This window comes from Pristis pectinata, chromosome 2 (genome assembly GCF_009764475.1).
Source record: "Pristis pectinata isolate sPriPec2 chromosome 2, sPriPec2.1.pri, whole genome shotgun sequence".
Classification (NCBI taxonomy): Eukaryota; Metazoa; Chordata; class Chondrichthyes; order Rhinopristiformes; family Pristidae; genus Pristis; species Pristis pectinata.
The window spans coordinates 89388518-89521673 of NC_067406.1; the positions used below are offsets into that span (position 1 = coordinate 89388518).

Sequence of the window (133156 nt, forward strand, 5' to 3'; positions counted from 1 at the left end):
ACTGAGGCCATGATAATGCCTGGAGCTGGTCCTGGTCATACCCAAACTCAGTGTCAGTGTTGGGTTTGGTGGCGATTAAGGTGAGGCCCAAGGCATTGATGCAGGAGTTCCTGGGACCATGTCTTAGGCTCAACCATCTTCAGCTGTTTATTTGTGATCTGCCTCCATCACAAGATCAGAATGAGGAGGATTATTGATAATTGCACAATGTTCGATTCCATTCAAACTCCTCAGATATTGAGCACAATACTCATGTGCACTACACCTCAAAAACATCTGGGAATTGGGCTGACTTTGGCAAATAAAATTCATGCCACATAAATACCACACAATGACTACCTCCACCAACAAGAGAGTCTAACCACTTCCCCCTAAAGTTCAACACTTTAACATTGCTGAAACCCCACCACCAACATGCTATAGATCACTATTAACCAGAAACTTAACTCAACCATAATGTAAATACTTTAAGCTGCAAGAGGAGATTAGATTCTGAGTATCTTGTGGTGAGTGACCCAATTCTTGAATCTCCAGAGCATTTTTACAATCAACAAGACAAAGGTCAGGAGTGTGATGGAATAATCTCCACTTACCTGGATGAGTACGGCTCCAACTCAGAAGCTCAATATCATCCAAGGCAAAGCAGCCCATTCAGTGGCAGCCTAACCACCACTCTAAACATACATTCACTCCAACACTGGCACATAATGACTGCAGTGCTTACAGTTACAAAATGTACTGCAGTTACTTACTTAGGCTACTCCCACAGCATCTCTCAAGAGATACAGTGGAAGGTTCCCCTCCAAGATAAACACCACCCTGACTTTGAAATATATCACCAGTCCTTCATTGTTACTGGATTAGAATCACAGAACTAGCTCTGTAATTGCAATAAGGGAATAACTTCATCACAAGGGTTAGAGTAGTTCGGCTCAGCACCATCTTCTCAAGAGCAATTAAGGGTGAGCAATAAATGCTGGTCTTGCCAGCCATGTCCACATCTCACAGACGGCGAAAATAAACTCAAGAGGATTCCACTATTGGACCAGATCATTGACTGTATAGTCATGTTTCATTTCTTGCTTTTGCTTAAATTTTCTACCCTCAGGTAACCAAGCAAAAATTGCGTCAATCAGACAACTGCAGGAACCCAAACTGGCTGCGGGTTTAAAATATGAAATCTTTTACCTGCCACTCAACGTGCAGCCTCTGTGGCAGGCCTACGCTACAAAGCTAGCCCTGGAACCTGAGGCTTAGAAACACAGAGCTGCCTCTCAGATTCTCACCAGCTACAAATTCTCAAAGGGTCCTTGGACAAGCAGAATGTCCATTCAGCCTAACACACCGCTTGACGTCAGAGAGAATGCAGCTGACAAATGAGCTGGATACCCAGTGCTTTAAACCAAAGGTTTTCATTGAACTGAAGAACTCGTGAAGAGACAAGCACCATTTCTACTGTGTACAAGCAGACCAACATACAGAGAGATGTTACAATTCTTAATAGGGTCCACACCCAGCATTAAATAATCCATAAATCTTATATCACATAAATTGTCACACAATCATTTGGGGATTTTTCAGACGTTCCATCAAAAATAGGGAGCAATAGCCTATCACCCCATTACCTCTGTTGCTGCAGTAATTACATTGACCCCCAGCTAGGTGGCAGCCAGACCACCACTCTGTTAGGCGCCAACTAAATTATTATTTGAGGTCCTAGGAGCACATTGGTCCCCTGTTCCCATTTCTGGACTGAATTGTACAGTGTGCGTCCGATCGGTATCAGTTGGCAGACGGCTGAAGAGGACGGTGAGGAGCAGGATCTCTCCAGGATCTAAGTGAGACCCTGCCATCCTTTCACTTCACTCAGGACGTCCATGCCAACTCCATGCACCTATCTTCTTCTGGGCCACTTGGCATTATGGGGTTCCTGCCACCCAGATAGATACAAATAATTTCAGCTGAGTCAAGGTCATTAAAGAGGAGCTGAAGAGAAATGGCTGCAATGTCAGGCAGGAAGCCAAGGTCCAGTCGCTCAAGGCCCCAGAAGGTGCTCTCTGGTGGGATTGGTGCCAGGATATAGTGGACTCTGTTGGAACAACCTGGATTGCAGCCCATAAATTATCAAGGCAAACACAACATTTTTGTGATAGTAATTGAAGCAAGAATTGGCAGATGCTGGAATCCAAAATGAAAACACAAAGTGCTTCTGTTTTTTTATATATATATTTTGGTGTTAGTGATGGTTTAAGAATATTCTGGGGCTGCATCGTTCCGCTGTGGCCTTTGGATGTTCAGACACATAGGTAAGTCCCAGATTGCTGCAAAGCTGCTGAAAATCCAGAACATGCTGAGATGCTGCTGCATCCATCACACCACTCCAAGACTGGACTCCGCATGGAGGCCAATCGTGTTTGAATTCTCCAGCGTTATACTGGGAAATCTGACTCTTTTACGCCAACCAAATATAGAATCAAAAGTCATCAACACATGAATAAGCTTTCCTGGCCTGGAGATTAGGAAGAAAAGGGTAAATTGTTTTGATGATTTAAATATTTCTCAGTGAGTATATGCCTGTGATGCTGCTGCAAGTAAGTTTTTCATTGCACCTGTGCATATAAGTACTTGTGCATATGATAATAAACTTGACTGACTTAACATGTTTTTTTTCCTTTATTTTAAATAATTTATAACCTTCTTAACAGTTTTCAAAATGTCTTGGAAAATCAGAAGGTTGGGGTTCACCCCTGGCTTTGGTTCCTATCAGAGATTTCAGGGTGTTCTGGCGTGGGGCCTCAGTTACGCCATCTGAAGCTTACTCACCACTGAGGCCTCACTACACCTCGGCCTCCACCTCCTGAGGGTGGAAGGTTAGCTCATCCAACCCGTTGCATCCAACTCTGGTAAGTGTGAACAGACAGCGGTTGCAAACAGTGAGGCTGGGCAGTAGGTTGAATCCAGCTCAGAAAGCTTGGCGAAAGGTTTGTGAAGGAAGAGCACTGAAGCACTGAGTAAATAACCACTAATCCAGCACCTCTTGTGTATTCTCCAACATCTAAATAATAATACAGTTCTTCTAGTCAAATAGTCAGTGATTGCTTCATGTATTCCAGTTTGACCTCTGCATTGATGCTATTACAGTCCTTTCAGGTTAGGGGAAATGATTCAAGAGGGTTGTGACAAATTTCAATATACTGACCTCAGGTAAATGGGAGCTTTGATTTTGCATTAAATGGGTGAATATTTGTGAGACATATTCAATATACTATCCTATATTAGAAATTATGCAGATTATAAGAAATTTAAGGAACCTAAATCATCATTTCAATATCTGAATCAATTACATTTCAATGAACCTAACAACACAATAATCAATAGATGGAGATCTTATTGTGCATAGTTATATTGATTTGTAGTAAACTGTGAATTCGACATCATGGAGGATTTTCAGCTGAAAACTTTGCCCTGCTGAGCTTTGGAGAAGTGCATCCTATGTGAACTCTTGGAATAGTCCAAAGCATGCAATCCAGTCAAGGTCATGCAGCAGTTATGGAAATGTATCAAGAGCAATTCACTTGCACTTCTTCCAATCCGGTGTGCTGCATTCTGTGATCACAATGTGGTCTCCACTACTCTGGAGAAACCAAATGCATGTTGGGTGACTGTTTTGCAGAGCATGTCCATTCATACTGGTGATCCTGAGCTTCCAGTTGCCTGTTTCATTAAACTTCCACCCCATTCCTCCTCTGACCTATCTGTCAGTGGCCTACTATACTGATCCAATAAAAAGCAGCACTAGCTCAAGGAACAGAATCTCATCCTCCATTTGGGCACAGTACAGCATTCAAGACTCAAGTTTGAATTTTAAAAAATCTGAGAAGTACTTGATTTGTTTGAATCATGGATAACCTTACATCACTTCTTAACTCAGATTTTTCTCTACCTACAGATACTGATTAATCCACTGGGTATTTTCAGCATTCTCCTTTTGGTTTCAGCATCAGCTCTGACCTGCATTTCACAATCTTAACACATCCTTCTGTTTACCTTCTATCTCTCCAAATGCCCTCAGAGATATACTAACCAGACTGCTCCATAAATATGGAGATCACCTGGGCAGCCCCAGCCACACTATCAGAGATCAGTCCTCTGTCCTGTCTATCCCTCCACCGCACCCCCCTCCCTCTGCAACTTAAAACTAACTTGACAACTCAGTTTCCCAGTCCTGATGAAAAGTTTTTGACCTGAAACCTTGATTCTAGTTCTCTTCCCACAGATGCTGGTCCCACCTGCTGTTTCAGCATTTTCTGTTTTTATTACAACAACATGGAGATAAGTGTCATCTGCAAATGTTCAATGATCTCTCAATGATGACCGTGATAACTCGAGCATTCATTGCAAATTGGCATTCTGTACCACCAATACTGTGCTCTCTCTCTCTCTCTCGCTCTCTCTCTCTCTCGCTCTCTCTCTCTCTCTCTCTCTCTCTCTGCACCTAAGCATCAGAGGCACCTCTCTAACTCCTGATGGCAATCAAAAAGAGTTTATGAGACAGCAGTGACAATGAAGTACATAACCAACTTCTGACCACTTTTTCTATGTGATGTGATTAGCCATAGCAGGGAACTCCTATTGACCCAATTACACTAATGCAGCTAATCTACTCACTACATGAGCAGGCAGCTTGTTACAAGTGTTGATAATTCACAAAGTAAGTGAAAAGAACTACCTTCATCTGATCTAATTATCCACTCTCACAGCTCACACGAGTGTTGTTTTCCCTAACCCAGTTACTTCAAATAGCCAGATCACACAAACATAGTCAAATATATTTATCATTTTAAACTACACTGACTTCTTCATATCCTTTTAGCTCTCTTGGCCTATCATAAGCAAAGATTTTTGAAGTAGGGATCATTCTGGTGGTTGGTGTTTGAATCTTTTGCAGGGTCTATATAGTATCCATCTTGTAATAGTATCCCCCACCACGTACATAACACCACATTTTTCTATATTGAATTACATATGCCAGATGTATATTGCCCCTTAACAACTGGATCTGCCAGTAATATATTTTTCTCATCCAAGGTCCTTACATCCAAACACACATTGTACTTCCTACAAATTTGTGGGCAATCACTTCTAAAGCTTTCCTGGAGATCAACCCAAAGTTTTCCGATTAGTCCCAGCGGCCCAGTCCTTATTTAGAGAGCTATTGTGTAGCACCTTGCCAAAGGCAGCGCGCACCACTGGTGTGCCTGATTCACACAGGTATAAAAGATTTCATCAGTTATTAGCAATCTGCCAGAGGCTGGGGTACTGTGTATGGAGAAAAGAGACAGAAAGAACTAAACTATCCTTGTCAATGTTAAATGTACATTTCAATTCCTACCACTTTATTCATTAGCAGCAGTGAAATGAGTGGTGAAGAGATGTACGATGCAGAACTTCCCCTCTTTGCGCTTTAGATTGTGACATGAATGAAATGAGTAAGTTGTAATTTCAAAAGCTAATGATAAGCAGCCAATGAAAACAAGTTCTACGTGTTTACATAATATACTGTTGTGGTGTGAAATTACATGCCTCATCAGGCATGAAAGTACATATGGCATTGCATGTTACAATTTAAGGCTACATGACGTCACTAATGATATCCAATGTTTCCACAACACATTTTGTGAATGAGGTCTAATCTATGTTTACAACACAACCCAAGCCTGCAATTATACACACATATTCTTAGGCCTCTGATAGGAAATGGAAGAAGTGCTTGACAGGCAACAATTTATGATTTCTAGTCCATTTTCAATAGGAATTTCCATTGTTAGTTCAATGTTGCAAGACAAATTAGATACTAAGGTATCCAGCAAATAGGTAGCAATTTGCCTTGCTTTAGTATTTATTAGCCTTTTCTGTGATCGAGTCTACAAGACGTGTCATGAATAGTGTTACAGAAGACATGAGTCTAATTTGTGTTTTATTTTTGAATACTGCCTGCACATAGTGACAGAGGTGAAGTGGCTACTTTAAATGCTGAAGCATTATACGTTTTATTTACCTTCCTGCCTTTCAGAATAATCTCTCTCCTTCACTTCACTGTTAATACATCCTACATTTACCAAGCTGAATGCAATTTCTCTCCATCTCATCAAGCTCTCAGTGTTTGCCTTTTTGACTGATATTGGATCATCATACTTAATCTAGGTGAAATTTCCTAGTCTGAGCTAAATTACTCGTAGCATCAACAGGGAGATATTTATTTTTTGCAGGACTAATGATCTGTCCTCCAGACCCACCCACTGATGGTTATTTACTAGGACCCAGATGCTTGAGCTCAAAATGACTGGTAATGTCAGCAGGTGCCATCCCTCATTCTGGTCACTGATTGAATTGGAGCTATCCCATTGACATTGACTCTGTGACTTTTAAGGCCATTACCCTGGGTGAGAGATGATCATCTCATCATCGCTCTAACTGACAGCTGATTAGCAACAAATTACAGGCAGGAAGATGCTCAGCCATCAGGATAGAGGAAAAAAAAAGACCGGAGCGCAGCTTTCGGTATATATCACCACCTGACAGAAGAGAAAGGCCTGAAATGTTAGGCAGCTAGACACTGTCAGGCCACCTCTTTGCTATAATTTATTTAGGGTAGCAAAAACAGACTTACACCATCTGCACGGCATATCCCAAGATGCACAGCATTATGGAAAATGAGGAGCCAGTTTTAAAATGCTACCAGGTTATTTTAAATGCCACCGAGCTTACAGTTCAACCAGATATGGTCTTGGACTTAAGAGGGCAGTTACAACCTGGAGATTTATGGCACTATCTCGCTTTTTCCTCAGAGCAGCATTCATTTACATAAACAGATAATACCAGATAAAAATTTCCATTAGACAAAGGTGAAATGGATCAATTTTCTCCAGCAAAATAAATCTTAAACAGGCAGGATCATTACACCAGCCACGATTCAGAAATAATGTATTTAAAATCACCAGATAGCAGCAGTTTTCAGGGTTTCCAATTATCTTTAAGAAAAGCTTATTCTGTGGACAATAAAACACATTACTGCACAATATGATACAGTCCATAAAGATGATGATGTTTTATGAAAGGTTTGTCGAAAAGCTCTTTTAAAGGAATGCTTATGGACAACAAGATAGAATAATATTTAATATGCAGAAAGATCCAATTATAATTGTCCTCCTGTCTTTGTAAAGTTAAACCTCATTTCTTATTTCAGGTAATGATTCTTTTGAGAGTCAAAAATTTGCTTCATTCACTTTCTAAGATCTTTTCCTTGTTTTTAGTAACTAATTCTGCTTCAGCAAATGTAAGATGTGAATAGTTTAAAGTGGATTCTCAAGACCACCTGTGGAGTAACTTCCGATACATACAGTGACCAGTCAATATCGATTCTATCAATATGGTTACTGTTTAGTATAGCCGTACCAGTTGTCCTCTACTTTACAATGATGGTCTAAATTGTACTCCAGTTTGACATCAGTACTTAGAGAGTAGGGTCAATGAGTATTCAACCAGTTCTGCACTGCAAGGTGGAATAAAACTTTATGTGTTCATACATAAACTCATAGCAAGATTTAATGTTAGTATGGAGCTGATTGTCCCTACAGCTCTTTGTAATTATTGAAAACGTAATCAATGGGCCACGTGAAATTATCTCAGAAGTCGAGGTTTAAGCAGTTGTGTAATGTAAGTAGTGCAAGATTAGTTCTTCATGTTAGTGTAACACTGCTAGCCAAAACTACAAGACTTAAACTAGAATCAGTCTATATTGCTTGCATCAAATTGCTTTCATTGCATGGATGTGCTCCTTGCAGGATAGCTAACTTAACAGTCAGTGTCAAAAGGAAAGTATAAAACCAAAACTCTCCCAGACTCTCCATTAAGCTGGCTAACAGAATGTAGTTGTTTATACCTGTGCAATAATGAAATACCTTACACAGTTTATCAATTCTGCAATACAAATTATGTAGTCACAGAATATAACTGTTGCATTGATTTTTTTTAAATTTCAGTTCTAAGATGAAAGTTTAAAATAGAATAGACAGGACCAATGTGCTAAATTATTACTGTATTAAAATAGGAAAACAGGAAAGACAGAACAAGAGTCAAATTCAAAGTAAAATAAACAAGAGTGAAAAGTTAGTTGTGTTGATCAGTATTTCCTGAACATACATCTGCCTTCCATCAACATTCATTGTATGGATATTTTTCAACAACGGAAGTACATGATAAATTGATACATTACAATGTCGAAAGTTAGATAAATAGCAAATTAGTTCATGCTGAAAGCCTGTTACTGATATCTCGACACCTACATGGAAACTATTTTATTCCTTTTACGGCAAAAATGCATGTATGTGATTGTACATGTGTGTGTTTGTCTGTGCAAACAATCAAATTTCACCAACTCTCAGCTGTGACCATTTCCATAAACAGATTACTCATTGAGAATAATTCAGATTCTCTCATTATAAAACAGAATTCTCAGGATGGCACCTTGCTGGTAAAACTATCTTTTAATATTTAATGTGCTCTAAAATATAACTGCAGTTGTTTTAGGCCAGTCAAAAACATTATGGCAGTAAACAACAGAAATACTTAGGGAGGCATCATGGCAACAGTTATTTCAAGATTATATAACTGCACAAGGCATCATATTATTGCTGTTCATTATCACAGAGACATGCTGTGGCAAGGAAATCATGTCATTCTTTAAAAATACGAATGTTTCGACTAAGGAATAATTCCTTTTTGCAGAAACAATAATGTGTATTTTTTAGCACCTTTAAATGCAGTAGTAGTTGCAGGAAAACACTTCATTGCTTTATATTGGTTATCTCCCCTCTGTCTTTCAGTCAAGATGAAGGGTCTCAACCTGAAATGTCGACTGTCCATTTCTCACCACAGATGCTGCCTGACCCGCTGAGTTCCTGCAGCAGATTGTTGCTCCAGGTTCCAGCATCTGCAGTCTCTTGTGTTGTGGAATGAGATAGCTGTGAGCCAGCATAGACTCAATGGGCCAAAAGGCCTCCTTCTATGCCATAAGGAATTCTGGAAAATAAAATATGGAAACAAAGAATCTGAAAGCATGTATCACACATCATTTTTCACCATTTAAGATGTTACTAGAGCAGAAGACCAAAAGCCTTCAAGGTGTCTCCTAGAGGAAAGAGATGTTGAGAGTTTGAAGATTTAGGGAGGGAATTAAAGAGTTTCAAGCCTTGGCAGCTGAAAGCACAGCTAGCAAAAGTAGACAGGAAAAAAAGCTGAGGATGCTCCGGACAGCAGCATTGAAGGAGCTGAAATAACTTTAGGGGTCCTAAGACTGTGGAGATCACTGATACAGAGAGAGCCAAGGCATTGTTTTACAGACAGTCAATCTACGTCAAAAAGACAGGGGTGATGACTGAGGCAGGACCTGGTGCATGTTAGGACACAACTGCAGAGTTTTTGATGGCTTCAGATTAATAAAGGATTAAAGGAGGAAGGACATTAATAGTTCTTCATGGGCAGAAATAAAACCAAGACATCTATGTTGTGAATGGTAATTGAAAAGCAAAGAACTGCAGATGCTTAAAATGTGAAAAAAAACATAGTTAATGTCTCTAATTGATGGCCCTTTATCAGGACTGGAAACTATTTAAATTGCAGGAAAAGGGAGGGCTGGAGAGAACAAGGAAAATATTGAGGTAGGGTAGAGATTGAGAAGGATTTAATGACAGAAAAAGTGGTCATCGAGCTGGGTGAGGGTGGTGAAGGCATGTTAATTATGAATGATCCTTCTCAAGGAGTCATAAACAGAAAGGAGATGAATTAGGAAAATAAAGAGGGAGAAATAAAAATCAATGCTGGAATCATGGCTTATACAATACTGCAGTTGCTGGAAATCTGAAGTAAAGCAGAATGCTGAAAATACCCAGCAGACCAGTCAGCATATGTGAAGAAAAACTGAGTTAATGTTTCAAGCTGGTGACCTTTCACCAGAACTGGGGGTCATTAATTCTTCAGAGACTGCAGAACCCCAATGTTCAGTCGCAAGGGCATTCCTGAACTTTCAGCTGCTTATCCCACTCCACTCTAACCTCTGTGTCTTTGACCTCTTAACTATTCCAATGAAACCTAACATCAAGTCAAGGAATGGCATCTCAACTTCCAACTAGACATGCAACAGCCCTTAGGACTCAAAACTGAATTCAACATTTTCAGATAATTGGCCTCTCCACTTAGTGTCAAAAACCAGCTACTTCTGCTAAAACATTTGTAGTATTAATTCAGTTTTTACTGACCTGCTGCATGACCTGCTCAGCATTTCCAGCATTCTCTTTTATTTCAGATCTCCAGCAACTGCAATGATTTGTATCCCACAGTTCCAGTGTTATTTTTTGTTTTGTTTTTCTCTCTGTCCTTTGTCCTCATTCATCTTCTATGTACATCTCTGGGCAGGTCAGCTGTCATTAACATGCCTTCACCACCCACTCTCAGCTGACACCACCACCACTTGTATCACTCAGACTCTCTCCACCTCTACCTAACACAGACATTACCTTGTTCTCTCCAAATTTCCCCCTTCTCTGCAAATTAACACATCTTTGATTTCCATTTTTCCTTGTTCCAATTAAAGGTATTGATCTTAAACATTAACTTTGCTCTTCTCTTTCCACAAAATGCTGCCTGGCATGCAGTGTATGTCCAGCATTTTTGTTTGTTATATTTGTGAATGGGACTGATCATTGAACTTGAAGCAAACAATGCAGCACATACAAAAAATGCAGCTGTTGCTAAAATTTAAACTCTGTCTAAAGAGATAGCAATTATTTTTATATTTTAATTAATTTTGTTCCTTGCTTCTCAGTTCTATCTTACTATAGTGACAGAATGTTAATTCAGTGCAGAGAAAATTAAAATGATAATTCACTGCAGCAAAATAACACTTGGCACATAGCACCAGCTAGCTACAGAAACCGTGCCAACAGTTAAAAACAGTTTTATCAGAGGTTAGATTGAGATTTTCTGGCAGAGTGAGATGGTTACAAATGCAATATTCTTGTCAGCTTCAGAATAAATAATAAAAGCCATCTTCTGATTTTATTGTGGAAAAAGTAACAAAGAGAAAGTCAAAATATGATTGCATTTAACTGACAAATTCACTTGAATTAATGGTGTGTGAAGCTCAATGTTAATTCTGCAACATACTGTTAGCTGCCTGTCTTCCCTTTATCTCAAGTACAAAGTAAAATAGAAATATACCAATCGTTTTTTTCAAAGATCATTTTAGAAATTGTGTTGCTGTGTACAGTAATTCTGAAGAATTTCATGTCCGGAAGCGCGAATAGAAATAATGAACAATGCAAACATTATACCAACTTTTTATTCAATTACTATAAATAAATTAAGGCTCATTGAAAAGCTAAATTAGAACAAGGTAATCAAGCATTATTGTTTTTAAAGTGAACCTTCACTATTTCAGGAATAAGTAATGGAACAATCTAAAGCTTGTCAAAGTTCTATACTTCATGTCTATTCCACTCCTCAAATCAAAGGGTATAAAACCAAGATAAGATTGAAACAAATGCTCCTGTTATGGCACCTCACAATATGCTCTGTACTGTCTTGTAATATGCTCCCATTCAACACAATACATGTAAAATACATTCCATGCCAACAGCTCTATCAGAGGATTACTTAAAAGTACTGACAATTGCAAAAAGCTGCCAAATTAAGCATCTTAAATTTGTGTAACTTAATTACAATAGATGTGATGTTTTTGTTTGTAATCCTTTAATCTTGTGCATTCTTCTAAACCTCTCTTTCAGTGCATTCAAAATGACACAGAATAAACTAAGTGTCAACTGATGTCTTTGGAGCCATACTTTCAGACAAAGTTTACAACAAATAAAGTCAATTAATTCCTCTACAGCTATTTGTTTTCTGGCTACTTTATTTCAAATAAATCTGTTGTGTTGAAAGAATTTTTAAAAGAAAATGATATTATAGCCCCAGATGGCATGTTACAATTAAAATCTCACCCTTTCTGAGTAAATTCTCATATATGAAAAAAAGGGACCTGGGGGAAAATGAACAGAACAGCAAAACAGTGACATCTTCAGGATAGTATGAACATTACTGTTCCATGTGACATGCAAAAGCAAATGAATGCTTGATAAGTGAAAAGCACATACGAGTGAACATACTTTAGGTGCAGAATGAAGAGTCATCTGCTAAATGTTTTTGATGCAACAATTGATGTTAATATTAACAACATAGTTATACACTATAGCTTAAATTTCTGTATGAAAATTCTCCAAGTTTTCAACAAACAGACCGCAATCAGTGAGGATAGGCAGCAATACCTCCGCACGATTATTCTCAACACTGGTACCCCACAAGGCTGCGTCCTCAGCCCTCTACTCCCTATACAGTCACGACTGTGTGGCCAGATTCTGCTCTAACTCCATCTACAACTCCATCTACCACGGTTGTAGGCAATATCTCAAACAGCGATGAGTTGGAGTACAGGAAGGAGATAGAGAGCTTAGTGGCATGGTGTCATAACAACAACCTTTCCCTCAATGTCAACAAAACTAAAGAGCTGGTCATTGACTTCAGGAAAGGGGGTGGTGTACATGCACCTGTCTACATCAATGGTGCTGAGGTTGAGAGGGTTGACAGCTTCAAGTTCCTGGGAGTGAACATCACCAACAGCCTGTCCTGGTCAAATCACGTAGATGCCACGGCCAAGGAAGTTCACCAGCGCCTTTACTTCCTCAGGAGGCTAAAAAAATTCGGTTTGTCCCCTTTGACTCTCACCAACTTTTACTGATGCACCATAGAAAGCATCCTATCAGGACGTATCACGGCTTGGTACGGCAACTGCTCTGCCCAAGACTGCAAGAAGCTGCAGAGAGTTGTGGACACAGCCCAGCGCATCACGGACACCAGCCTCCCCTCCTTGGACTCTGTCTTTACTTCTCATTGTCTTGGTGTAGCAGCCAGCATAATCAAAGATCCCACCCACCCGGGACATTCTCTCTTCTCTCCTCTTCCATCGGGCAGACCCCACTGTGATAAGACTATTGAACGGTTCCCTTATACAATGAGATGTACCTCATGATCTACCTTGTTGTGACCTTGCACCTTATTGCATTGCACTTTCTCTGTAGCTGTGACACTTTACTCTATACTGTTATTGTTTTTACCTGTACTACATCAATGCACTCTGTACTAACTCAATGTAACTGCACTGTGCAATGAATTGACCTGTATGATCGATTTGTAAGACAAGCTTTTCACTGTACCTCGGTACAAGTGACAATAATAAACCAATACCAATACCTAAACTTTTATAGAATAGCAGGAAAGAATGACTGAAATTTTGTGGCTCTGAGCTGCAAAAGGAATCCTTTCTCAATGACTCGCATGAAATATTGGACGGGACCCATTTCATCCACATTCCATTTTATATTAGAAGTTCCAGTGGGTTTGAAAATCTGGCAGGAGTTGAGAATGTGGGATAAATAAAATAAATTCATGTAAAACGAGTGTTTGAAAGGGCCTGTTTCTGTGCTGTATATCTCTATGACGTGAGCAAATTAAATATCCATGCTGTAGACAGAAATTCACCTCATCCTGGCACTGTACCAAAGGACCTCTTCCAGCATGAAGTGAAGATTAGAGACAGATTCAAGTCTTTGTGGGCTAGATGACTGGAAAGGGTCGAATGAATGAGGTGGGCTATGTGCAAGAGGCGATATTCTGAACAGCATGTTCTTGGGGGTGGGTGGGGGGGGGGATGTAACAGAAGGGGTTGTGGAGAAAAGGAGGAGTGCACATGAAAGTATCTGAGCACAAGGATAAGTTTTTCTTAATCAAAAATGTTGGGAAACTGGAAGCCAGTGAAGTTCATTGTCCAATAAGGTAATAGCTGAGCAGTTTAGGATAGAGGCAGCAGAGTTTTGGGATGAGTTGAAGTTTACATAAAATAGTTGACTGGACAACTGCATTGGTAAAACTGAACCTGGTGATGACAAATTTATAATTAGCCAGATGAACTGAAGGTGAGGGACAGGTTGTTGATACTAAGTACATAGTATAGTGTCTATCATGCATTCAATATCTCAAAGTACTTAATTATTTTTTGCAGAGTTGGTCATTATTATAATTCAGGAAACATGGCATTTAATATGCACACAGGATGTTCCTACAAAAAGCAATGTGATAATGATGAAACTATCTGGAGGTGATTCCCTGTTTCTGTGCCATGGGATCTTTTATATCCTCCTGCTAGGACAATCAGGGCCTCAATCTGATCCAAACGCCAGCATTTTCAACAGTTTTGCATTTCCTTGATAGTGCTACTCTAAATTTTTGTGCTTGATTTTCCAGCCTTAAACCAGCCACCTTCTGACTGAAAGTGAAGAGTACTACAACAAGAGCCATGGATGCCATAAGGCTAGCAGTATGTGTTGGAAAGGATATGGTGTTAGAATAGTACAAACTGAGACAAATAGTTTAAGCAAAAGGTGATGCATTTATGGGTTTGTTCTATCCAAATGTTTCCTTTCTCTGAAACCTGGAAACTGTTAATCAATCAGAATCAGAATCAGGTTTATTATCAGTGACATGTCATGAAACTTGTTGTTTTGCAGCAGCAGTACAGTGCAAGAGATAAAGACATAAAAATTACCATAAGTTTCAAAAATAAGTGCAAAAGAGGAATAATGAGGTAGATTTCATGGACTGTTCAGAAATCTGATGGCAGGGGAGAAGAAGCTGTTCCTGAAATGTTGAGTGTGGGTCTTCAGGCTCCTGTACCTCCTCCCCGGTGGTAGTTATGTGAAGAGGGCATGTCCCAAATGGTGAGTGTCCTTAATGATGGATGCCGCTTCTTGAGGCACTGCCTCTTGAAGATGTCCTTGATGGTGGGGAGGGTTGTGCCCGTGATGGAGCTGGCTGAGTCTACAACCCTCTGCAGCCTCTTTCGATCCTGCATGTTGGAGCCTCCATACCAGGCAGTGACAGAACCAGACAGAATGCTCTCCACCGTACATCTGTAGAAATTTTCAAAAGAGTCTTTGGTGACATGCCAAACTTCCTCAAACTCCTAATGAAGTAGAGCCGCTGGCGTGCCTTCTTCGTGATTGCATCAATGTGTTGGGCCCAAGATTGATCCTCTGAGATGTTGACCCCCAGGAACTTGAAGCTGCTGACCCTTTCCACTGCTGACCCCTCAATGAACACTGGTGTGTGTTCTCCCTACCTCCCCTTCCTGAAGTCCACAATCAATCCAATGTGAAATCTGTTGATTGCCCAGCCAAATTAAGTCATGGTATGGATAGATGAGCCTACTCTTTCATTGTGCAACTGTCCTTAGAGTATTTCTGATTCTACCTTCACAGAATCCTAGAACCTCGAGGTCACCTACAGCTTAGCTCTACCATCCCCAATCCAGAGACTTTCCACCCAGTTACATCCACACATAGGTTTATAGCAAGTTTGAGGAAATATTAAGGTAGATCCACTGAATGCAGGAGAGCAGGCATAGGGGAAGTAAGGAGAGGGAAGCACCTCATTAGATAATGGAAGTGTCACAAGTTGTGGATCCAACAGTCTATTGCACTGCTCTAGGAAGAACAAGTCAGTTCTGGAGCTGAGACCCAGCCTTCAGTGGGTTTTTCCAGTAGACTGCACCTTCTGTTCAGGAGCCCCAGTGGGAAAACTAATCCCATTATCTTAGCAGGACACACCTTGCTTTGTTGAGCACCATTTATATTGAGGTCAGTTGCCATACTCTACACTCCTCTCCATAGCTGTTTTACATGTGAAATATAAATAATTTACTTCTACATTGTTCTTAATGCTGCTTCACTATAAACTTCGGTTTATGGAATAAGATATTGGCAATGATTTCTTCAAAGCATATAAACACCATCACAGTACAAACAGATTCCATATATGTATATGAACAGACCCAATGCCTGGTTCCTGACAATTTTATCCTGCTGTGATCTTACATGAATATTTTTAAATTACAATATAAATATTAATTTGAAAAGTAATATCAAAATGTACTTTTCTATTACCAGTTAATAGCTACATTTATTTGTAATTTTAATGTTGAATTGGTACAGTTTAAAATCAAAGGCTGACATCCACAAATCTTGTCTTTGACCTTGTGTGCAACCAGTATCCAAAGTTCAAGTTACTTTATTGTCATTCATCCATGCTGTAAAAACACATGGCGGAACGAAATGTCGTTTCCCCCAGACTCACACAACAGAGGACATACATAGAACAGAAGACATACAATAAACACAAACAAAAAAAAATCAAAAAAAATAGTGCAAGTACAAATAGTGCAAAAAAAAACAGTATGTACAAAATACAAACTTAGTGCTAATCCTAGGAGAGAGGATAACCTTCTGCCACATTATATAACAATCCTGTACATCCAGTTCGGCTTAAAAATAAAACTCAAGGTCATCATTCCCATCTATTGTTAAGGTTTAGTTGGCAAGGAACCTGAAATGCACAACATAGGCACCTGTGATCTTGCTCTGAAATTGACGTTGGTCGAATGGGGTTTCAAACACTTTAAGGAAGGTGTAAATTTGAATGAAAACATATCAGGTAGCTGACAGGAGCATTGCAGAATTTTGGAGCTCCACAGCTGCTAGTATCTCCATTTCCAGAAAAAGGAGTAGATAACCAGCCGTTCCTGTGGTGTCAGAACCAATAGTTCTGATGCAAGATCATGCACCTGTAACATTAGCCCAGTTTTTTTCTCTCTCCACTGATGCTACCTGATCTGCAAAGTATTTCCAGCATTCTCTTTTCAGATTTCCAGCACCAGCACCTCAGCTCCAGCATTTTTTTTTCCTTTCTCTATCGTCCTCACTCACCTTCCTCTACTGATATCTGGAACATGTTGTCCAAGGAGCTGGTGGAATTGGATACAAATACAGTGTTTAGGAAGTACTTAAACAGGCATTTAAATAGGTGGAACATAGGAGGATATGGTCCTAATGCAGGCATATGGGATTAGTGTAGATTAGCAAAAGGACAGCACAGATGTGGTGGGCCAAAGGGCCCAATTCTGTACTGTACAGCCCTATGACACTCCTTCAGATAGAACGGCTGTGACTTACGAACATTCATTCCCCTCTCCCAGCAGACCACTAAATGTATTTGTACCACTTGGACAATGTTGGTCTCCACCATATCACAAAACAGACATTTTGTTTTCTCCACCCCTCCCTCTCTCTGCAACTTAAAATATACGTGTTTTTTCATTTTTCTAGTGCAGATGAAGGGTTGTCACGCAAATCATTCTTGTTTTTCTCATCCACAGATCCTGTGTGACCTACTGAGTATTTCCAGCATTGTCTGTTCTTATTTATCTGGAAAAACTCACTTATAAAATTGTGTTTGGCCTCTTCCCTCCACACATGCTATTCAGCAGTCAAAGTCAATGATTTACAGGTTAATTTAACTAGCTACAAAAACAAGGAGGATGCTTCAGCTGAACGAAGACATGTGCAAGTATTGGCTTGAAATTCTGTGGTTCGCCTAAAGCAACTGTCAAGCTGAAAGGCCAGGTCACAGATTCCATTGGCTGCCTTGTTCGGAGGAAAATGTCACCAATAAACAACATGAAGTAAACAAAAATTTTTTTAAAATGCAGATCTGGAAAGCTGAAATAAAACGGAAAATGGTGGATACACACAACAGATCGAGCAGCCTCTGTGGAATGAGAAACAGAGTTAATGTTTCAGGTCCTAGATCTGAAATGTTTTGCTGACATTAGCATCGCCTGTTATTATTAAGACAACAATGGTGGAGATTGTGATGCAAGGCCAGGCATCAACCCATCATTATCACTTCATAAGGGCAGGTGCTGATGGCATGAAAACCTTTATTCATAAAAAATATATTCAAGAAATATGGAACAGTACACATCTTTCTTTACATTCATAGTATTGCTGTGTCTATACACTTGTAGTGTCAAGTTAATACCTTCTATGTTCATACACCAATGCATATGACCTCTTTGAACAATACACCCTTCAAGTGTGTGCGGTGCTATTACACAGTTTCCAGTAGTGGCAAGACCATAAAACCAGGCTGTTCACAATCACCAATATCAGCAAGGAACCCAAGCATTCCTGCATGAGAAAGAAATCAGAACTATGGTAACAGGTGGCTCCCCCTCCACCCACCGCTCCCCAAAACACATGGTGATCTGTTCCTTTGGCCCATCAACTCAACCTTGGTTCATATTCTTTAGTATCTATGCTGAACAAAAATCCGTCAATCTGAGTTTCGTATTTTCACAACTGCTAGTCTTTGTATTTGCTGATGATGACAGATTTTAAGGAAAGTTATGGAGAGAGGAATATCTGAAGATAATTAACTATTAATAACATTAAAAAGGAGCAGAAGGCATAGGCTGTGGTCCATAGTTTAGTGTGAATAAGATTAAGGCAACATGCAGTTGGTCTCATAAGCAAAATGAGCATGGAAATAGGAGAGAACCAAGGAAAAGAGAATGGGTCCCTCCAAGGGGAAGGGATCGAAGCAACCAACGCAGCTGATCCTGAACTGTGGAAAATTTATGATACAGGAGGTTATTCTAATCCCGTTGAAAAAGAGCACTCCAGCCTAATCTTTCTTCCAGTCATAGCTCAAGTACACATCCACGTACTTTTAAAATATATTTAGGGTTTCTGCTCCCACCACTCTTTCAGGCAGTGAGTTCCAGATTCCAACCATCCGCTGAGTGAAAATGCTTTTCTCACAAATGCACCTTTCCTGTAAAGTGTTGACCAGAACTGTGCACAATAAACAAGAGATGGTTTATGCAGTTCTAGCATAACCTGCCCAATATAGTACTTGCCTTGACTAATAAAGGAAAGCATGCTTATGAGAGAAACAAAGGGTTGCAGATGCTGAAATATAGAGTAAAAACACAATGATGCTGGAGGAACTCAGCAGGCCAGGCAGCATCCATGGAGAAAAACAGGCGGTTAATGTTTCGGGTCAGGACCCTTCTTCGGGACTGAAGATAGGAAAGGGGGGAGCCCAATATATAGGAAGGAAAAGCAGTACAGTGATAGATGGACAAAAAGAGGGGAGGCAGGGTGGGCATGGGAGGTGATAGGTAAATGCAGGTAAGAGATAGTGATAGAGGGGGAGTTTAAGTGACTGGCAACGGGAAGATGCAGGTTACGGTTACGGACAGACCGCAGGTGTTCTGCAAATGATCACCTAGTCTGCATTTGGTCTCGCCAATGTACAGCAGGCCACACTTGGAGCACCGAATGCAGTAGATGATAGTAAGGGAGGTGCAGGTGAATCTCTGTCTCACCTGAAAGGACTGTTTGGGTCCCTATATGGAGGTGGTGTAGGGCCAGGTGTTGCAGTGGAAAGTTCCTGGAGTGGGAGCAGGGAGCGAGATGGGGGGGGGAAGAGTGGAGGAGTGAACGAGGGAGTCGCAGAGAGAGCAGTCCCTGCAAAAGGCAGAAATGGGTGGGGAGGGGAAGATATGCTTGGTGGCGGGGTTCCGTTGGAAGTGGCGGAAAATGATGTGTTGGATACATGGGCTGGCGGGACGGAATGTGAGTTCAAGGGGACCCTTTCCCTGTTGGGTCTAGGAGGGGTGGGGGTGAGAGCGGACATGTGGGAAATGGCAGAGATACGGATGCGAGCACTTTCGACCACATTCAGGGGAAAGCCCCAGTTAGGAAAAAAGTTGGACATCTCAGATGTCCTGGAGTGGAAAGCCTCATCATGGGAGCAGATGCAGCGGAGGCAGAGAAATTGAGAAAAAGGGATAGCATCCTTGCAAGAGACAGGATGGGAGGAGCTGTAATCGAGGTAGCTGTGGGCATCAGTGGGTTTGTAGAAGATATCAGTGGATAAGGAATCTTATCTTAGGTAAGCATATGGAGGAATTTAAAATAGAGGGATATGTGGGTGGAAGGGGTTAGATAGTCTTAGGTGTGGTTTGAAGGTCGGCACAACATGGTGGGCCGAAGGGCCTGTATTGTTTTATCGTTCTATAAAGCATCCTTATGCCTTTTAACTACCTTATTGACTTTTTGTTCCTCCACACCATCTTCCCACCTACTGTTTACTCCCATGCCTTGCTCCACCTCCTCAAGTGCATCACCTCAATCTGAATTAAATTCCATTTGCTGCATTTCTGCCCAACTTGCCCAGACAATTTATATCTTCTTGCAGTGTAAAGCTTTCCCCCTCGCTGTCAACCACACAGCCAATTTTGGTATCACCTGTAAACTTGTTCACCTGACCCTAGATTTAAATCTAAGTTGTTAATATACTGTATATTACTGAAAGCAATTGTAGCAGAAGACAAGATGTCAAGTATCCTATCAGGCTCGGCGAGCAGAGCTTTTTCCAGCAATGATTTGGCTGAAGAGAGGCTCTGGCTCAGAGTCAAGGACATGGATAAGAGAATGGATGTATGATCAACGAACCATTAAGATTGTATATGAGATTGAGCAATTAAATGTTATCAGAAGGGAACAGATGTGAAGGAAGTAAAGTGAAAAATAAGTCCTTAAGTGGATCTGTGAAGGGCAACAGGACTGGACGAGAAGAACAAAGAAGCTTTTAGAAGATTGGAAATAATCATATAAAAACATCACCAAAAAACATCAGGAGCGACAACTCTGAAGACCAACCATCGCAGAGAAGAGGTAACCCTCCCTACCACTGGGAGTTAGGAGAACCCTTCGTCATGAACCTGGCCAGTTTACAAGTGTGCAGGTAATATCCCAGCTTAGCAATAAAACATAAATCTAATAGTGCATGTTAAATAATCAGTATATGCAAGGGTTAATAAAGTAGTTTGAAAACAGAACCCTGGTGAGTGCAATTACTTGCCTGGAAGCGTTGTCACCAATGGAGACGCAGGCAATACGAGGGGCCCATTTAGAACTCTCACTGGCTTGGAGACAACAGAACCCAGAAATAGCTTTCCAGTCACAAACATAATCATCACCCACCATTTCCTGCCACTGAACCGATTTTGGATTCAAGTTTACCACTCTCCCATGGATCCCAAGGGCTTTTCCTTTTTTTTACCTTGCTTGTTATGTGGGAACATGGGACCATGTCAAAATCTTGCTAAAATCCATGTCGACATCATCAAACATATGAACCTTATCAATCCCTCATGTTACCGCCTCAAAAAATTCAGTCTAGTTAGTCAGATGTGACCTTCCCTTAAAGATCTGTGGTGACTGCTCCTGATTAATTTGTACCATTCTAAATGAAGACTAATACCCTCTCTAGGAATTGCTATTAATACCTTGCCTAAACCAGCTGCGTTGCAATTACTTCTTAGCCTTGGCTCAAGCCTTCCTCCCTTTCTAAACAATGGCAGATTAGCAGTCCTCTGGAATCACTCCTTCAGCCAGGGAGGATTGAAAAAGTCAGAACCTCCGCAATTTTCTCCCTTGCACTGTTTAACAACTTAGAATGTATTTCATCTTGGCTTGGTACTTTATCCACCTTTAAAGATACTAAACCCATCAATACTTCCTTTTTAACTATGTTTATCTCTTCCAATACTTCACACTCACCTACCTTAACTACGGTATTGGTTTCATCCTCTTTTGTGAAGGCAACCATACAGTATTCATTAAGAACCTTAACCATAGCCTCTGTGAAGGAAGTAAAAGTGAAAAATAAGTCCTTAAGTGGATCTGTGAAGGACAACTGGACTGGATCGGAAGAACAAAGAAGCTTTTAGAAGATTGGAAATAATCGTATAAAAACATCACCTAAAACATCAGGGGCGACAACTCTGGAGACCAACCATCGCAGAGAAGAGGTAACCCTCCCCACAACTGGGAGTCAGGAGAACCCCTCGTCATGAACCTGGAAGGATAGGTCTTATTGGTCCCAAATAGGACCTATCCTTTTCTTAGCCCTTGCTCTTATTTTTATAAACTTTGGAACTTTCATTCATTCCATGCCAGCATTTTTCATACCCTCCTAATTTCCACTTCAATGTCACTCCTACCACTCCACTTTCAAATTCTAAGCTCTTGCTGTCTGACATAAACTTGCCCCTTTTAGTTTATCTCTGTGCATCTTGTCATCCAGGTGGCTCTTGATATGGCAGTCACCCCCATTTTATTTGCGGGAATGTGTTTACCCTGAATCCCTTGAATTTCCTACTTGAAAGTCCCCCGTCATTCTGAGACCCAGTTACTATCAAATAGTTCTTCCAATCCACTTTTGCTAAATCTTTTCTCAATGGAGTAAAATTGGCCTTAACCCAATTTAGAATTTTTACTCTTAATTTGTCTTTGTCCTTTTGAGTAATTCTGCTAAATCTAAACTGGATTATAATCATTACACCCAAAGCATTCTCCCACTAGTACCTTATTCACCTGCCCAGCTTCATTCCCTAAAAGTAAATCCAGAATTGCACCCTATCTCTTTACAATTGTTACATACTGATTAAAAAGATCTCCTGAATGTACTTCAAGAATTCTTTGGCCTCTATACCTTTCAGGATCCAATTGAAATTCCTCACAATTACTGCACGTTTTTATTTGGAATCAGAAATTTGCTGGCAAGTTTTTTCCATCACCCTCAGATGGCTTGCAGGTCCACCAATGTGATTGCCATTTTTCTTGCTTCATTTCAACCCAGAAAGTCTCACTTGATGATCCTCCTAACATATCATCTGTCCTCAGAACTGTGGTTGCCATCTCTCTTTTGTTTTCCCTTCTCTCTCACCCAGAAACCCTGTAACCAGAAATGTTAATCTGTCATTCCTGCCCCTCTTCATCATGCTTCAGTGGTCACTGAAAAATCTTTAATTCATACATTTGTCAGTGCCTTCAGCTCATCTGCCTTGTTCTCTAAACATTGCACAGTGAAGTAGTCAGGCTTCTTTTAAATCTATTTTCCAATCTTTCCTTGCTCTGCATTCCAAACTCTCTCATTGACCTCCTAAACCTTCCACTTCCAGTTTTGCTTTTTCCCTTTTGACTCTATGCACTGTTTACCGTCACCCTCCCAAGCTGGTTCAAACTCTCCACCAGAAGCACTAGCAAACTTACCTGTGAGAATATTGGTTCCAGTCTTGTGGAGGTGCAATACATCTGGCCTGGACATTCCCCTTCCATAGAACCAGTCAGTCCCAGAGCTTCAAGAAACTAAAGCCCTTCACCTCCATCTGCACAGGCAGAGATATCTGCACTATCCTCCTATTTTGCATCACAAGCCACAATCTCATTGTCCACATCTAAGGAGGATATATCAGCAGACCAGAGAATTCCTAAATTGTGCTCCTGTTCAAGAAAGAGGCACCTAACTATGGTAACTACAGACAGATCTCCATGCTCTCTACCACAGGGTAAGTCATTGCTAGGGTCCCCCTCAACCACCACCTCCTAGTGACTGAAACCCTGCTCCGTGAATTGCAGTGTGGAATCTGTTCATCTAGAGGCACAGTTGACATGATCTTCATTGCACAAAAATATGCAGGGAACAGCACCAACCATTGTACATGGCCTTTTTTGACTAAAGCCTTTGACTCCATCAGCCAGGATTGATGTGGTACACCCTCCTCAAATTCGTCTGCACACAGAAATTTGTCTCCATTTCATACTTGGTTCATGATGGCATACAAGTCATGACCCTAACTGACAGGTGTACAAATGAGCCAGTCTCAGAGAAGACTACTGTCAAATTAGGTGGTGTTATTATTCCAATACTTTTCTCAAACTTCATCATAATGTTGCATCTGACCTCCTACAAGCATTCCAAAGAGTTGGAGGTAATTTTCAGAGACAAAAGGAAGCTGTTTAACCTTCGGTGACTGCACTCTATAACCAGGGTCACGTGAACCTCAGCAGTCAAACTGTAACATGCAGATGACACTTGCAGCTGTGGATACTCGAAGATCAAGTTCCAAGGCAGCATTGTAGCACGAGAACAGGCCTTACACTCAACATGTGCAGGCATACGACCACTGCATCAGAATGCCTTCTAATAATAAAATGTTCACAGCCAAGACCCTGGAAAATGTGGACCACACTTGCCATATCTTGGCAAAGGCAGACATCAGTGATAAAATTCACCATCACCTTCAATACACCAGGAAAAGGGTATTTGAAGATCAAGATCTCAGACTTGGCATAAAACTCATGGTCTACTGGGCAGCAGTGATCCCTGCTCTCCTCTATGCTTCTGAGAACACGACTACCTACAGCTGCCACTGATGGAAAGGGAAAGTACCACCAAGTGTCTCCACAAAATCCTCCAAATTCACAGAAAGGAAGAATGAACCAATGTCAGTGTATTCTTCCAGGCCAACATCCACAGCATCATGCCTCTAGATACACTCAGTCAGCTATGTCGAGCAGGCCATATTGTCCACATGCCTAATACTTGATACTCAAAGCAGATACTCTATTCTGAACTCCATTAATTACCAGGCAAACAGAAGATTCAGAGATGTGCTCAAAGCTTCCATGAGAATATGCCACATCCCCACTGACCCTTGGGAATCTCTAAGTGGTCTCCTCATGTAAATGAATGTGATCATTTAGGACCCCAGCACTGAGCCTTGCAGCATCCCACTAGTTCCAGATTCCCAATCTGAAAATGATTCATTTCTCATCTCTGTTTTCAGCCTGTTAATCAATCCATGTCAGAATATTAGCCCCAGTCTCATGTACTCTAACCTTGTTTGATAACTTCTTGTGTGGTATTTCACTGAAGGCATTCCAAAATTCCAAATACACCATGTTCATCGATTTCCCTGTTATCCATTTTGTTGGTTACATCAGAAATCCTTAACAGATTTGTCAAGTGTTATTTCCCTTTCATAAATGTCAGAATTCTGAAAATGAGGAATGTTTCTTACTTAGATAATGACAACTTTATTAATCCATAACTATATAGCATAAATTGAAGTTGGCCTTCTTTATGTATGAACTAATAATGTTTAATCTCCATTCTGAGGCTGATTTAGGAAATGCAGAAGTTCAGAACAAGTAGGGTACAATTATGCCTTTGATTTTTCTTGAATGATGCTTGAGTTGTTTGTTCTGGTTTGACTTATTCCTGGAGATTTGATCATATTACATTTGATAACATTGCATTTGACCGAAATAATTTTAATGAAATAGTTATGACGTTTTATCATCTGAGTTCTGCTATTTCATGCTATACCTGCTATGTCAATCACACATAACACCATATCAAATCAATTTCTTGTGTCATCTTCAATCCCCTTGAGCCCTCCAGGAGTACTAAGTTCTGTGTCAGCTTCTGGGGAAAAAAACTTCCCATTTCACATGTAACTTCATGTTCAAACTTCAACTTTCTTGCATTTTATCTCTCCATTCACCACAACATTCTTGCAATTACCAACCTGCTCAACCATATTCTCAATTTCAACTTTGAACTTCACCTTTCTCAAGTCCCTATCAAACTCATTACCCTAACCTACTCCTGCCGTGGCTCTTGTCTACAGCCTCTTATGTCTTTAAGACAGATCTGGTTAAAACTGGTTGAATCACATAAAGCAATATGGGAGAACTATTTTGTGACAAAACTATTTATTATCGTTATAATCATTCTGCTCTTTTAAATCTTTTAAGAATTACTAACAATGTTCTTTCAACCGTAACACTATATTCTGCATTCTGTTACTGCTTTTCCCTATTATTACCTCAAAGTACTCATGTTTTGAAATGATCTGTACGGATAGCTTGCAAAACTAAGTTTTTCACTGTATCTAAGTATGTGACAATAATAAACCAGTATTATTCCATGATTATCCTGGAATATAAAGCAGGAATGTTTTCCCTACTGTTAAGCTTTTGAAATCCTTTTTCAGATTTTTCCTCACCCCTGCATTCAAGAACAAGTTTAAAGGACTTCTTGGGCTCTAACCAGTATCCAGTTCTGATCAAAGAAATAGCTCTCTTGGGTAGGGCAGCCCAAGATAAGACTGCAGAACATGGGTGACTCAGCTATGGCCGGGGGGGAGGAGAAAGATCAAGAGACCAAGACTCAAGGGGGAGTCTATAGTGAGGAGGGAAGACTGACATTTCTCTGTTCACAGATATCTTTCCACAATGGTACGTAGCCTCCTGGTGCTGGACATTCTGAAGGGTAGATGGTGGTGAGGTGAGCGGCCAGAGTCATGGTCCACACCAATAACAAAAGTAAATAAAGGGACGAGACCCTGTAGGCAGATTTTAAGGAGTTAGGAAAGGTATTAAGAAATAGGACCCCAAAGGTAATAATCTCCAAAATTACCCCTGGGTACCATGGGTCAATGGTGTTCTTGTTGGGCAGCCCCTAAGATGGAGGATGACTTGCTTCCACCAGTTCTGTGGGTTCTCGGGTGGCCAATGCGGGAACCACAAACTCTGATGGGGCAGGAGGTGCCACAGGGGACAGGCAGGTTAGTGGTCTCCCCCCTCCCATCATGGTGATCTCTGTCTCTCTCTCCCCCTCATGGTGATTTCTGTCTCCCCCTCACAATGGACACTGTCTCCCGCTGCCACTCATGGTGGTCCTTGTCTTCCCCTCACGGTGCTCTCTGTCTCCCCCCTCACCCTCACGGTGGTCTCTGTCTCCCCCACCCCCCCCTTACAGTGTTGTGTCTGCCTCCCTTTCACCCTCACTGTGATCCCTGTCTCCCCCCTCCCCTCCCCCTCACGGTGGTCCCTGTCCCCCCCTCCCCCTCTCACTGTGGTCCCTGTCTACCCCCTCCCCTCATGGCAGTCCCTGTCTCACCCTCATGGTGGCCCCGTCTCCCACTCCCCCTCACCGTGGTCCCTGTTCCTCCCCTCCCCCCCTCACTGTGGTCCCTGTTCCCCCCCTCCCTCCCTGTAGTCCCTGTCCCCAACCACCCACCCTCCCTCCCTGTGGTCCCTGTCCCCCACCCCCCCTCCCCTCCCTCCCTGTGGTCCGTCTCCCTCATTCCCTGTGGTCCCGGTCCCCCACCCCTCCCTCCCTCCGGTCCCTGTTCCCCCCCCCCCTGTGGTCCATGTCCGCCCCCTCCCTCCCTCCCCCCCTGTGGTCCCTGTCCCCCACCCCCCCCAGTGGTCCCTGTCCCCCACCCCCCCTCCCTGTGGTCCCCGTCCCCCACCCCCCCTCCCTGTGGTCCCCCTGCCCCTCCCCTCCCTTCCCCTCCCCCCTCCCTCCCCCTCCCCCCTCCCCCCTCCCCGTACCCCACCCCCCCTCCCTCCCCGTCCCCATCCCCCCCCTCCCCGTCCCCCTCCCTCTCCCTCCCCCCCTCCCTCCCCCCTCCCTCTCCCTCCCCCCCTCCCTCCCTGTCCCCCACCCCCCTCCCCTCCCTCCCTGTGGTCCCGGTCCCCCACCACCCCCCCTCCCTGTGGTCCCGGTCCCCCACCCCCCTCCCCTCCCCTCCCTCGCTGTGGTCCCGGTCCCCCACCACTACCACCACCACCCCCCCTCCCTGTGGTCCCGGTCCACCACCACCCCCCCCCCTCCTCCCCTCCCTCTCTCCCCCCCTCCCTCTCTCTCCCCCTCCCCTCCCCCCCTCCCTCTCTCCCACCCCTCCTCTCACCCCCTCCCTCTCTCCCCCCCTCCCCCCTCCCCTCCCTCTCTCCCCCCCTCCCCTCCCTCTCTCCCCCCTCCCCTCTCCCCCCCTCCCCCTCCCCCTCTCCCCCCCCTTTCTCCCCTCCCCCTCCCCTCCCTCTCTCCCCCCTCCCCTCCCTCCCTCTCTCCCCCCTCCCCTCCCTCCCTCCCCCTCTCCCCCCTCCCCTCCTTCTCCACCCCTCCCCTCCCCACCCTCTCTCCCCCCTCCCCTCCCCACCCTCCATCCCCCTCTCCCCCCCAACCCTCCCTCCCTCTCTCCCCCCTCCCCCTCCCCTCCCTCTCTCCCCTCCCCCTCTCACCCCCTCCCCTCCCTCTCTCCCCCCTCCCCCCTCCCCACCCTCTCTCCCCACCCTCCCTCCCTCTCTCCCCCCTCCCCTCCCCACCCTCCCTCCCTCTCTCCCCCCTCCCTCCCCCTCCCTCCCCGTCCCCCTCCCCCCCTCCCTCTCCCTCCCCCCCATCCCCCTCCCCCCTCCCCCTCCCCGTCCCCCACCGCCCCTCCCCGTCCCCCACCCCCCTCCCTCCCTCCCCGTCCCCCACCCCCCTCCCTCTCCCTCCCCCTCCCCCCTCCCTCCCTGTCCCCCACCCCCCTCCCCTCCCTCCCTGTGGTCCCGGTCCCCCACCCCCCTCCCCTCCCCTCCCTCGCTGTGGTCCCGGTCCCCCACCACTACCACCACCACCCCGCCCTCCCCCCCTCCCTCTCTCCCCCACCTCCCCTCCACCCCTCTCCCCCCCTCCCTCTCTCCCCCCCTCCCCTCCCTCTCTCCCCCCTCCCCTCCCTCTCTCCCCCCCTCTCTCTCTCCCTCTCTCCCCCTCCCTCTCTCCCCCCTCCCCTACCTCTCTCCCCCCCTCCCCCCTCCCCTCCCTCCCCCTCCCCCCTCCCCTCCCTCCCCCTCTCCCCTCCCTTCCCCCTCTCCCCCCCTCCCCTCCCCCTCTCCCCCCCCCTCCCCCCTCCCCACCCTCCCCCCCTCCCCCCTCCCCTCCCTCCCCCTCTCCCCTCCCCTCCCTCCCCCTCTCCCCTCCCCTCACCCTCTCCCCCTCCCTCACCCTCTCCCCTCCCCTCCCTCCCCCTCTCCCCCCCTCCCCCTCTCCCCCCCTCCCCCTCTCCCCCCCTCCCCTCCCTCCCCCCCTCCCCTCCCCCTCCCCTCCCCTCCCTCCCTCCCCTCCTCCCTCTCCCCCCTCCTCCCCCTCCCTCTCCCCCCTCCCCCTCCCCCCCTCCCTCTCCCCCCTCCCCCCCTCCCTCTCCCCCCTCCCCCCTCCCTCTCCCCCCTCCCCCTCTCCCTCCCTCCCCCTCCCCTCCCCCCTCCCCTCCCCCCTCCCCTCCCTCCCCCCCCTCTCCCCCACTCCCCTCCCTCCCCCCCCTCTCCCCCCCTCCTCCCTCCCCCCTCCCCCCCTCTCCCCCCCTCTCCACTCCCTCCCCCCCTCTCCCCCCTCTCCACTCCCTCCCCCCCCTCCCCTCTCCCCCCCTCTCCCCTCCCTCCCCCCCTCTCCCCCCTCCCCTTCCCTCCCCCCCTCCCCTCTCCCCCCCTCTCCCCTCCCTCCCCCCCCTCCCCCCCTCCCCTTCCCTCCCCCCCCTCCCCCCCTCCCCTTCCCTCCCCCCCTCCCTCCCCCTCTCCCCTCCCTCCCCCCCCCTCCCCCCCTCCCCCTCCCTCCCCCTCTCCCTCCCCCCCCCCTCCCTCCCCCTCTCCCTCCCCCTCACCCTCCCCCCCTCCCTACCCCTCTCCCCCCCTCCCGACCCCTCTCCCCCTCTCCCCCCCTCCCTCCCCCTCTCCCCCCCTCCCTCACCCCTCCTCCCTCCTTCCCCTCCCTCCCCCCCCTCCCCTCCCTCCCCCTCCCCCCCCCCCCCCCCCCTCCCCGCCCTCCCCCCCTCCCCCCTCCCCGCCCCCCCCCTCTCCCCCTCTCCCCCCTCCCCTCCCTCACCCTCTCCCCCTCTCCCCCCTCCCCCCCCCCCTCCCCCCTCCCCTTCCCTCCCCCCCCTCCCTCCCCCTCCCCTTCCCTCCCCCCCCTCCCTCCCCCCTCCCCTTCCCTCCCCCCCTCCCCTCTCCCCCCCTCCCCTTCCCTCCCCCCCTCCCCTCTCCCCCCCTCTCCCCTCCCTCCCCCCCTCTCCCCCCCTCCCCTCTCCCCCCCTCTCCCCTCCCTCCCCCCCCCTCTCCCCCCCTCCCTCCCCCCCCCTCTCCCCCCCTCCCTCCCCCCTCCCCCCCCTCCCCTCCCTCCCCTCCCCTCCCTCCCCCCTCCCCCCCCTCCCCTCCCTCCCCCCCCTCCCCCTCTCCCCCTCCCCCCCTCCCCTCCCTCCCCCTCTCCCCCTCCCCTCCCTCCCCCTCTCCCCCCCCCTCCCTCCCCCTCCCCTCCCTCCCCCCCCTCCCCCTCTCCCCCCTCCCTCCCCCCCCCTCCTCCCTCCCCCCCCTCCCCCCTCCTCCCCCCCTCCCCTCCCTCCCCTCCCTCCCCCTCTTCCCCCCCCTCCCCCAACTCCCCTCCCTCCCCCTCTCCCCCCCTCCCCCTCTCCCCCCCTCCCCTCCCTCCCCCTCTCCCCCCTCCCTCCCCCCTCCCCCCCCTCCCTCTCCCCTCCCCCCCCTCCCTCTCCCTCCCCCCCCCTCTCCCCCCCTCCCTCCCCCCTCCCCCCCCTCCCTCCCCCCTCCCCCCCCCTCCCTCCCCCCTCCCCTCCCCCCCCTCCCTCTCCCTCCCCCCCCCTCTCCCCCCCCTCCCTCCCCCCTCCCCCCCTCCCTCCCCCCTCCCCCCCCTCCCTCTCCCTCCCCCCCTCCCTCCCCCCCTCCCTCTCCCTCCCCCCCTCCCTCCCCCCCTCCCTCCCCCCCTCCCCCCTCCCTCCCTCCCCCCCCTCCCCCTCTCCCCCCCCCTCCCTCCCCCCCTCCCCCCCTCCCCCCCTCCCCCTCTCCCCCTCCCTCCCTCCCCCTCCCCCTCCCCTCTCCCCCCTCCCTCCCCCTCTCCCCCCTCCCCCTCCCTCCCCCTCTCCCCCCCTCCCTCCCCCCCCTCCCCCTCTCCCCCCCTCCCCCTCCCTCCCCCTCTCCCCCCCTCCCCCTCCCTCCCCCTCTCCCCCCCTCCCTCCCCCCCCTCCCCCTCTCCCCCCCTCCCCCTCCCTCCCCCTCCCTCCCCCTCTCCCCCCCTCCCCCTCCCTCCCCCTCTCCCCCCCCCTCCCCCCCTCCCTCCCTCCCTCCCCCCCCCCTCTCCCCCCCCTCCCTCCCCCTCTCCCCCCCCCCTCCCCCCCCCTCTCCCCCCCCCCCCTCCCCCCCCTCCCCCCCCCCTCTCCCCCCCTCCCTCCCCCCCCCCTCTCCCCCCTCCCTCCCTCCCTCCCCCCCCTCTCCCCCCCCTCCCCCCCACCCCTCCCTCCCCCTCTCCCCCCCACCCCTCCCTCCCCCTCTCCTCCCCTCCCCTCCCCTCCCCACTCCCCCTCACTGCCGTCCCCATCTCCCGTCTCCCCCACACGGCGGTCTCCTGCCTCTTCCACCTCCTGGCCCCTCCTCCCGGAAGCCGCCTCCTGACCACATCCGGCTGAGGCTCGGGAGTGGGCGGGTGGCCGCCCGCGGAGCCTCGGGTGTTCATCCCTCTCCCTTCCCTGCCCTCCGCCCGGGCTGGAGATGAGGGCGCGGCGACGCCAGCAGCAGCAGTAGCGCTGAGGCCGGAGGTGATGGTTCACCTGCTCAGTTGGTTGGTGATCTGGTTAACGGGTGGGTTGTGCGACGAGGAGCTGGGAACGGCCGGCCGCTGCTGTCAGTGGGGCTCGGTGACCGGGAGAGGGGAGATCAGTCAGACCGCCGGGGCTGGGTGGGGCGGCGGCGGCGGCGGCGCCAGGCGAGTTCAAACCAGCAGCGAGTTTCTGGTGTTTACCGGGACGGGCACGGCTCCAGAACACACTCCTGCTTTAATGTTGTGATCCATTTCGGTGGTGTCAGCCTCAGCAGGGGTTTGCTGATTCCTAGTGGCCCCTGGGTGTTGGTCACTTCTTAGACAATAGTTGTGAATTGGTTTCGGATAAGAAAATTATTTTGGCCGTTTTGAGTGTTCGGATAACGTGTTGAATGAGTTTTTCTGGCCATTTGTATTGACCATTAATTGTAAAATCCTGCCTTGTGTTTTGTTTCTTCATTTGCAGCACCATGCCTCAGAAGTTACTTAAAAGTGCCCACTTCATTGAATTAGGAAATTACCACTATTGGCCTGTGCTTGTACCACGAGGTATCCGTCTGTATACCTATGAACAAATTCCATCTTTTCTTAAGGATAATCCTTATATTACAGATGGATACAGAGCTTACCTACCTTCCAAACTGTGTTTAAAGAGGTGGGTTATTAAGTCACAATCCTCTAAATTCTTTCGGAACGTGTTTTTTCAAGTACAATAAAACTCCGTTAATCCAGTACATTTAAAACATTGGTTGTGCGGGATAAGCAGTTTTTTTTTCTAGGTAACTTGATGTTATTCTATCAGTACTCTAACATTTAGTTTACTTTTTATAGCTATCACACATTTTCCAGTTTACCTGGCAAATAAGGGGAGTGTGGGAAACAAGGCCCTGGTAAGTTTCAAGGGAGCTTTGCAAATAGATGTAGATGAGTTTAAACAGAACTCGGGGATCAGGGCCCTGGTAAGTGAGAAGGGAGGGGACTACAGGATCAGCACTCGGTGAACTTGATGCTGAGCCATTGGAATTTCTGAAATTGGAGAACAAATAATTGGAGTTTGGTGCCATCAAACTCGAAAGGTTTTGTACAATGAATGAATGTTGGGGATGCTAGAAATTGAAGAAAGTGGCCTGTCAGTTACAAGATGATGGTTATTAAGCAAATTGTATTATAAAACTCTTAATCTGGCATGCTCTTAACTTTGGTGTGTCACGAACCAGCAACAAAAGAAACACACAGCATGATTCAGTGTTTAAAAACTATTTTATTAATCACTACTTATGATAATACGTAAAATAAAAGTAAAAATGTTAATATGTTAGAATTCCAAAAATGTTAAACCTTGAAAGTTAACCCCAAAACTAAACTCTTCGTGTGTGTGACAAAGTCCCAAACTCCAACTTCCGGAATGGTTCTTAAAGTTCAGTTCCGCAAGTCATAAGGTGAAACGTGAGCAAGGGCTTCTTCAACAACCACCGTTGTCTGAAGGTAAGACGTAGATGTAGAAAAACAGAGAGAGAGTACATACGAAATCCAAATGTTCCACGATGGAACCCAAACGACACTTCAGTGTTTACTCGGTAGTGACTTCCTCACCCCGAAAAGCATCTGAATCGTGGTCGTCCACACAAAAATACCTGTTTCCTTCTACAGGTCAGCAACAAAGTGAACTCCACCGGATTACTTCCAACTTCCATACATGGATTTCTATGGCAGACACAGTTATTGTTTCTCATCCATTGATAGAGAAAACTAGCAGGCTGGTGTCTCTCTCCCTTCTCTCTCTCTCTCTCTCTCTCTCTCCTCCTTCTTCCTTCTTCAACAACGTCATTACGTCCTTTATCTTCTATTGACGTAAGCACGCCCCACACACACATACACACACACTCTCTATCTTAAAGGGACTTTCACTGAGTCCATAACACCTCCCACCTAAAAAAAATTTTTCCCAAGAAAAATTTAACTGCGCATACAGTTAGTAATGTTAATGATTATCATGCTACACAACTACAGACTATCAGATTAGTACAGATACATGTTTCCCATTTAACATCGGGAAAGACAATCAGCAATCACATTATCTTTGCCTTTAATGTGAGTTATCATGAGATCAAACTCTTGCAAAATTAAACTCCAGTTTAACAGCCTTCTGTTCTTGTTTTTGACTCGGCTCAGAAACACCAATGGGTTATGATCTGTATATACAGTCAATGGTTTCTGAGCGGTGCAAACATATACACTGAAATGTTGCAAGGCTAAAACAAGCGACAGTAATTCTTTCTCTATGGTGGAATAATTCTTTTGATGCTCATTAAATTTCTTTGAAAAGTAAGCTACCGGATGGTCAATATCATCAAGGTCACCCTTCTGCAATCACACAGCTCCTGCAGCTTCATCACTGGCATCTACTGCTAATGAAAATGGCTTTTCAAAGTCAGGTGTTTTGAGCACAGGATGGTAGCATAAAATGGCTTTCAGCTTCTCAAATGCTTCTTGACAAGAATCTGTCCAAACAAACTTTACTCCCTTCTTCAGAAGATTAGTTAGAGGAAGAGCAATATCAGCAAAATTTTTACAAAATTTTCGATAATATCCAACCATTCCCAAAAATCTTCTAACAGTCCTCGTACCTGTGGGAATAGGGAACTCAGATATTGCTTGAACTTTTGCCTGAACAGGAGCTTGCTTGCCTTGACCTACAACATAACCAAGATACGTCACAGTGGCATGGCCAAATTCACTTTTAGCCAAGTTAACTGTAAGGTTAGCCTTGGAAAGTCTTTCAAACAACCTTTCTAACGCAGAGATGTGATCTTCCCAAGTATCATTCCCAGTCACTAAGTCGTCAATGTAGGCATCTGTATGGTTTAACCCATGAATCACTGAATTAATCATTCTTTGAAATGTTGCCGGAGCATTTTTCATTCCAAATGGCAAAACATTGTATTCGTACAATCCAGAAGGGGTTACAAAGGCTGAAATCTCCCTTCCTCTATCTGTTAATGGAACACACCAGTACCCTTTTAATAGGTCAATCTTTGTAAGAAATTTTGCCTTTCCCACTCTGTCTATGCAATCATCCACCCTAGGAATAGGGTAAGCATCTGACTTTGTTACAGCATTCACTTTCCTGTAATCTGTGCAAAATCTAACAGTTCCATCAGGTTTAGGTACAATAACACAGGGTGAACTCCAATTTGAAGTAGAATGTCTAATAATATCATTTTCCAACATGTATTTTATTTCCTGATCAACAAGTTTACTTTTTTCCACATTCATTCGATATGGGTGTTGTTTGATTGGTTTTGCATCCCCAACATCAACATCATGGGTAATTATCGATGTTCTGTTTGGAACATCTGGGAACAGATTTTTAAATTTTAAAATTAATTCTCTCATCTGTTGTTTTTGTGAAACTTGTAAATGGTCCAACTTCGTTTCAAGGTTCTCCATGATATTTTGGTTTTTTAGTTTTGATGGAACAATATTTGGTCTAAATTGGCCTTCCTCAACATCAACATCAGGCATTCTAGAAACAACCTTTACATCATCCACCAAAGCCACAACTGAATCCCTCTCATAATAAGGTTTTAGCATGGTTACATGACAGAGTTGTGTTTTCTTGCATCTATCTGGTGTTTTGATTATATATGTTAAATCAGTCACTCGAGATTCAATAACATAGGGTCCAGAAAAACGAGATTGCAATGGATTATTTTGGCTAGGGAAAAATACCAACACCTTTTGCCCCACTGCAAATGTCCTAGGCCGAGCACGTCTATCAAAATATGTCTTCATTCTTATCTGGCTGGTTTTCAAATTCTCTCTCGCTAGCTGGCAGACTCTCTCCAACCGAGTTTTAAATTTTTGGACATAGTCCAACAGACTCAAGTGCACTTCTTCATTAACCCATTGCTCTCTTAACAACTCCAAAGGTCCTCTCACCCTATGTCCAAATACAAGCTCAAACGGACTAAATCCTATTGACTCCTGGATTGATTCTCTAACGGCAAACAAAAGTAAATGGATACCTTCGTCCCAATCCTTTGTGTTTTCAAAGCAATAAGTCTTCAGCATATTTTTGAGAGTAGAATGAAATCTCTCCAGAGCTCCTTGAGATTCTGGGTGATATGCAGATGATACAATCTGCTTTGCTCCCAGCTCATAGACTATTTGTTGAAAAAATTTGACATAAAATTACTACCTTGATCAGATTGGATTTCTTTTGGCAAACCAAACAAGGTAAAAAATTTTAAAAGAGCCTTTGACACCGTCTTGGCCTTAATATTTCTAAGGGGTATTGCCTCTGGAAATCTAGAAGTGGCACACATGATGGTTAACAAATACTGATTTCCAGTCTTAGACTTTGGTAATGGGCCAACACAGTCCACAATCACCTTCGAAAAGGGCTCACCAAAAGCAGGAATTGGTTTCAATGGAGCCACAGGGGGTTTTTGATTTGGTTTACCTACCATCTGACGTGTGGCAGGTTCGACAAAACATCACCACATCCTTTCTCAAACCAGGCCAATAGAATTGTTTCAAGATCTTCCCTACAGTTTTATTCACACCAAAATGACCACCCAAAGGCATACTATGGGCCAGGTTTAAAATTTCATCCCTATAAACTTTTGGAACAACAACCTGATGAATAACTTCCCATTCCTCATTAACAGGAACACGAAGAGGTCTCCATTTCCTCATTAACACTCCATTTTTGACATAATATCCAATTGGCACTTTTTCAATCTCCTCACATGAGAGTGCTTTTTCTTTCAATTCTGTCAACTCAGGGTCCTTTGTCTGTTCCACCATAAAATCCTTCCTGGACAAAGACAAATCTTTAAATTCAGGCTCACTATAAGAATGTTGATCCTCCAGTGAAGACAGAAAAGTCTCAGATAAGGCATCATAATTTTCTTCCTGTTTAGGACTGTCACAAGGAACCACATCAGACTGCACCAGACTGTCTGTCTTGGCTAATGCTCTAGCTCTAGCTCTAGCCACTGCACATGATGGGTAAACATCTGGATCATTCTCAGACTCATCAATCCTTGGTTTGGTTGTTAACCGTACCACAGGAACAATTTCTCCATCTGCAAGGTCATTTCCCAATAACAAAGAAACTCCTTCCACTGGCAACCTAGGTCTTATCCCTATCTCGACTGGTCCTTCTACGAACTTTGACTTTAAAATCACCCTGTGTAAAGGGACAGACATGGTGTCATCTGTAACGCCTCGTATTAGATTTACCTCACCAGTGTCACTTTCTTCACCAAAATTTAAAACACTGTCCAGCAAGAGAGATTGACAAGCCCCCGTATCTCTAAGAATTTTCACTGGCACCTGGGGTGACTCATCATTCAGTGAAACAAAACCCTCTGATGCATAAGAACGGAATTCCTTTCTCACCTCCTCCAACTTTTCCGCTTTTACCTCTTGCAAGGACTGATCTTTAACAGCATCTCCTAAACCTTTTTGATTTTTAATTGCCTGAAAGCAAGCATTGGGCACAGCTTCCTTCCTTTTCTTCAAAAGGGCACAATTAGATATCACATGGCCAGGTTTCTTACAGTAATAACAAGTACGCTCAACCGGTTTCTCCAGCCCTGGCTTCTTTTCATCCTTTCCTTTTTGATTACCTCCCAATTTAATCTCCGGTTTACCTGGATTGTCCTTGTAACTCTTTTGAAAGGCTTTAGGTTGTCCCCATTTGGATTTATGGGTTAAAGCATAATCATCTGCCAACCTCGCAGTTTCTTGTAAAGTTTCCACTCCCTTTTCATTTAAATATGTTGTTAATTCAGCTGGAACACATCTTTTAAAGTCCTCCACTAGTATCAATTCTTTCAATTTATCAAAATCCCCATCTACATTTTTAGCCATGTACCATCGTTCAAAACATATTCTCTTTCCATTGGCAAATTCCATATAAGTCTGATCTGCAGATTTCCTCAAGTCTCTAAATTTTTGTCTATAAGCTTCAGGTACCAATTCATAGGCCTTCAATATAGCTTGTTTTACCTTGGTATAATCAGCTGCATCCTCAGCAGACAAAGCAGAATAAGCTTTTTGAGCTTTACCTTTAATCACACTCTGTACCATAAGAGCCCATCCTTTTCTTGGCCAGTTTGAACTCTCAGCAACCTTTTCAAAATGTTGGAAATACTGATCAACCTGATCTTCCTCAAACGGAGGGACTAATCGAACCTCCCTGCTGGCTGAAAAACCATCATCAGAATCAGATTCCAAACTCTTACGCTTCATTTGTGACTCATGCTGCCTCTGTTTCTCCTTCTCCTCACTATCCAGCTCCATCCTCTTCAATTCCATCTGCTTCATTGCTAGATCAGCCTCTATCTTCATCTGAGTTATCTTTTGTTTGGCCTCTAATTTCTCTCATTCGGCCTCTATCTTTAACTGGGTCTGTTCTCGTTCGGCCTCTATCTTTGCCAGCTGCACCTGTGCCTCAGAAATTGCTATTTCACTGCCAGGAAACTGTTTTAACACTTCCTTCTCAAACACCTTCTTTTCCACATAATGGCCAGCTATCAGTCTCTGAATATCTGCCTTTCTCATAGACTGCTTTACTTCTGTAAGGTTTAACCTTGTAGCAATCTTTATCAGATCATCCTTTTTTGCCACCTCCAATCCCTGTAGGGTTGGTGACTCCAAAAATGCCTTAATATCCATTGCTGCTGGTTTCCACACACACAAGCCAATTAAAAAGAATTTATCAGACCTCCCTCAAAAATCTTTGGATTGAATCCCGAACAAATCTCGTCAATCTGGGGAACGATCCCAGACGACACTCGTTAATCTTTGGATTGGATCCCGGACGAATCTCGTTAACCTTGGGAATGATCCCGGACGAGCCCCCAATTTTGTCACGAACCAGCAACAAAAGAAACACACTGAGCATGATTCAGTGTTAAAAACTATTTTATTAATCACTATTTATGATAATACGTAAAAGTAAAAATGTTAATATGTTAGAATTCCAAAAATGTTAAACCTTGAACGTTAACCCCAAAACTAAACTCTTCGTGTGTGTGTGTGTGTGACAAAGTCCAAAACTCCCAGTTCCGGAATGGTTCTTAAAGTTCAGTTCCGCAAGTCATAAGGTGAAACATGAGCAAGGGCTTCTTCAACAACCACCGTTGTCTGAAGGTAAGATGTAGATGTAGAAAAACAGAGAGAGAGTACATACGAAATCCAAATGTTCCACGATGGAACCCAAACGACACTTCAGTGTTTACTCGGTAGTGACTTCCTCACCCCGAAAAGCATCCGAATCGTGGTCGTCCACACACAAATACCTGTTTCCTTCTACAGGTCAGCAACAAAGTGAACTCCACCGGATTACTTCCAACTTCCATACATGGATTTCTGTGGCAGACACAGTTATTGTTTCTCATCCATCGATAGAGAAAACTAGCAGGCTGGTGTCTCTCTCCCTTCTCTCTCTCTCTCTCCTTCCTTCTTCGACAACGTCATTACGTCCTTTATCTTCTATTGACGTAAGCACGCCCCACACACACTCTGTCTTAAAGGGACTTTCACTGAGTCCGTAACAGGTGCCAGACTGGCAGATTTCTTTGACTATTGATTGCTATTCTGTTTGAAAACTTCTACACACCTTAATGTATTTCTGAGGTGACCCAAAACATCGACTATCCCTTTGCCTCTATAGATGCTGCTTGACCTCTTCGGCAGTTTGCTCCAGATTCCAGCATCTGCAGTCTCTTGTGTCTCCGTCATAAATTCTATTTGTATGTTACACAGTGGTATAATAAATTTTCCAGTGAACTTAAAGGGAGCCTAGGAAACTTGAGCCAGATGATGTTAAAACACAAGGATTTTAGAACATTCAGAGAGCAGATTATAAGAGTTTTACGGTTTATGTGGGGAATGCTCAAAGTAGATGAAGTTATCTAATAGAAGTTAAATGAATGCCAGAAAATGCTCATTTTATAAGCGCTGCTTTGATGAATTTAGGTCTTGTATGTCTCAAACATATTACTAATTTAAAAAGTGCAAAACACCTGAAATAATTGTTAGCATGTTCTGTAGTTCTAACACAGATTTTATATTCATCAGGAGACTTGGGATATGGTCTGAATGTTAAATAGATGTTCTTGTATTTTTTGCTGTGTAATAATAAGCATTTTTCCCTGCAGTCTTTTCATCCTTTCTAATGAGACAGTGAATATTTGGAGTCACCTTCTTGGATTTTTCCTGTTCTTCGGTCTTGGTATTTATGATATGACTATTGTACTTCCTGAAGCAAATGCCTCCAGAGATGATTATGTTATATATTCTGTCTGTCTCTTCTGCTTCCAGGTAAGTGGTTTAGATGTATTTTTTTACTTGAACAGGGATCATTTTCATTTGTTATTGTTGATGCTCCAGTGACTAGAAGGCCTGAAATTTGCCTGACATCTCTGCTAACAACCATTTTTTTATATTAGACCATAAGGAACAGCATAGCTAGCTGGTGATGGGTAACAAAATTATTCTTGTGTGCATCCCCAACCCCCGCCCCCATCTTCCTCCCAAATATTTATAGATCGCGTGGTCTATCTCAGTCTTCTACTGCTTGCTTGGATTGGCAGCACTAGAAGAAAATAACATTTGCAACACCTTTTTAAATCTTTTTGTTATTTCTCCAAATTGTCTGTTGCTGTCCTTGACTCTTTGACTGTGTTTCAAGTTGACAAAGCAAACAAAGATGACACTTTTCCTTATTTAATATATTAGATATCAAATAATGAAATATGGAATGTTTTCAATGAACAAAATTGATTTGTAACGTTATCTCAACATCCAGAAACAGTGGGAGAAGGAAATATTGACCATGGTCTACTGTGGGTTAAAGTCAGTTACTAGAAATTTTACTGTGATAAAAAGAATATCATCGGTAAAATAAAGTGTGGTACAATAAACATCGAGAATGTAATATTCTGAATTGATTCCAGTAATTTTCAATTTTATTTGTAAAAGATAATTGATTCCTATTGATTACATTCAAAGCAATGAATTGCAGTAAAAGCTATAACTGCACAAGTGCAGGATTTGATAGGTGCTGGTTAATCAAGAGTTGGCCCTGCTCTCCTTTGAAAGGCTTCAGAAACTCTAGTTAAAAGTGTGAGTAACGCACTGTTCCTGTATTCTAAGACTTTGACTTTATTTTCTTTGAATATTCTTTTGCTAATGAAAATCTTTTTTTATTTTCCTCTTATTGAAACTACTGTTCTTTCATTTTGAAAGTAGAGTGGTGTAATTGCATGACCAAATATGGCTTGTGATATACCATATTTGAGATGAGTAAGTAAATGTTATTCTAAGATTTGTTTAAAAACTGAAAACCATTCAAATTAGTTTGAAAACAGTTACGTGCTAGATATTGTAATGTGTAACTTTTTTTTACAATATGTATTTATACATCTTATAAATTAATTTGGAGTTTTTGCTTTTATAGGTTTGCATGCTCTGTTCAGTGGGATATCACCTGTTCTGCTGCCATCGCTCTGAGAAAGCCAATCGTCGCTGGTTGGCCCTTGATTATGCTGGGATTGCCATAGGGATTTTGGGCTGTTATGTTCCTGCAGTGTTCTATGCCTTTTACTGTAATGAGGTAAATTGATTTTTTCCCCCCTGCTGTCTATTTAAACTTCTATACAAGTAACCTGAAACAAACCTAAACCTTTGGCATTTTACTAACCAAAATGTTAAACTTAGATTGGAATTCCTATCATATCTATACACAAGCAATATGCACACATGCTTATCGAGCAGGATCAGACCACTTGACTCCTTAAGCCTGCTCCACCAACTGTTATCACGGCTGAACTGTGACCTCAATTCCGCACTTCCTTTTACCTGTGGTAATCTCAGTCCTCTTGGTTAGAGTATCTACCTACTACCTCAAAAAATATTCAAGGATTGTGCTTTCTTCACCATTTGAGGAAGAGACCGCCAAAGGTTCATGATTTTCTTGGGGGGGGAGAAATTTGCCTCATCTGTCTTAAGTAGGTGACTCCTAGTTCTAGAATCTCACAAGAGAGGAAACATCCTGTCAAGCCCCTGGTTTTGATGATGTCGCTGCTCATTCTTCTAAATTCCAGTGGATACAAACCTAGCTTGTCCATCCTTTCCTAATAGTGACAACTGACTGTTTAAGAAATGACTGATAAATCTTCTGACTTCCCATACATTAACATCCTTCCTTAAATAAGCTGACCCAGATCCCTCTGCGTCTCAGAGCTCTACCATCTCTCATCATTTGGATAATGTACTTTTTATTTTTATGCCAAAATGGACAATTTCATTTTTCTCCACATTTACTCACTTTGCCAGAGCTTGGTCCTCTCACTTAAGCAGGTGCAAAGTTACATCCCCGAACAACTTTCTTATCTTTGTGTCATCAGCAAATGTTAGTGCTTTCATACGTCTATATAAATTGTAAAAATCTGAGGCCCCAGCACTGACCCCTGTGGCACACCACTTAGTCATACTGCATGGAAACAGATCATTTGGCCCAACCTATCCATGCCAACCAAGATGCCTGTCTAAGCTTACTAACCATGCCTTGTACATTCTCATCCAAATTGTTGATATTAGGTGACAAACAACAATGGGCCCAGCACAGACCCCTGAGGCACACTATTAATCACTGGCCTCCAGTCTAAAAAATCAACCTTCCGTCATCACACTTTGCTTCATACCATCAAGCCAATTTTGTATCCACTCAGCTAGATATTCCTGGATCCCATGCAATCTAACCTTCCAGAGCAACCTACCACTGCAGAACTTTACCAAAGGCCTTCCTGGTCCATATAGACTACATTTACCACACCTGCCCTCATTGACCTTTTTGGTTATTTCTTCAAAAAACTATCAAATTTGTGAGGCATGATCTTCCCTTGCACAAAGCAGTGCTGACAACCTGTCTTTCCAAATGCGTGGATATCTTATCCCTCAGAATCCCCTCCAACAACTTATCTACCACAGATGTTGGGCTTGCTGGTCTATAGTTCCCAGGTTTTACTTTGCAGCCTGTAAAGGCACAACATTAGCTATCCTCCAGTCTTTCAGCACCTCACCATTGCTAGCAATGATGCTTATATCTCAGCCAGGGCACCTGCAATTTCTTCTCTAGCTTCCCAGTGTTCTTGGATTTACCTGGTCACGCCCAGGAGATTTATCTACCTCCATACACTTTAAGATGTCCAGTACCTCCTCTAATGTGGACTACCCTTGTGATGTTCCCATTAACTTTCCCAAGTTCCCTAATTTTCATGTCTTTCTCCACCATAAAAACATGGAAATGCTCATTGAGGATCTCACCCTTCCCCTGCAGCTCCACACATAGATGTCCGCTTTGGTCTTTGAAAGGCCCAATTCTCTCCCTTTTACTCTTTTTCCTTTAATATAATATGTTGCATATTGCCATCTAGAAAAGGGCCTATTTACGCTTCTGTTTCCAGTTAGCCAGCCAAGTCTTCTGTCCACACTAATGTTGCCTCTTGCACCATGAATCTTTACTTTCTGCAACAATCTTTGATACAGCAATTGATCAAATGCCTTCTGGAAATCTTAGTCCATTCCCTGGTTTCCCTTTATCCACAGCACATTATTTTTTCCGAAGAACTTAAGTAAATTGATCATGAACGTGATTTACCTTTTAGAAAACCCTGCTTGCTTTGTGTAATTATCTTTAACTTTTTTTTAAGTGCCCTTTGATAATATTTTTAATAATAGCTTCTAACATTTTCCCTATTACAGATAAGCTTACAATTCCTGTTTCAAAAAGGGAGGAAGACAAAGGAAGTACAAGCCGGTATTTGTTGTTTTCCAATCTAATTGAATCTTCCCCTAATCAAGGGAATTTTTGAAAATTAAAACCAAAACATCATTTACCTTACCAGCCATATCTCTTAAGATCCTAAGATCAAGTCCATCAGGACCCAAAGACTGTTAGCCCAGAACTCCAACAGTTTGCTAAACACCACTGCCCTGGTGATTGTAATCTTCCTGGCTTCCTCCTCCTCAACTATTTCTGAGGTTACTTGCATGCTCACAGGAGAATCTTGCCTCTCTCAAAATTTGCTTCACCTTGGCCACTTTAATAAGAGTAAATTATCTTTGTTAAAGACAAATGAACCACACATGAAAACTGTACTTCTGTACTAAATTGCTTAACTGGGTACCAAAACCTTATCAATACTTCCAGAAATGCTATTTGCTCAACTATCAGAGTTTCACAATTAATTGAATTATCAACCTCCATTTGTAGCAGTTCTCCTAAATGTGAACCTGTTTGTAGAGTTAATATGTTGCACTTTTGTCTTCTGTGCTTAGTTTTGGCGACAGGTGTACTTAATAATGGTGCTGGCTATGATATTGGCAGTATTCTTTGCACAAATACATCCCTATTACCTCACTCAGCGGTGGTACAGCTTGCGTGCACTCATTTTTTGCTGTGTTTCTGCGTATGGGTTGATCCCAACAATTCATTGGATTTGGCAGAATGGAGGGATGAGTGCACCCATAGTTCAGGTAAGTGTAACAAAAATGAGTAAACAGTAGTACAGAATTTAGTACAATTGATACATTTGATATTAACAAAACTCCATTCTGGATTTGCCATTATAGCAATCAAATATTGCATTAACATCTGTCGAAAGCCCAGTATGCTCAGTTTAATAACATACTAATATAGTAATTATCTACTCTGTAGTTCAGATTTAACTTTACATTTGGCCCAAAATATTTAACATTAATGGTTAATACTGGTATTCTTAAATATTTCAACTAGGTGGTGTATTTGCATGATGATCCACAGCATAAAAGAACCCATTCACAGTCAATATTCTACTAAGGCTGTCATTGGGACTGTATTTGCAAGAGGATCTTGTGGAACCTAGGCCTATCTCCACTGGAAAGAAATCTGCAAAAGTTTAATCCTGAGATTTCTTTGCATATCTATAATCCCACATTATGGATATACATTGTGTAGAGCAGATATTTTAACACTGCTCTCAAATAATATCTAATGTAGCAGCCTTCTCAGAATGGTTATTTTGCCAAAAAAAATCATGTGGTTGGTTGGGAAAAAAACACCATTGAAGAATATACTGTAGTTTAAGGGGACATTTGAAAATTGATTGGAAAGGCAGTAATCTTTAGGAAGAAAATTCAAGGGAAAAGACATAGTGGATCTGGACCTTGCAGCTAACAATTGAGCAGGGGAGCTATGGAATAAGCAAAAAATGATGGAAAGCATGCGCAGTAACTGAAGGGATCTGCTGAAATAGATTTGCATTTAACAGGAGGGATTGAAAGAAATAACAAGAATCTTGATAGCTGTGACACTGGAGCATAGGAGGGTGGAGTTTGATGGCAGACATGGAAATCTGAAACAAAAACAGAAAATACTGTAAACGCTTGAGTCATTCAGCATCTTTGGAAGGAGAAGCAGTTAACTTCACATCGAAACCCCTAGATCAGAACTGTTAAGGAAAAGCAGACTAATTTTAAGTTGCAGAGAAGGTTTGGGGGGGAAGGGCTAAGGCAAAGGGAATATGGGATGGGGATGAGGCCAGAAATGCCACAGGGTAAGTAATAATTGATGGGTCATTGTAGACAGCTAAAGCTAAAATATAGATTAAAATGTTGTGCAACATTGTTAATCCAAATGACCACTACTGTTAATCTAAATTAGGCATCTTTTTTCTTCTCTTTCCCCCACCCAAATGCATCCTTTTCTTGCAGCCCATTTGGTAGTTTTGACTTGTTATCAAGAACCCATGCTCTAGACTTCCTTCCCTGAAGCCTAACCACTCTGACCAAGTTTTTAATTCAACCCTTTTTGCTCCTATTTCAACTTTATCTGAGTGAACTATGAGAAGTTCTTGGGGACATTTTTCTACATTATTGACATGTAAATACAGGCTGTTCTTAATATGGAGAATTTCAATGAAAATTGTTCACAAAAATTAACGTAATTGGTGTTGAAAGGCTGAATTATCCGCAGATAAGAATGAATGCCAGTTCACAAATTCAATTTTTTTTTTACTGTAACTCAATGTCTTTTCAGGCACTTGTTCCACGCATATTTGTGATGTATTTCATGGGTGCAGTGGCTTTTTTTCTCTACGTCACAAAAATTCCAGAAAGATATTTCCCAGGTGAGCATGAACAAGTCTTCTTCACATACTGAATGCAAGTTACTGACAAGAATAGCATTTATTACTATCCTTGTTTTCTCCATATAGTAACTACTATGCCCATGGTGCTTTTAAATATGGAGTTGTGGGATTTTAATTTTTAATCAGCTTTTCAATTTGTAGAATTACCTGAAACAGGTTGCAGTACAAGATGCTGTAGACTGGGACTTGCTATGGGGATTGTCTCAAAGTTACACCAATGCAGGCCACATGCGTGAAAATCAGGTATCCAGAAGAGCATTCCATGATGTTCAGAATCACAATAGTTAGAGTACCGGAAGAGGCCATTCAGTGTCAAGTTTTACTGGCTAAGACCAATTCAGCTAGTCCCATTCCCTTGCTGTCTTTCCCCATAGCCCTGCAAATTCATTCCTTTCAAATACTTATTTTGAAGACTGCAGTTGAATCTAGCATTACTATTGCTCTTGACAATGCACAATGGAAATTGTGCAATAGGTATGAGGGGATGGGTATTGGGAAAAGACATGGATTATCTGCCACTATACCTTTAAATGGCCAGTATTTAAAGAAATGTACATTTTCTGCAAATCATGTATTGAGGCACAAATGAACAGGAAAAGTGGTCTATCCGTGGTTGATAAATTAAAGATAGTACTAAATCCAAAAGAGGAAGTAGTGAACTGCTGAGAAACAGGCTGTAAAAACTTCTGTAGATATGCCTTCAATGTATTTTTAAAAAAGGGCAAAAGTGTGTAGTTAGGTGGATGAATTTATAGTGGGGAATGGAACACCTTTGTCTATCTTCACAGAATGCATGTCAGAAGTTCTAGAGAACCAAGGGTGTATGAGAATGAGGAAATAAAGTAAATAGGTATACTGACAAAATAGTACTAGATAAATTTGAGACTAAAAGCTGATGAGCTATTTGAGAGATTGCTGTAGTGATAGTGAATGCCCTGATCTTTCTGAATTCTGTAGATTTTGGAATTGTTCTTGTAGGGTGGTGGGGAGAGATGGGAAGCAGGGGAAGAGAATTTCAAATTCTCCACACTGGAGGTCTGTGGAAGCTGATTCAGAGTTCATTCAAAACATTGAATATGTTCGTATTAAGTTTATCAAGGGATATGGAGATAGTGCAGGAAAATGGCAGAGGTAGTACTTGCAGCATAGTTTTTCCTGTCATTTTTGGTTCTTTTGCCAATTACTTTAATTCTTTGTACCCTTACTCTTGACTCTTGCATCAGTGAGAACAATTTCTACCCAATCTACCTCTAAATCTGTGCACCCTCTCCAAACTTTTCTAAGTGTGACACCCAGATGTGGACACAATATTTCAGTTATGGTCAAAGTGTTTCAGAATATTCTGTGTCTCGATGTGCAGGGTTCCATATGCCTTAACCACTTTCAACTATTTTTGCACCAGTGTGTCTCTTGTACCATTTTAGAGTTGTGCCGTCATCTTATTGCCTATTCTCATTCACCATACAAGATTTAACATTTCATATTTATCAACGTAACATTTCATTTTCCACATTCACCCATTCCACCAGATTACTGTCATTTCTTTGAAGTCCATTATTATTCTCTTCAGTTTGCCCTAAATTTTGTCATCTGCATATTTGGAAACTACACCCTCCATATTCAAATCATTAATGTAAAGAAAAGCACGTCCTAACACTGACCTTTGGAGAATTCCACTGTGCACTTGCCTCTTGGATGAAACAACCTTTTCACTACTACTACTGTTTCCTGTTACTTGGGTCAATTTTCTGTCTGTGCCATTACATTCAGTGGGTATATCATGCCCTGGTTTAACTTCCCAAAATGCATCACTTCACATTTGTTTGAGTTGAATTCCGATTGCCTTTCCCAGTTGATCTAGATCCTATTATAACTTTAGACAACCACCTTCACTCCACCACCCCATCAATTTTGGGGTGATCTGTAAACTTACTAATACTGCTATCTACATGGTCATCCAACTCATTAATAGATATGACTGACAACAGGGTATCCAGCAACAATCCAACAAACTACTTTTGTAGTCAGCTGGACAATTGATTTAGCACAGTATTACTTCCTCCAGCACATCAACATTTTGAAAAAGTATACTCCTGTTTAGTGTATTATTTAAGGAAATTTATTGCGGCTGAATGAGAATAATAGGGAGGATATCAGCAATCCCTACACTAAGCTGAACTGAAAACTAGGTTACTAAGATCCTCAATGTATGAAGAGTACTTGGTACGCATGTTTAGAAAGTATTTTGCATTTAATTTTCTACTTTGATTTATAGAACAGTATCCCAAATTCAAAGCTTCAATAAATTTTGCTAAGCAATAGGAATTAAAGTTTTGTATTGGAAGTTAAGACCTTAATGTTGTAATATAGAAAATTGTTTTTCCACTAATGTCATTTTGCTCTCTTCATTGATTTAAAGATAAGCACAAAATAGTATATAGTGATATTCTTCATTGAAGTAAAAGTTGCTAATGCTTTTGTACCTTTTGCAGGGCAGGTGAACTACATTGGTTCTAGTCATCAGTGCTGGCATGTCCTTGTTGTCCTGATGTTTTATTGGTGGCACCAAACTGGAGTGTATATTACACAGTATAGACACAACCAGCCCTGTTCTGAATTAATCAGTACATAGAAGATGCTGTTATGTAAATTTCCTTAAGTGCCTATTGAGAATCTGTAGTCATACACTGAGTGGGGAAGAGAGCATTTTTTTTAATTGTTCATTTGATAATTGTTCTGTGCATGCATAGACACTTTATTTAAATAACAAATGGATATTTGGCTTCCTGACTTGAGCAGTCAAAATTAATTATTTTGCCATAGCCTTTGAAGGCATCTTTAACACCCATAAAGCAATTCTTGAAATGTATTTAAAACTGGAAAATCAGTGTACACATGACTTAATGGCCAGGACTTAATTTTATTTAAAGACAAGTTGTTGGTTGACCTGTAAGGTTACTTAGATGGCATTTTTAAAACTGTTGCACTGTATTTTATTAGTCCTGCTTGGAAGGCCAAGGATTCTTAGGGGGTCAGCTCATACATTTGGTTAATGGTTGGGCAAAATTAAGCTTCACTACCATTTTTGTATTCATGCAAATTTGAAGCCACCTTTCAGCAATGCAATTATAATGTTTCTGAGCTACTTAGTCAAGTTTGCTGAGAAGACTAAGTCCCATTTCCACATAACATGGAAAATGAAAGGGCAAAACTTATTGAAGTTAAAGCACATGGATATAGTATTGTCCTAAAGAATAGAAATGGGAAAAGAACTGGTACTTATTTAAAATTACCAGGCCTGTAATGATCAGGGAAACAATTAGAACATGTATTTAATGTTGAAGTATAGCATTTTCAGAGAATACTATTATAATGGATGTCACTGGCTTGAAGTGACTCAGCTGTACCACAATTACTTCAGGTGTTTTAAGTGACAAAATCTAATTGGGACTCTACTACAGATAGAGAGTACATCCAATACTTTGTGCAGTATAATTCACACAAAGTTAAGGGAGAAAGGTGGTTACCACCCACCCTTCTACTGTTGTACAAGTGAGGAGGTGAAGTAGGCAACTAATTCATCCTTTTAAACTGGGCCAGGCCAAATATTAGAGCAGAGCAAGGTTATAGTTCTTCATCAAAACATTATGTCTGTCATGTTTACCAAAATACAAATTTAGGTAACTACAAAGTATTACTGAACACTTGATGATTTGTATATTTTTACAAACATATCCAGAGCATCAATTATAAAAATCAATTTATGGGTTAAGTGCAATTTTTTAAAAAAATTTTTGCATAGAAAATAGTTTACCAAAACAACCACTGTTCTTTTGAATATCTGTTTTGTTGAAATAACCATTTTTCTTGTTTTCACTCTTACATTTTTACTACTTGCCCTCAGGACAAGCTGGAAAATGTAGCTACTAAGTTTTTTTTTGGTTTTTGCGGGGTGGGAGGGGGTGGGAAGAAAGATTGGTGGGGGAAAGAGTTGGGTTCACCCTAACGTGAACTCTGCTTTTCCTGTGACTCAGTGCTGGTTTTGTCAAATAAATTTTTTTCAACAAAGCTGAATTATTACTGATTTGCATCAATTCTTTCAAAATCCACATTAATTACAAAATGTCTATCAAGTCCACCATAACAAAAAAACAAGTTCAAGGCATCTTCCTGCACTAGGCAGTTCATCCTGCTTGATTTACTCACAATGCTTATGGCATTGAAAAAATGTAGAATACCAAGATGCTTATTCTTCCCCTGCATCTCTCTCCCTCCTCCCTCTTTAAACCCTCCCACCCTCAAGCAAAATCAAAAGTAACTAGGCAACATGTTAAATAAGTAGTTTCTGTAAGTTGGGCAGGGTACACAATCAATTATTTTGCATTAAATTTCCAAAGCTGAACTTCAGCCTCTTACTAACTTAAAATTCCACAATTACTCTAGGAACCAAAAACAATGAACTTAGCACTCAAGGTGCTTAAATAAAATTTCCTTACTCAAGACATTTAACCATAATTTCAAGTGGAATTTATTGCAGGTATCAATGAATAAAGGGAGTGTGGCAATCCAATCTCTCCAACTGTTAAATTTTCATTTAACAATACAGTTTGCAAAGAAAGTAAATATGAGTGAAGCTCCCCATGTGTTATGCAGTGGAAAGAAAACCACTAAATATAAATGATAGATTTAACAAATTTTAAACTATTAATACAAAAAAAAGAGACTCAAGTCTCCAAATCTGAAAAGTGCACTTTAACTGTATCGCAGCAATAAAAAGACTATGTACTGGATGTTTGATTTCCATTCACACAAAAGCAGCCTGGCCAAATGCAAGCATTAAAACATGACAGACTTAATACAGGGGCACTTAGACTCCAGTTTTAAGCATATAGTTGTCTGGCTTAACCGTGGCTGCATATTATCACATTACAAACAGCAAAACATGTGGCATGATACTTTGCTAGTCTGAGGATTATTCAGTATATTCTGCAGAGGAAATCATTGAATCTTTCTACCTCAGAAAAAGCAAAATGCATAGACTACACAATCAAGTCCAACTTCGCCACTTGGTGATTTCAAATGCTAGCTGTTTTTAGTTCTGCAAGCTCACATTTTTATGGATTTTTATGCAATGTTTCCAAGATAAAATAATTACGAGTTGCAGCAGGAAGTTATAAATCCCTTAAAACATGAAAGCAGGAATGGAATGGATTGTACACAGTCTATTTCCACAGATTTTTGAGTGTCAGCTGGGATTTCCCCCTCTACAATGGCTCAGAGGTATTGAGTAGCATGGGGAAAAAAGCCCTGCTCATAAGGCCTTGTGGTGGAAAATTAGCTTTAACAAAGCAGATAATCTTTTCTATTGGAAGACTATTGTTTGGAAGGAAATGGTGCTGCACCAAATGGATCAAAATCACCATGTTGATGTGCACTGTGTAAAACTAGTTCAGTAAAGGGCACTGCACCAAAATCATCAGTTTTTAGCCCATCTCCAGCATGAAATGCGCCATGTACAGAACTAGGTCTGGATCTGTTAGCAACAGGATTGTGGTCTCCTCGATCACTTAGACCTTGGTACTGAGAGTTTCTGGCAAGGTCTTGTGGATGGAATGGCTTGGCACCAAATGGGTCAAGCAGGCTTTCATCAGCAGCCAATAAATGGCATTGCTCCTTTCCATCTGTAAGTGCCACACCAATATTCTCCTTAGAATCAGATGTATTCAAGAGTTCGTTGCTACTTTGTGAATCACGCCTCCCTACTTTTTTGTGCCTGCGTACTCGCTCTGGAGTTCTATAATTAGGTTTGGAAGGTTTTCTTGTAGTTGTTGGTGTGCCATGGTGGCGTTTTCCATTTCCACCAGAAGATTCCTGTTTGGTGCGACGTTGTCGAGAAGAAAGTTTCTGTAAACTGCGCTGCTTCAATCTGTGTTGCTGACAAGCTGTGACCTCCTCAAAAGGAATATGTCCAAAAGCATCCTCTTTGCTTTCCTCTCTATGCTGAGCAGGCTGAAGTGGCTGGAATGGAGTGGAGCCAAACATGTCCACATCATTAGGCGAAATAGGTGGTGTTTGTGTGAGAGTACCTTCAACATAGTAAACGGGATGAGGTAATTTTCTGGTAAAAGGCGCATTACTGAATACATCAAACTCTTCCTGCTCCTTAAGAGCAATTGTTTTGAAGGGTGCCTTTTGAATACTATCTTTATTCTCCATTCTTTTGTCAAGTTGCATATGCTGCTGCAAACCAACAAATGGCACAGCACCAAACATATCTACTTCATCTTGAGTTTTGACTCCTTTGATTTGAGGTGAATCTGGAGGGGTGATGAGTGCTGTTGCAGACTCTACACTTGCAATACTTTCACCATCAGCATTGTATTCTGAACCTTGTTCTGTTACAGAAGATCTTCCTTTATTCTGATCAAAATCAGAATCAGAGCTATGCTTTTCTTCCTCACCCACTTCTTCATCTTCATCAGATTCCATTAGCAGAGGCCTCTGCCCAAACGTTTCTGCTTCTACATCATTGAACTCTCCATGTTCACTGTGGAACTCATCCTCCTCTTGTTCTTCCTCTTCACTGCTCTGAGGAGTAGGTGGGTCAGACTCAAAATCACTGTCTGAGTCTTCTCCATTTTTTTTGTTCTGCAAGATATTTGGATCATTTTTTTCTTTGCTCTGGTCACTGAGTGGAAGAATATGTCTTTGTGTTTTAGCTTTAAATGCACAGTCTGAAGTTTCCACATTTTCTTCACTTCTTGCATTTGATCCTAAGGAGAAATAATATTTATACCATAACTAAATTGTTAAGACATTTTTTTTTAGGAAAACAAACAGGAATATGTTAAGCTAATGTTCTTAATGCTTTGAAACACAGCTGAGCAGAAATCCAACTCAACTGATAAGAACAAGTTCCGAGTGCTAACAATAAGGATCTTATTCAAAATTAGTTTGAATCCAGTTTCTAGCAGCAAATGTAAGCAAGGATCTTCATTAAAGAGACTTAGAGACCAAGAATAGTTGCTTCCAGTTGTACACAAGTGGTATTCTTGTAACACTCAAATGCAAGAATGTTGCTGGGTTCTAAACATGCAATTATTTGAAACTGGGTTCTCCAAGTAGAAGTCTTCTACCTATCTTAAGTACAATATTCACAAAAAAAAGTATCTCAACACAAGCATCAGAAAGTATTAATCAAGTTTTTTCTGAAGTCCAACAGCTAGAGTACAGTGAAAGAACACCTCTGTCAAGATATCAGACAGTAATTTACGCATTTTCAAATCCCACCATAAAAGTGGAATACAATTCAGAGAAATTAAATCAAAGAGTTGGTAATGGTGACCATGAATCTACAGAAATGTTGTAAAATTCCTTGTTCATTAATGCCTCTCAGGAAACGAAAGGAAATTTGCTGTAATTACCCACTCCTACCTATTTGTGACTGGAGACCACATCAACGTGCTCTTAACAGTGACCTAACCACTCAATGAACTAGCTTCACAAGCCCTTCAGTTGTATATCTGACACACTAAAGAATAAAACCAGACAGACCACCCAGTATTCACTAATGTATCAAGTCCAGTTGATTCACTAACCTCTGGGCTCTGGTTATTAGGAGTGCTGTCCCACAGTCTGGTCAAGCAAAATCAGATGACTGCACTTGCAAAAAATCATACATTTCAGTAAAGTTAGAGCAATGATGGTGGGCAATTGAGGGGCTCCTCCATTGTCAGGAGCCCATGCAATCTTGCCCTATTGTTAAGGAAAAACAAAAATCACTTAGCAGGACTGAACAGGCATTTCCTACAAGATGGAGTGCAAAGGGGAAAGAAGTGCAGAGGAAAGAGTGAGAGGGGTATCTGATGAAGGGAAGGGGATCAAAGAGCAAGTTAATATTGGAGGTTACAGCTAAGGGACACACTGAAGGAGATTCAGGGATGGGGAGGTTTGAAAGGTCAAGGGCAGAGTAGGGAAAGCCACATGGCTGCAATAGACAAGGCCATCTGTACCCCAGTCTGTGTGCACATTTACTGATGGATGCCTACATGTTAATATCTATGCTGCAGAGCCTAGTCTCCAACCCTTGTGGATGATCTTACCACATGTTCTTGCTTCGTCAAACTCGTGACAGCTGATGTGCGAAGTCCTACCCACATTGAGAAGTGACATACAAGTAACCTCCACTCCTTAAATGCAAAGTTTAGGAACTGCAATGTCAGAACCCTCACAAGCATCAACAGAAGACCTGAACATTGCTATGCTATCGCAGTATGGGAATTTAGATACCTACTGCCTTGGTGTGTGTACTGCCATCTGCCTGTTGTCTCAAGCATGGCAGTGATGCTATCGTCAAAGTGTCTATGTTCTGAAAAAAAAACAAACCAGATCAGAAACCCTAGCTTCATAGAATGTTTCCCCACACCCCCATCAAGAATGAGCTAATTCAATGCTCTGTGGAATGGGAATGAGTCATGACTCTCCAAACCCACTCCCAAAGCAGAACCAGCACGGTTTTGGTCATCAGCAAACACACTCCAACCCTGGAAGCTTCAGATAAGGCCAGAGGTCTTTGGACAAATCTTGGTCTAAATCTCAGGGTGATGAACGACTTCAGTGCCAGAGTCAGGAAACACCAATTACTACTTTCCAGAGAATTGTTCAAACAGAGAGTAGGGAAGCTAACGCCAATGGAATTGTTCTGATAACAAAATGCCTGCAGCATAGTCTTCTTCTAGAGAGAAAAGCACAAGACCTCATAGCAACACTCCTAATTCAAGGGCTCTATGTCATCAACTTATTGTCTGGACCACATGAGAGAATGGGCTTTACGAATAACATCCATAAAACAAAAAGGCACACTATCAACCTGTCTCCACTGTTCAATGCCACATCCTCACAATAAAGGTCTGCAATGAGACTTGGAAAAATGCAGACTATTTCCCTGACTTGTAGACTTGTAAGCTGCCTCTCAATGAAGACAGGCACGGAAGAAATTCACTATTGCCATTTGTGTTCCGTAAGGTTTTAAGATCAAGACTTCAAACTCAGCACAATACATATTCCTTAATATTTACTAGTGGGATAAGTGAACTAATGTCAGCATTCTCATACAAGCCAAGATCCTTTAAATTCTCAGTCAATTATGACAGGTAGGCCGTCATTTGCATACCCAGTGCCAGACTCCAGAAACAGATACTCTACTCCAACCTCTGTCACAGTAAAGCATTACCAGGTGGAGAGGGGAAATGATTCATGGATATTCCTTAAACCTCCTTGAACATGTGTAATATCCCTCCAACATGTGTCATAACCACTCGAAGATGATAAAACACATTCAGGATGGAATTAAGAATATTTGCCAGAGTACACAGAAGCTCAGCATTAACGCAGAAGGAAACCACCATCTCCCTCCTGCCCCATCATGCACCTCCTATCCCATGTGCAGCAGAATCTAGATTCCACTTTGACCCCTTTAGTGCCTCAGAAGCCAAAGGACTGGAATGGAAGTCAACCTAGACAGACTGAGCAAGAAATATTTGACAGACCACCTGGCAAATGACTTCAAAACCATCTCTGTATACCATCTTATCCCATCAGCAGGTTGTATACACCAGAAATGGCCACAGAGTACATGGCAGTGAAATACCCTGGGAGACCTCAAAATACCCTGGGAGATAAGCTCATGGACAAGGAAATCACCTCTTGCTAGCATCCTTCTTCAGCTAATGTGCCTCCATGTTGAAAGATACTTGAAAACATCAAACAAAAGTAGCAAGAGCAATGATTTTACCCTGTGTGGACTTCACATATATCAAAAGCATCTTAATAGCTCTACTACTGCTGGGCTGTTGAATTCTTACATCTGCCAGACTAGCTCTTCAACAGTTGTGAGCAAATCAAAAAGGGACAAACCAACCTAGCTGCATCCTCACCAACTTACTTGCTACAAATTCACCTATCCTTAACAACACTGGCAGAGAACAAGGTTTTGTCTTCACACCAAGGACAGCCCTATGTCAAATAATGTAGCACTACCATTTTGCCAAATAGGATACACTCAGAACAGAGCTGGTAGCTTAAAAGTGGAGATTCATGAGGCAGTGTGAGCCATTAGCAAAAGTAGAAATACATTCCACCACAATCTGCAACCTCATGGCCCAGTAATGTATTATTACAAACAGGTCTTGGGATTAAAACTGATCTAATGCGTAGGATATGCCAGAACCAGCATCAGCCATATCTGAAAGTTAGGTGCCATCCTGAAGGAGCAAGGACAACATACATGCTCAGCAGCAAAACAGTATGCAAAAGACAAAGCAAAGCAGCCACAAAAATGACAAAGTCAATCAAAGTTCTGCAATCCAGTTACATCTGTTGTGAATAGTGACAAACAGGAGGTGGCTTCAAGAACATACCCACTCGCCACAATGTTGAGGCCTAGTGCTTGCCAGTGCCAGAGACAAGGCTAGGGCACTTGCAATCACAGTTAGCCACAAAGAGGTAACTGAATGATCCACCTTTACTTTCTCCTAAGATCCCTATCCCTGGCATCACAGAAGCTAACTTTCAGCCAATTCTATTCACTTCACATATCAAGAATCAGATGAGAGCACAGGATACAGCAAAGGCTACAAGATCAGCCAATATTTCATCTGTAGCACTAAAGACTGTAATACTGAAAACAGAAAATACTGGAAATGCTCAGCAGGTCATGCATTATCTGTGGAGATTAAGTTAACATTGGGTCAATGAGCTATTCCATCTGTAGGGTCATTGATCTGAATCACTAACTACACATACACTGCCAAATCTTACTGTTTCCTAAATTCTCCCATTTGATATCTACGGTATTTTGTTCAAACAAAATGATTGTTGTGGTTATGACAGAAGTTAAAGGAGTCTCAAAAGAGGTAGTTAGGATCTGGGATACATCTTCTAAAAGCTGGATAACATTCTCAATCTTATCCAATCACAGACCAAGGTGAACACATTCAGCTGCCATGGGAGAGGTAAACTTGGCACATGGGCTTGGAAGCAACAGAAGAGCTTGAAGCAGAATGGAACGAATTCCACATCAGCTAGAACAAGTAAAAGGCCAGAGAGAGCCATAGAAACAGACCATTCGGCCCGAGTCTCCACCAAAATCAAGTACTCATATACATTAATCTCATATTCTCCCCACATTCCAATCAGCTGCCCTCCCCCACAAGATTCTACAACACACCCTCATACTAGAGGTAATTTACAGTGGTGAATTGACCGAATTCACACACCTTTGGAACATGGGAGGAAAACACACAGTCACAATGAGAACATGCAAACTCCATACAGCATCGGTGATCAGGATTAAAACTATGTCACTCAGTATCTAAATAAGGTAAAAGCAGGGGACACAGAACAGCATGCTAATATGCAAACTAGCCTTTCATTTCTAGGGCTCAGATTTAAATCCAGTCCAGATTTATTAGATAGATATTCTCCTCTACAAGGTAACTGCAGGGATGCTACATAAAGTAATTCAACAGTTTCTCGATGGACCAAAGGCATCTATGCTATACCACTTGTATAGTCATTAAAGCTAACAGGATAGCTAGTAAGAAAGTAAAAATCATCAGAACTTGCAGGAAATCAGGAATAAGTATTTAAATGCGGTTTTAAGGGCTGCTAGCATCTGTGGAATTCAGAACCCAGGGCATTCATCTAAAGTGAGACCTTAGATGTATGAGAGAGTTGTTCTCTGCAAATATTAAATAGACCCGGAATTGCTTGTTTTCAGCATTTGGTGCTAAAATGGGAAAAGTTGCTTTCTTTTCCACAGTCAGTGCACTTTTATTTAATAGAGGAAACAACATTTATAAAGAATGACAGTATCTATTATATAGGTGTGAGTTTTCCCAAGCTGAGAAGTTAGAGCAAAGAAATAATTGTTTAATGGGAAACCATCATAGCCACAGAAAATGGTTTGATGATTTCCAGTTAATTCCCTTGGTCTGACTACTCCATAACGTTACACAATTAGAAAAGGGCCAAAATGTTCGAGGCTCACATTACTATTGATCCAAGATCTATATTTTAAAACAAAAGCCAAAATACATATAAATTGATGCACCATTCCTTCAAGGCAAATTTATATGCTTATTACAAAGCTTGTCACTGTAACAAAAATGCATACATGTTAAATTTGAAAAAATATTTCCAATAGAAATCCTATAAATCAGAATTACAAACACACCCTTTTTTGGCATCAACCAAGCTGGCAATGGTTTATAAAGAAAAAATTGGATGCGGAAGCACTATTTTTTCCCTCCCCCCAAAGGACCAACGCACAAAACGCTGGAAGAATTCAGTGGGTCAGACAGCATCTATAGAGGGAAATGGACAGTTGACATTTTGGGCCAAGAACCTTCTTCAGAACTGGAAAGAAAGAGGGGAGATAGCCTGTATAAAAGGGTGGGAGAGGGGGTGGAGTGAGAGCTGGCCGCTTTTTAAAAGGACATCAATTTACGTTTCTAAACCAAACAAGGCTTGAAATTATTAATCCACTTGATAACATTTTGAAAAAGTAAATCTGCATAAATCACCAAGAAATATGGATTTTAACTTTTCTGTAATGTACAAAGGATTATTACAAATTGCAATCAATTTTAAAAACCTCTCCAAATAGTGGGACACAAAAACATTTAATCACATATGATGATCCAAATCTTTTTAAAAAAATTTTTTTTGATGTTCTTTTTCCAGACAACAGATTAAAACTGATGAATGTCTTGTAACTTGTAATTACATATCCTGCATTGATGTATCAGTACGAATATTCAGGCAAGGAACTTTGTAGCTTTATCTGAATTGGAAACTTCCCATTGTTAAACCAAAGCTATTTGCCGCACAATTTTTTTTTAAATGAGGGTTCCTTATGAGGAGAGTTCCTCTCAGTCTGTTGTACTATTTCGTAGAGAGGCTGCAGCTAACTTAATATAAAATTTCAAAGTTGAGGGTGGGCAAGGAGTGGATTGAGCACAATCTGGCCCCTTAAAATCTAAACTAGTCTTAACAATAAACTGCTTTCCCAAGAAAAATACACCATTCCAGAAACACGATTCACCAGAGTGACTTCAACTTCTAAAAACCTATTTCTTCTAATAGCAATTTAGCTTTCCAACCCCAAAGTTCTTGTCAATGTTCATCTACAAGTCAGTATCTTTGAGATTTGTATTTTGTACCACACAGGGTGCCAAATGCATTCTGTTGCAAATGCATTGGAATAATACCAGTGTATTATTTCCAACTGCTACAAAGTCTGTTGCATTGATTTGGCTGATTTATTTGAACAAAGCTATTTAATGTCAATTTTTAAGAATGAAATGCTTTGCCTATTTCACTTCCTAATTTAAGCACTCTTTCCTGGTGTTAACTTGCTGTGCATCTTGTGTGAAAGACCATCCAGCCTGTTATAGGATGTGTAACTAATGCATTGCTTTAAAAATGAGCATCTCTGAAATCATCTGGTTTTCAAGTTACAATGATACATTTGCCCAAAACCAAAAGTGAATAGGACCATATATAAGGAGTGAAGTGGAATCTTGAGGAAAAGCAATTATTGGTGCCTGGTTTCTCAGACTTGATGCACAACTGTACTAATAACAGTAACAATCAAAGGAAGATGAACACTGGTAACATTCTGAGAATCTACCACTCCCTACACCTTCTTAACACCTTATTGATATCATCCTCAAGGGATGAATGTTAATTTTTCATTTTGGAAACCTGTATCAACTTAACATGAGTGCTGGCTAGACCAAATACAAGGTGTCCTGCATTATTGCACTAGAAATTAATAGATCATGTTAAGAGCCATTTTATAAGACTAATTTGGGGATGGGTGAGGGGGAAGACAATGCTGGTTGACAATTCATTGTTGTACTTATAAAGAGATCTACCATGGGAAGATCCGTCAGCTAGTCATATAAAAGGAGGCTGAAAACCAAATTGGGAAGATTCAAACAAGAGAGTTAATACTATAAAATCAATGAAAGCAATGATTTTGTTTTAATTTAAAAAGGTAGCTCACACAAATATTTAAATCGGTGAATGACAAGTCTCTAAATCATTTAATGGTAAACCCCAAACTGGAAATTGGCACCTACCATAAGGAAATACTAGAGTTGAACTAGAACCCTTGCTGGACTGGTAGATATTAAAAACATCAAGCATTATTATTTTTGAACCCAAACTTGCTCAAGGCACTTATGTTGAATGCTCCATAAACTTATATTGAAATATTTCCAAATCCTGCATTGAAATACCAATACTAGAAAAAAAATAAGCTTTTCATTCGTGAATAAACAAAAACAGCCAAATAAATGCTAACAACCAGAGACACAAGTAGCCTTATGAACAATAAGGAAAAATACATCCTCAAAAAATGGTATATACTTCAAAGGCACTGGCCATGACATTGTTCTACTGCCCAATGAATCAAAACAAATCCCAACTGCAGAGACAAAAAATTATTAATTACAGCAGCTGATAATTCACCAAGATCCATATGATTTACTGGCATTTACGCCCATAACTGGGTTATCCCAAATGGAGACCAGCATTGGGCATATCAGCTAGCAAGTCCATGTGGATATCTGTGGACAGAATCTAAAAGAGCTGTGCAAACATTTGTGGGTTCCCAGATCTCAGACCAGGAAACTTCCAGAAAGCAAGATAAAATTAGAAGAGTCCATTGTAGTCTTTAGAAGGACGGAAAACTAACCTGTTTGCGAAACAAATGGAACACAGCCAAACAAGTCTTCCTTAACTGGAGTTTGTTGAACAGAATGTGGTACAGTCTCATTCTCTACAGATGTTCTCCTCTGCTCTGGTTTACCTATATAAAAGGACAAAAGCATTTCCTGTTTGAAACCTATAGCTCAGCTTATACAAGTGTCATACTCCGATGAGCAAAATTAGAAATATTAGGAAAATTACTGCATTTCTTAATGCAAGGTATATTAAAGGCATTATGCATTTAAAAGTTCAGTATTGCTTGGCATATGATACTGAATAGCTGGTGTCAAACTGATCTAATCATCTGAATCAGGATTATTTAAAAACAAAATAAATGTGGATTTATTGAAATGTGAAAGCTTCTTGCTGATGGATTTGCCAGTTAAGCCAGTTGCACCATTTTCTTCCATATTTAGGACCAGGAATCATAGATTTTCAACTGACTAGCAGCCATAAGAGAAAAAAATATTTCTCTGCCACTTAGTTCGCTTTAGTAACTACCTTCTCCATTCGGAAAGATGCATTGTGGAGGGCTGTGGCTGTCACGTGACAGCACTGCCTATTACCTGGTCGAAAGACACACCACTGTCAATCAAGGTTTGGCTCCACCCCACCCATCAGTGCTCACCTGATGATTGGCCCCTTTAAGCACCTTTGTACTTGGCCTTGGGTCATTGGCCTTTTGTGATCGATTAGTCCCTGCTAGCACCGGGCCATTGGCATTTTTGAACTACCTGGGCTGGACACCCCCCCCACCACTATAGAGTGCCACATGTGCCTGGTTCGCTCTCAACTGCTCCGAGGGATTCACCACGCTTCATCCCAGGCCGAAGAACCATGGAACGGCGCTGGAGAGATCATTGGTAAGGTGTGCACTGTCAATAGGTTTAGGAGTATTCTAGGTAGTATCCCCAGTAGCATAGAGCTGTGCCTGCACTGAGTCAAGGGGTGGCAGGTATCGTATTGTTTTTCCTTGATTGTCTGTACCCAGTTTGTGCGCGCGTTGTTCCCGTTACCTTTCCCCACGTTTGTCTTTGTAAATAAATCATTTCTCTCTAAGACTATGTTCAGAGTCCTTGTCCTCTGAGACCTCAAATCTGTTTCACAACAGAAGGCCAAGTATGCAGCCTAATTTACATTAAAATTATTTTTATGTCACAATGTTCTACTTTAGTTATGAGGCAAATCAGTACATGAAGATAATCACAAAATTTCTGATTTTCAACCAGTCTCATTTTCAGAGGTAGGTGGTTAAAATCACAGACATGCCACAGCTCCTCTTACATTGTACAAGACTGTTCTGCAGGAAGACAAAGATGGGTCTGCATTAGGTGCTGCTATAATGAGGCAGAGGGAACATTCCTAGTATCCTGCTTCAGCTTGGAATGTGTCAGTTGAGCACCAATACAGGGATATCCTGTGAAACCAGAATAAGTAACCCTGAAACTCAGTCTGTTATTGCAGGGCCCCAAGGATAGGTACAAGTTGAAAATGATTTATCCATTCTCCAGAATGCTCATAGTTAACACTTGCTGCTCAACTCCACTGGTAGATGCAAGAAACTGACCAAAAAGGTCAATCAGTACGAAGGTGCTTTGATTTTCTGCCTGCACTAAGCCTTGCTGGATGAAGGTCCTATTCAAGAAATATCTTGACGGAGCTAAATAATGCATTTGTATAATATCATGGCAAGTGACATGCAAGCAAAAATAGGTTGTCAGGACCTGATCTCTCAGATTAAAAGGGCACTCAGGAATTAATATTATCTGGTTATCCACTATCAAGACTGAGTAATATTTAGATCTCTAATTTATAGCATCTTACGAAATCTCTGTCCTTGCACCATTCTGCAACCAGTGCAACTTCTATCGTTCTCTTGAAACCACCCCAACCTCATTTTAATGGCCAGGAATTTTCAGTTGCTAGTTGCTCAGGTACTGCTATCCCTTGAACTAAATTCCAACTTGCCTTGTTCAGTTCCCACCAGGAGAACTTGGAGAGACTAGTAGAACCATCCTTTTTACAAAGGCCCTGTCCATCAACGGGAGCTTCTGTAATGTAACATCATTAAATAAGGTACCTGGGAGTTCCAAAGTAAAATGCCTACAAAAATAGTTGAGAACCAGCTGAGAAAGGTGTCAAAAACTTTGAATGACAGTGATTTTAGGAAATGTTAAAGTATTAAGAATTCAAAAAACACAGGAACAAGTGAACTGGAGAATTAAACTTAATTAGTTCATTTATAATTTCTTGCATTCATCCCCCTCCATTGAAATAATAGGACCCATCGCTGCATCTATTCTAATCGGCCTCAGGCTGTTCAAACACATTTCCCACCACAATTTTAGGACTTCCAAGGAAAGGAATCCTAAGATTTCTGACAGTTATGCGTAAAAATGGCAGTTTCCTACAAAATCCAAGTCAGTGAGATTTTTTTCATTTCAGAATAAATGTCAAATTCATCATACCTGAGAGTCTCACACAAGTATTATGTGAACTGTATTTAGTGATGCAAATATATACTAACATGGTACCATATCGGACTATGAATTGGATTTTAACAGAATTATTTGTCAGTCAGTTTCAGGCATTATCAATAGAAGCTGATGGACAGCATTTTCTTTGTTCATAAGCTTTAGCGATAGTTATAAATTCAAACCATTTTAAAATTTGTAATGTGTTCTTGAAATCTAATACAGAATTTTCTTAATAGCTTAAATATTAAGACCACCATTAGACTATTATGTTCTGGATCATCTCAAATCAACTGCAACTTTAAGAATAACAGCAATTTTAGTTGGGAAAGGAAAACAAAATCTTTACCACTCTTACCTGATCTGAGCTGATCAAATTCCCGATCAATTAACTCTTCCTCAGTTAACTTTGAGAAGTTGTCCTCTCCAAATGGATTCCATCCAGACATGTCAGGAGGGTTGCTGATATTTTGAGGAGAATATTTGGAAACTCCATCTAAATCTAAACTAGTTGGCCTATAAAATGGAAAACACATTTAATATAAAGCAAAAGAATTCTAGGTATTTCATATAAATACAAAATCTAGTCAAACAAAATATAAAAATTACAATAGTAATATCCTAGTTTTCCATTGTTGGAATCTTAATTTTCTTCATAAGTCCATGTTATTCAAAATTATACAGTGCTATTTTTAAGTCCTGCTTCAACCAGTACAAAACAGTAAAAACAGAAAATAATGCAAATGCAAAAACTAATCTGTGGAAACATTTCACTGGTAATATAGGATATGTCACACCAAGGAGATGCTGAAAGCAAATTGGATTGATTTATTCATATCCTAAATCTCAATCAGAAAACAGCATTTTACAATAAAGTAATCTAAGCAAAACGAAGGTCAAGTGTCACATGCTTCAGGTGATTTTGGACCCAAGGTTCCCAAAGCTTTTCAACATTTTTTTCTCCCCCTTATCAAATGTTTAGGTATATTTGTCAAGATGAGGCTGTCAGGATGGCATAACGAATTAGAAAAGGGAAGAAAAAAAATTCAGTAATAATTCTAATTTGGATAATATCATAAGACAATTCAGTAACATATTAAAGGACATAAAGCTCCCTTCTCCCATGCCTCTACTAGGTTAGTCATAAAATCACATTGGATTTTTATCTTATTGCCATAATTGCTTAATGAATTGTAGGAAAAATAGTGCAATGCAACAAGTTGCAATATTTCATCTTAAAACAAGAAATTGAACAACTTATTTCAACTGGAGACATTACAAATTTGTCACCAATAGTTTACACATAGTGAATTGATCTGCTCACTCATTTTGTTTTGCAGCAAATTTGGAGAAAGAGGTACTAATATTTCCAAAACCACCAATTAATATTGCAAATCAACATTTTCCTCATCCCACAGTACTGACCTAACTGAGTTGTTAGAAGGTTCCGTCATTAGTCCAACAGGCTGCATTGAGCTAGTTCCAGTGACCACAAAAGATACACCATACGAGACATCATTCTGAATCCTATGATGGCCAACAGTTTGATGGGAAGTTGGGGAGGTTGGAGAAACAAAAGGACTTAAAGCAGCTTGGCATTCGTGTGGCGATGGCTGAAAATGTGGGTGCTGGTGCACAGCAACCTGAGATTGCACAAAAGCCTGTGGGTATTGTTGTACCTATTAAATTTAAACATTACATGTTTAATACAATAATCAGATAAAGATTCATTAGTGCAATGTTTTACCTTATTCAAAACCAACTCTCTTCAAAAGAAAGTAAACGCAACAGCAATCACATCTTTAAAACATGTTGGCGCCGGAAGCACGGTGACGCTTGCGGGCTGCCCCCAGAACACTCTATGCAAAAGATGTATTTCACTGTGTTTCCATGTACCCGTAACTAATAAAGATATCTTTTCTTATACGTTACAAGATGCTCCCCAAAAAAGAATGGGGAACAGGCATAGAATAGAAGCTGGAAGTGTTGAAAAGGTGAAAGACTTGAAATAAGCATTTTGACAAAATCAAAACGTGGCTTAAGGTAAATAAAAGAAACTCTCCAGGAACACAATTACAGATGGATTTGCCAAACCTGGTGGTGCATTGAGCAAACACAAAGCTGGGGAAGGGTACAAAGACACAAAAGGGCATACCATCGTGAACACTGCATTGAAATGCGATTCATCAAGCTCCTGAACCCTCTTGTACACATTCACCCAGCTCACTTCCTTACTGCATTCCAAACTAGAACTCAGTTGAAGTCTGCTGACAAGAGGTTAATGAAGTGAACTAACAGATGCAGAAGACTCCAACCAGTGTATTTTAGGAAACAGTAATAAAAGATACGATACCATAAGATTCCTGGCAAAGGGAACTTGAAGACCCACATTGCAGGAGGCTTTGTTTAAAAATTCACAAACCAAAAAACCTTCACTCTGCACAGATTCACCTAACCTGCTAAGTATTGCCAGCATTTTCCATTTCTATCATTAACTTGGTCATAGTTGAAATACTGGATGCAAATACAAGGGACACCATTACAGGAATAAAGTGGTTCATATTTTGCAATCAGAGAGAAAAAAAAGAAGACTGCTCGGCCTTCATCTTGATAAATGCTCGCAAAGTTTTAGCAAATGCTGCAGCATACTTCCCTCTTTCAGTTATCACTTTGATTTCGGCAGTTCGCATGGGAAATTTATGGCGCCTGATGAGGGCAAGCTGATCAGAATGAAGAATTCTGTCAGATGGCAATGTACGAAATAAAATACATTCAAATTAATTACAGAAATAGTAAAAGATTGGTACATACAGTACTTGTGATTAAGGGAGAAATCCAGTAGGGAAATAAATTTAAAACATTAAAATACAAATCTTAAAAATGATCTGCTACTTTATTTTCCTGAAAGAATGTGACTCTACACTTCTACAATTAATTTTTCCAGAAGCAATGTGTTTTGCAAATACTATAATTTGCTTTGTCATTAAAGTTACTCCCAACAGAACCATAAACAGGAATATCCTGCTCCAGACGCATGCTTTTAAATACGGAAGAATGGAAACTGCTGTCAGAGATACTCTGTTCCTCTATGGGCTGCTTTATTGCTGTCTACAGCATCAGAAAACGCAGAGCTCCCACCCATTACCTAATGTTACAGCACTTCTTAAAAATTTAATTCATGGGTTATAATAGCAACCACACCATTTAATGGCCATGCCAGAAGGTAAATTGATGCAGTTTTTGGCAAAGGTGATTGCACATGACTGAATGGATCATGGATTTTAAATCAGGAGTTGAGGACTTTGATACAGTGGCAATGAAATGGTAAATGCGTCTTCATTTCAGCATTGGGTGGGGGGGCTTGGTAGGGAAATATGCAAATTGTATTCCTATTCCCTTGACCCGTCCTACCTGATGGCGGAGGTAGTGCTGAAGAAGCCTTAATAGCTGGTGGCTTATCTTGCAGACAATGCACACTGCAATCATGCTGGAGTGAGTGAACATTTAAAGTGGGAAATGAGGAACCAATCAAGCATCTATTTATTTCTGGATGTTATCAAGCTATTTGAGGCATTCCTCATTCAGACATTATTCCATTACATTCCTGATTTGTACTTTGGGGGAAATTAAATGGTGAATTACTTGCTACAGAATTCCCAGCATTTTCTGATTTGTTCCTTTATTTAGGTGTGCGCATGCATTTATGAGGGGAAGGTCCAATGATGAAACATGCTTCTCCTCACCACCACAATCCTACACCATGACCAGCCCACAAGATGCAAATAGTGGAGGATGTGCCAATAGTGAAGAGATTGAATGTCAAGTGGAGGTGGTTAGACTTTTGGAGACAGCCTTTTTCTGGTACAGACTGTTTCATTATCTGTAGACACGAGAGACTGCAGATGATGGAATCTGGAGGAACTCAGCAGGTCAGGCAGCATCTATGGAGGGAAACGGACAGTCGATGTTTTGGGTATAGACCCTTCATTTGTACGGAGTTGCAAAATTAACTAAACACTGCACTTTATCTTAAGATATATGGGTCATTGATCAAGCAGAAAATAGTTGGGCCAACACCACTACCTGGAAGAACACCTACAGGAATATCCCAAGACCAAGATGATTGGTCTCAAGCAACCGTCATCTGCCTTGTGCTAGATTTGACTGTAGCCAGACGAAGAGCTTCTCCCCACCAATTCTCAGAGCTGAATTTTACTAGAATCCCCAACTTGAGGATTGTTAAAGACCAATAGAAACCTTAAGCTCGATTAATTTACATCTCGGTTTAGTACAAAACACTGACATTAGGTTTTTACAGATCTCAATCATGAAAGATTGCTTTCCTAGATTGCAAACATAACACCCAGCTCTAGCCCATGAACATCTGAACCCTCCACTGACATCAAGAACTACAAGTAGGAAATTTCTTCCATCTAAATAAAGATCAATGATACTAGATTCAGTCCCTGTCACAAATTGTCCCCTAAATACCAACTCCATCCTTCATTACAACTAAGGCTGAACTAAACACAGCTTAAGTGAGAGGAACGTCAATAAAATATTCATTCCATCCCCTGATTTTCACTCTGCTCTAAAATTCTGAAAAGGCATCCTATCTAGGACCACGTTCTTTTCATTCACTTTTGTGCTTGCTGACCTACATTGGCTTCTGATCTGTGAAAAGTATTATTTTAAAATTCTTTTTATAAAAAAAATGCCACCATAGCATTGCTTTGTCCCATTCCCATAACATTCTCCATTCCAAAATATTCTGCCCTCTTGTAAATCCGAGATTTTAAATCACTCTATCCTTGATGGCCATACCTTCTGCTGCCCAAGAGCTCTCACGCCAACATTAAGACATATCAAAATGTCTGTGACCAAGCAAGGTTCACCTGTTCAAATATCCACTGTTTACATTCTAATTTAACAACGTTCCTGTTAAATCCTGAGTAACATGATACAAAAGTATAAATTTTGTTCCCTTCCAATTTAATCAGAATTCTCAAGAATGAAGGAGAACCTAAAATGCAGTTCCATAAAAGGAATATTAGAACGAGAAGGTTTACAGAAATGGTTCATAACCAGCAAATTTTAAAAGGTCTGCATTTAAGGTAAAAAGGCCAGAAAACTTGATTAGAATTCATAGCTGTAAATCAGGATTCTGAAACTCATTCCAGTCCATGTGAAGCTAAGATTAGTTGTACAGCAGTTTACAAATTGGGAAAATACTTAAAACTGGATAGAAAACCGATGAAATTTAATGGAGATGAGCAAAGTTTATCTGAGAGGAGGAAGAAACAATAGACTTTGGACAATTTCCATGACAGTTGCTGAAATGGCTGAAGTTGTTGAAGCAGAAAGGATTAAGGAGCCTTAAAAGACAAAAGCAAAAAATGCTGGAAATACAGTTTTATCTGTGGAGAGAGAAATAAAGTAACATTTCAAGTCAGTTCTAACAGCAAATTTCAAGCCAGCAGAAAAGCAGAAGGGCAAATGCAAAAAGGGCAAAGACTTTGTAATACAGTGTAAAGAAGAGATTAAATGACAACTGGGATGTTGCAAGGCAAAATGGGGTGGCAACAGAAATGAAGAAACAAAAAATGGCCCAGAGAGACAAATGGCAATAGCAGAATTGCCAACACAAAATGTTGAGTGTTCAATAAATTGAGAGCAACAACCAAAGCCAACAAGATGTGCAACCAAAACAGTAGAATGTATTCCGATGTGATCAAACAATTTTCTCATTAGACCACACTTAGTGTACTGTGCCCATTGAGTTCTGGTCAGTCAGACAAATTGGGGGGGGGGGGGGGGTGGGGAAGAGGAGAAATAACTTTCAGATGCTGCAAAAAAAAAAAAAGACCCATGAGACTCATTCCTTCTTTAACCTGTCTCAATTACATGAAAAATACAGAGACTTGAAAGGTAACAGCAGGAAACAAACTGGGAATCTCTTTAAATTAACCTTCAAGAAAAGGATAAGCGATCATAAAAATAAACTAGTAAAAGGAGAGTTTAGGATAGAACTCAGGATTTTATCCTTGAAGTGATTTACAAGGAGTGGATTTTCATAGGTAGTGGAGACAAAATTCCCAGAGGGACTGTGACACTTCCAAACCATATTTTGTTACCTATTCATTCCTTTAACAAAACACATTAGAGTTACTCAGTTAATTGATCCAGTTGGCAGTAGCATTTTTCTCCACTCATAGTGCTCCACTTACCATGGAGTACTGAGGCGATTGTTGCTGTTGATAATACATTGGCTGTATCATTAATTGATGCTGTTGTAACTGTTGCTGACGTATTGATGACTGCAAAGCCTGTTGATACTGTGGAAAAATATTAGAATAAATTGTGTAGAACAGGAATCACCATGCTTGTTACCAAACTCACAAATACAGCACTGTGTTGCAAAGGCACAAGTAGTAGTAATCTATTGGAAACTAAAAGAAAACCCATATTTAGGTTGCACCTTATACCAAATAATGTGATCTCAATACATTGAGATCTCACAGCTGAGGAAAAATTGACAAACAGAATGCCTAAGTGATACTTCACAAAATGTATTACTCCACAGACTGAAATAAACAAGTCAGTTTGGAGCAGAAAATGCTGGAAGTAGTCAGGTCAGGAGAAACAGTTAACGTTTCAGGTCGAAGATCCTTCATCAGAACTAGAAAAGAGAAAAGCTTGTTAAGCTGTAGGTGGGCATCGGGGAGTGGTCAGGGATGTATCAGATGAAACCAGGGTGACCGTATGGATAACCAGTAAACGAGGTTAACTGCTTAGTGAGTGAGTTGGAGTACTTAGAGTAAGAACACAGACAGAAGAACACAAGACAAAAGAATGGAAGAGTTGCAAAATGCAGAACAGGAAAACAAGTCCAGCAGATCATGCTGGTATGGACAACTGACAGACTGAGAAATCAAGTTACTTGAAGCTGTAGAATTCAATAGAGTCCAGAAGGCAGCAATGTGCCCAGGCAGATGAGGTGCTGGTCCTCAAGCTTCATTATAACAGTGTAGGAAGCCACAGACAGATAGATCAGAGTGGGGGTGCAATGGGGAGTTAAAGTGACAGGCAACAGGAAGGTCAGGGTGGACCCTGTGGACTGAAGGCAGATGTGCCACATGGTCCCATAGTTATCCCTGTGGTCACCCCAATGTTACCCTATGAGAAACATCCCTCCCCCCACCCCTCCTTGCAGCTTTTCTTTCCTTCCCAGTTCTGACAAAGTGTCTTTGACCTGAAATGTTAACCATTTCTTTCCAGAGACGTAGCATGACCTGTGAGTAGTTACAGCATTTTCTGGTTTTATTTTAGATTTCCAGCATGTACAGTTTTTTTTAAATATTTTGTGTCTTGGGGCAGGGTATACATAACACCCTGATAGTAATAGTCAAACACTTTTGCCAAGACACTTTGAACGACAAAAGCAAATCAAAGCACCTAAACTGATCTGAATTAACCTTGGACAGTGAACAGTAATACACTGTCAGAAATATCAATAAATCTCACACTATGATCAAAAATATTGAAAATTTAATTAGACTGAAAATTAGAAATGTTATAGCACATCAATAAAGATAATTACCATAGATTTACAAAATAATTTCAGGCTGTAAGACTTGTGTACAAGTTAACTAAATAAATTTGAGACACCATGGAACAAGGCACAGGTTCAGTTCCTTTCCTCAGTAACTTGTGAATTAGAATTTTTTTTTGGTGTTCTTGGGTTTGTGTGAACATGACTAGGAAAAAAATCTTGCAGATGGTTTGTTCATTCTCCAAAAAAGGAGGCAACTGATTAAAATGTAAAACATACACAGTAAAATCCTGATAATTCACAAATTCCAGTGGTTTGGCATTTGGCGCAACAGGACCATTTTCCCACCCTCCCTCTAAACTTACTTGGTTCACTGGAAAAATTAACAAAGTGAATCAAGTGTGTTGGGGTATTAATCGAAATGACACCCACAAAATCTGCCAGTCCGTCACCAAAATCTTGAGGATGCCAGATTATCAGTTTTACTGTACACAGCTATAATCCTCTCAGAACGTACTGCCACTTCAAAACTGATAATTTGCTGAACCTGTATCCTGGTGTTCTACAATGCAAATGATAATGGCAGTATGATGAAGGAAATTATACTTTTAAATCCTTGACTGCTACCTTTTGGGCCTGACTAATCTGTTGCTGCTGTAACTGTTGAAGATGGTGATGCTTTACGTCTCCCTGCTGTATCTGCTGAAGGACTCTATGTTGCTGTTGACTGGTCCCCTGAGCCATATGAATTGAATGTCCATTTCCAGCTAGTGTAACAGCTGTGAAGAAATTTATGCAAATGAATAGCAAGCTACCAAAAAACACAGGCTGCTAAATTTAAGCTACATCCAAAATTGATAGATTATTAAAGCATATTCCCACAGGTATAAAAATTCTAGATCTGCAACCTAACATGATATTTTTCACTAAATATTTGGTGCAGAATGTCCAGAGATCAAAATCTGCTGTGTGGCCTTTACTCTAATATGACTAGACTGTTAACCCCCACAAACAGAATGTTTTAAACTAAAGGACAAACCCTTTCATGACTGTCAATATGGCCAGCCATTCAGTATTTATTAATACAGAAAAGTCAATCATCCTTTCCATCTATTCAATTCTACTTTTAATAGCTAACATGCAAATAACTTGTAAAACTTATGTGATCACTAATGGCTTGGATATGAATTTGTAACATAGCTCTTCAAAAGGTGAATCCACAAATCAACCAGATCATCCAGGAGAGAATGCAACACGAGACAAAAAGTCTAAGGGATTTTGGCATAATAAAAACACCAAAAAGGCCATCACAAAATATACTGTTCCATACTCAAGAGCATACCAGTATCTGATTATTAATTAGCTTCAGTTGTGAGGTGTAAAGAGAAAAATACTGTGCTCTCAAATGATGAAAATAATGTGGAAAGATAGCAGTGGGACAACAGAATGCACCTATATATTTGAATCATCAAAATTTAGTACTCACATTTTCTTACTGGAATTAATTTAACATTTTTTGTTCTAAAACAATATCAAAGGCAAAAAGAGCATATAACATGCAAGGGCACAGATACGTAACAAAGACTGAAGCAGATAATTGACGGGGTTATAAGCTAATGTGATGGACAACTTAACATCTCTGGGAAGAATTTCTTGGCAAGTAAGGAAGGGAGGGAAAATGAAGAAACATGGCTTTGTCTGGAAACATGAGTATTTTTTTAAAATTAGGAGCCTAAGGGAAACAAGAGCTTACTAGGCACCTAGATCAGATTCATTTGTGCCAATTAACATTATACCTTCATTTCTCACCTTTTTCAAAATCAAATGCTTTAGTGGGGAAAATAAACGCAAGTATCTTAAACAACACAAAATGCTGGAGAAACTCAGCATTTCCAGCATCTGCACACTCTCATTTCTCCAAGTATCTTAAAAATTATTTGCCCAAAAAGTATGCAAACTCTCAGTACTTTTGGCAGAAGTCTTCTGAAGCACTAGACATTAAGCTAGATACCAGATAAGCTAGCTTCTGGTCCCAAGTCAGGATTCCATTGCAGCCTACTGGGGTCAGATATTCACTTATGTCAAACACAACCACCTTCCTGAGAAATGCCATTGCCTCACGTCAGCAGTTCTAGCCTTCCTAGCCCGGTTGGCTTTTTATTCCTTGGAATGTAGGAGAATGAGGGGCGATCTTATAGAAGTGTTTAAAATTATGAGGGACTCAATATAGATACATCTAATGAGACCAGTATCTGCTTGTGTATAAATAGGGTTCCACAAAAACCTGAAGGTTTTATATTCTTAAGGCTAACCTCCTACAAAGAAGATTAGTTACAGTATATGTCTCACCTCTGCAGATATACTTTTCAGCACCTTCAGTGACCAGGGATCCTAGATGGACCTGTAACAGCTTGGGCCCTTGCCACTGCAAATCAAACTGGCCAGGCTCCACTTCTCCCAAAGTCTGCCAGGGATTATTTCAATATTTATACTGGGAACTTTCTGCCATGTGATTTTCACAGCTCATCTTCAAATCCCCATTTTTAAAGATTTTTTTTCTTGCCTGCATTCAGGGATATCTTGATCAGTTAGGGAAGTGGTCCAAGGAATGGCAAATGGATTTCAATACAGACAAGTGTGAGGTGATGCATTTTGGAAAGTCAAACCAGTGTAGGACTTATACTATGAATGGGAGGACACTATGGAGTGTAATGGAACAGAGGGACCTAGAAGTACAATTGCATTGTTTGCTGAAAGCAGCGTTACAGGTAAACAGGGTGATGAAAAAGGCCTTTAGCATGCTAGCCTTCAGCCAGGGCACTGAGTCCAGCAGCTGGGATATTACGCTGCCATTGTACAAGTCACTTGTGAGGCCGCACTTGGAATACCGTGTACAGTTTTGGTCACCCTGTTAGAGGAAAGACATGGTTAAACTGGAAAATGCGGAAAAGATTTACGAGGATGTTGCCAGGACTAGAGGGCCTGAATTATAGGGAGGGGTTGGCTTTTTATTCCTTGGAATGTAGGAGAATGAGGGGTGATCTTACAGAAGTGTTTAAAATTATGAGGGGAATAGATAAGGTGGATGGTAACAGTCTTTTCCCCAGGGTAGGGGAGTCCAAAACTAAGGGGCATAGATTTAGGGTGTGGGGGTAAGATCTGAAAGGGAACTTTTTCCATGCAGAGGGTGGTGAGTATATGGAATGAGCTGCCTGAGGAAGTGGTTGAGGCAGCAACAATAGTACCTTTTAGAAGCATTTGAGTAGGTACATAGAGGGATGGGACTTGGAGGGATATGGGCCAATTGCAGGAAATTACTAACTAGGCAGGCACCGTGGTTGGCATGGACTTGCTGGGCCAAAGGGCCTGTATCTGTGCTGTAGTGTTTTATGATCTAATGGTCTAATTTAGAAATGTGCCATCAAACAAAAGTATCCACACATATCACTGGATTTAAATTGCAAGATAAATTTCCCTAAACAAAGCTGCTAGATGGATCATTAAATCTGAAAACACAAATAATATCCTCATCTGAGTGCCTAAATAATTACGAATAAAGTAATAATTTAAAGTATTCAAAAAGTTATGTTGCCTCAATTCCAAATGCAATATTGACACGTTAGTATTAAGTTACTTTTAGCTTTCAGCTAAGGAATTACCTTTTTGTCCAAGGTTTCCAGAGTCACTTGGAATTGATCTTTTCAATGGAGTTACTGTGCTCTGAATTGGTAGAACACTTGCATTTACAGCACTGGTGTTGGCTTTTGGTCTTCGCCTTGGTGCTATTGATGTCTCCGTTGGTCCTACTGCCTCACTTAGTCTGTGAAAATTATACATATAATAGGTACTTTAACAGTAAAGAATACTAAAGCTGAATAATAATGAAGTAAATTACACTTTCACAAGACTCATCTAACAAAAACTATTTATTCAGCTTGTATTGAACATTAACAAATTTTGCAGTTGCTAAAAGTATGGGCTCACTGTACTGGAAAAATCTACCAATAAATTGTAATTGTGAACAACTACAAATTTAACTGAAGTGCTAAGAGCCCAATACTCACTGGGTCTGCTTCCATGGAAGGGAGTGGAAGTTTTCTTTTATAACAGGCTTCTTAACCAGAAGTCAGCCTGATCAACCTTCTGGTCAGGCAGGAGGTACTCCAGAGCAGACTGCTACAGCAGGTAGGATGCAGAAGCAGAGTGGGGGAGGTGCTAGGGGGACTGCTAGGAGTTTTGAGATTGAAAATTAACATTGGACCTATCCATGACTCATCAATTTTTGAGATTTAAATTCATCATTCTGTTCAAAGGTTAACATACTCCCAAGTGTACAGAAATATGTTTACCTGCAAAATTCTACTTTACTGCAGAACAGTTTGGCAAAAAAAACATTAATTTTGCAAAACTTAATCTGGGGGTTCATCTCAAACAGAACTCTGCAAGTCCGCGGCCCACTCAGGACTTCACCGCTTATCAATTCATTCCTCAATCACTATGTGAAAGATCATTTGCACTGATGGATAAACATGGAACAAGGAGATTGACACCGAGGAAGTGAGAAGGAAATATTCTTAGACCAAGGGCTCACAACTATATTTTCAACCATAGCCAGTTTTCACCTACATAAAAATTTTAAAAGGAATGCAATAAATGAAAACCAAGGGTCCAGAGATGGACGGCTCATTGACAGAGGAATCAGGAGCCAAGTGACCACGTGTTGTGCAAGAGATTCTGCAGATGCTGAAATCTGGAGCAACACACACAAAATGCTGGGAGGAACTCTGCAAGTCAGCAGCATCTATGGAGAAATAAACAGTCGATGCTTCAAGTCGAGACCCTTCACCAGGACTCCTTTAGTCCTGGTGAAGGGTCTCGACCCGAAACATCAACTGTTTATTTCTCTCCATAGATGCTGCCTGATCTGCTGAGTTCCTCCAGCATTTTGTGTGTTGCACCTATTGTGCTATAATTTCTATCATTTATGAAATATCCATCATAAAATCTGAGCTTGTGTATTGATTTGGAAATGTTACTGCTGAGCCCTTTGAGAGAAATGGCCAGCTCAAAGTCCACTGCCCTTAGCAATCAATCTCTCACTTTGATTCAGGTTAGTCTGATTTATTAATTGCTTCCTAACAACTGCTCCGAGACTCTCATTTTGATGTTTTTACTGTACAAGACCAGAGTCCAAACTTTTGAGAATAAACCTTTTAAAAGCATCAACTAGAGAGACTGACTGTACCTCAAATAGTGTAGGGAGGTTTCTGGTTGCAATTTCAGGATGAATATCAATGAGTTAAACTACTTATTGGTAGGATATTGGGTCAATTACTCTTACTATGCCTCACATACTGGAAGTTACTGCATTAAACAGGTTATGAAGGAAATGTGTTATCAGTATGCGTTGCACACAATTTCATCAAGTCACTATTATTCAGTGATAGAATCAAAAGTTCACCGCATTTCTGGGTTTTTCCCCTTGTGAATTTATTTCTGGTTCTTACCAACTGCTGGAGCAAAGCGACAACAGATACTGAACAAAAGACCAAACACTTGGGCGTGCTTATGGATATCATGTGATCAAATATCAATGATCATGCTGTGGCCAGACCTCAAGAAAGAATTCTAACCAAACTTGGTTACTTTCGGAGCAGAACTCGAAAGGAGGGTAAGCATACAGACTACAGACCAGGACAAAAAGGAACAAGAAATAAAAAAGGCAATGAAAAGCAGAAGCAAAACATTGAAGATGCAGGAAACCTGAAATAAAACAGAAAAATGATACTTAGGTTGGGCAGCACCATTATGGTCAACCCAAAATGTAAGCATGCTCTCTCTACAGATGCTCAGAATCAGATTTATTATCACTGATAAGACATGAAATTTGTTTTGCAGCAGCAGTACAGTACAAAAACATAGGAATATATAAATTACAAGAACAAATAAATGGTGCAAAAAAAAAGGAATAATGAGGTAGTGTTCCTGGTTTCATGGATTATTCAGAAATTTGATGGAGGAGGGGAAGAAGCTGTTCCTGAATCATTGAGTATGAGTCTTCAGGATCCTGTACCTTTCCGCTGATGGTAGTAACGAATAGCGGGCATTTCCTGGATGGTGAGGGTCCTTGATGATGGATGCCGGCTTCTTGAGGCACTGCCTCTTCAAGATGTCCTCTGTGGTGGGGAGGGTTGTGCCCGTGATGGAGCAGACTGAGTCTATAACCCTCTGCAGTCTCTTGCAATCCTGTGCATTGGAGGCTCCGTACCAGGGTGTGATACAACCAGTCAGAATGCTCTCCACCATACATCTATAGAAATTTGCCAGAGTCTTTGGTGACGTACTATATCTCCTCAAACCCCTAACAAAGTAGAGCCACCGGCATGCCTCCTTCGTGACTGCAGCAACATGTTGGGCCCAGGATAGATCCTTTGATAGGTTGATGTCCAGGAACTGGAAGCTGCTTACGATTTCCACTGCTGACCCCTCAAAATGAGGGCTGGTGAACGCTCTCCCAACTTCCCCTTCCTGAAGTCCACAATTAATTCCTTGGTCATGCTGGCATTGAGTGCGAGGTTGTTGTTGTGACACCACTCAACACAACTGATCTCACTCCTGTAAGCCTCCTCATCATCATCATGCTGTTTGATTAGCTAAGTATTGTGTTTCATTATAAAAGCAAAAGTGGCTCTCAAGCTGCAAGTTTCCAACAGTGCTCTAAATATGCAGACCTGGATTGTACATAAGTGATGAAAAAGTTCTTAAAGACATTGAACAATCCTGTTCACTGGACTGCAGGGGTTGCAAAATAATAAATCAATGTATTAAATGTTAAGAGTATTGCCTACTGGCAGTGCATGAGTAATGTCACTAGCACAGTGAATATTTTGTGGGGAATGAATAATTCCATAGGAAGTGATCATTTTTGACTTGTGCTCCCTGCATGCAACATCACTACAGGAGGTTTTAAGGTAATTGGATTAAGTGCAGAGGACAAATGAACGAAGCTCTTAGAGCAAGTGAGACAAGTCTTCAGAGGTACCAAGAGTTAGTTCAAAACGGTAGAGAAGTTTAGAGCTCTGGGAAAAGGAAAGTGTACAGAACTTTAGGGATAGGGAGAGCATGCAAAGCTTTTCCTGAATTTCCATTCCACTTTGATCTCCACGTCATTTATTCCTCCCTTCGTAATTTGTCACTATTGTATTATTTATCAATCTGTAAGGATATCTTCCTTTCCTGCCAATCTTGATCCTGATTTGATTTAAATTGTTAATTGAAAGAGTGCTGCAGTTACATTCCAGGAATTATAGATGTACAAGCAAAAGAAATATTTTCGAAAATAATTCAAAAGACTGGCCAGATGATGTGTAATCAAAACAGGATCCTTTTTGTGGGACAGAAAATGAATGAGTTACACATACAATAAAGTATAGTGTAGTGTCCTTTCCAAGTTTTTACTTTTCTATGGATACTCAAACTACTGCTCTAGTCCCATTTTCAAGACAATGTAACCCACATTTTTTAATTAGGTAAACTACACTACTATAACAAGTGAAATAGATTTAATATCAGAACATTACCACATCCTAAATGGTTGCATGTGGATCTAAATTATAAATGAGATCAGAGAACTTCTGTTGTTGGCAGATCTAACTTGGGCATACTTACCTAGCTTTTGTCTGACTTTTCTTGGCAGCTGCCTCACTGGCGGTCATGGGTTCAGGAAGTACTGTTGGAATAGAAACATTCTGCAAAACAGAATGACAGAACATTCAGTAACTAAAATTTTTCATTCAAAGACAAACATTAAAACCAATGTGGGTTTCTGCAATTGATAGTTAATTTTAAATGAGTACATATGGAATTAGTAATAATGCACTAACACTCATAAGGAATAGAACAAGGTTGGAAGCAAAGTAGGGCATGGATAACATCAGATTATGGATGATATATAATCATCAAATGTAATGAACAAATTTATTCAGGACCACATATCAGAACAGATGTTCAACTGTGTTTATCAATAATTGCGATGCAAGGTACAGCAAGCCAAATATCCAAGTTTGCTGTTGGCACTAACTAACACAATAAATTGGAATAAAAATTTGCAAAGGGCCATTGGTAGACTAAATGAGCAAAACTGTGGCAAAAGGAGTTGAGTATAAGGGACTTTAATGATGTTTATTTTAGATCCAAAAAAGATCAGGGCCTTCCAAATAATGAGAAACTAAAAACTGCAGAACCATATAAATAAATCATTACTTACTACTGGACAAGTAAAAAAAAATTTGAAAGGCTATACAGAATGTTATCCTTTATCTCAAGGGTATAGGGAAACAAGTACCTATTTTAATTCAAATAATTCTACACCCATCCATTGTTTCTTGTCACTTCCACTCTTGATTTGCATCATCTCTTTGGTAATTTAACCTCTTATCCCATCATAAATGCTCTTTTGTTCTCTTCTCCTCAACCACATCCTTCACCCACCCCCCCCCCCCCGCCCCCAGACTAATTTCACTGCATATCAAAACTGGTTCACTTTTTCTTCTAGTTCTGATACAAAAAAAAATCACTAATTTGAAACGTTTAGTTTCTCTCCAGAGCTGCTGCCTGCACTACAGTACTTTCAATTTTTTGATACCAAGGCAAAAAAAACATAGGCCACCTAGACTACTATAGTCCTAAACCCATACAATGATTTTTTTTGTGAATAAAGGAGTTAATAGAGTAGGTAAAGACAAAACATCTTGCGGGGAATTCTAGAACAATTGAGTGCTATTTCATCCAGAAGTGATGTTCATGAGCACTTAGGAAAGTGGTGGAAATTTGGACATCTTTCTTCCTCTTCCCCACAGCCACAACACAAAAACAAACATTTCAAAACATTATAGATCGTTAAAAAATGACAAGGGATAGGCTTTCAAGACAGTTAATTGAGAATCAAAGATCAGCCATGGAGGATAGGCTAATGAGGAATGTTCCTTCATTCCTAATTGCCAGTCACTTAAGTCTGATGATACCCTAAAAAAAAGGAAGATTTCTCTGGATCACGTTGACAGGAGTATCAAGATTTCCTGTTTAGGGCATCTTTGACACATCTATTTTGTGGCAAGATGAAGTGCAAGCAAAATATTGAAATTTCAGTGCAACCACAGGTTTGAAGGGGCTGTTACACATACAGTTTTAAACACTGACTGTCCGACTGCTAAGAGATCAAAAGCTCAAAAGGTCACAAATGCTGTAGTGTGGGAGAGGTGAAGAAATAAGTCAAAAAAATGCAACATTTTCCTGCCTTCAGGCTGACCTCAGGATCTGTTGGAAGACAACACCAAGTTTTACTGACGTCCCATTAATGAATTGTCCAATTATCATCAACGCCATAATGTGCATGAGGCTCTTCTTGCTTTGTTAACAGAGCTGCAACCACTTGTGCTGACAGCAGATAGAAGGCCACTCCTCTCAGGAAATCTTTTGAAGGTCCAGCACAAAATAAAAAAACAATGGAAACCTGCCAAGTGGTTTTCCACCCCTTTTTTGCTAATAATTGCATATGGACTCAAGGATCAAGAAAAATGCATGCTGCAACTTCCTGCCTAGTCCTGTGCAATACCTAAATTACTTTGCTGTTGCTGTACTAAAAATGTACCTCATTATTCACAATAATGATGGGGTGAAGGCTGATTTTTAAACAGACCCTCACAGCTTCTAGCAAACAAGGCTGCAAACAAAACTAAATCCTACTTAGATCAGTACATTGCACTCCGGAATTTCAAATAGCTTATCAGTATGAAAAATACAAAATAACTTTAGACTTACTTTACTTTAGATCTGTAATTACACAACTGCAAAATCTGTACAATTTCATTTGCAAAATTATAATTTTCAAATAAATTATATTGTTAAATATCAAATGCAAACAAATTACCATAGGCACAGTAAGTTTTCCAGTTATGACAGCATTCCTTCTATCCATTTTATTTTAAAGAGATAAACCAAATCTTTACAATGGACCATCAGAGTAAATACACCAAAAAGAGAACATAAACTCACATTTATATTTGGCAGCGGACATATTTTTCCAGACAACTTAAAAGCAAAATCTGAAACTTGGTAAATGTCGGGTCTCTTGTCTGGGCATGGTTCAAGCATATAGCCTTTTAAATAAAAAGTGAAAAGGTACTAATGAAATGCATTGTACATTAAGCATCTGAAGCATTCTTGGTTTTTAAAAAAAGGATTGCTAGGATTTCTTTAGTATCCAAGATACAATCATCAAATCTGTGGCTATGGACTTGAGACACAAGTTTAAATGCTCAGAAGTCAAATTGTGAAACTAATGCAAATCGTAAAGTATTCCTTTCTGGAAAAAAACTAGCAGAAAACAACAATCTGGCCAGTTTCTTGCAACTAACTATTCTGAGAACTTCCAAGGTGTCAAAGATCAAGACATTTCAATTAATTTACATTTGAAACCATATGCAATGATTACATACACTCCACAGTTTATAACACTTCATTGGATCTTCACTTAAAAATTTACATTTGCCATATTTACTCAAGTAAAACTGAGGTGATGGCTCTCGTGCTTAATTTTAGCTTTCTGTAGCTTAGGAGGTTAAATTGCTTTGGAGCTACGCACTCAGATTCACTTGGAACAGAAAGGTATATTCTTTGATTCTACCCCAAGGTCTCTGCTAGAGATTATTTCCTGTCAAACTTGGAATACCGAATATCATCCTTGCTTATCAGTACCAAAATAGAATCTTAGGTATCTACCTAATGACATGGATTTTTATTTTATATGCACCCCTGTTAAGGCACAAGAATATCATTCCTCATCTCCCTGCTTCTCTCTGCCTGAGCAGTTCTCAAGCTCAGCAAAAACTATCTTCAGTATATTATGAATATCTCTCAGTATTTGACCTGCAATATCTATAGGGGTTTTTTTGGAAAGTAAAAAATGTACTCAGATGCTATTTTAATTTTTTTTTAAAACAGAAATATTTCCCCTCCAAGAAAATTAAAATCTAAATGTTAAGGTATTTTTGGAAATAACACCATTTATAACTTTCATTGATAATTAGGAAGTGAAAAGTAATGATATTCAAGTTACTGTACATACGTATTAAACTGTGCAATTTCTGAGAATATTTAGAGGTGTCTGGCACTGTAAAGTTCCCATCACAGATTGCAACCTGACTCTCTCCAAAGGGTAGAGTAAAAAAACAAAGTTTGTAGAGCAAGCATCCAAGTGCCTAAAAGAGAGAAAATATCGCATGGTGAATTTTTAAAAACCCAGCATATTTAACATCAGTGAACAAACTTGTATATTAAAGCATTTTTTTTTAAACAGGTAAGTGTTCAAATGCCACAAAATATTCAGTGTTCAAGCCATTAAAATTAGTTTAGCAATACATGTCAATGGGAAAACAACCATTTTATATTGTTGCAGCTCATTATTGCCATTTTAATATTCCCCCTTTTTGTTAATTTGATTGCACACTATCAAATTTGCAACTGCCCATTAGCAACAATGCTACCAAGGTGTAAATATGAACAGCTTAATGCCGTAACAATTTTACTTAGACGTTGATCAGATTTAAAATGAGAAAGCTTGCAAAGGAGTCAGGATCTTGCAGACAAGCAGCTCCCCAGAAGAGGGAGCCGGGAATCACGGGAAGGTTGACCAAGCTGCCCTTAGACTAATGAAAGATCCAAATCCACAAAACTAGCTGGGCCAGGCATTCAGTCTGACCTCACAAGTTAGTTATACTATGGCGAGAATAGATAGTACTGACCACATATAGGCCTATTGATCAGTGATTGAATATTCATAGGGCATATTGATATTGATAGAGCAGGCACTGTAGTGTAGCAGTTAGCGTAACACTATTACAGCACCAGCGATCCAGGTTCAATTCCGACTGCTGTCTGTACGTTTGTACGTTCTCCGTGTCTGCGTGGGTTTCCTCCAGGTGCTCCTGTTTCCTCCCACATTCCAAAGACGTGGAAGTTAGAAAGTTGTGGGCATGCTATGTTGGCACCAGAAGTGTGGCGACACTTGCAGGCTGCCCCCAGAACACACTACGCAAAAGATGCATTTCACTGTGTTTCGATGTACATCTGACTACTACATCTGACTACTAAAGATATCGTATCTTAGTCAACACAAGTGTCAATACAGGGAGAGAGAAACAATAAAAGATGGAATGGAATCTCGGTTTCCTACCTCTACCTTATTCGGAGGGGTACATTCAAAGCTTCTCCCAAACATTATTCTTTAAAATGACTAGCAGTGGCCCTCCCACCTTGCCATCCAATTGGTCATGCTGAAAGAAGTTTCTGGTGTATAATTAGCCCCCATCAACAAGCCAGAGGAGTGATAACTCTGCCTAGTCGTCAGCAGTGAAGAACCTCGACAGCAACCACAGAGGAACGAACACAGCCAATGAAGGCTACTTTGAGGGTTCCAACCAAGGGAGCGAAGACAGCACCATCTGAGGCAGAAGACCAATCTTCATGAAGGGCAGAGTACCCTGGACTCTGGGAGCCAAGGGAAGACACCTGTGACTGCCCCAAGCACAATAGATCAGGACAGATAGCACCTATATTAAGTATTGCATGATCAACTGTGAGTGCAAGTGTGTGAATAAAGCTGTATTTGCACTGGGATCCAGTTTATGCCCTTCTGTTTGCCTCACAAGTATAAAAGCGCCTGGGCAAAATACACAGAGATATTGGTCGAAGTGCTCAGAAAGAGTAGGAGCAACAATGTGAACTCATCAGCTGAGACCAAGGATCCTTAACAGCATTGATGAACAGAGGGATCTAGGGGTCTAAGTCCATAGCTCCCTGAAAGTGGCTGCACAAGTTGATAGGGTGGTAAAGGTGGTGAATGGCATGCTTGCCTTTATTAATTGAGGCACTGAGTTTAAGAGTCAGGAAGTTATGTTGCAGCTTTATAAAACTGGTTAGGCTGCATCTGGAGTATTGCATTCAATTCTGATTGCCCCATTATAGGAATGATGTGGAGGCTATGGAGAGGGTACAGAAGAAGTTTACCAGGATGCTGCCTGGGTTAGAAGGTACATGCTACAAGGAGGTTGGACAAACTAGGGGTGTTTTCTTTGGAGCAGCAAAGGCAGAGGGGAGACCTGATAAAAATTTATAAACTTACATGAGGCATAGACAGACAGCCACTATCTTTTTCCCAGGGTCAAAATGTCTAATACTAGAGGACGTGCATTTAAGATGAGAGAGGGAAAGTTGAAAGATGTGTGGGGCAGATTTTTTATTTTACACACAGAGAGTGATGGGTGCCTGGAATGCACTGTCAGTAGTGGTGGTGGAGGGAGACAGGCACATGAATATGCAGAAAATAGAGGGATACAGACTATGTGCAGGCAGAAGGGATTAGGTGTCATTAGCTTAATAGTTCCTGTGCTAATGTTCATAGAAGAAAATTGCTCAATGACAAAATATTATGCCACTGGAGGGCAACAGCTAGCTATATAAACAAAATGCAATTTTACACACAATAATTACAGTACACCAAGTGTCAGAAACCACCACCTATGCAACAGCATTACATGTAATACTCAAGAGCAGATGCCAGGTTTTCATTTTTAAAACTATAGTTAACTCCAAGCTTTTAATTTTTTCTTAACCCTTCCCACCAACTTCTCTTCAGATTCCCCTTCACCAATCATGCTTTAATCTTCCACTTCCTTTAATGATATCCAAGAACATTTCATCTAAAGATTCATCTGTTGGACCCAGCATTCCATTCCCACTAATTAGCTGACTTCCTAATATCCTTTGCTGCCACCTATGTTAACTGATGGTGCAAATAGTTGCTTCTCTTTAGGTACTGGCCACACTTAATCAACAGAATTTTACTCAATTTGCAGCTGCTAGTATGCAGGAAGTGAAGAGAACCAAGTTATCTAATTGCTTGCCACCAAACCATCTTAAAGCACAAATAGCTCCCAATTTCAGTGAAATTTTGAAAGTTTTGCTCACCCATATATCAGCCTTTGTTGTGATCAAGTTCCCTCCATAAAGATTAATCATTTCAGGAGCTCTATAAGATAATGTTGTATATCTAAAAAGAATCACAAATGTTTACTTTTGTAAAATCCTGTTCCTTTGTACTTTTAATACAATCAGTTTATATGTACATTCATTGGTGTTCTGAACAAATTACACTAGCAGAAACCAAAGTACAGCATACTTTAATTGATGGGTTTCACAAAATAGCATAGTAGTGATAAATTAAGGATTATGCATCACAAACTACTGATTTTAAAACAAATTAAATCCTGGTGCTTTTGTTTATAAATCTTACATTTAGTTAAAACTTACCAGAAACTAAAAATTCAAAAAATTGTATGTGCCATTTTAAAAACTTGCTATATCCATTCAAAAATGGTACCAGTTTCACATACACAGTTTTATTCTTCCTATATCTATGTTCTGCTATAGATATAGTTAAGAACCACAATGCAAAATAAATAACTGATTTTTCCAATCTACCAAAAAAACACCCAACCTGAAATTCCCTCTCCTTCCAAACTTAAGCAATTGGTGACATAATAATCAGTTTATAGTCTCCTGTAAATCAGTATCTAACTAGATTTTAGATCTTGATATTTTCTGACCAACATATTTCAGGTTTCCAAGGGAATAAAATGTATACATTTTCAACCCATACAAGTTATTTGCAGCGTCATTTATATGGTCTGCCCAGTGATAATGCGTTTTCATATGACACCAAGACCACAGGAAATCAGAGCATTGTTAACCATAGTAAACAAGATCAAATAAGCAAAGTACGTGCAGCTGTTTTAGAAACTACTTTTAATTAATTTCCACCCCACACCCTCAACTATCAGCAATGTCAGGCAACAAAAGTTGCACATTTGCACAGGTCACACTTTGACATTAATAAACAAAACTAAACTAATTCCGGACATACAATCAAGCCAAAATACAATGCCGAGAGCTATCATGTTCAAAAATATAAATTTATTAATAGCATTATAGTAATTACAATGGAAAGGGTCTAAACTTGAGGGAAAAAATGTAAATGTTTGTGCACAAAAACCATGAAAAATGAGAATTGTGGAAACTAACCAAGAAAAATAGCCAAATTGTGCAAGATCCTGCCCACTGCTCAGACTCACCATCCACACTCTCCCTACACTAGATATGAATACACAGGATCAACTTTGCTTGGCCTTCCAACCCTAGAGATATCTGATCTGATGTAGCTGGGTCTCAGAGGTAACCCTACAACATTCAACAGACTGTTACAGAAGCAATATCTGGGGATAGGGTTTGGGTGCATCAAAGCTGTCAGGGAATTTAATGGTTATTATCTCTGACCAGACATTTAAAAGCTATTAGAACTGCCACACATTATAATTGGATTATTGTACAAATTCACTTAGAAACTGAAAGTATTAAAGTAAAATAATCTTTATATTATATCATTTACCTTTCCTCCATCTGGTCAATTCTGATAAAAAGATGGACGCAAGTAATGCAGCATTTTGGCAGATGTGGTACATCTGTCATTCAATAAAGCTGAAACATACAGCTGATAGGCACAAGTCCACAAGATTTTATTCCAAGTGAGACGGAAACACCAAATGCCAGCTTTCAGACTGGTGTAAAATCCAGAAGTTTTAAAGAATTCAAGGAAACAGAACTTACTTTTTGATTTCATCCTCTACGGAACTGACACCATGTACTTGAGGATTAAGAATTTTATGAGTTGCACTTCCAAAGTCACAAAGAACGTAGTTTCCATCATTATTTAACAAAATGTTTTCAACCTGCAAAAAACAAATGCAAGGTACAAAACCTGTAGTAACAATAAACAGAATTCAAAAAGACAAATTGGAAAGGTCAACTCAATCTTTATAGGTTGGCTTTGCAATAATCGATTTTTCCCCAAATTAAACAGTCTTAGTATAAGAGATCACCAGGATAATTTGGAAGACAATTTGTCAAACACGTTACACAAAGAATAGCTGCATGATCAACTACATTATACATCACTGACCAAAAGCAAAGATACTCAATATGCAAAAGAAATACAAGTAACTAAATTATAGACACAAGGGCAGATAAGCAGTATATGGCTTACTTCCATTCAGATAAATAAAGCTCAGTTATTCCCATTTCCTTCATTTCATATTTACAATGATCCTGGCCAGCTAGAAAATAAGTGCAAGGGCAAATTATGATAAGGATATTGTGACTCTGCAACAGGTTATAATAGATTGAGTGGGGGAAAACTAGCCAAATAGTGTTTAATATGGAAAAGTGTGAGGTTATGCACTTCAGTAAGAGGAATCAAAACGCAGATTATCACATTGAAAAAAAAGCAAAAGAGTGAAATACTGAGGGATCCAAGTTCTTGTGCATGAGTCACAAAAAGTAGCAAGCAAGTGCTAGTAGTAAGTAAGAGGGCAAATAACACATTGGCTTTTATTGCAAATGAATTAGAGTTTAGAAATAGGAAGTTTTGTTACAATTGTACAGGGTGTTGGTGAGGTACACTTGGAGTATTGTGCACAGTTTGGTTCCCTTAACAAGAAAGGATATGGTAGCTTTGGAGGAAATCCTAAAAGAGGTTCACTAGGTTAATTCCTGGCATGAGAGAACTGTACTTATCAAGAAAGGTTAAACAGGCTGGGTCTACATTCTTTGAAGTTTAAAAAAATGAGGGATGATCTCATTAAAACATAAGATCTTCATGAGGCATGACAGGGTAGATATTATGTGTACCGTTATTTAAGGGCAGGAAAGACAAGCCAGGGAACTACCAGCCGGTGAGTCTGACTTCAGTGGTGGGCAAGTTATTGGAGGGGATTCTGACAGCCAGGATCTACCAGCATTTGGATAGACGAAGTCTGATTAGGGTTAGTCAGTGCATGGGAAGTAGTGTCTGACAAATTAGTTATTTTGAGGAGATAACCAAGAGAATGGATGGGGTCGAGGCTGTGGATGTTGTCTATGGACTTTAGCACGGTCTTTGACAATGCCCTGCTCAGTAGACTAGTATACAAGGTTAGATTACAAGAGACCCAGGAGAGCCAGCTATCTGGGTTCATAATTGGCTCGAAGATAGGACGCAGAAGATGATGGTGGAAGGTTGTTTCTCAGACTAGAGGCCTGTTACTAGTTGTGTGCCACAGGATCAACGCTGGGACCTCTGTTGTTCATTATTTATACAAATGCAGATGATGCTAAAATAGGTGGTAACCTACACAGTAAAGGAAGTTATCAAAAATTACAGGGAGATCTTAATCAGCTAACTAAGTGGGCTGAGGATTGGTAAATGACATTCAATCCAGCTAAGTGTAAGGTGTTGCATTTTAGGAAGTCAAACTAGGGTAGTTCTTACACAGTGAATGGTAAAGCCTTAGTGAGTGTTGTGGAAGAGAGGGACCTAAGATTACAAGTACATGGTTCCCTGAAAGTGGCATCGCAGGTAGACAGAGGTGTTTGGCATGTTGGCCTTCATCAGTCAGGTCGTCGAGTATAAGAGTAGGGACATTATGTTGCAGTTGTACTAGACAATACTGAGGCTGCACTTGGGAGTTTTGGTCTCACTGTTATGGGAAAGACAGCATTAGGCTAAAAAGAGTGCAGAGAAGATTTACAAGAATGTTGCCAGGACACAAGGGCCTGAGCTAAGGGAGAGGTTGGACAGGCTAGGACTTTATACCTTGGAACGTAGAAGACTGAGGGGTGTCTTTATAGAGGTGTTTCAAATCATGGGAGGCATAGATAGGGTGAATGCAGTCTTTTTCCCCCAGGGAAAGGGAACCAAAAACTAGAGGGCATAGGTTTTAAGTTGATAGGAAAGATTTAAAAGGGACATGAGGGGCAACTTCTCCAGAGGGTGGAGGAACAAGCTGCCAGAGGAAGTAGCTAACAATATTTTAAAATGTTATTTTGGCTACCTAGTTGTTGAAGAAATTCTCATGGAAAAAGAGCCAGCAGCAACAGAACATAGGTGACTTAAAAAGGCACTAAGGTTTCAGTTCCACAATGTGGAAACACAAGTGTAAATCAAATACCATACCAGCTGGACTCGAAAGGGCACATACTTAGTTTTACAAAACGTATGGTACAATCAGACGTGCAGGAAGCAGATTCTTCCTTGCTTCTAAACAGTAAGTAAATACATGCTTACAAATCAAATTGGAAAAGGCGTGCAGAAACAAATCTTACTTAGAAATCTTAAAGCAATTAAGAGGCCAAAAATGGGACATCAAATGGCCCTGGTCAACAGTAGTTGAGAATTCCAGAGGGTAGCTAGGTAAAGAGTAGGTCCCTTCAGGGACCAGAAAGGAAGTAGATGCACGAAGCCGGGGAATGTGTGGTTTCCTGAAATGAATACTTCGCATTAGTATTCATCCGGGGAGAAGGCTAGTGAGGATGGAGAGTAAAGATGTATGCTGACTATCTGCATCAGGAAAGAGAAAGTGAGAGAGATATTGCACAGTGAAGTGGACAAATCTCAACCGCCTGATGAAATCTATCCCAGGGTGTTATGGGAAGGGAACAGACTGCTAGAGCTCTGTCAGATATTTTTGCATCATCTTTGGCAGTGGGTGAGGTGCCAGAAGACTGGAGAGTAGCTAATATTGATTCCATATTCAAGGGTGGTAGGGATAAGCCAGGAAACTACAGGGACTGATTAGGGGGAATCATCATGGTTTTGTGCATGGGAAATCTTACTTTAAATGTGGTTATGACTGGAAACCTGTAACCAGTTGTGTATCAAAACAAAGTTGAGTTTAATGCCTCAGCAGCTAAAATTATGGCTGCCAATTATGGAGAAATTAAAGGATAAGAGAACTTGGAACTGGAGATTTCAGAGGGGTACTGGGCTGGAGACTATCGAAGATAGAGAGCCTTATGGGGAACTGAAAATAGGACTGAAGTGTAAATTTGAGGTTCTGCTTAAATTAAAGTCAATACAGGTCAAGAATAGGGATGTAATGAACAAGACTTAGAACGAAGGATGTAGAGTTTTGGATGATTTCAAACTACCAAAGTTGGAGAGCTTTGTTGATATAGTCAAGACTAGATGTTTTGTCAACTTACATTATCTGATTATTGAAAATGAACTTGTGTTATCATCTTAATTCAAGTTTGCTTTGGTCTGTTTGCAAGCCTATGCAACTCCTTTCCTTATTTTCCCCCAAAGGGTATTACTTTATATTTTATTATAAACATTTTCTGTTTAAATTCATTTCCTGGTCCCTTAAATAAGCACTATACTAGGTCAGAGTAACATTCACACCAAGACTCATTTGTTCTCCTCAATTTTCTACATTTAGTTTTGCCCTGCAGGCACTCAGGATAGGACAAGGCTCCAAGGATGGCAGCAATCCCATTTTGCTCAAAAAATTGCATTAAACTTTAGAAAGTTTTTAATTCAAAAGCTACTGCAGCCAAGTCTAATCCTGTCTGAATATCTATAATCTTGTTTAGAAGCAAGCAATAAGGGAAGGAATCCTTACTGAACCACTCCCTAAGCCTGGGAGCACTGGAATCAAGTACAGGTTCTACAATTGGCTTCAATCTTTTAAAACACTGAGGGTCAAATCAGAGAGTTTCTTGCACTCTACAAAAACATAATATGCAGAGCATTTTAACTAGCATCTAGGTATGACTCGCATATCCAAAATATGATAGAATAAGATCTGTAAAACAAACTACAGTTCAATTCATGGAATATCAATTTCATACAATATATTGTGATTTTTCACCATTAAGTAAAATGTTTGCCACAAAGCAATTCTTACCTTTAGATCCCTGTGAATGATTGGGGTTTTGCACTGATGCAGCCTTGCAACAGCTTCACAGGTATCACAGAAAATTTGCAGAATTTCCGTTTCAGTAAAACCTGTCTGCAGCCTCTGATTCATTTGGTTCACTACTTGACCCGCTATCAAATAAATAAAGTTTGGCTTACAGTTCTGCAAAAATCAGTGGCTTTTATTTCAAAATAGTACACATCAAGTTTGTAAGTCTGAGACCCACAATTGGAGTTTCAAAGGGTCTTTAACAAGCAACACAAAATATGACACAAGTATAAATTATACCACAATGCACATCATGTAAAATTTTCATTTCATATTTAAAAAGCATTTAATATGGAGTACTAACATACTTCAAGACTTCAACTAAAAACAGTAGCAAATCTAAAAAAATTAAGATCTGCAGTTTGTGCAGAAAGATGCAGCTCGAACTTCTGAGCAGTAGCAAAGTTTTTGTCGTTGACCTCAAAGAAAGCTGCGTACAAAGGTGTAATGAATAGTGATGTCGAAATCACCTCTCAACTTTGAATATCATCATGGCATCAGTACACAGGATCTCTGGCATCCAACATCATGTCATCAAACCAGCTGTGCAATCATATTGAAAAATTCTCAAGCAGCAAAAACTGAAATGTTAACTTTGTAACTACTTAAAGTACAGAAACCAAAATAAAGATCAGAACATGAGACCAACTTGGAAGCCAATGTGCCATTAAAAATTGTGGAATTTTGAAATAAATGAGAAATAGACTCCATGCTAAATTGGATTTTCAGGGCCAATGTTTTTCAGTTGTAAATTTTGTTTTAAATATTTATTCAAGTGATGTGGGCTTCAGGGACTGAGCCAGCATTTAATTTAATTAATTATGGCTTTGGAAATGCAGTTATGCCTCACTCGAATTCCCTGACCCATAAAGTTTTTAGAGAAAATAATGAGCAAAAGGGTGAAGCATTTATCTATTCAATAACTTTAATAAGATTCCCATCTGCAATGATTTTAACAGCACATCCTGTGGAGGAACTAGATATCACTAACAGCAAGCTCTGGTTTCCACATTTAACTGAACAGATTTCAGAAGTTGCTTAAAGTTTTAGGGTAACAGTGGTAAATATTGACATCACTTATTATCAAGACAATACTTCCATCACACTATGAATGCCTTCAACTTTTAACATTTGAACAAAAAAATAGTTCAAAAAGCAAACTGCAGGAAGAACTCAGTGGGTAAAGCACAATCTGTAAAGGCAAAGAGGTGGCCAACATTTCAGGTCGAGACACTACAACATGACTGAGAGTGTAAAGGGAAGATAGCTAGTACATAGAAGAGAAAGGTGGGGGGGGGGGGGGGGGGGGGGGTGGATGGGTAGTGAACAAAGGGAGAGAGAACCCAGGTGGATTAGTGGGAGTGGCAAAGATGTGGGTGACCAGTAAGTGGTTCCCTTGGACAAAGTTGGCAAAGGAAAAAACAAAAACATTTGAGGTCAATGATATTATAAGAATCAGTAAAAGCTGCAGAACACAAGTTCCAAGAGGGAGAGAAAGGGGAAAGGGGAAATTAAAACCAAAGGCAAGGGTTTTTCCACCATGGTAAAAGGGAAATGGGAAAAGAACAAAAAAAAATTCTTCAGAGTCAAGCCCAAAATGTACCACATCAAAAGATAGTGCTCGAGCTCATCTTTCATTGCACTTCATTGAAATTGATGATAGAAGTCAGAGTGGTTGAGGAATGGAGGATTCAAGGAATACACAGCCACAAGCTGGGAATCATGCTTTCAGATTGAAGATTTATGTGATATCAAATACACAAACTGCATTTAGTCTCCCCAGAGTTACAGTGACCAGCAAATACAGCATACTAAACTCAGGAGGTATAAACAAAATCACTGTTTCACCTGGAAAATGTGCTTGGGCTTGAGCAATGAAAAGGGAAGAGTAAAAAGGTCCAGTGTCCAGCAGTTACACAGATTAGTTTCATGGAAGGGGACAATAAATTAGTGGAGAAGCAAACCAGAATTTTACAAAAGAATATGTCCCTTGGGACTGGCGGGGATGGTGGTGGTGGGGAGGGGAGGAGGCAGAGAGAGAAGAATGGAAGATTGGTGGTGTAAATCAGACAACAGTAGTTAAAACCATTTGATAGGGACATATGCCTTTTGGATCAGCGAGTTCAGCTGATGAACCTTCACAGCATGGCAAGCATGAACGTACTGCCATGCTAGTTTTTAATTCTGATAAGTCTTTGAGTGCAGATATCTTTAAATAAAAATGTGAACTTGGCCAATGTTTGCACTACTGAAACAGGTAACAAAAATCCGAGATAATCCTAGTTCAGTTGATGCCATGTCTTAGTCCAAAGCACTCAACTTCTCATTATCAGTATATAGAATAAAAGCAATGCAATTAAAGTAGTAAAACTGTTAACAAACGCATCAAAATATTTGAAGCGCAAAACTTTCATGAGCAGTCAACTTAAAATAAGTCAGTCTTACCTCGGCAGTATTCCATTAGAATAAGCACTTCCCAGACATTATCACTGATTGACGTAATTCCACAATCCAAATAACCCACAATATTTTTATGGCCTGAAAGCTCTTTCTAAAAGAAAACAGATGAGCTAATTTCAATATGGTACAAAGTACCATAGGACTTGTTACATATATATATTCCAATTAAGAACACTGCAGTAGATGATACTACAATGTAGTGGATTAACATTTCCCCACTCACAACCAAAATCAAAGATTGAACCTAGGTCAAAAGTATTTCTCTTTTCAAATGTCTCAACTCAAATCAGAGCTTGGGTAACCTCAAACCATCAATTTGTGGCCAGGTAAACAACCTCATTCAAACAAGGAGAAGCCATCCAAAAGGCTATTGCCCAGGGTAATGTGAGCAATCTCACAGAAAACCAGCTAGAGACAACTGACAAATGGGGCACTTGTCATGCACAAGTGCGGGACTTCACATTCAACAGCACACATGCAGACATCTCAGAATTTATGGCTTTAAAAACTATCTACCATATAGGAGATTTGAAAGTAATCACCAGAACCTCAACACTAATTACAGTTTCTTTCAATGTGTTGCCCCAGAATTAAAAATTTACATACCATAATAGTAACCTCTCTTTTGCAGATATTCAAATCATGTGCATCATTAACATACATGCGCTTCAGGGCACAGCGAACACCATTATGAGTTCGAACTAAGAACACTATAGAGAATCCACCTGTAACACATTTAAACAAAGTTTTTACTTAGACAACTCAAAACAATTACTTTACCATTGAATTACACAAATTTTAATTCTGTCTTTGGTGCTCTAATTGGACAATTCTCAAGACATCTATGGGGTTCTTTAGTTTTTAAAAATCAATAGAATCCCAACACAATATCATAGATGGTGAAATTGAAAATGCTAAGCTTTTATAACCTTAATGATCCAATTTAAAATTTGAATCAGGATCAAGTTCCTCTCTGGGCTTATTCTTCCCCAGCACCTTAGCTCACCCCCACTCTTAAAATTCTACTCTCATATCTCCATTTCAGCAAGTCTGGTGAGCAGGTCCAGATCAAGGCACCCCTAATTCTCCACCTGCCCCAGGTGTTAATGACCAGGACACACAAATAAACCAGGTCATTTTTGGGGCAATACACTGCATTGGATCGAACATAGCTGCAAATGCAGAGTTCAAGTGATTTCCACCAGCTATGATACTACGGCATTACGCCAAACCAGTAACCAGAAAACCAAAGCAGATAATGGCTTTTTATGAAAGAAGCCAACTTCAGTTATGCCTGGGAGAGGTTGTGACTCTACTGCATGTCTCATTTCCCCACCAATCACACAATCCCCTGCCCACCCAAACACCTCACCCTTTCTCCTTCAAGGGTTCCTGCAGATTTCATGACATTGAGGATAGAGGGACAGGGTTCATGCATCATCGGCTGAACACCCATTGGTCACAATCCACATCATTAGACGTTAGGTCGGAGGAGCTCTGTTGCTGCCTTTGCTTCTTTGGTTCATGGTTAACCTCAATGTCAAAGCAGTGATGGAGGTTTGTGTGTGTGATGGGGGGGGGGGGGGGGGGGGCGGGTGTGGTGGAGGTGAGTGTGAGGAAGGACTTTGTTGTTCTAAAGTAACAGGGCTGGGATTCAACATCTGAGCAAATGGAGAAGATGGGATTTATTCACCATCCAAAACAATGCTACAGGATGCATTGTACAACAGCATGTGTTTAAAAATTCTTTGAAGTGCAAAGCAATTTTCCACTCAAAAAAGCAAACAAGAACAGATTTCTAAATCTGCAGAGGGTGGTAATCACCAAGGACAATAACAAATAAACAGGCCATTAACAAACTTGCAGAATGGGGCAAAAAGTGGCAAATGAAATTCAATAAATGTGAGCAGGTATATTTTGGGAAGAGTAGTGAGATCACATTATATAAAAGCCTCAGTGGGATGTAGGAACAAAGGGATCTTAGAATTCAAATATACCAAAAATCACTTAGTCATGCCACAGGTACACAAGTCAATAAAAAAAAGTACAAACAATGCACTAGGATTGATTTCTACAAGAAAAGAATTGAAAAGTAACAATGTTAAGTCTATATTGAAACATGGTTAAACCACATTTAGAATAGTACACACAGTTCTGGTCATCAGGTTATAAGGACTCTGGGAACCTGGAGAGGGTACCAAAAAGAATTACATAAAAGATACGAAAAATGCAAGGATACACACATCAGGAAAGGATAAAAAGACTCAAGTCTCTTTGCCCTTGAGAAAAGGCAGCTGAGAGATGATGCAAGAGGTCTATAAAAGTATGAAATGTTTTTATACAGCTGCTAGAGTAGAGCTCTTGCTATACCAAGAGGATAAGGTCACTAATAAATGCAAGTGAATTTAGAAAAGATTTCATTTCTCAAATCGTGGTGAGAATGTAAAACAGAGTCACCGGCAGCAGCTGAAGAAAATAATGTATACACAAGGATAAACTAGGCAAGAACATAAAGGGAGAAAGGATTTGGAGATTACCATATGTTTAGATAAGAAATGATGGGTAGAGGATTGAGTGGAGTGAAATCACTGGCATTGATTGGTTGGGCTAAATGATACGTTTATGGCATAACTGCAGAGAAAATTAGCATGACCCAAAATCTTTCAATCGATCAGTTTTAAAACACTTTCTAAAAGTTTGTTATGAAAGTTACAAATAAAACAATCCACATTCTACTTTACTGTAATCAATAATCTAGTTGCTGCTATTCATGGAGTAGACTAATGAACTAATACAAATATTAATAATGTTATTAGAAATTATTTACATGTGGCAATTTCTATGTAATGCTTAAAATTCAAATATAAACCCTCCATGTCAATTATTTGGAAAATGTGGAAGATACAAAAAGCAATCGAGGCAAGAAAACTTCCACGTACACCAAGAAAATGGTGTATACACAAGGATACACCATTTCTGTGCTGTAGTTTTCTATGGTTCTATGCTAAGAAAGATCCGGTTGTAAATGTAGTTTACCGAGACTTAGCTGTGCAGTTCAACACTGAAGCTGACAGGGCTGGCTTACCAGGTGGGAAAATCAGGAGCAAGGGTAGGAGTGAAATAAAAGATGGCCACAAAACAAACAAGCATGAGTCACACTTGCCGCATATTTATGAAGATTAGTAGCAATGAGGCAAAACTATCTTGACCTAGCTAGCACAAAATGCCCTACACATTTTGGAGTGAGCAAGTCAGCCACGGTGTCGTCTCTGCAGTCAAAAAACAGCAGAGCAGTAAATATCAACAATTGGGCAGGTATCATAATTATTGAAATCAAGAGACTTCGATTCTTATTTGAAATATGCTTAAAGGTGGTTAGTAACAAATGGTGTTGCAGATGAGAAAAAGGCAAATATATTCAGCTTTTTTGGGCTCTAGGCCTGGACTGTTGTATGCTTGATATCTAGGATTTCAGTACATTTGTAACAGAGCACATCACAACCCTGGAGATAATCATGTCCAGATTGCAGATACACAGAACCAGTGAAGGTACCAAAATGCAAATTTCTGTAAAGATCATGGAATGCCAAGGCTATTAAATTGACACTGGGGGTCTGTACCTCACTCAGAGCAAAGTGAATGCTGCTGTTATCACACCAGCGCCAATCAACATGGCAGAAATGGGGACATTCCTGGGTTTGCCAAATTATGGACATTTCCTCATCAACCTGTCAGCTTGATACATCTATCTAGCAGAGACCAAATGAAACTGTTCATAATGTGAAGATGCACTTCAGCAACGCAAACACCAAATTCTGAATAGCCAGTGACTCACGCACTATTATTCGGAAAAGTCTAAGACTTGTTTGTACTGGTTCTATATAGGGAAGAATTGCAGTTACCTCTGGGCATAGAACATTCAATGGTTTACACTTCTAGAACCCTGGCATCCAAGTGAACAAAATTATGCTTAAATTGAAAAAGCACAAAACAATTTTTGGTCTCAAGAAATTTCCCAATATTTATATGGTTAAACTTTCAACTTGCTGACATCGTGAATCACTCTTGACCACAGCTGGGCCAAAGTCCGCGATACCAAACTCCGGAGCATTAAGAATCCAGTGCTGGACATTGACCTTGTTAGCCTACAGCTATGAAATCACGTACAAACATTCTCAGGACCATGCAAATGCCAATGCGCCATCTTGGCTACCGTGCAAAAAAACACAGAAATGGACAATGATGGAGCAGCATTTCAAATATCACATTCTGGGGACCTATGTCAACTAGTATTGATACAGAAATAAGACAGGATCCTGTCCTTTCAAAAGTATTAGAGTTAACCTTGATGGGCTGGCTCAGCTTACTGAGATGCATTAATTACATCCTTTCTTTGATAAAAGGGATCAGCTATCCACAGATCACGATTCTTATGTGGAGTTCTAGATCATGATGACAAAGTTCACAAAATAGCTAATAGGCTGACCTATATAGGGTCACCCTGGCACTTCTCACAAGGTGCAGGCTCTTGGTTACTCTAGAGGCCAGGACTGCATCAACAGGTTCAATATCTTGAGCATTAGTTTGCACCCCATAAGGATGCTCGAAGCAAACCCGTCTCTGCATCGTGGCCCTGGGTATTACGCCAAGGAAGCGCATTCACATGCACAGTTCTAAAGTGGACAAAGAGCATGTTCTTTAAGTGATTAACATCCACTCAAAGTGACGAAAATGCTTCCTACACGATTGACCACTACTGATCGGACTGTAAATCTTCTGAGGCATTGTTTTGCATCTTATGGATCACCAAGAGAGCTTCTGTCAGACAAGTTTGTTGTATACAAGTTTGAGCTCTTCCCAAAACAAAGTAGGTTCTAGCATATTTTGTCCCAACCATATCATCCTTCACCTAAATGGTGCAGCTGTGAAGGTTGTGCAAACTTTCAAGGAAGTCTGGACAAAAACAGAACTCTTAGCCCAAAAATTGGTTAAGTTCTTATTTATATTCCAGACCTCACATGACGAATGAAAAAGCCTGCCAAGTTGTTTTAAAGCATTAGCCTTGCATTCAGCTAGCCTAACTCAAGACTGATTTTTCCTCCACTATGTCCAAATAACTGGAGCAATTAAGAGCTAACAATAACATGACCAGGCCTGTCCAGATGTTCAAGAGTGAAGTAGTGGTCTAGGATTTCAGACATCCGAAGCTCCTGCAGATTTCTGGACAGGCAGCCAAGCACAAGTAACCTTTGACCAACACAATACAAAGAAAAATAGACACAGTCACATGGATAACCTCTTGCCTTTGCAAGTTCTAACATTGCTAGATCTTCTTCCAGATGAAGGCAGACATGGAAAACTTTGTTCCTTTTCACAAAACCACAGCAGTACCTGTTCTACAAAATAATGATCATCCTGTCTCAACAGCATCCATTACTTCAAGCCAATTTATGTAGCAATGGAAGATACCAGAGACATTTGACCTCTCGTTTGTTCATATCTAACTGTGTTTTATCAGTTGGTAACAAAGTTCTCTACGCAGGCAGCATAATCCACTGAACTTATTGAGGTTGAAGAATCAACCTTAGCTTAGGAGTTAGTAACTACATTGTGTCAATGGCCTGTTTGTCAATGGACCTGCAGCCATCTTGAACTTACGGTTGCACGTCACTTCAACTCCCCATTCCCACACTGACCCATCTGTTCTCTGCCTTCTCCACTGCCATGGTGAGGTCAAATGCTAACTAGAAGAACAGCACCTCGTATTCCTTTTGGGTAGCCTACAATCCAATGGCACGAACATTGAATTTTCCAATTTCAGGTAAACCACGCACCATGTCCCTTTCACACTCCTACTGGTCCCGAGATTTTCTCTCTGTTCAAATTTCCCCTGTCGATCACCCACACACCTATCAACCTGGATTCTTTTTCTCAGTCCTACCTTCGCTATCTGCACCCCCATCTGGTTCCATCCGCCCATGATCACCTCCCCCCCCCCCCCAACAAAATATCTGGTTCCACCTATCAACCCTCATCTCCTTATACCGGCTATTTTCTCTCAGCCCTGATGGAGGGTCATGACCAGAATGTTGACTATGCATCCACAGATGTTGTTTGACCTGCTGAGTTCCTCCAGCTGTTGTTTCTTATGCTCCAATAACCTGCATTTTCTTGTTAATGGACATACAAGGAGCAGACATGGCAAGTATATCACGTTATGCATTTCACTGCATTTGTCCACCATGGGTTGCTGTAGTGCTGATTCACCAGTGATTAACCAGCAGAGGGAGTCAGGATAAAGAAAAATAAGGATGGCTACACACATATGAACAAGCATATGTTGCTCTCTCATTTCTAATGAAAGTTATTACCATAACATACTGACTGAATTGGTGCATGCCCTAAAAGGACACATCTAGCAATCAAGATAGGGACATGACAATAGAACTAAAGGAAATAACTTCCATGATCTCATTCTCACTAATATACTCATTATAGATAAGTCCATTCAGGAGACTGCTGGTAAGAGTGATCACCAAAAAGACTGTCTACACAGTGTGGAAATTCATTCAGTAATGATAACTATAAAATGAGCTAGCTGAAAGAATACTGGACTGCCATATAACAGTATAACTGTATATTATAATATGTAACATTAAGGGCTGGTACGTTCGTCATTTGCCCAATAAAGTTTAAACTTGAAAACTAAGTGTTCACTGGGAATTGAGAAGATCTCAGCAAAAGCACTATGCATGCAATAATGAAGTTCCAATCTGATAAATTACAACAAAGGATACTTGAATGCTAGGAACACTGATCAAAAGTCAGAACTAAATGGCTCCACAACTGCCACAAAATTCTGCAACAATACCAGAGTCAAGAAAGATGCAGCAACTAAGCATGGCAGGTTCAAACACAACCAGATTAGAAACCATTGTAGAAGTTCATTTTGTTTATCAACCAACCTGCTATGTGGATGTTCCATGCTTCTTTCAGATTTTGATGTAATAGCGTGACTAGGATACTGACATCTTTGTTGCACAGCATTTAAACACAAACTACAGCTGCAAATCCAAAATGGAATTGCAGTTTATGGAATTGAATGTATATGCACTGAATCCAAGCATTATCAAGACAAACAAATGCAGTACGTCATCACCTGTTACTGTTCCATAAGCATTCAACCAATAAAGTCAATGCTTCCTGATCCTCACTTTGACTTCCAATAAAATTGGGCTCCAAACATTAGCACAGCCACGATCCAGAAACATGATTAAATCTCTACAATGAGGCACAAAGACTGACTTAAAAGAAATTAAATTCAACATCAATGAATAACCTAACATTAACCTAATTTTTTTTTGCATACTTCAAATTCTTTAATTAGCTGTATTAAAAAAGGATTCTAGTATTTGCAGTTAGTATGGTGGTCTCATCGAAAGATGCAGTCCTACTGGCAAAGTTCACCAAGCACATGAACTTAACCTACGACTGCCAACATTGATAATTTTCCCAAACCACCCCTAAAATCTGCAAACTATACAATGATAATCCCTTATATAATGTTTCCCTTATACAATGAGATGGACTATGACCACGATATACCTTGTTGTGACCTCGCACCTTATTGCACTGCACTCTCTCGGTAGCTGTGACACTTCACTCTGTACTATTATTATTTTTACCTGTACTACATCAATGCACTCTGTACTAACTCAATGTAACTGCACTGTGGAATGAACTGACGTGCACGATCGGTATGCAAGTTTTTCTACTGTACCTCGGTACAAGTGACAACAATAAACCAATACACTACCAGGATCCCTCCAAAACCCATCTCATTTGGATATCCCACTAAGATACATTAAGAGAACCTTGACACTAAGGTCAATGTCATCAGGTATAATACAGAAAACTGAAAAACCTAATCTGGAGAAAACATCGCTTTGGTGAAATACTTTGATCAATCCCCTCTTCCACACCACCTCCCCCCACGTAACATAGGCAACATTATATTCTGCTTCCTAATTAGTTGCTGTACCTGCATTCTGAAATAAACAAAGTTCGTTACAAATCTTCCACATTAAGGATCTGCATCACCAAACACTGGAAATTAGGATTGCACTCCTTTGAGCAGAGACGGTTAAGGGGAGATTTATTAAAAGCATGTAAAATGTCAATAAGACTAAATAACTCAGTTCCCACTGGCATAGAATGGTTTATAATATAATTAATAAAAGATCAGAAGCAAAAATTTAGTTATAATGATCCAGAATGCACAGGCTGAAAACTTAAATGATAGCCAATCCAATAATAACTTCAAAAGAATTTGATATATACCTTAAAGAGGAAAAGTTTGGAGGAGTGGAGAGGAAAAGGCCAAGCTTCAAATTTCTACCATTCCAAGTAGATCACTTACATTTCATTGTGGTCACCTTGCACTCTAAATGCCAATGTGTATAGGCCCAACATGTTCAACTGTTTATCACAACATCTTTAGCTAATGAATCAACCCAGTGAAACTTGTCCAAACTACCCCTACTGTGTACGTCCCTCAGAACTGAACCAGTACACCAAATATGGTCTCCCTCTGAAGTTGTAGCAATACTTCCCTACTTTTATACTTAATCCCCCCCCTTGCAACATAGGAGAACATTATATTCTGCTTCCTAATTACTTGCTGTACCTGCATTCAAGGACATCCAAATCTCTCTGTAGAACCAATCTTCTGTTCAGGCCAATACATTATACACAACACACGAGCTCTTACTTTGTACAGTAATTCATGGCACCTTACCAACATTCTTTTTCAGAAATCCAAAAGCACTCAATCTACACATTTCTTTTTATCTAACCTGTCTGATACATAAAAGAATTTGAATGAACTTGTCAAGGATGACTCCTTTTCATAAAATTAAGCAGAATCATTTTAATTTTATTTTGATTTTCTAAACACTCTGCTACTACTCACTCAATGGATGCCAGCATTTTCTCAATGACAGATGTTAGGCCAACTGGCCTAGTTTTCTGCTTTGTCTTCCGCTTTTCATGAATAGCTTTACATTTACAGTTTTCCAGTTTGCTGGGACCCTTCCAGAATCTAGGAAATTTTGGTGAACTAAGGGCATCTCTCAAAAAGTGTAAAACAGGCTTTTACTATATTTCCCATCTACATGCAAAAATAATACCATTCCACTTTTATACAAAGAACTGTAGAGGTTAATATATCAACATCCCAACCACATTTTTGCCATGATTAAGCCAAAATGATAACTTTTTCTTATGGAAGGTGCAGAATGAAGAATTTGGTGGGATTATTTGGGATGTTATACGAGGCATTACTTTTGAAGCCAACATCTGATATTGATTTTATACAGCAAAATATAACTGATTAGATTTTTTGAACACGCTTAACAGAACAGTTTCTCGGGGCAATGATCCAGGAACAATCAAAAGAACAAATCATATTGCAGATCTTTTAATCCACTCAGCGTATACAGATACTTTAAATACTACTTTAAACAGATGTGCTTACATGATTGAAACTTGCGCTTTCTGGAGTACTGAATTTGATCGACAATTTCATATTCTTCAAATGGGATAATCAACAGGAATTTAATTGAGCTAATTAACCTTTATAAAATGTGCTAGCTGCAATAACTATGTAACCATGAAAATACAAGAACTGGAGAATCACTGGCCAGGTACAACTGCAGAGTACAACACTTTCCTATATTCAAGCACTTCCTGCAAAAAAAATTAATTGGCAAATTTAAGACAAGTCTACTCCTACCGTGGACTTGGTGGAGAGTCCAATGGTGGAACAAGTCAGCTGCACCAGTGTCTGACCACCAGATCATCCAAATTCCCCATTGCCAAGAGAAAATATTTCAGCGCAAAAATCTAGGGATTTCCTGCCCACTCTTACTGATACCAACACTTTCTGAATTGACAGATTACTTTAGTAGAATTTAAATTTCTCAGCTGGCATTATGCCATATGGACAAAAAGATCCAGAAGAGGTGTATGACTCCAGTATTACTAGTCCAGTACTTAAAACCATTACAATACCATTTACTGATCTGCAATTCTCTGCCTAAATTCTGGTATTTCAATTATGGCAAAAATAAATTACATACAACAAAATCTCAATGGCATGATTGCAAACAGAATTCTAAAGGTCTTTTGGACAATGCTTAAATGTAAAACCTATGAATATATATAAAGCAAAATAACCTGCCAGTCCATTCATGATAACCTATATAGACAACAATGAAAGCAAATTTGAAATAATATAAATTATACAAATTGTAATGAATGCTATTATGGCTGTTCTTAAATAGGAGTACAATGGCATAGTGATCAAGTTACTGGACCGGTAAACAAAATTCGGATTACTCCTCCAGAGTCAAAAGTTCGAGTTCCATCGTCACAAATAAAATAAAGCAAACCTGCCATCCTTATACATTTATAAGCCAGTCTTATTTATATACAATGCCAGAAATGTGCTGTTAACTACCTGTGTTGGGGCAATTAAGTCTGGACAATAAATATTAGCATTGTCAACACCTTCGTGAATGAATGACTAAATTAACATTAAGTGACCCAATTTACCAATCTTATGCATCTTTTTACAAGTCTTCATTCCTTCTGTGACAATCCATTCACTAATGCAAGAGGTCAGTGGAATAATAACAGCAAGATATAATCTAGCAAGTGCCAGTACTTGGACAGAAGGTGTTGGCACAATGCCTTGCACTTGTCTCTCTGACACAACAAAATGTTGGTTATGACAAGATCACATTCCAAGCATTTTGTCAGATGACCCCCAGTGGAATTAGCCTTTACTACTCCTTCCTTGCCAATTATGCTTTGCCAAGGGTTCTGTTCATACCCTGGCCATTGCCCAGAAAGATGAGTTTACATCTCTGGGATGCAGATCAGGTATTTTACCCCAAAGCCGAATAGAACCTTCCTTTCCTCACCCATAGATTCCAGAACTGGGAGCACACAGAAGCCCAGCATAAATATTGGAAGGAGTGCACAGCCTCAAATTACCCATCTACCCATACAGCCAGGTGTTTCCTCCTACATCTGTGGAAAACTCGAGTTCCCACTTTGGCCTCATCAGTCACCTGAGAACCCACAGAACCAGAATGGAAGCAAGGAGGAATATAAAGATATAAGAGACTTTATATGTCAAAATAATTAAAATTCAGTTGTGGATTGTTCCAGGTACACAATCATACTATTCAACAAATTTCACTTAATGTCACAATAGCAAAGAAATAAAATTAATCAAGATGCAAATGAAAGCCAACATGGAATCATGGAAGTTTAATCACAAATATTAATTATTTTGGTGACAATGTATCTTTATGGTATTAATATAGCATATTCATCATCAGTCCATAAATGGAACAAATTAAGTCTGGACAAAAAAAAGACCAGGTACATTAGTTATTGTTACAGGTGACCCCCACATTAGCACCATTTGGGTTATGGAAATTCACTTTTACTGAATTCATAAATCACTACCCAAAGATTGAGATGGAATAAAATACACTTTCATGGAATAAACACAAAAACACAAAATGCAAAAGAAAAACATTTTATCAATTTATTTATACTGTATGCCATAAAACTTGAGTCGCATCCAAGTTATCTAAACTTCAGTAATTCCTCCTGTACTTAAAATTACAATGTTCCTTTAAAGGAATTAATGCATGTTACTGTTGCAAGAGGACCTAATTAGAATAATACAATATCTTGGCTGTCTTGTATGGAGAAGAGGGCCTGTACCTAAAATACAACAATTAGTACTTCGAGAGGCATTTGTCTCTTTTGTAAATGCATTGCACTTTAGAAGTATTTCATTGCACGAGATGCTTTTAGATGTATTGATGCAATGTAGCACTGCATAAATATAAAGTGTTACATTTTTGCTGCCAGCAAGGCAAAATTTTCTATGGAGGCTGACCCACATGCTTCCATTTTCTATGGTGATGCCCATTTCATTTTCTTGAATGGATGTCTTTTTGGGTGAAATGAGAAGACTGCAGCAAGCTAAACTGACATGTCTAATTTCTTATTAACCTCTTAGTTTGCTTGTGTAGATTTAGAAGATGGTCAATGTGATTATTAACTACAATTTGGCATGCACTTACTTAGGATGTCCAGCAAGCAATTCAAAACGCAAAGAGCTATCTTTGTAATGAGGGAATGTAACACAAATGATCAGGGATAGCAACATCATGTCTCCTTTACTAAAGGGATTGAAAGACTAAGGAAACAGAGGATGTAATGACAGTATCAGATACGGAAAGAAAAATAAAGAGCAACAAGAATAAAATAATACGAGAAAAAGTTTTAAAAATATAAGTGACACTGAAAACAACGAAAAAGACCACGGTCGGCAAGTTTAGTTCACATTAAAAAGTGCATTTTGATGCTATTCAATGCATTTCAGTGATGAAGCCAGATAGCAATTCTGTCATTACAATGCTAACCAGGGAGTTCAAAGGCACTTTTAAGAATTGGCATTAGCAACATTCATCATAGGTGCTAAACCATGGAAGTTTAATTAATGCTGCCATTGGATTCGTCCTTATCGATGCAACTTTTGCTGTTAAAACATGCAACCAGCAAATAGAAAGCAGGAGCCTCATATGGTCTCATACAATTCTCAACATAGTAAAGGTGGCTTCAATTAAGAGGATCAGTTACTTACAACAATGGTGGGAAAAACAGCACTTATAATCAGCAACTACACTGTCAGCCAGATGAATGTTACAGGCTTCAAAAGCATCTCTGATAAGTGTGCTTAAGTTAATGTAGTAGAATTAATTTGTGTACACACCTATGGAGCCAAGCACAGACATGAGGAAAATGAATAAGTTCCAAAGCATCTTTGGACTTTAAGCTTTCAGTAGATTAGCAAAAAGATGCACCTGAAATGGCCTGACACTTATCTGCCTGTGGCATAAACTGATCATGAAGTGACTTACTTTACCATAACACAAAAGGTTAATATGGTTAACTCACAGGTTATTGAAAATGAAGACTGAAAAATACTGGACAACTAGGAAACAGATGGAAGAATGAGCTGAGGAAAACTTGGCAATGGAATCTATTGAAACCATAAGGTTGAAAAGGTTATAAAAGCATCCTGTGGAAAATGCACATCAGCTTCAGGATGAAGAAACCTAATCACCTTCATTCAGTTTTCAGTTTGAATCACTCAAGTTTGAAGGAATTTGTGGAAAACTTGCTTGTAAGCCTAATATTTTCTTTCATATTCCAAATGATTACTCTTCCAAGTGTATGGAATACGTACAAAATATATCCATATAATGTATGAAATACTTTATAATATTTTGTCTGAAAAGTTTTGTTTATCCATTATTTTGGTTACAATATAATCTACATGTATTTTCTCACCTTTGCCATTACACTTGACTTCCAAATTAATAGTCTACTAATTTCATTCTCAGACTAGAAAAAGCACATGTGAGTAACCCAAGTGAACAAGGTTCAAAAAAAAGGGTGCAGCTTCATGGCATGCACAGGACAAATGACTCCATATAAACCTGCATAAGGGAATTGCCAGAGGAAAAAAAATCACATTATTGTTGCTGGTTAACATTGCTTGTCATCAAACATTACTGCATAACCTTTTGTTACTTTCTACTGGCACCTCCAATATACAATTCCTTATACTGAAATTTTATAATGAGCAAACTCTTTTTTTATTTTAAAAGTGTGATAATTAAAGGCATATTCTAGAAGAAAAGACATGAAAAACAGCAGTAACACAGATCTGCAATAGACATTTAAAATGGAAATAAAGAATAGAAAGGAAATAAAAGTAGTGCCACTGTACCAATGTGCACAACGCAAAATAATAATGCTTCACAGTTGCAGAACTGTCTTGTACAAAATCCCAGAAGTGAATTGCATTTCAAGAAAACATACACTGCCACTCCCCATTATGACCATAACAAATGAATGCACTCAAATTCTTTACAGATCTTATGACAGTGACAGATAAAGCAGCAAACAGATTTCTAGCAAATGACCTGATAGGATTGTTCAGGTACACACTAAAAGAGACCATTCCACTTTGCCACCACTCTTTGCATAGAACACAGATCAGAAACCTTGTTACAGGATTGGTCCCAAACTTTGAAACGGGTGCCATCTGCAAGTACAATATGTAAAGCATGATTGGAGAACTTTAGAATAATGGGGCGAGGGGTTTGATTGGGAGGAAAGTCTGGTGTGGGAATGAAACCAGGGAGGCAAGGGATCTGGCAGGAATTGGGGGAAGACATTTAAGCAGGACTAGAGTCTGGGGGAGTGAGGGCTCCATGGCAAGCTTCTCTGAAGAACAGCTTTCTAAAGCTGTATTTTTTAAATCATTCAGTTGCATCTGTACAATATTTGATACTAATTGACATTAGCAGCAATATAAAAGCTACAACATTTCAAGTCTACATTAAGATAACAAATTGTGCCTTGGGTCACACTGTGCTGCGAAAAATGATCCCTTTATCAGGTGCTTTTCAAGCATTAAATGCTCACTAATGGCTAGCTGTCCCTTTATCAGCAGTTAAGTTTCAAGTTTAGTCAGTTCCTCTGCCTTGCTCTTACTTCTCAGAATACATTTATGATAACCCATAAAATTAAAATATCAAAATGTTTTTGCTCTCAAAGGTAAACTCGGCAAAAATAAAAATCTAGATTCTTTGTTACATGCTGAACACAAATGGACAAAAGGAGAAAGTGACCAAGTTGAAAATCCAAAATCAAAACTTAAACTCATCCAGTGAGGCAGCAAATAAACAGCTTGACATCACTGATGGATATTCAAAGTTGAGCTTGGTTGATGAAGAAAAACAGCAAGGGGCTTTCCCCTTTTCACATAAAAACCCAAGTAGCAGGCTACATCGTCAACTGCAAATTTTCCATTGAAACTCTGCATAATTCAAGAGAGACGATAAAACTTCTTAACACTAGGTGGATCACTTTGGAAAAATGACTAACATTTTCAAATCAGTCCTAATCAATGTGTGCAAATCAGGTCATCACATTATAACACTAATACCCTGCATTAACAATATGGTTAATATAAATAATCCAAGATACATTCCGAGAGATAAGAAGCCAACACCTAGTAAACAAAGGACAGTACAAGAGTAAGCAAGTTTGGTCAAGAAGATCTTAAAAGGTGCAGAGGATTTGTGGAGGGAATTCTAGAATATTACTCGGATGGGTAAATGTATCTGAGGTGCTAAAATCAAGACCGAGAATTTCATCTGATTGATTGGGCAAAAGGAACAAAATATACATTACTGAGGCGGTGTTGTGGTCAAGTGTGCAGATACAGAAAGCAGAGTGTAGGTGCACTACAACTTAAGTGCGTGCATGGATGGTGGTAGGCCAGCTGAAAAGCTTTGAAAGGAATCAGTTGTAGGGACAAATATGGGGGTGTGAGACAAAGATACAAATGCAGGTCTCAGCCACATTTATGGTGCAGCAAAAATAAACAGTGCGGAAGAAATGAAGTTGAAAGCTTAGGATTGAATAGTATGCCAAGTTTTCACAGCAGCTTGGTTAACTATAAACTAATTTCTGCATCAAATAAAGGTACTGCTGAAATCGCTTTAATCTAAAACAAAGTTCAGCCATTCTACACAGCAGTTGCCAAAATGTTGCATGAAAATATTTTTTTCTTAATTTTGTTTATATAGTTTGTGGTAACATAACTCATGAAGAGCTCGCTTACATTTAGTTGACTGAAATACAATGTAACATATACTTTTGTCACTGTATGTACTGTACAAATATGTGCTAAAATGCTGGAACAACATATGATTCTGCAAAAAAGCTATTTTACACAAGAAGTTACACTTCTTGCATAGCTTCTTGCCACAAAAGTTCTAGCACAATGTCAATTTCTAGTCGTCAGATATGGCAATTCAATGCGATTTAAGTTCTCAGGGAGGGAAGTGTAGCAACTCTCCTGAAGTAAGTTTAACAGGCTTCAGACCTTACATACCGTACAAAATACCCAAATCATTTCTCTAGTTTATAGCAGTTTAACTATTGTGTTATTGTGCAGTGACTGACACGCCGGCCGCCCACCCCCACCACACAATCCAGAAACGGGTAGAAGTTTTTTTGTAAATTTGATTTGCATGTGTAGGTCTGCAAAGAAAACAAAAACTGAAATTTGTCACACTTACATTAAGACACACGGCTGGCTAAGGATCAAAAGAAGACAGCATTAAAATAAAATTCCACACCAGAACAAAGCGGGCAAACGGCTACCAAAAGAGGAGGGTGGAGGGGAAGAAGTGACAGTGTCATGTTGAAGGATCTGAAGTTCAGAGAGTGCAGCACCACGAGCCATTACCCTACTTTAAACCTCTGGCTGACCTTTTAAGAGGAACTCATTAGTAAGTAAATAAATACATGCTGGGGATAAAACTGGGAGTCTTGCTGGAGTGCGACGAGTGATCGGGCTGGGGGGGGGGGAGGTCAAGTGCTGCCTGGGGAAGGCAGAGGATTAGTCCGGTGACAGGACAGAGAACACCCAAACACAACCCATCCTTCCCCCCCCCCCCCCCCCCCCCGGGGACCCTTCGCCCCCTCCCTCCCCAACAAGCCTGGACCACCCTCATTCACCCCGCCCACCAGGGCGCCCCGCTCCCACCAGGCCGCCCCCACCCACCTTCGGCGATCAGCTCCTCCACGGTCACCTGGTAACGTCCCACGCTGAACACCCTGCCCACGTAGTTGCCGGCGCTCCCCGCCGAACCACCTCCTCCTCCTCCTCCTCCTCCGGCACCGACATATCCCACTCCCTCAGGCTTCGAGATGCGTGAGAATTTCTTCATGGTTCGAAAAGCAACTTCCAGCCGCGGTTACGACGCCAGTCTGGTTGCTGCCGACCACCGGCTACCGCCGCCGCCGCTGCTGCGCTTCCCTCCGTCGGCCCCGCCACCCGCCCCGGGCCGGCGGCAAATGCGCAGGAGGCGCCGGGCGCGCGGCGCGCTCCGTCCCCGCTCCCTCCCTCCGCCTCGCGCCCCTACCGCCCCAACGGCATTGCGTTCCGCGCGCTTCAGATGGTTCCAAATCCCATCCCGTTTAAAAACTTCGGACCGAGCTCGGGCGGGGCGCGCGCTGCCGAACAGAGGGGGGGGGGGGGGAGCTTCACTCGGGCCGTCCGTTCTCCTGGTTACCCAGCGTGTTCTCGCCCGCGATTGGCCCGACCCGCCGAGCTCCAACCATCGCTCCACGTCCATTGGCCGGCGTCTCTCCTTCCTGTCCCGCCCCCCCCCGCCCCTGCGGACGTCTTTGCCGCCGATTGGCCGAAGCCGCAGTCAGTCGCGCAATGTTGTCGGGCTTGTTCCGCTGTCAGGTCTGTCGTGACGCGGAAGGGAAGTCTGGCCGCGCTGCGGGGGTTAAATGGAGCGGGCTACCGTTGCAAGTTGTTGAAACAAACAAAAGTTCATTGCAAAACCAAACAAGCAAGTCATTAAAATTCTCGTAAGCACAAGAGCTGATGTCTTAAGAAACATGGTGAGCGTTTATTGCACCAGGCCCCTACTCAATATCGTCCAGGAAACTTTTATAACTTCCTTCAAGTTGCATTTTAAAGCTACCACAAAATAAAGGCACTCAGAATGTTTATTTTTCTAAAGGTTTGCTGACTTTCAAGCAGTGGCCAAAGGAAAGTGAAAATTGGGTGTTTATGGTGACATTTAGATTTAATGCGTGTTTACGTTGGGCAGGGGATTTCTGTTTGACATTCTTGGTAAGTCACAGGAACATGTATTCTGATTCCAATCTAGCATGTTTACAGCAGTTGCTTTCAAAATTCTCTTGTACTGTTTTGCTTTCTAAACGTAATAACATCTCTAGCAAATCACAGGCCTGACTGGAAACGATGGAATTACGTTTGCTGGCAGTATGATTCAGAAATCATACTGATACACGAAACAAGAGCCTACTCCACCATTTAATTAAATTAATGGCTGAATATCAATTCCACATTCCTCAATGCCATGTGTTACTTTTCATCCCTTTGCTTATCAAAATCTATCAACATCTGCTTAAGAATATCCAAAGACTCAGCTTCATCCCCCTTTGAATTAGTCTCAAAGACTCATTACACTCTGAAAGTAAAAAAAATCACCTCATCTCTGTGTTATATGGATGACTCCTTATTTTTAAACAGTGACCCCTAGTTTTAGATTCTCCCACGAGAGGAAACATCCTCTGCACATCCACCCAAATATGTTTCAATCATCCCCTTCTCGTTCTTTCAAATTCTAACAGGTATGCCTGACCTGTTCCATCTTTCCTCATATTACAATCTGCCCTTTCCAAGTATTTGTCTATCAAAGCTTCTGTGAACTGCTTCCAATGCATTAACATCCTTATTTAAATAAAGAGACTAGTACTTTATACTTCAGATGTGGTCTTTCCAACTCTATATATAACTGAAGCATAACTTCTCCATGTTTGTATTCAATGCCCCATTAATAACATACCATTAGCTTTCCTAATTAAACCATACTGCTAACCAAAACTATATGGCAAGTTATGCAAATATATCGCAAACTTTTCCCAGTTATTCTCTGTCTGGGGCAATCAATTTCTCAGCATGTTAAGGAGAACAAGTGGGCATTGCACATAATGCCTTTCCTTTACACACTTTGTCATTATAGAGAATGCAAAGGAAAGCAGATGTTCAGAAGGTCAATGCAATGAGATCCATGATGTGTGTTTGGCGGGGGGGGGGGGGGGCGGTGGTGGTGGTGGGTGGATGGAGGGGAAGGAAATCAGTTGCCAGGGATCATTGTAGCTTGGTTTAGAAATTGCAATTGGTCAGTGAGATTAGTAGTCAGATGCTGAGGAAGGTAGTCAAGAGTAGAATTGACAGTTGAGTACTCAAGTTGGTAGTCAGACTGGTTTTGATTAGTAATCGGGAAAGAATGGCACTCTATAACTAAGATTGTTGGTCTGAGATAGTAATGGTAATCTGAGTGGTTTGGAATTGGTCATCGGGTAGTGAGTTGAAAGTCTCACTCAGTAGGATTGGCAGTCAGACAGTGAGATTGGGTAGGTAAGATTGGTAGTTAGGATTGGTAGTTGAGAGTCAGACAATGACCTTGGCTGTCAGGGATAGGATTGGTATTCAGGGGATGGGATGGACAAAGTTGGGAGGGTTTGATTGAGGTTGGTGGGTCAGTGTCTTGGTATTTAACTGATAGGATCAGAAGTGAAAAATAATGTTGGTGATCAGAAGATGTGTTGATTTTAGAGGTGCAAATTGAGAGTCAGGGGCTATCAGCTCAGTTCAGAAGATTGATGGGTTGGTAGGTCAGATGAGTTAAGCAAACTTGGGGCAGTAGGAATTACTACCAGAGGAGTATGTGGGACTGCCTAATGGAAAGTTTTTTTTCCCTAAGAGATACTTTATTCATAATACATACAGAAATACAAAAGGTATATGTCATTATGTCCATTCACGATAATACAATCCAATACGTTCACTTACAATATGTGAATGTCACTAATGTTTCATCCTTAAACACTGACTTAGTGAAGCATTTAAAAGGACCCAGCCCTTCAATGTCCACTGCTGACAGGATCCTAGACTGTGGCCCTTTACCACAAGTATTTGCAGTGTTGCAACAAGCTGCAGTTCATTCCACAGCACATATTCCTGCACCTTGGAATGTGCCAGTCCATAGCATCGGGCAACATATACCTCCTTACACTGGAAGGCCAGCGAGTTTTGGGCTGAACAAATGTCATCTTTCACTAAATTGATGATCTTCCAGCACGAGTTGATGTTTGCCTTGGTACCATCGCTGGGAACAACCATGAGAGCAAGGATCTTGTGTTAAGCGGGTGCTCAACTTGACCCTTTACAAATACCACAGCATCCCTGCCCAGACCCTCTTGGCAAACACACAGTCCACAAGGAGGTGGACGACCATCTCATCCATAATGCAGCCATCTCAAGGGCAGGGTGCAGAGGGATTTAGACTCCAACTGTGCATGAAGAGTCTAATGGGGGAGGCTCTTCTCACCATCAGCAAATTGAGGTATTAGTGCTTGTTTGTGAGTTCTAATCATGAGGCACCCTGCAAAATATCTTTCACAGTCTGCTCAGAGAATCATCCCAGTGGATCCACTATCTCTTTTTCCCACATGGTCTCCAGGACATTCCATACAGACCACTGCTTGATGGACCTATGGTCAAAGATGCATGCCCAAGACTTGTGTAATCTGTTGCACTTGTGCCATGTTGAGGTGCAGGCCCTGATCTTCAGGGGGGCAATTCCATTCCAATGAAGCTGTTGCTGCTGAGGGGAGACCAGCCCGATTCTGGCACTTTCCCATAAAAGATTTGGGAATTTCTCTTTGAGGAGAGTGCCCTTACTCCCCAATATCTAATTGTACAATTGTGTAATTCAGAAGTGTGGCAGTGGGAACCACTTGGGATCTGAAGTGGACATGGGGCCAGATTTTGTTTATTAGAATATCCAATCTCATTAGTTAGACTTGTCATTAGCTTCGACAGATCTTAAAATATGTTGTGTGTTAAATTTCTGGGAGAAGAGTGGAATGGAGGGAGCAAAGGTATCTGACTGAACAGGTAAAGCAACAGCATAGCTCCTTAACCAATCAGATTGAAGACCTGTGAACAGAACAGCAGAAGGACTGGGAAGGTGAATTCAATTTTAACACATACAGATGAAAATAAAAAGAAGTGAGAAAGATGAAAAAGAGATAAATATTTCGCTTAACATACACACTTTCAAAATGCTCCATAAAAATGATTACCTGAAGAAATGAAATATCATGTCAGAGATATGGGCAGTAAATAATATTTCATCCACATTTAAGGGTATTTGAGATTGCAAGATATAACTCTGTGTGGAAATTTAATATATGCCTACCACACAAACTCCAAAACTTCATACTATTCAGTGGATTTCGACAATGAGGCAGACAGCGAGGTTTCGTTTTTGGGAAGCAAACTCAAACAGAAACTTCTGGATATTTGCATTTACCCCTGCATCTAATTCTCATCTAAAATTCCTATACCATTTTTGAGTAAAGAATGAAGAGTGCCATTGGACTGGATTATTCTGGAATCTGCCCAAAGTGCCCACAGAGCAAGTCTTACATAACCTTTAGCAGAGGGCCAAACCAGTTGACCTTCTGCACCTGTGAGTCATTGCACAGGACAGAAAGGACTCCAAGAAATAAGTAGGCCTCAGGCATTGCACTGCTGAGGCCAAACCTAGAGCAGTTTAACAGCCTTTAAGTGTTCCTGATGTTGAAGGCCTTTGAACTACTTTAAATTTAATTCTTTTAAATTTAATTCTTTTTAAATGACTATGAGACATTTAAAAGAGACAAAAAAGATTTTAAAAATACATATAATTAAAAATGCCTTCAAACACTAACAGAAGATCACAAACTTTAAAATAAAATCATGCAAATATTTACTTGCACTTAAATTTTCCCATGGGTTTGGCAGCCCCATTCAAAAGGTGTTTATTTGCAGCCTTCCCTGACATAAAGTGTTCAAGGGTGCTCCATTGCTGGACTCAATTGTGAGTACTGTGTCAGAGCTGTAGGGAATGACTGACCTTCAGATTATCTCAGACCTCCACATTTGGCCGAGTATGTGCAAAAGTCCAAGACAAGCTGAAGAGTAAAAGCAGACCAGCCAACTCGATTCAACTCTTAGAGCTTTTTTATCATCATGGTAGCAAATTCTGATACAAGCCGAAACTTGCACTTTTCCAATTTCTACTAAGGTGGACTGAAGCAATGAGTGGGAAAGGCTTTATTTAACAGGGTGCAAGAAAATGTAGAGGTTAACAGATGTAATCAAATTTGACTTTGTATCAATTAACCGTAGAACCTCCCATCAGAGCAAGAAAAATACTAAAAGCACATCTGCTTGCCTTTCTGTTCATGACTAACAATGAGCTTGTGATAGTTGGGGTTTTCCTCCTTCGTCCAATATTCCTGATAGTCACTCATACTTGGAGGGAAGTCCCTTTGAGCAGTTCAATAAAACAAGTGCAACTTTCCCCTGGTTGATGTGGTTTTATGGAAAGCAGCTGCTATTATTAACAAGAATAGGTACCATATTGACTTTCTTGGTCTAGGATGAGAAAATATACCCTCATTTATTGAGTTTATGTCAGGCAGTGAACAACAGCATTTTGACTCACCTGGCAAATTCAAAAATGCAATCTATGGCCAGCATTAAATGTGTTAATTCAGTTTCCTTTAAAACATAACAGCTAGACATAATTCATTCCAAATTACTGTTATGAAGAAACAAATGATTAAAAATCTCAAACATCACAGGTAAAATATCCAAATCTTGTTCTGAAGAACCAAATGATCAAATATCTCAAACATAGCAGGTATATGTTTCTTTTCCCCTGTGGATTTTCAGTCTAAGTAAAGCAAAGCTTAAAACACAAGATCTGTCCTATTGACTGGGCTGTTTTGAAGCCAGCAATAAGATCAAAGTTGTGTATCATCATCAATTTAAACATATTTCATACAGCAGAATGTTTCCTAACATTTCACACATTTTACATGGTATCAGTGGAGGGAACATCTGGCTTTTCAGCTTTACATTAGGGAGGGCTGGCAAATTAACAACAATAATTTTCAGTTAAGTAGGATCATTGACCCTGTGAGAAGGCTCCTCAAAGTCACGATATTTGACTATTTCATGCAAATTAGGAAGATGGAACTCGAATTGTCAAAGCTGCAGCGTTATCCTGGAACTTCTGGAAACTAATTTCCTGGAAACTGCTGTAAGTTCTGGAGAAAAGGAAAGTCATCAAAATGGCCATTCAAAAAATGTGTTCTTTTTCATTTTTGAACACCTCTGCTTATTAGTAATTTTAAAAAATGGAGTAAGGGATGTTGGCTAACTAAGAGAATGATGAAAAACAATTGTTCCTATTGATGAAACCTCCAAGAATTTATTCGGCCATCAACAGTGACCCCAAAACCAGGACTCACAATAGACCAATATGAGAAGACCAGAGAATGTGAGATAGACTGCATGAGAAGGATATTGAAGAGATATGCTAAAACAAGGTCATTGAATGAATTGTAAACAAGACCAAGGACCTGAAAACTGTATGTAAAGGGTTAAGTGCCTATGGAGGTCAATGTGATGGACTGTCACAATAGGGAATTTAGTAAGGGTTTTTTTTTGATGACTTAGGATACAATGTAAAACTCTGAAGAAAGAATAGGAAACAAGGAGTTTTGAAAAATTCAAACTTGGTTATTAATGTTAAACGTTAATAAGAATGTCAACATCATGCATCGTACACACAGTTTGTTTGCATTTTTACACAAGACTAATGTGGTAATCTCTTTGTGAATATTTATCTCTGACCGCAGATTAAATTACATTCTTATTTTTAATAAAAACATTCTAAATATGGTGCATAAGGTAGATAAGGTGGTAAGTTACTTTACAATTCTTATCTTTCCTGTTATGGTGCCACATATCTGGTGCCATTACCATTTGAAGCCATGTGATAGAGAACAGGAAGTGACTTTGGGATTACTAGGAAATTCAACATCAATGGCACCAGACAATGGGCAGTAATAATCGACACGTGTTAAGCTCCAGTCTGATATTCCATATCATTAGGTGACTCCACAGAGGACTGCTGCAAACTTTCTCCTTGTGGTCAGCTGGTCTTTGACTTCTACCCCTATATTTTGACTTCCACATCTCCCACTCATTAATGTCTTCATCCACCAAGTCCAGCGGTAAAAGAGAAATCTCCTCAACTGAGTGGCTGGATGCACTTCATGCCTCAGGCCCATCAGCTTTATGCCAATGAGAGCTGGCGTAAGTAGACCCAACACATTCTTTTGTATGAGTCACCAATCTTGTTACAAATGTACTTGCAGGTTAATGGCTTCTTTGTTTTTCTTTATTTTCTTTTATCTTTATTACCTTTATTTAAAGCCGAACTGATGAAAGTATTTAAGAGTACATTGATTATCTTTATTTCTTATTTTGTTAATAATTACTTACTTATTTAAGTCTATTGGAACTGTTTTTATATGTCTCTGTTTATCAGAGATATTTAAAACCACTTAAAGAGACCTTTGACAGCAGTAAGCTGTCAACAGATAAGAAGGGTGGTCAGGGAGCTGGGCTTCAGGATCCATTGCTCAAGACTAAACTTCCTCTCACAGCCATCTCCGCCTCACAGGATAGCTGCAGCTTCAGTCAATCCCACAAAACCCCAAAAGGAAAACGTGATGTTGGGAGCGGGGTGGGGGAAGCGGCGACAAGTGCAGGCAACAGGCTTAATCAAGCATGATCTGCCCTATTATGTTAGAGGATATCATCTAAGCTGAATTTCAACTCACCCACACTGAATTTAAGAAAGTAGAAAAAGGAGAACATACATTTATTAGATGTACTATCATGTTCTTAATCATTACAGCATGGAAGGAAGCCATTCAGTCTATTAAGCCAGAGCTAACTCTCTACAAGAGGAATTCAGCCAGTCCTATTCCGTAGCTCTTTCCCTGCATTCCAGTTATTTTTCCTCCCTCAGATATGTCTGTAATTTTCTTTTGGCTACTAAATTGGCTTCCATCATACTTTCAAAGCAGTGTATTCCAGGTCATGACTGCTCACTGAGTGAAGAAATTTCTTTTTATTTGGCATCTTTCGTCACTCACCTGTGGGCTGCCCCCAGAACATTCTACGCAAAGATGCATTTCACTGTGTGTTTCGATGTACATGTGACTAACATAATCTTATAAAAAAACTTTTCCTCAATCATTTTTTTCAATGGCAACATTTTATCAATAGTCATTTTGCTAACCTTTATTTACATAATTAAATTCTGTGTAGACATTGAACCTGCATCTTCTAACACAAGCTAGGGTACTATAAATTCATCAAGTTCAGTCTTCGTATTTGGTCCATATTGATTGTACATTGATTTATTCTTTTTCATTCAAGTTATTCATCATCTGACCTGGTTAATAAACGAATAGTGCAGAAAAGTTAAAAACATTTAAAAATTAATAACAAAACATCTTAAAATGGTGATAAGTAATTAACAAGATTAACATAAAGTAAAATTCACATACCTTTTGTCACAGGGCTGGTGAACACACTCCGATGACTGTTCTTCTGTCAGCCCTCCCTGGAGTAAAACAGAGGAACCAGGTGCAAAGTGCATCCATCCCCTTGCCTCAGCACATCACTGCTCCATTGCCGGAGTTAGCGGTGAGTCAAACAGTGGAGTTGGAGATCAGTTGTGCATGTCTCTGACTGCCAACTCATCTCCAACTACTGCATTTCAAAGCACACATGTGCCAGAAACCAGAGACAAGCTGAACAGTGAACAAGAGTTAGCCAGCAGTTCTCTACAGAACTACTGGGAAAAATGTAAGCACGGTCAAATTCATTATTTTCTCCCGCACAATTAATTGTAATAACTCTTGTAGCAGGTCCAATGTATGCCCTCGCAAATATTAACTGCATTTCATAAATAAACAGAGTGATCTTCTTTTCTACATAGATAGTGATTTTGCTCATTAACTCTTTGGTAAGTAGCAAGTCACAGGAAACATGCAAACTTTACAAGGGTCTCATTTCCAGAAACCTATATATTTTTTTCCCCTGGAGGAATTCGATAGAGTTTAAGTTGTGAAAAGAGGACAATGCAGTGCTGCTTGCTGCTTACTTCTTAGAGGAGAATCAAGACGAACAGGAGACTGGCCTCAAGACAAATACTAACCAAATAAAGATCAGCCCTGTCAGAGTTACTTACGTGGTCTTAACTGACAGCATCAACTTCTGCTCAGTCGGTTGCAGATTTATCTCTGACTCAGAAGGTTGTGGATTCAATTCCCACTTGAGACTTGAGCACGAGAATCTAGCTGCCACTCAGGTGCAGTGCTGAGGAAGTGTTGCACTGTCAGAAGTGCAATTTTTCAGATTAGAAATTAATCCACCCCCCCCCCATCTGCACTGTCAAGGTGACATAAAAAATTCCAAGGCATTATTTCCTAGAAAAGCCGAAGTGTTATCCCCAATGTATTTGCCAATGTTCATCCCCAATCAGTACCACCAGAAACAGATTATCTGGCCATTATCACTTTGCTACTTGTGTTGTGGGACTTTTCTATGCACAAATTGGCTGCCATATTCTCTACATCACAATAGTAAATCTACATCAACAATAACTCCATTGCCTGTAACTTGATTTAGGATATCTGGAAGTCAAGAAAGACGCAATACCATGTTTCTGAGTACTGGCTTCGATTCAGCTCCATTGATGATGCCTTGTTGGGCAGCACATGGATTCCCTGCAAGACTAATTGCATAACAACACACACCTGAGCCCCATTAGGGGCCTAGCATAAGTACCCGGGTTTCTCTAGCACTAGTTGCCAGAGTATTGGTCAACCTTTGGGTATAATTTTTCTCTTGGCTGCTTAGAGTTGTCAGCTCTAGAGCAGTCCCGATTTCACTGTTCCTCTTAGGATATCCAGTTTTTGTGCTGGGACTCCACCTCAGATCCCTGAGGCAAGATTCCTTCCAGTTGCTGCCTGTGTTTGGTTTGGAGGAAGCATCCTGACTCCAATCTTGTACCAGCGTGCTATATTTGGGTTCTATGCAAGCTTGCTCTTTGTTCAACATTGTGACACACAATTGAAATTAAACTTTTCTTTCATCAGACAATAGTGTACAAAGAGGGTGCATTTCAATGGCACTTTAAGCAGAAGTAAAAATGCTCAATGTACTAAATCCTACTGCATCCTTCAACATAACAGCTCAAAAATAGGGTCAATACAGGGTCACATTGATCACCAATGTATCTGCATAGCAAGAGAAGTATACAGCTTCAGCTGGAGACTATCTAAATGGTTCATCGTGATATTTCATGAAGACAAGACACCACTGAGTGTATTCATCATAATTAGCAAGTGTGCAGACAGTCTTCTTTGTTTCCAGAATGTGTTAGTGGCGTATTGCGCCCCTAGAATGTGTTAGTGAACATATCGTGCTTTGCAATTACTGATAAAATCATTAAATGCACATTTTCCAGGAATCAAAAGTGTTTCTTAATAGTTTGAGAAAGAAATTGATGTGTGGGTTTTAAATTTTCCACCTCAGATATGATTGATATGTAAATATGAACCCCTATGTAGAATCCCAGTGCCATTCAAGACATTCAGGATGCAAAACTTGGCATGGTTCACATAATGATTGAAATTGATTGGGTACAAATGGTGACTTATGCATACTGTACTCCATGAAAATCTACGGCATGAGCCAGGCCCTGAAAAGATGGTGAGGAGAAGCAGGAAGACAAGGGCAGAAACGTTGCAGATTGGGGAAGTGCTCAGCTCAGTGTAACCTGTCCACTTCCTTTTTTCAGACTAGAGGGCAAGATGTAAAATACTGTAAATATATTTTAACAAAAACCATCGTGCCCTGTTATTACTGGTTAATCTTTGGACCATTTAAAAATATGTTTAAATGATCCTCAAAAGAATTCCAGTGAACCTTGTGATTCTTGTTCACCTTTATAAATGACAATCCTATCTAAATCTGAGTTTATTTTGCTTGTGAGACCTAAAGGTTTCAGGAGGCTGCTCATGTGATTTGCTCAGAGGAAGGTGCTATCAATGTAAATGGCAGCAATTTAAATACAAGCTGAAATAAAAAGAAAATTGCTGAAAACACAGATCAAGTCAGCTTGCATTCTGTGGAGAGAGAGCAACAGAGTCGTCCTTTCAGGTCAATGAACCTTCATCAGTTCTGATGAAGGGTCATTGACCTAAAAGGTGAACTCTGTTCTCTCTCTACAGAATGCAGCCTGACCTGCTGAGTGTTTCCAGCACTTTTTATTTTTCATTTCCAGTATCCAGCAACTGCGGTAGTTCAATTTAATGCCAGCTGCATGTTTTGCAGAAAGGAAACTCACTTTGATGTTATCCAGCTGTCTGAAAAAATCAAGGCACTTTTGCAGAACTCATCAGTTTTATCACTGTTGCTACTAACTTCCACCCTGCCGTCAAGTTCATTTGGACCATTTTTGACACTTCTCCCCATGTTCTGGATCTCTCTGTCTCCAGCTCAGGAGACAAACTACCTACTGATAATAACTATCGACCCACTGAATCCAACAGCTATCTCGACTTCACCTCCTCCCACCCTGTCTCCTGTAAGGGTGCCATCCCTTTCTCTCAGCTTCTCTGTCACCGCCGAATCCATTCTCAAGAGAAAGCTTCCTTTTCAAGAATTTCTGAAATGTCCACCTTTTTCAGGAAACATGGCTACCCCTCTAGTATAGCTGATGGAGCCCTCACCAGCATTTCACTATCTGTTCTCCCCCTTTCTCCCACACAGACAGAACAGAGATAGAGTTCCCATGGTCTTCACCTTCCACTCCACCAGCCTGTGCATCCAGCATATCATCCTTTGTCATTTCCACCAGCTGCAACAGGATCCCACCACCAGTCACATCTTCCCCCCCCCTCCCCCTTTTCTGATTTCCTCAGGGACCACTCTTTCCATGACTCCCTATTCTGCTCATCCCTCTTCATCAACTCCCCCCATCCCCTGGCACTTTCCCCTGCAACCATAGGAGGTGCAACACTATACCTCCTCCCTAACACCATTCAGGGACCGAAACAGCCCATCCAGGTGAGGTAGAGATTCACATACATTTCCTCCAACTTTGTCTCCTTCGTTTGGTGCTCTCAATGTGGCCTTCTCTACATCAGTGAGACCAAGTGCAGACTAGATAATTGTTTTGCAGAGCATTTGAACCACAACAACCAAACCAAGCTTCCAGTTGCAAGCCATTTCATCTCCCCTCCCCAACTTGTCTGTCGTCGGCCTTTGCCACTGCCAGGGTGAAGCCAAATACAGACAAGAAGAACAGCGCCTCATATTCCACTTGACTAGTCTACAACCCAATGTTATGAACATTGAATTTTCCAATTTTAGGTAACCCACACCCCCAGTGTTTCTTTCCCACTCCTACCTGTCCAGCTAGGTTCTCTATCCTTTTGTTCACTAGCTTCTGTCATCTGGCTCCATTTGCCCATCATCTCCCTCCACCTATCACCTCACTCTTGCCTCACTCCTGCCTCTCACTTCTTTATATTGACTATCTTCCCTCTATAATCTCAGTCTGAATGCAGGGTTTCAGCCCAAAATGTTGACCATCTTTTTGCCTCCACAGATGCTGCTCGACCCACTGAGTTCTTCCAGCAGTTTGTTTTTTGTCCCTTGTGGCTAGTCCCCTCTGAGCAAGTATACCACTTTGGATGAAAAATGTTTTACAGGAGAACCAAATGTGCATTATTTTGTAAGTTGCTGTTTCTTAAAAGAATAGTGCATTTAAGCTGTTGAATCAACATTCACAATCATAGTACACCTATATGTGTACTTTGCACAAAACAACAGGATTTTCACCCCTGTACTTTCATTAATACGCAGGGCTGTCCCACTTCAACAGTCCTACAGACTACTTGGATAAGATACCCATCCGATGGATCATTTGCAGATTATGTATTTTGGTTTTTCCATGCCAGCAGGTCCAGTGATTCATTACATATTTGTTCTAATATGTTGTGTACTTCTGGATTAGCTTTTATGAGTTTCAGTTGTCAACAAAAAATGACACAAAACAAGTGTAGCTTGCTAATGACCCTGACATTTCTTGCAACCTTATACTGATGCACTGAGATGAAATCACATATGTGAAACGTATCTGCCATAAGACACCATGCGTGTCAAAAACATATACCTTTGCATGCATTGCCAAAAAATAGTTAGAGGTCTACTCTGACTGTTACCTATTAATGTGTGATACATTAAGCTATAATCTAATGTAGGTTATAGCTTAATTCTCAACAGGAAAAATACACACACTCTTTCCATTCCCAATGACCACGGAACATCTGTTAGCTAATATTTATACAATTGGATCTATTTTCTTCTATCTTAGTTTTCTTTAACTAAAAGCTAAGATGTTATTATGATTTGGTTACAATGCAAGATGAAGTAGAGTAAAATTCAGCAAAAATATAGCACGGTTCCAGCACTTCTTGACGACATATTTCATCATATTTGCAGTTCTCATGATCGTGACTTTGAAATTGGTCCATGAGATTATAGGGGATCCTGAACTGTAACTAATTCAGTGGAGGTATTAATCCTATTAATTTAAATGATTTGCTGAGATGGTGGGGAGAGGAATTTCATACAATATCTCACAATTTCTCAGATTACATGTTTTTTATTAAAGTTTGCAGAATCAACATCATTTTATTATTGTCTTAATGTTTACAACTGTAGTCTGATAATTTTACAATTAAGAATATTGAAAAGGGTGAAAAAAATAAAATAAAGAATGTAACATTAAGATGAGTACAGGCAGTCCCGAGGTTCCTGAGAACTGTCCATAATTGGCATTTCCATAAGTCAGAAATATCTGTTTTCTCTATCTACCCATTTCGCATCACTCTGCATACACTTCCTATAATTCATTCATTTCATCAAATATTTTCTCTGTTCTCCCTAACACTAGCCATATTTAAATTAATGGAACATATCCAGTTGTTTATGAATACCATGAAACATGTCATGATTATTATTATTATTGTTATTATTACCTTGAAAAGTTCTTTAGAAATTTATGGGAGAATTTGCATTGTCAGATTTCAGTGTCGGGTCTACTGTAAGCTGGGGAGCCCTTGTATAACTTTATTGCTTTGTTTAAATATGGTGCACAATAAACTTAGATTGAGGGTCAGAAGCATTCTTTGGGGGGGATGGGGGGGAGATGTTATTGATTTCCCAGAGAGCAGTTTTGATACTTAGCTACTAGGGTGGAGCTGTATTTTACCTTAAAATTCTAAGTTTGAAATTCTTGGCCTAAATCAATAAAGTAACAGTGAATTTTTGGCACAGTGAGGGTTATAGTAAATGCATTGTAGTTCTTAGTTCTTTGATGTATTGCAAATTTACATTCATAAAACAAGTGATAATTTTGAGCTCTGATAGAAGACTTGAGGCCTGAAACAACTTTCTCTTTCCACAGATGCTGCCTGACCTGCTGAGTTTTTCCAGCATTTTCTGTTTTTTATTGCTAATAATCTCATTGTACCATGGTATATTACACTCTTGCTTCATTTCTCTCTCTATCCTTTCACTTGCCAAGATAAAAAGGACCCAAGCTGCTATCCATCTGTTCTTCCTGGTTCGCAGATTAAACGTAACTCTCCTCACTGCAAGTTTTCTTCAAATTTTCATCTGCCTCAACTGATTGTGACCAAGTCCAAAATATTCGATTTATTGTACATTTAGGAACAAATCACCAATTGATTGTAAACCAACCTTGCGTAAATGCTGTATGAACATTCCCAAAATGTCAGGATGACATTTGCAACCTCTATCTTTCCATAATATCTGCCTGTTCGTAAAGACCATCCTAATGGTTTTTTTCTGATTTTAACAAAACTTTCCAGCTCCCTGTAGAGGACTCTTTTTTTGTTTGCTTTTTATGTTAATGAGAAATTCAAAGATGTTCCAGTTTCAGAATTACAGTTACATCCTGGGTTGAGACATCCATTCATTTGGTTAGTCTTTGAACTTATTACGTAAGCAGTTAGAATGCTATCTGTCATTTTGCACTCATGTTGCTCAACCTAGTTGCTGGATAAACTTTTTTTCCTGTTCATTGCACATTAGTTTTTCTTCAAAGCTGTCCCAGTCAACTATAATATGTTGTATGTCATTTTTTTCACTGTCCTTTCTTCAGTTCTTCAACTAAATCCACAACAAAAACAAATCAATAAAAAAGGCAGAAGACTTTTATTTTTATCATTTTCTTCCATGTTCACAGTTACTTTTTAAGTTATTTGTAAGTTATAAATCTGCCTAAATGTTATATAACATTATCTAATGAAGAGAACTAAAGCCAACTAATGTCCTTCTTGAATCAATAGCTACGAAACTCCTAAAAGCTCTAGATTGTTGCAAAGTTTTTTTTATAAATCACAATGATGCATTTCTTAAAATAAGAATCACTGAATGGTTTACCTGATCATTCCTATCTTAACACAATATACCCTTTTTTTATGGCCTTGTGTTGCTTAAGAGTAAATTGAATCCATTGTTATCTCAAATAAACATATTGTTCCTCTTTATCTTTCATTAACTGCTATGGTCTAGAGAAAATCTTAACTATTGAATGCCTAGCATTCCCCAAATGCTTGTCAATCCAATAATGTTATAACCTCTTAACCTGCAGCAAAACAGGAATGTCTTCAAAATACATCTTTTTTCTTTAAAATCTAGAGACTGTGTATCACTGGATAAAATTATTGTCTCCATGGGTCATCCTTGCCCTGAATCAGAAAGTTGTGGTTTCAAATCCCACTTAAGTGATTTGAATACAGCATCCAGGCTGACAATCTACTGTCATACAGTGGTAATACTGCACTGTCAGGCAGAGTAAACCAAGGCCTATTACGTTCTCTCAAGTAGACATAAAATTCCCGTGGCACTAAGAGCAGGGGAGTTACCTATCCTTGGTGACTGTAAAGATGGGCCCTCATCTAAAATAAATTACTTATTTTTGAGATTTGGCAGAGCACAAATTGGCTGCAATGTTTCCTATATTACAATGATGATTACACATCAGAAGTACATCATTGGCTTTGACGTGCTTTGCAACATCCTGATATTGCAAACAGTTTCATGTAAAATGCGTGACTCAATGATCAATTCATCTCAAACTGAAACCTGAGCAGAGGTACGCAGAGACTGCATCCACTCCAGATTTTTGTCTATTTCCTTATTCCTCAAATCAAAAACTTGGATTAATAATTCTGACCTGAAGACATTTGATTGGGAAAGCATGCCATGATTTGCCACAATGCTAGGAGTAAAGTTAAGCTAGAGGCAGGCAATACTGAGTAGGCACTCTTATGATAGATAGGACGTGGGATTCAAACTAAGTTCACGCTTGAATAGGATGTGTTTTACTCAGTCTGATTCAGGGTGTCCGAGTTGTGACAAATTTATTGGTTTTTAAAATTCTTTTACACTCAAAGAATTCCCCTCAATGAGTGGGAAATAGTTGCAAATTTTCATTGCGGGCAGAGAAATGTAATGGAGGGGATTTTTAATTACAAAATTAAGTTTGCTTGGGTTGGGTGAGTTGTATTCTTTTAAATTCACAGACCTGCTTCAAACCACCTAATTCTGGTCTTAACAGAGGCAGGGCTAATGGTAGGAAGCAAACTTGCTCCTGAAAAATAATATAATAAGGAGTGTGTAGTTCAGATTTAACTGACTTTCCAGTTTAAAACGGGGTGGTTGGGTTTCCTAGGTCTTGTGAAACATGGCAGCTTAGGGGAGATGAAGACTACTAGGACCAATACCTAAGTGCTGTTACAGCAGTGTGTACAGATCAAGTTGTGCAGCAGGATTTTTTTTTGTCAGACTGATCCTACCTGCACCCTCACCCACATTATAACTCCCCTATGACACATATCAGTTCATTGCTGAGAAATTATGACTATGTGCACTCTGGAGTGAGCTATCCCTGCACAGAGCAGCAACCCTTTCCCTAACCTCACTCCCTGCTGAGACTGGATCCTGTCTCTCACAAGGTAGTTGGGCTGTTGATAATAGTTTTCCTCAGAGCATTCCTGGCCTGACAGAAAACGAGACTGTCAAGTAGGATGGTTTCTGGGCAGGAAATCTGCTGTGAAAGAAAGTTCTATGCTGTGATCTTAAAACTACAGACTGTGCAGAAATCCCAGCCAAATCATCTCCTCACTGTTTATTAAACCCACCTCGGGATCAGGAACAACAATACACCCTATTTCATATATGAAAGGTGAACTGATCTTTTTCATTACTCAACATAATTTCCATTGTAAATCAGTCTGGAGGTGTGCTAACCGTCACTAACCACCTTAACTAATTTATAGAGTCATGTGATCATAGAGAGATACAGCATGGAAACATGCCCTTCAGATTGACTATAGCACGAAAACAGGCCCTTTGGATTAACTATAACATGGAAACAGGCCTTTCGGTCCGCCAAGTCCGGGGTGACCATCAACCACTGATTAACACTAATCCTATATTAATCCCACTTGTCCTGAAGTTCTCATCAACTCCCCCCACATTCTACCACTCACCTATCCGCTGGGAGAATTTGAAGTGGCTAATTAACCTAACAATCCACACATCTTTTGGATGTGCGAGGAAACTAGAGCATCCTGAGGAAACCACCGTGGTCATAGAGAGAACATGCAAACTCCACAAAGAGGGCACCTGAGGTCAGGATTGAATTCTGGCACTGTGAAGCAGTGGCTTTACTCACTGCGCCATTGTGCCACCCAAAATTTTGTGAAAAACCAAGCAAAGACTAGATGACCATTTTGAGGTAAACCAAGTGTAGACGAGGCAACCATTTTGTGTAAAACCAAGTGTAGACCAGGTGATCGTTCTGTAGAGCACCTACGCTCTGTCTCCAATGACTATCTCGAGCTTCTAGTTGCACGTTATTTTAACTCTCCTTCCCAATTCCACATCGACCTGTCTGTCCTCAGCCTTCTTATTGTTACAGAGAGACCATACACAAATTGGAAAAACGACATGTCATATTCTTCTTGGGTAGTTTACAACCTAACAGTAGGAATATTGAATTTTCCAGTTTGAGGTAATCCACACCCCTGCTGCGCTCCTCCCACACACACTTGCCAATCCACCTTTCCCATCCCCTCTCCCCACCTTGTTCCATCTGCCCATGATTCCCTCCTCACCTGGTTCCATCTATCATCTACCAGCCTCTATCCCACCCCTCGTCATTCTGCTACACACTGGCAATCTTTCCTCTTCCCTCTCAGTCCTGATGCAGGGTCTTGTTCCAAAAGGTTGAATGTACTATTTTCCTTTACTATTTCAGACACCTGGTTTCAGGATCGGGGGGCTTTAAGGCCAGATTAAGTGTATTTTCTTCTCCTCCTAAGGCAATCCCTTGGGATTGAGGATGACTTACTTCCTCTCTAGTCTTGCGGTTTCTGGTTAATGAGGCCGGTGAGGAAGCAGCAAACTCTCCCACACTTGAGGCAGGTGGGTGGGTAGTTTGTGAGGTGGTGCACTCCTTCCGTGACTTATGCATGGCTCCAGTGAGCTCTCACTGAGATTGTCAATGACACCCCGAATGTTCCTTCTTCAATTTGAATCAGTGGGAATGTTGTACTTCTTCAAGGAAACTTTAAGCACATCCTTGAATTTTTTTCCTCTGTCTGCCTGGTAGTCTTTTCCTATGTCAGAACTTGGGGCGTCCGTTTCAGGAGCCTGGAGTCAGGCATGCGAACGAGGTGGTCTTCCCAATGCAGCCAACTGAGTGAATTTGGATGATTTTACGGAGACAGAATTGGTTGTTTGTTTCCAATGCCTTGTATTACTTGTGGGAGGTAGCGCAGAAGCATATAGGAGGGCAGGATGTCAGTGTGAAGTTTCACATGCAGAAATTCAGCTGTTCCTCCTCATAGAGTGTGGCAGGTTAGATTCCATCCTGTGACCTAACAATGGGACCATTACTGTATTGACTAGTTTCAAATAGGAAGGAAAAACTTGTAATAACCCCTACCACGAAGAACATAGAATTGGACTAAGAGCAGACAGGGCCCAAATGCCTGTTTCCAAGGGTTTTAAAAGAAGTGGTTGCAGAGACAGTACAGCATTTGGCTGAAGTTTTTTAAAACTCATTGGCAAACTGTGAAGGTGACACCCTTGTTCAGGAAGGAAGGAAGGGAGATAAAAAGTAGGAAACTATAGGCCAGTTAGTTTATCACCCATTGTTGGCAAAATGCTGGAATTAAGAAAGAAATAGCTAGTCATTTAGAAAAGCTTAATGCATCAAACCAAGTCAATATGACTTTATGAAAGGCAAATCATGTTTGACCAATTTGCTGGAATTCTTCAAGGATGTAATGATAGTGTTAATAAAGCGGAATCTGTAGATGGAGCATATCTGTATGTTGTAAGAAGGATAGTTGGATTCTGCAACAGGATACACAGGTTGAGTGTCTGAACTAATACTTGGCAAATGGAGTTTAATGTTCAAAAGTGTGAGGTCATGCACTTAAGTGGGAGGAATGAAAAGGCAGATTATTTCCTAGGTGTGGTTTGAAGGGCAGCACAATATGGTGGGCCGAAGGGTCTGTATTGTGCCGTATTGTTCTATGGTTCTAACTGGTCAGAGGCTGCAGGTGAGTGCAGTCCTGAGGGTATTCTTGTGTAGGAAACACAAAAATTTAACAGGAGGTGCAGCAAGTGGTTATGAAGGTAACTGGCCTATTGGCCTTTATTGATGGGAGTTGGAGATAAAAATGGGAATCATTGTTATCATTTACAGGGTAAATCTGCACCTGGAGTACTGTTCACAGTTTTGATTCCCTTAATTAAGTAATGATAAACTAGCATTGAAGGCAGTTCAGAAAAGATTCATTGGGCTAACTCCTAGAATAAGCAGGTTGTCTTATCATTGCCAGCCTAAACAAAAGATCTTTAGTCTTTGGAGTTTAGAAGAATGAGGAGTGATCTAACTTAAACAAATAAGACCCTAAAGGGGCATGACAAAGTAGATTTGAGATGTTTCTACCAGTGGGAGAGTCTCAAATGAGGGGATCATAAATAAATGAACAGTCATTGAAAACTGAGGTACATGGGAATTTCTTCACACAGAGGGTGGCGAATCTCTGGAGTTCTTTACCCTGTTGTGGAGACAGATATTTAAAAAGGGGATAGATAAATTTTGAAAGGCTGGGAAATTGAGGATGATGTGGAACTGGCACAGAAGAAGAGTTGAAGCCTGAAACAGAACAGCCATGATCATGCTGGATGACGGGGCAGGTTTGAGAGGCGGAGTGGACTTCTGCTCCTATTTTTTGGTGTGCATGATAGAACTTCTAATTAAGTGTTTTGTTTTAAATCTGTTCAGGTCAGAATGTTGCTCCTCCAATAAAGAGTATGACATTTCCTTTTGAAGCAGAGTTTGTAAACAGCCTAAAAGTGGGAAATATTTGGGGAAACAATAAGCACAAGGCAATTATGTTCAGTGTAAAATTTGATTAGAAAAAAATTAAGGATAAAAAGTATTTGATTAGGAAAAAGAAATAATAATGAGTAAAAGCAAGAAGTACTCAGGTAAAATAGAAGAAAAAATTAGCAAATAGAATTCTTAATAAAGAGCTGATATTGCAGTGCACAATCACCTTAAGGTGCAAGTATGTTATCAGGGCTTGGTGTTCTGCATCCATGGACTCTGAGGGGAGCTCAGGAAGATATTGTATTTGCCTTAACATAATTTCTTTTTAAAAAATTGGTGAAATAAATATATGTAAAGGGAAACTAGATAAACATGCTGGAGAAAGGAACGAAAGGTTATGTTGATAGGATTAGATGAGAGGTTTGGGGAGGTTCCTGTAGAGAATGAAAACCTACATAGAAATTTTGGACAGAATATCTTGTTTCTGTGCCTTACCTTCTTTATAAGCGTAATACACAAAAACAAGGTATTCTATCCGAGAGAATTGTACCAGAGGACTCGAGATAATGGTACAAATCTTAAAAAAGGAGCCAGAGATAAGCTAGATGAGCTAGTCTCTTTTCTGGTAAATCATTAAGGCAGGATTTTTCACTTCAGTGAATAGTCCACACATTGATCTTGGCATCAGCCTCACTTCCCCATGGGTGACTCTGTTGAATTTCCTGAGGTCAGCCTTATGAGTTTGATGCTAGCAGGGTGGTGGAGGGGTCGGTGACTGGATTCTGATTGAACTCTGAAGGATTGGAGAGGGAAAGGAGGAAGGAACAGAAAATTGAATCATACAAATCTCAGATGATTGCAGCTACAAAACACTGACAGTTGCTCCAAAACAACTGAAGAGAAGGGCCGAATTTTAAAGAAAACAAGAATTAGTGAGTGCAGTATACTCAGCAATTCAAACCTACCATAGCAATACTGGATGCCAAAAACACAATGGCATGATTAGCGTGCTGGATTTCCTTGCAGTGATGAAAGAAACTGTGATGTTTAATGCAATTTAGTTGTTACAACACAATAAGCATTGATTCATTTTTGAGCAGGTTTTTATCTATGTGGATAATCCTGGGAATGTCACTGTTTTTGGTCAGATGGTGTATGGTCTTAGTGTCCAATTGTCAGTCCTTCTCTTGCAATCTATCTGCCCAGAATTAGGCCGGACAGTAGGCCAGAACTCGCTGCTGGCACCAGACCACTAACAAATGGAAAAAAGAATGCATGTATCTGTTGCAGATCCCCGGTCATTGATTTGCTGATGTTTCAGGCTATTTCTTTAATGCTAAGGCTTGTATGATCTAATGCTGTCACAGCAGTGTTGTGGGGGAGGGCTTTGGGGAGGCGGGGTGGGAGAGGGCTGAGAGATTGCACAGAATGGGACCCACACTCAAAGTGCCAAATGAAACTTTTGCAAGTAGTAAAGTTTAGCCACCAGGCATGCCAGCGGTCAAACATGTGAAGGATTTTGAGTGCCTCTGAATATCAGTGATATATAGGAAAAAAAGGCAAAGAACCCTGAAGATGCTCGATATCAGAAACAAACACAGAAAATGATGGAAGTACTCACAAGTCAGACAACATCAAGGTGGAGAGAGTTCTGGACAAACTTGTGTTTCATCAGAATGGAATTAGAAAATTAAGCATCAACTGATAGAGGCCTGGCTGCAGTTTAAGAAATGTTATAACAAAGTGAATGGCAATTGATAGCTCCCATTGATTGGTGAGATGAAACAAGAGTGCATAATTTTATGATAATTATTTAAAAAAAAGGATGACAATGGAAGTTAGAAATAATCCCTTATAATAAATAAGAGTTAGAATTTGGATTTGCTCCATGAACTTCTGATCAACAGAAATTTTAGTCTTTAACAGAAATCCATAAATTATTTTAAAAATTATTTAGCTACTTGCTTACGAAACAGTAAGTCGAAGTGTTTGGAAAATAAGCCGGAGAACAGGATTAGATGAAGTGGCTTGTGAATAAACACACTGGCACAGACATGATGGGCCAAATATGTCCCTCTGTTGCAACATTCCAAGATTCTAGTGCAACAATGTGGCATTTCCCATTTCCCACACAAGCCTTACTGTGCTGCCTGAGGAAGATTGCCAACTGTGCCAAACTGGTTCAATGCCCACTAGAAACTGGTTTGAGCTGGCCCAGCCTCCTTCCATATAGGACCACAAACAGGCAATTAATAGCCTTCTGTTGAAAATTTCACTCCGCTTTTCGTAAAAAAAAATATAAATCTGCATTTCAGGCTTCATTTGGTTTAATCTGAACTGTATCAATTGTAACACAGTTATCATACTACTTGATTTCCTGTAATGCTGCTGACAGGAAGATGTTACTTCTTTAAAAAATCTCATGTTACTTTCCCACAACTTGCCTCCATCCCCACCCCCAACTACCACCTCCCCCCCTTCAGTTTTCCCTCCACTAGATCCAGTTTGAAATAGGGAACACACTTCCCCAACATATTGATTCAAGTTTTTAATGAAACTAATGGATAAGTTTCAGTGGAGGCCTGAACAAGACGTGATGTGAGGCAGTCATAAGACACCAGTTGCTGTGGTTGCAATCTGCTCTGTTACTAAGAGCCCTCAACTGTTTGAACTGTATTTGCCAATGGTTTGTGGCAAAGTTTTTCCGACCAGATTCTTATCTCATTTATACCTGAAACAAATTCTATATCCGACACATTGAAGAGATCATTTCACTCTTTTGCCACTGAGCTGGCTTGTATATTCCTGCTGCTTATATGCAGTTTACGTAAAAACAAAGCAGTATTTTTTTTAAGAAAGAAATAAACTTAAACTGCAGAGCTTTTAATTTCCGGTGAAACTTAAATGTCAAACAGTAGAATCTTTCCACAGAATTTTAACCAAGCATAAACACAATTTAATCAGACTCAGTTCTGAAAACTATTCATTTTCTAGCACATTCAACCCTCAAAAATGATTAACCTTTTGTTCCTTGTTGTCACAAAACCTTCAGCCATCCTTCCTGTAGAGCTGCATCCTGCCATTTATCCACACTTCCGTTCCAAGTCCACAGTGTATAAGAAAGCATCAAGCTTGTCATGTTTCCTATTTCAGGCACATTGTAGGTCATTACAATCTAATACATTATTTCCTTCAGATATTATGGGATAATAAATATCAACAAAACATAAAGAGCTTGCATGTTATTTTCATTTCTATGCTACATAGCACCATGATAAGTGACAACAGTAACCTTTTAATTAAAATTAAATAACTTATTTACTATTTTTGTACCAACATGAAG

At 40.6% G+C, this 133156-nt stretch overlaps 2 protein-coding genes and 1 pseudogene across 9 annotated transcripts; 2 read left to right on the plus strand and 1 right to left on the minus strand.

Moving 5' to 3' along the window:
- Nucleotides 1-29077: 29077 nt before the first annotated feature.
- LOC127579251 (basic proline-rich protein-like) lies at nt 29078-30981 on the plus strand (annotated as a pseudogene).
- Nucleotides 30982-31162: 181 nt separating this feature from the next.
- On the plus strand, nt 31163-50456 carry paqr3a (progestin and adipoQ receptor family member IIIa). 5 transcript variants are annotated; one of them, XM_052044370.1, is made up of 8 exons: nt 31170-31311; nt 31757-31945; nt 39468-39630; nt 40769-40924; nt 43075-43129; nt 43651-43848; nt 45389-45479; nt 47993-50456. In XM_052044370.1, exons 1-8 carry the CDS (start codon nt 31292-31294, stop codon nt 48015-48017), a joined length of 897 nt encoding a protein of 298 aa, XP_051900330.1. In that variant the 5' UTR covers nt 31170-31291; the 3' UTR covers nt 48018-50456. The 5 variants fall into 5 exon arrangements, with proteins under 5 accessions (XP_051900310.1, XP_051900330.1, XP_051900302.1 ...); XM_052044350.1 differs by lacking the exon at nt 43075-43129 and having other exon boundaries at nt 31163-31288; XM_052044342.1 differs by lacking the exon at nt 43075-43129.
- bmp2k (BMP2 inducible kinase) lies at nt 50005-109909 on the minus strand. 4 transcript variants are annotated; one of them, XM_052044293.1, is made up of 17 exons: nt 109395-109909; nt 93266-93384; nt 92645-92750; nt 90140-90282; nt 86025-86146; nt 84330-84411; nt 81430-81562; nt 80358-80461; nt 77973-78052; nt 73964-74124; nt 70932-71083; nt 68980-69087; nt 64178-64431; nt 63111-63268; nt 60265-60378; nt 53794-53868; nt 50005-52273 (listed from the first exon to the last, which is right to left on the minus strand). In XM_052044293.1, the coding sequence occupies exons 1-17, from the start codon at nt 109558-109560 to the stop codon at nt 50874-50876; spliced, it is 3477 nt and encodes a 1158-aa protein (XP_051900253.1). In that variant the 5' UTR covers nt 109561-109909; the 3' UTR covers nt 50005-50873. The 4 variants fall into 4 exon arrangements, with proteins under 4 accessions (XP_051900253.1, XP_051900278.1, XP_051900270.1 ...); XM_052044318.1 differs by having other exon boundaries at nt 109423-109536; XM_052044310.1 differs by lacking the exon at nt 109395-109909 and adding an exon at nt 108907-108924.
- Nucleotides 109910-133156: the final 23247 nt, after the last annotated feature.

Coding starts and splice junctions, on each gene's coding strand:
- paqr3a (XM_052044342.1), top strand. CDS start 31,292: ATGGTTCACCTGCTCAGTTG. Junction 31,946..39,467: donor TCCAAACTGTGTTTAAAGAG/GTGGGTTATTAA, acceptor TTTTCCCTGCAG/TCTTTTCATCCTTTCTAATG. Junction 40,925..43,650: donor ATGCCTTTTACTGTAATGAG/GTAAATTGATTT, acceptor TTCTGTGCTTAG/TTTTGGCGACAGGTGTACTT.
- bmp2k (XM_052044293.1), bottom strand. CDS start 109,560: ATGAAGAAATTCTCACGCATCTCGAAGCCTGAGGGAGTGGGATATGTC. Junction 93,385..109,394: donor GGAGGAGCTGATCGCCGAAG/GTGGGTGGGGGC, acceptor AATGTGTTACAG/GTGGATTCTCTATAGTGTTC. Junction 84,412..86,024: donor GTAGAGGATGAAATCAAAAA/GTAAGTTCTGTT, acceptor GATTCTTTTTAG/ATATACAACATTATCTTATA.